General features: G+C 39.5%; 3 protein-coding genes and 1 pseudogene across 4 annotated transcripts; 2 read left to right on the top strand and 2 right to left on the bottom strand.

Annotated features, from left to right (window-relative positions):
* Positions 1 to 36,876: 36,876 nt before the first annotated feature.
* LOC103237815 (aldo-keto reductase family 1 member C4-like) lies at positions 36,877 to 62,188 on the bottom strand. The gene is given in 11 exon segments (XM_073018692.1): positions 36,877 to 36,919; positions 38,714 to 38,796; positions 42,346 to 42,511; positions 42,777 to 42,885; position 47,982; positions 49,088 to 49,210; positions 49,638 to 49,711; positions 50,706 to 50,769; positions 50,771 to 50,827; positions 59,566 to 59,734; positions 62,106 to 62,188. Coding segments are annotated over 11 exon segments (972 nt in total).
* Positions 62,189 to 65,191: 3,003 nt separating this feature from the next.
* AKR1C8 (aldo-keto reductase family 1 member C8) lies at positions 65,192 to 98,125 on the bottom strand. 2 transcript variants are annotated; one of them, XM_073018691.1, is made up of 9 exons: positions 97,802 to 98,125; positions 82,455 to 82,622; positions 81,464 to 81,580; positions 80,386 to 80,463; positions 79,488 to 79,610; positions 78,207 to 78,316; positions 77,233 to 77,398; positions 75,258 to 75,340; positions 65,192 to 66,448 (listed from the first exon to the last, which is right to left on the bottom strand). In XM_073018691.1, exons 1-9 carry the CDS (start codon positions 97,889 to 97,891, stop codon positions 66,334 to 66,336), a joined length of 1,050 nt encoding a protein of 349 aa, XP_072874792.1. In that variant the 5' UTR covers positions 97,892 to 98,125; the 3' UTR covers positions 65,192 to 66,333. The 2 variants fall into 2 exon arrangements, with proteins under 2 accessions (XP_072874792.1, XP_008000328.3); XM_008002137.3 differs by lacking the exon at positions 65,192 to 66,448 and adding an exon at positions 73,506 to 73,755.
* Positions 98,126 to 115,705: 17,580 nt separating this feature from the next.
* AKR1C4 (aldo-keto reductase family 1 member C4) lies at positions 115,706 to 142,257 on the top strand. The gene is made up of 9 exons (XM_073018693.1): positions 115,706 to 115,789; positions 118,902 to 119,069; positions 127,179 to 127,295; positions 128,591 to 128,668; positions 129,094 to 129,216; positions 135,470 to 135,579; positions 135,841 to 136,006; positions 139,475 to 139,557; positions 141,471 to 142,257. Exons 1-9 carry the CDS (start codon positions 115,706 to 115,708, stop codon positions 141,511 to 141,513), a joined length of 972 nt encoding a protein of 323 aa, XP_072874794.1. The 3' UTR covers positions 141,514 to 142,257.
* On the top strand, positions 129,679 to 131,416 carry LOC140712441 (ADP-ribosylation factor-like protein 4A; annotated as a pseudogene).
* Positions 142,258 to 144,179: the final 1,922 nt, after the last annotated feature.

The following is a 144,179-nucleotide window of genomic DNA, read 5'->3' as shown; positions in this document are numbered from 1 at the left end:
CCTAAATTGGATGCCGCCCATCCTTAGCACCCTCTTCTGTAGGAAAGTGCCAGGAAATTGTCTTGGCAATAGGCATTCTCTAGAGGCAATGGGGGAATGAAGTACAGAGATGAGGGTTTGCAAAGTAGCCAAAAGTTTAAAATTCCAGGGGCTGAAAAGTAAGCTTTCACACATCCACATATTTATAACTTAAGCACATTTCTGTATGTATATTTCAAAATATTCACTGGAAAAAAACCCCCAAAATATAAAGCAGACATGGAAACAAATGTAGGATGCTTCACAGTCAGCAAGACAACTGTCCTAGATCCTTCAAAAAGGTCAATGATATGAAACATACACACCCAAAAAGGAGGAATTGTTCTAGATTTAAAAGGACCAAAGAGACACAACCAATTCTTGAACCTTGGTTGAATTCTGAGTTGATTCTTCTTTAAAAGCTGAAAGGACATTTTGGGGACAACTGGGGAAATCTGAACATGGGTTGTTTATTAGACAATATTAGGCAATTGTTTTCAAAAGTGTGATAATAGTATTGTGCTTATGTAGGACAGTGTCCTTATCCATAGGAGATGCAGGCTTAGGAAAATCACGATGTCTGCACTTATTTTTATTGTTTCAATAAAAACAAGGAAAAGTATTAAATGTGATAATAGGCTAACAAGTATTCATTAGTCTACTCTTTCAACTTTTCTATAAATCTGAATTTTTTAAAATTTAAGTTCTAGGATACATGTGCACAATGTGCAGGTTTGTTACATATGTATACATGTGCCCTGCTGGTGTGCTGCACCCAATAACTCGTCATTTACATTAGCTATATCTCTTAATGCTATCCCTCCCCCATCCCCCCCACCCCACGACAGGCCCCAGTGTGTGATGTTCCCAACCCAGTGTCCAAGTGTTCTCATTGTTCAATTCCCACCTATGAGTGAGAACATGTGGAGTTTGGTTTTTCTGTCCTTGTGACAGTTTGCTCAGAATGATGGTTTCCAGCTTCATCCATGTCCCTACAAAGCACATGAACTCATCCTTTTTTATGGCTGCGTAGTATTCCATGGTGTATATGTGCCACATTTTCTTAATCCAATCTATCATTGCTGGACATTTGGGTTGATTCCAAGTCTTTGCTATTGTGAATGGTGCCACAATAAACATACGTGTGCATGTGTCTTTATAGCAGCATGATTTATAATGCTTTGGGTATATACCCAATAATGGGATGGCTGGGTCAAATGGTATTTCTAGTTCTAGATCCTTGAGGAATTACCACACTGTCTTCCACAATGATTGAACTAGTTTACAGTCCCACCAACAGTGTAAAAGTGTTCCTATTTATCCACATCCTCTCCAGCACCTGTTTCCTGACTTAATGATTGCCATTCTAACTGGTGTGAGAGATGGTTTCTCATTGTGGTTTTGATTTGCATTTGTCTGACCAGTGATAATGAGCACTTTTTCATGTGTCTGTTGGCTGCATAAATGTCTTCTTTTGAGGAAGTGTCTGTTCATATCCTTCATCCACTTTTTGATGGGGTTGATTTTTTTCTTGTAAATTTAAGTCGTTTGTAGATTCTGGATATTAGCCCTTTGTCAGATGGGTAGATTATAAAATTTTTCTCCCATTCTGTAGGTTACCTGTTCACTCTGATGGTAGTTTCTTTGACTGTGCAGAAGCTCTTTAGTTTAATTAGATCCTGTTTGTCAATTTTGGCTTTTGTTGCCATTGCTTTTGGTGTGTTAGTCATGAACTCCTTGCCCATGCCTATGTCCTGAATGGTATTGCTTAGGTTTTCTTCTAGGGTTTTTGTGGTTTTAGGTCTACCATTTAAGTCTTTAATCCATCTTGAATTTTTGTATAATGTGTAAGGAAGGGATCCAGTTTTGGCTATCTACATATGGCCAGCCAGTTTTCCCAGCACCATTCATTAAATAGGGAATCCTCTCCCTGTTTCTTATTTTTGTCAGGTTTGTCAAAGATCGTATGATTGTAGATGGGTGGTATTTGAGGGCTCTGTTGTGCTCTATTGGTCTATATCTATTTTTGTACCAGTACCATGCTGTTTTGTTTACTGTAGTCTTGTAGTATAGTTTGAAGTCAGGTAGTGTGGTGCCTCTAGGTTTGTTCTTTTTGCTTAGGATTGTCTTGGCTATGTGGACTCTTTTGGTTCCAAATGAACTTAAAAGTATTTTTTTCCAAATGGACTTTAAAGTATTTTTTTCCAATTCTGTGAAGAAAGTCATTGGTAGCTTGATGGGGATGGCATTGAATCTATAAATTACCTTGGGCAATATGGCCATTTTCACAATAATTATTCCTATCCATGAGCATGGAATGTTCTTCCATTTGTCTGTGTCCTCTTTTCATTGAGCAGTGGTTTGTGGTTCTCCTTGAAGAGGTCATTCACATCCCTTGTAAGATGGATTCCTGGGTATCTTATTGTCTTTGAAGCAGTTGTGAATAGGAGTTCATGATTTGGCTCTGTCTGTTATTGGTGTATAAGAATGCTTGTGATTTTTGCACATTGATTTTTGTATCCTGAGACTTTGCTGAAGTTGCTTATCAGCTTAAGGAGATTTGGGGCTGAGATGATGGGGTTTTCTAAATATACAATCATGTCATCTGCAAACAGGGAAAATTTGACTTCCTCTTCTCATAACTGAATACCCTTTATTTTTTATTTTTTTTATTTTTTAAATTTATTTATTATTATTAAACTTCAAGTTGTAGGGTACATGTGCACAACGTGCAGGTTTGCTACATATGTATACTTGTGCCATGTTGTGTGCTGCACCCATCAACTCGTCATTTACATCAGGTATAACTCCCAATGCAATCCCTCCCCCCTCCCCCCTCCCCCCTCCCCATGATAGGCCCCGGTGTGTGATGTTCCCCTTCCCGAGTCCAAGTGATCTCATTGTTCAGTTCCCGCCTATGAGTGAGAACATGCGGTGTTTGGTTTTCTGTTCTTGTGATAGTTTGCTGAGAATGATGGTTTCCAGCTGCATCCATGTCCCTACAAAAGACACAAACTCATCCTTTTTTATGGCTGCATAGTATTCCATGGTGTATATGTGCCACATTTTCTTAATCCAATCTGTCACTGATGGACATTTGGGTTGATTCCAAGTCTTTGCTATTGTGAATAGTGCTGCAATAAACATACGTGTGCATGTGTCTTTATAGCAGCATAATTTATAATCCTTTGGGTATATACCTAGTAATGGGATGGCTGGGTCATATGGTACATCTAGTTCTAGATCCTTGAGGAATCGCCATACTGTTTTCCATAATGGTTGAACTAGTTTACAATCCCACCAACAGTGTAAAAGTGTTCCTATTTCTCCACATCCTCTCCAGCACCTGTTGTTTCCTGACTTTTTAATGATCGCCATTCTAACTGGTGTGAGATGGTATCTCATTGTGGTTTTGATTTGCATTTCTCTGATGGCCAGTGATGATGAGCATTTTTTCATGTGTCTGTTGGCTGTATGAATGTCTTCTTTTGAGAAATGTCTGTTCATATCCTTTGCCCACTTTTGGATGGGGTTGTTTGTTTTTTTCTTGTAAATTTGTTTGAGTTCTTTGTAGGTTCTGGATATTAGCCCTTTGTCAGATGAGTAGATTGCAAAAATTTTCTCCCATTCTGTAGGTTGCCTGTTCACTCTGATGGTAGTTTCTTTTGCTGTGCAGAAGCTCTTTAGTTTAATGAGGTCCCATTTGTCAATTTTGGCTTTTGCTGTCGTTGCTTTTGGTGTTTTAGACATGAAGTCTTTGCCCATGCCTATGTCCTGAATGGTACTACCTAGGTTTTCCTCTAGGATTTTTATGGTATTAGGTCTAACATTTAAGTCTCTAATCCATCCTGAATTAATTTTCGTATAAGGAGTAAGGAAAGGATCCAGTTTCAGCTTTCTACTTATGGCTAGCCAATTTTCCCAGCACCATTTATTAAATAGGGAATCCTTTCCCCATTTCTTGTTTCTCTCAGGTTTGTCAAAGATCAGATGGCTGTAGATGTGTGGTATTATTTCTGAGGACTCTGTTCTGTTCCATTGGTCTATATCTCTGTTTTGGTACCAGTACCATGCTGTTTTGGTTACTGTAGCCTTGTAGTATAGTTTGAAGTCAGGTAGCGTGATGCCTCCAGCTTTGTTCTTTTGACTTAGGATTGTCTTGGAGATGCGGGCTCTTTTTTGGTTCCATATGAACTTTAAAGCAGTTTTTTCTAATTCTGTGAAGAAGCTCATTGGTAGCTTGATGGGGATGGCATTGAATCTATAAATTACCTTGGGCAGTATGGCCATTTTCACGATATTGATTCTTCCTATCCATGAGCATGGTATGTTCTTCCATTTGTTTGTGTCCTCTTTGATTTCACTGAGCAGTGGTTTGTAGTTCTCCTTGAAGAGGTCCTTTACATGCCTTGTAAGTTGGATTCCTAGGTATTTTATTCTCTTTGAAGCAATTGTGAATGGAAGTTCATTCCTGATTTGGCTCTCTGTTTGACTGTCACTGGTGTATAAGAATGCTTGTGATTTTTGCACATTAATTTTGTATCCTGAGACTTTGCTGAAGTTGCTTATCAGCTTAAGGAGATTTTGGGCTGAGACAATGGGGTTTTCTAAATATACAATCATGTCGTCTGCAAACAGGGACAATTTGACTTCTTCTTTTCCTAACTGAATCCCCTTGATTTCTTTCTCTTGCCTGATTGCCCTAACCAGAACTTCCAACACTATGTTGAATAGGAGTGGTGAGAGAGGGCATCCCTGTCTTGTGCCAGTTTTCAAAGGGAATTTTTCCAGTTTTTGCCCATTCAGTATGATATTGGCTGTGGGTTTGTCATAAATAGCTCTTATTATTTTGAGGTACGTTCCATCAATACCGAATTTATTGAGCGTTTTTAGCATGAAGGGCTGTTGAATTTTGTCAAAAGCCTTTTCTGCATCTATTGAGATAATGATGTGGTTCTTGTCTGTGGTTCTGTTTATATGCTGGATTATGTTTATTGATTTGCGAATGTTGAACCAGCCTTGCATCCCAGGGATGAAGCCCACTTGATCATGGTGGATAAGTTTTTGATGTGCTGCTGAATCCGGTTTGCCAGTATTTTATTGAGGATTTTTGCATCGATGTTCATCAGGGATATTGGTCTAAAATTCTCTTTTTTTGTTGTGTCTCTGCCAGGCTTTGGTATCAGGATGATGTTGGCCTCATAAAATGAGTTAGGGAGGATTCCCTCTTTTTCTATTGATTGGAATAGTTTCAGAAGGAATGGTACCAGCTCCTCCTTGTACCTCTGGTAGAATTCAGCTGTGAATCCATCTGGTCCTGGACTTTTTTTGGTTGGTAGGCTATTAATTATTGCCTCAATTTCAGAGCCTACTATTGGTCTATTCAGGGATTCAACTTCTTCCTGGTTTAGTCTTGGAAGAGTGTAAGTGTCCAGGAAATTATCCATTTCTTCTAGATTTTCCAGTTTATTTGCGTAGAGGTGTTTATAGTATTCTCTGATGGTAGTTTGTATTTCTGTGGGGTCGGTGGTGATATCCCCTTTATCATTTTTAATTGCGTCGATTTGATTCTTCTCTCTTTTCTTCTTTATTAGTCTTGCTAGTGGTCTGTCAATTTTGTTGATCTTTTCAAAAAACCAACTCCTGGATTCATTGATTTTTTGGAGGGTTTTTTGTGTCTCTATCTCCTTCAGTTCTGCTCTGATCTTAGTTATTTCTTGCCTTCTGCTAGCTTTCGAATGTGTTTGCTCTTGCTTCTCTAGTTCTTTTAATTGCGATGTTAGAGTGTCAATTTTAGATCTTTCCTGCTTTCTCTTGTGGGCATTTAGTGCTATAAATTTCCCTCTACACACTGCTTTAAATGTGTCCCAGAGATTCTGGTATGTTGTATCTTTGTTCTCATTGGTTTCAAAGAACATCTTTATTTCTGCCTTCATTTCGTTATGTACCCAGTAGTCGTTCAGGAGCAGGTTGTTCAGTTTCCATGTAGTTGAGCGGTTTTGATTGAGTTTCTTAGTACTGAGTTCTAATTTGATTGAACTGTGGTCTGAGAGACAGTTTGTTATAATTTCTGTTCTTGTACATTTGCTGAGGAGTGCTTTACTTCCAATTACGTGGTCAATTTTGGAGTAAGTACGATGTGGTGCTGAGAAGAATGTATATTCTGTTGATTTGGGGTGGAGAGTTCTATAGATGTCTATTAGGTCTGCTTGCTGCAGCAATGAGTTCAATTCCTGGATATCCTTGTTAACTTTCTGTCTCGTTGATCTGTCTAATGTTGACAGTGGAGTGTTGAAGTCTCCCATTATTATTGTATGGGAGTCTGTCTCTTTGTAAGTCTCTAAGGACTTGCTTTATGAATCTGGGTGCTCCTGTATTGGGTGCATATATATTTAGGATAGTTAGCTCTTCCTGTTGAATTGATCCCTTTACCATTATGTAATGGCCTTCTTTGTCTCTTTTGATCTTTGATGGTTTAAAGTCTGTTTTATCAGAGACTAGTATTGCAACCCCCGCTTTTTTTTGTTCTCCATTTGCTTGGTAAATCTTCCTCCATCCCTTTATTTTGAGCCTATGTATGTCTCTGCGTGTGAGATGGGTCTCCTGAATACAGCAGACTGATGGGTCTTGACTCTTTATCCAGTTTGCCAGTCTGTGTCTTTTAATTGGAGCATTTAGTCCATTTACATTTAAGGTTAAGATTGTTATGTGTGAACTTGATCCTGCCATTATGATATTAACTGGTTATTTTGCTCGTTAGTTGATGCAGTTTCTTCCTAGCCTTGATGGTCTTTACATTTTGGCATGTTTTTGCAATGGCTGGTACCGGTTGTTCCTTTCCATGTTTAGTGCTTCCTTCAGGGTCTCTTGTAAGGCAGGCCTAGTGTTGACAAAATCTCTAAGCATTTGCTTATCTGTAAAGGATTTTATTTCTCCTTCACTTATGAAACTTAGTTTGGCTGGATATAAAATTCTGGGTTGAAAATTCTTTTCTTTAAGAATGTTGAATATTGGCCCCCACTCTCTTCTGGCTTGAAGAGTTTCTGCCGAGAGATCTGCTGTTAGTCTGATGGGCTTCCCTTTGTGGGTAACCCGACCTTTCTCTCTGGCTGCCCTTAAGATTTTTTCCTTCATTTCAACTTTGGTGAATCTGGCAATTATGTGTCTTGGAGTTGCTCTTCTCGAGGAGTATCTTTGTGGCGTTCTCTGTATTTCCTGGATTTGAATGTTGGCCTGCCCTACTAGGTTGGGGAAGTTCTCCTGGATGATATCCTGAAGAGTGTTTTCCAACTTGGTTCCATTTTCCCCCTCACTTTCAGGTACCCCAATCAGACGTAGATTTGGTCTTTTTACATAATCCCATACTTCTTGCAGGCTTTGTTCATTTCTTTTTCTTCTTTTTTCTTTTGGTTTCTCTTCTCGCTTCATTTCATTCATTTGATCCTCAATCGCTGACATTCTTTGTTCCAGTTGATCGAGTCGGTTACTGAAGCTTGTGCATTTGTCACGTATTTCTCGTGCCATGGTTTTCGTCTCTTTCATTTCGTTTGTGAGCTTCTCTGCATTAATTACTCTAGCCATCAATTCTTCCACTTTTTTTTCAAGATTTTTAGTTTCTTTGCGCTGGGTACGTAATTCCTCCTTTAGCTCTGAGAAATTTGATGGACTGAAGCCTTCTTCTCTCATCTCGTCGAAGTCATTCTCCGTCCAGCTTTGATCCATTGCTGGCGATGAGCTGCGCTCCTTTGCCGGGGGAGATGCGCTCTTATTTTTTGAATTTCCAGCTTTTCTGCCCTGCTTTTTCCCCATCTTTGTGGTTTTATCTGCCTCTGGTCTTTGATGATGGTGATGTACTGATGGGGTTTTGGTGTAGGTGTCCTTCCTGTTTGATAGCTTTCCTTCTAACAGTCAGGATCCTCAGCTGTAGGTTGTAGCTGTAGGAGATTGCTTGAGGTCCACTCCAGACCCTGTTTGCCTGGGTATCAGCAGCAGAGGCTGCAGAAGATAGTATATTTCTGAACAGCGAGTGTACCTGTCTGATTCTTGCTTTGGAAGCTTCCTCTCAGGGGTGTACTCCACCCTGTGAGGTGTGGGGTGTCAGACTGCCCCTAGTGGGGGATGTCTCCCAGTTAGGCTACTCAGGGGTCAGGGACCCACTTGAGCAGGGAGTCTGTCCCTTCTCAGATCTCAACCTCCGTGTTGGGAGATCCACTGCTCTCTTCAAAGCTGTCAGACAGAGTCGTTTGCGTCTCCAGAGCTGCTGCGTTTGTTATTGTTTACTGTGCCCTGTCCCCAGAGGTGGAGTCTACAGAGACAGGCAGGTTTCCTTGAGCTGCTGTGAGCTCCACCCAGTTCCAGCTTCCCAGCAGCTTTGTTTACCTACTTAAGCCTCAGCAATGGCGGGTGCCCCTCCCCCAGCCTCACTGCTGCCTTGCCGGTAGATCACAGACTGCTGTGCTAGCAATGAGGGAGGCTCCGTGGGTGTGGGACCCTCCCGGCCAGGTGTGGGATATGATCTCCTGGTGTGCCGGTTTGCTTAAAGCGCAGTATTGGGGTGGGAGTTACCCAATTTTCCAGGTGTTGTGTGTCTCAGTTCCCCTGGCTAGGAAAAGGGATTCCCTTCCCCCTTGCGCTTTCCAGGTGAGGCGATGCCTCGCCCTGCTTCAGCTCTCGGTGGTCGGGCTGCAGCAGCTGACCAGCACCGATCGTCTGGCACTCCCCAGTGAGATGAACCCAGTACCTCAGTTGAAAATGCAGAAATCACCGGTCTTCTGTGTCGCTTGCGCTGGGAGTTGGAGACTGGAGCTGTTCCTATTCGGCCATCTTGCTCCGCCCCCCCTGAATACCCTTTATTTCTTTCTCCTGCCTGATTGCCATGGCCAGACCCCCAACACTATGTTGAATAGGAGTGGTGAGAGAAGGCATCCCTGTCTTGTGCCAGTTTTCAAAGGGAATGCTTCCAGTTTTTGCCCATTCAGTGTGATATTGGCTGTGGGTTTGTTATAAATAGCTCTTATTTTCAGATACGTCCCATCAATACCTAGAGAGTTTTTAGCATGAAGGGCTGTTGAATTTTGTCAAAGGCCTTTTCTGCATCTATTGAGATAATCATGTGGTTTTTGTCTTTGGTTCTGTTTATATGATGGATTATGTTTATTGATTTACATAAGTTGAACCAGCGTTGCATCCCAGGGATGAATCCCACTTTATCATGGTGGATAAACTTTGATGTGCTGCTGGATTCGGTTTGCCAGTATTTTATTGAGGATTTTTGCATCAGTGTTCATTAGGGATATTAATCTAAAATTCCCCTTTTTTGTTGTGTCTCTGCCAGGCTTTGGTATCAGGATGATGCTGGCCTCATAAAATGAGTTAGGGAGGATTCCCTCTATTTCTATTGATTGGAATAATTTCAGAAGGAATGGTACCAGTTCCTCTTTGTACCTCTGGTAGAATTTGGCTGTGAATCTGTCTGGTCCTGGACTTTTTTTGATTGGTAGGCTATTAATTATTGCCTCACTTTCAGAGCCTGTTGTTGGTATATTCACGGATTCAACTTCTTCCTGGTTTAGTCTTGGGAGGGTGTATGTGTCCAGGAATTTATCCATTTCTTCCAGATTTTCTAGTTTATTTGTGTAGAGGTATTTATAGTATTCTCTGATGGTAGTTTGTATTTCTGTGAAATCAGTGGTGATATCCCCTTTATCATTTTTTATTGTGTTTATTTGATTCTTTTTATTAGTCTTGCTAGTGGTCTATCAATTTTGTTGATCTTTTCAAAAAGCCAGCTCCTGGATTCATTGATTTTTTTTTTTTTTCTTTTTTAAGGGTTTTTTGTGTCTCTATCTCCTTCACTTCTGCTCTGGTTTTAGTTATTTCTTGCCTTCTGCTAGCTTTTGAAAGTGTTTGCTCTTGCTTCTCTAGTTCTTTTAATTGTGATGTTAGGGTGTCAATTTTAGATATTTCCTGCTTTCTCTTGTGGGCATTTAGTGCTATAAATTTCCCTCTACACACTGCTTTAAATGTGTCCCTGGTATGTTGTCTTCATTCTCATTGGTTTCAAAGAACATCTTTATTTCTGCCTTCATTTCCTTATGTACCCAGTAGTCATTCAGTAGCAGGTTGTTCAGTTTCCTTGTAGTTGAGTGGTTTTGATTGAGTTTCTTAATCCTGAATTCTAGTTTGATTGCACTGTGGTCTTGAGAGACAGTTTGTTATAATTTCTGTTCTTTTTACATTTGCTGAGGAGTGCTTTACTTTCAACTATGTGGTCAATTTTGGAATAAGTGTGATGTGCTGAGAAGAATGTATATTCTGTTGATTTGGGGTGGCGAGTTCTGTAGATGTCTATTTAGGTCCACTTTGTGCAGAGCTGAGTTCAATTCCTGGATATCCTTGTTAACTTTCTGTCTCATTGATCTGTCTAATGTTGACAGTGGGGTGTTAAAGTCTCCCATTATTATTGGGTGGGAGTCTGTCTCTCTGTAGGTCTCTAAGGACTTGCTTTATGAATCTGGGTGCTCCTGTATTGGGTGCATATATATTTAGGATAGTTAGCTCTTCTTGTTGAATTGATCCCTTTACCATTATGTAATGGCCTTATTTGTCTCTTTTGATCTTTGTTGGTTTAAAGTCTGTTTTATCAGACTAGGATTGTAACCCCTGCTTTTTGTTTTCCATTTGCTTGGTAGATCTTCCTCCATCCCTTTATTTTGAGCCTATGTGTGTCTCTGCATGTGAGATGTGTCTCTTGACTACAGCACACTGATGGGTCTTGACTCTTCTTATCCAGTTTGCCAGTCTGTGTCTTTTAATTGGAGCATTTAGCCCATTTACGTTTAAGGTTAATATTGGTATGTGTGAATTTGATCCTGTCATTATGATGTTAGCTGGTTATTTTGCTCATTAGTTGATGTAGTTTCTTCCTAGCATCAACTGTCTTTACAATTTGGCACGTTTTTGCAGTGGCTGGTACTGGTTGTTCCTTTCCATGTTTAGTGCTTCCTTCAGGAGACCTTGTAAGGCGGCAGGCTTGGTGGTGACAAAATCTCTAAGCACTTGCTTATATGTAAAGGATTTTATTTCTCCTTCACTTTTGATGCTTAGTTTGGATGGATATGAAATTCTGGGTTAAATTCTTTAAGAATGTTGAATATTGGCCTTCACTGTCTTCTGGCTTGTAGAGTTTCTGCAGAGACACACTGTTAGTCTGATGGGCTTCCCTTTGTGGGTAACCAAACCTTTCTCTCTGGCTGCCCTTAATATTTTTTTTCCTTCATTTCAACTTTGGTGTATCTACAATTACGTGTCTTGGAGTTGCTCTTCTCAAGGAATATCTTTGTGGCGTTCTCTGTATTTTCTGAATTTGAATGTTGGCCTGCCTTGCTAGGTTGGGGAAGTTCTCCTGGATAATATCCTACAGAGTGTTTCCCAACTTGTTTCCATTCTCCCCGTCACTTTCAGATATACCAATCAGATGTAGATTTGGTCTTTTCACCTAGTCCCATATTTCTTGGAGGCTTTGTTCACTTCTTTTTACTTTTTTTTCTCTAAACTTCTCTTTTTGCTTCATTTCATTTATTTGATCTTCAATTACTGATACCCTTTCTTCCACTTGATCGAATCAGCCTATTGAAGCTTGTGCATGCCTCAAACCCTGTTTGAGCTTCCCAGCTGCTTTGTTTACCTACTCAAGCCTCAGCAATGGTGGACACGCCTTCCCCAGCCTTGCTGCCACCTTGCAGTTCAATCGCAGACTGCTGTGGTAGCAGGGAGTGAAGCTCTGTGGGCATGGGACTCTCCAAGTCAGGCGTGGGATGTAGTCTTCTGGTGTGCTGTTTGCTAAGACCATTGGAAAAGCACAGTATTAGGGTGGGAGTGTCCCGATTTTCCAGGTACCATCTGTCACAGCTTCCCTTGGCTAGGTAAGGGAATTCCCCAACCACTAACTCTTTCTGGGTGAGGAGATGCCCAGCCCTGCTTCAGCTCATACTCCATGGGCTGTACACACTGTCCAACAAGCGCCTAGTGAGATGAACCCGGTACTTCAGTTGGAAATGCAGAAATCACCCATCTTCTGCATCGCACATGCTGGGAGCTGTAGACTGCAGCTGTTCCTATTAGACCATCTTGGAACCAGACCGCTATTGGCAATGTTAACATGGCATGAGAATAAAATGCCAAACACCTTGCTGTGGTTTGATTGTACCCCCCAAAGTCCATGTGTTGAAAGTATAATCTCCAATGCAACAGTGTAAAGAGATGTGCCCTCTAAGAGGTCACTAGATTATAAGGTCCCTGTTCTTATCACTGACATTGTGAAAATGGGTCCATCATCATGAGGGCGTTTATTGTAAAAGTCATTTCAGCCCTCTTGTTCACTTATCCTCTTACCCCTGCTTCCCACCCCCTGCCTTCTGCCATGGGATGACACAGCACAAATGTCCTCACCAGGTGTGGGCCCCATGTACCTGGACTTGCAAGCCTCCAAGACTGAGCTAAATAACCTATTTTCTTTGAGTCACTCGGCCTCAGGTAATTCTGTAACAGAAAACAGACTAAGACACCCATACAATCCTTCCTGAATAAGTGAAAGTCCATTGTCAAGCAACAAAGACAAATGCTGCTGGATTCGCTAGGGAAACCCACCTCATCCCTCCTTTACCACTTCGCACAAGTGGGGAGCCAAAAAGATCACCTTTCAGGGTTCTCAAAATGCCCCCGAAAAGTCTGGGTAATACCACGCCTTCTGACTGGGAATCTAGTTCATTAATGCTGCTACGACAAAATACTGTAGACTGGGTGTCTTAAACAAAACATACCTCACAGATCTGGAGGATAAAGTCCAAGATCAAGGTGCTGGCAGATTCAGGGTCTGGCAGGGGCCTGCATCCTGTGTCATAGACAGCTGTCCTCTGTCTTCATGTGGTGAAACAAGCATGAGATCTCTCTGGAGTCCATTTTATCAGAAGCACTAGTATAGTCTGGACGTTTGTCCCTTCCAAATCCCATGTTAAGGTATGACCTGCATTGTTGGAGGTGGAGTCTAATGGGAGGTTTGGGGTCATGAATACATGAATGCCCTCTCTGGGGAGGGGTCAGGTCTTATTATCTATTACTTCCCAAGAGAGCTGGTTGTTAAACAGAACCTGGCCCCTCCCCTCCCGCCTGCTTCCCTCTCACCAGGTGATCTCTGCACACACCAGCTCCCCTTCACCTTCTTCCATGCTTCAAAGCAGCCTGAGGCCCTCACCAGAAGCCCAAACCTGAAACTTCCAGCCAGCAGAACTGTGAGCTGAATACACTTTTCTCTAGAAATTATGCAGCTACAAGTTCTCTTTTATTGCAATAATAAATGGACTAAGAGGGACTCTAATCCCATTCATGAGGGTTCACTCTCACGACCTAATCACATCCACAGGACCCACCACCAAATAGCATTACCTTGGAGGTTAAGGCTTCATATATGGCTTTGATGGACATGGAAAGATTCCATCCATTGCATGGGGCAAAGGGAGGCCATAGCAGCGGGGTCATTCTCATAATAGTCAGTGTTCTGGGACTGCTCACTGCCCCTCACTCCCAGGCCTGCCCCACCCCAGTCAAGGCCTTCATGCTGCTCTGAGCCACCTCTCCCAGGTCCTGCATCCCAAGCAAAGGTGCTGGCTCAAATAAGGTCTCCTGAGGCTCATTCCCTGCCCCTGTAACAAGATGGCCATGTCCTTGTCAAGTTCTTCTCTAGGAAAATGTGAGAGTCACATAGAGACTTGTACCTACCTGTGTAGAGGTTGTCCAGAGCCTCCTGTCACCCCCTCTCTCTCATCATTGGTTTTTGGCTTCAGTCTCCCCTTCTTGGTGATGTCTTTGTCCCTGTGTCCCTCTAATCAAAGTAGCTCCCCAGTCCCCACTGTGTCTCTCCATCTCGCTCCTCTGTTTTAGTTTCTTCAGAACAACTGTGACCAGAGCAATTGCCTGAATTATTCACTCATTTTGTGGTGTGTTTTCATATTTATTGACCAGCTTCTCCAACACTAATCACCACACCTAGAAAAGCTCCCTAGTACATGGTCAGTGCTCAATAAATATTTGTGGAGTGAATGAAATTGAGCTCTAAGCATGGCCACAGTCGGGTTTTTAAGTTATTTTGTGCTGTTATTTACTGTGATTTCCAAACTGTTTCTAAATCCTTATTAAAGGTTGCATCCAATACTATTTTTTTGCAGTGGGAAACTGAGAGGCCCATGTTGCACTCGAACAGAGCAGCAAAGCATTCATCATCCCTCCCCTCGGGGCTGGGACTAACAGCAGGGCCTTCCTCAGCAGAGTACAGCTGTGTCCAGCTGAGTGACAAACGCTCTAGTCACAGAACACAGCAGCACAGCAGGCCGGCATGGTGGCCACAGGGAGAGTTCACGCTTGGCCGCTTGTGGACAGGTGCAGGGTGGCAGCCCTGAGGAGGTTCAGAGGTGACCAGGGACATCTGGAGGGAACAGCATCAGTCATGAACCAGGATATAAATATCCATGCTGCTTATTTAAACAGGATGTGTCCTCAGATGGTGGGAATACCTCGAAGCCAGTAGGGAACAATGAAGCAACCCAGAGGCTTTTAAACACAGGAAGCCGCTACCCTCCTAGGCTGGAGAAGCAGAGGCAGTGCTGCGGGCAGAGCCCGGGCATCCTGGAGGAAGCAGCAACTATGGAGGGCCTGAGAGAGGCAGCCAGGACAACTTGGGGGATGGAGGCTGCTGTGTCCCCCAGAGAAGGGAAGAAAGGCATGTGGACTCCAGCTCCCTTTCTGCTCTTGCAGTACCTCAAAGTGGCCAAGCCCAGCTGGAAGGCAGCAGGTAGAGAAGGCAGTACCCAGGGCTGAAGAGGGCTGCCCTCCTGGGCTCTACAGCAGAGCAGGAGAGGGAGGAGGGAGGGGCACTGAGCACACAGGAGTTTCAGTCAGGCTGATCCTGGCCCCCGTCCTCGGTGGGGTATGAATGAAATCCACCGCCTTCTGTAGTTCAGGCTGATGGGGCAGGAGCGCTGGGTTATGTAATTGTCATGGTGTTCACTGAGGCAGATAACTAGAACACACGAAAAACAGTATTTGTTCCTGGGAAAATTCTTAAATCTCATTAAGGCTTAAGCATTCATAAGATTGAAGCCACCTTTGCCAGAGGTTAGGATTAATAGATGGGGCTAATACCCTACCTGAAATTCAGTTCCAGAAATATTACTGAGTATCCGTTATGTGGAAATCAGTGTTCCTAGTGTTAGAAATGCAAAATGTTTTGTTCTTTCGTGCCGCAAGGAAAAATCAGTATTCAGTCCAAAAGTTCTCTCAGCAGGGCAATTTTTACTTTCTGAAGAAAGGGTACCCCTTGCGGATAGAACAATGGTGAGGGCACACATAGAATAAAGAGACATCAGAATATTTATTCCTTATGCATGAGGTCACTATTGCTGTGTCCTTTCTCTACTGGCTGGAGCCAGACCTCACAATCTGAATTAAAAGCTGATTGGCTAATTTCAAACTTTTAAAAATAGATAGAAAAGTAATAATATTCCCAAACAAGGAAGGGGCATAGGCTGTGAGCTTGGACATGCCTGTGAGCATGTCCAACACACACATCTTGGTTAAGGTACAAGGACATAGGATGTGTTACATGCCTGTGAGCGTGTCTAACAGCTGTAGAGCATAGGGCTTAAAGTTATTAGCATAAAGCAAGGAGGCTTGAAGGAAGTTAGCCTTTAAAAGAAACTATCATGTCTGACATTCGTGATTCATTTCACAAGGAAAACATTGAAGAGGAAACTTTACTTTTTACACTATTTTTTTAAGTCAGGCATGTAAGAATAAGTAAGAGTTCCACATTGACTTTGTGAGGCTGTATCTTCACATGTTTCCTGGGCTGGGAATAAAGAGCAGTTTTTCAAACTAGGACATGGGAGTGATGCAGTTAGGGCAATTGCATCATGACGAAAGAATACCCGAGACTTGGGTAATTGATAAAAGGGGTTCAATTGGCCCATGGTCTGCAGGCTGGACATGAAGCATGGTGCTGGCATCTGCTTCAGGGAAGGGCCACAGGGAGCTTACAGTGATAGCGGAAGGTAAGGAGGGAGCCCGTGTCTCACACCACAAGAGTGGGAGCAAGACAGAGTGAGGGGGCATGTGCCACACTTGACATAGCCAGATTGCCCATGAACTCACAGCAAGAACTAATCACAAGGGGATGGTGCTAAGCCATTAATGAGGGATCCCATCCATGATCCAATCACCTTCCACCAGGCCCTGCCTTCAGCACTGGGGATTACATTTCTGCCTGGGATTTGGAATGCACAAATATCGAAATTATATCAGTAATTATTGCTGAATTTTGAAGCCCTTGGTCCCAGGGTAAACACCTTCCCAAACTGGCCTAGAAGACAAAGGGAGAATTTCCTGTCTGTTTGGGGCATGGATTACACCAGGGAAAAACATCAGGTGTTTGAGTGCCAACGGCTCTGCCATTTGTAGGTTGTAACATGTGATGAGAAGAGTGCAACAGATTGAATATCCAGCTTTGCTAAGGTTGCAGAGTTTGGCCTGAGCTAGGAGTGTGCATTCTTCACCAAGGTCTTCCTCAGAATCCATGCCATGGGACCTGTGCTTGCTGAAGGTGGGATAAGCCACAGCTGAAGACACTCCAACTTCAGAGAACACAGCTGCCCTTTAATACTGAAAAGCTCACTGCCGTCAGCACCCCAAGTTTTCTCCTAGCCTTGGGTGTTCTAAGTGTGAACTGTAGGAAAAGGAGACACCCAGCATCCAAGAGAGCAGTTGGGAGTAATTGGGACCCACTCAAGACATGAGCAGATCCTTCTCTCAGTCCCAGGGCACCCCCACCCCCCTACCCCTGAGACCGAATGGAATCTGCCATGCAGCTCCTCATCCCTAAAATTATCTGCATTCCTGGTTTTCATGCCACAGGAAGTTAGACAAATGCTGAGGCTATTGGAACAGTAACAACAAGAATACTTACTGCTGTTTGCCAGCACCTTTACTGAAGTAATTTACATATCATGAAACTCACCAAGTTTTAACATAAAGTTTAATGAGTTTTAGCAAATGTCTGCAGTTCTGCAATCATCCCTATGTTAAGGCTCAGAAAATCATACAAAGTGGAAGATGATACCCCAAGGTAGGGTGCTTTGACAGGCTGAACTCAGACAGCACCCTCAGGGTCTCCCCTACCATACCCCTCTACTCCTCCCACCTCTCCTTCCTTTGTCTCCCAAGAAGGTGCAGGATTAGGCTCTTTTCTGAAGTTTCCTATCTACCTAGAAACTAGACTCAAAGAGGAACACAATTGCTTTCAATCTCTCCCCTGAAATTTCATTAACAAAGGAGATTAGAACTTATGTAACAGAGGAAGAGACTGAAACTTAAACACCAACATCTACAGCCTAAACCAACTTAGTCCCAAATTGTTATTTGTTCTGTACTCCCAACATCCAAAGTAAATAGACTACAGGATGATCTTTGCCTCCCAGGTCCATTCATCCCTCTTGAAAACCATTGACTCCCATACCGCCTATTTCCCCAGCTTCCTTTCTCCTGTGAAGTGAGGTGTATAAGCACCTGGACCTCACCTGGGTTATTGGGTCATGATTCTTCTGCAATTCTTCCATGATATACACATAAAAATAAATTTACATCCCTTTTCTCTCCTCATAATATGTTTTTTTGTTGTTGTTGTTCATTTTTAGTGAAACTTCAAAGGATAAAGAGGTAAGGCTTCCCTTTTTGGCCCTATAACCACAATCTCGTTTTGAAACACTTTCATCACCCGAAAAAAATTCTCCGCCCATCTGCAGGCAATCCCTGCTCCCAACACCAGCTCTAAGTAACCTCTAACCTACTTTCTGTCTATAAAGCTTCACCTCTTCCAGAAATCTTATAAAAATCCAGTCAAACAATTTTTTAAATATTTGACTTTCACTTGATAAAATATTTGTGGTTAAGTTTTGTTCCTGCCTGTACCAATAGTTTGCTCCTTCTTATTGAGAAGTATTTATTCCATTGTATGGATGTACCACATTCTGTTTATCCACCAGTGAATGGAATTTAGATTGTTTCTAGTTTTTGGCTATTATGAGTAGTAATGGTACAATGAACACTTGTGTAGGAGTCTCTGTGAACCTACGCTTTTCTTCTGGGTGGTTGTCTAGGAATGGAACTTCTGGAACCTAGGATAAATATATGTTTAACTTGTTAAACTGCCTCACTGTTTTTCAATGTGGCTGCACCATCTTACATTTTTCATTAGCCATGTTTGATGACTCTCCTGCCCAGAGAGAGCCACCTCATCCTGTTTTTCCACCTTTGTTTGCTTTGTTTTGCTGACTGTGCCCACCGGAGTTTCTAGGTCATGAGCCTCCTCAGTTCCCAGTCCAGGATACATAGGAGGCAAAAAGATCCAGAGGACTCACTGCCTAGTCATCTCCTGAGTCCTGGGGTCTAGGTCCCTAGACAACTTACTTTCTTTTCTCAACATTTCAGACTTTTACTGTCTTCAGATGTAATGTGTAGAGGGGGAGCACATTTAAGTGTGACACTACATTTCTGGAACCAGAAGCAGGTGTCATGGTTAAGAGCATGGGCAAATCTAAGTCACACTGCTAAGTCTCATCTCCTGGCTCTGGATTACTTCTCCCAGGTTCTGGGAGAAGTCCAGCAGAGGCACTGGCTCCAAATGGGGTCTCCTGAGACTCACTCCCCGTCCCCCTGCAACAATATGACCATGTCCTTGCTAAGTTCTCCTTTAGGAAAGTACTTGAGTCACACCAAGGATTGTACCTGTCTGAGCAGAGGTTCCCTAGAGCACCATGTCACCCCCTCTATCATTTGGTTCTTAGCTTCAGTCTCATCTCAGTGAGGTCTTCATCCCTGTGTCACTCTATTCAACGTAGCTTCCCAGTCCCCATTATGTCTCCTTGTCAACCCTTTGTTTCAGTTTAAGAATTGTCACTATTAGTAATTTTTTGAGTTATTCACTTATTTCATAGTGTGTTCTCATAATTAGTTTCTGATTCTTTCAACTCTAACTACCACACCGAGAAAAGCTCCCTAGTAATAAACACATCTTTGTTAATCAAAAGAGGAACAATTACAACCAACACATTTTTGCCAGTGAGAAATACGTTTGTTCCTGTAACATAAAAATCCACGCTTCAGGATTCTGTGAACTCGTGGAAAGCATTTTCTGTATCAAGCTGGTTGTGGAAGCATTTTTCCTGCAAAAAGTTGTGAAGATGCTTCAAAAAGTGCTAGTTGGTTGGCGAGAAGTCGGGTGAATATGGCAAATGAGTCAAAACTTTGTAGCACAATTCCTTCCAGTTTTGAAGCGCTGGTTGTGCGATGTGCGATTGGGCGTTGTGGAGAAAAAATGGGCCATTTCTGTTGACCAATGCCTGCTATAGGCGTTGCAGTTTTCAGCGCATCTCATAGATCTGCTGAGCATACTTCTCAGATGTGACGGTTTTGCTGGGATTCAGAAAGCTGTAGTGGATCAGACCAGCAGCAGACTACCAAACAGTGACCACGACCTTTTTGGGTGCAAATTTGGCTTTGGGAAGTGCTTTGGAGCTTCTCGGTCCAACCATTGAGCTGGTCCTCATCAGTTGTCTTATAAAACTCACTTTTTGTTGCATATCACAATCAAATCATGAAATGGTTCATTGTTGTTGCATAGGATAAGAGAAAACGAAACTTCAAAATCATGGTTCTTCTGATTTTTTGCTCAGCTCATGAGGTACCACTTATTTCACCTTTCCAATTTGCTTCAAATGCTAAATGTCTGTAGAATGGTCGATGTTGAGTTCTTTGGCAACTTCTTGTAAGAGGATCAGCTTTGATTGCTCTCAATTAGTAAGTGTCAACTTCTGATGGCTGGCCACTACATCTCCAAGACTCTCGTCTTTGCAAAACTTCTTGAACTGTATATTCAAGAAGAACTGTATATTCTTGAACTATATATTCACTGTATATTAGTTAGCAGTTCCTGGGTTAAACGAGTTTTTGATGTTGTGTGTTTCTGCTGCTTTACAAACCATTTTATACTTGAATAAGAAAATCGCTTGAATTTGCTTTTTGTCTAATGTAATTTCTAGTCTAAAACATAAAATAAACAGCAAGTAGTAAGTCACTAGCAAAATACATAAAGTGAGAAATGCCCATTAAAATGATACATAATATAATCATGTTTATTTAAGAATGTATTCTTGTACCACACACAACATTCCAACAATGCAAAAACCACATTTTAAAAAATTTAAGTCCTGGGATATGTGTGCAGAACATGCAGGTTTGTTACATAGGTATACAAGTGCCATGGTGGTTTGCTGCACCCATCAATCCATCTACATTATGTATTTCTGCTAATGCTATCTACCTTCCCCAGACCCCACCCTACAACAGGTGCTGGTGTGTGATGTTCTCCACCCTGTGTCCATGTGTTCTCATTGTTCAATTCCCACCTATGAGTGAGAACATGTGGTGGTTGGTTTTTCTGTCCTTGCAATGTTTTGCTCAGAATGATGGTTTCCAGCTTCAATCCATGTCCCTGCAAAGGATGTGAACTCATCCTTTTTATGGCTGTATAGTATTCCATGATGCATATGTGCCACATTTTCTTTATCCAGTCTGTCACTGATGGACATTTGGGTTGGTTCCAAGTCTTTGCTATTGTGAATAGTGCCACAGTAAACATACGTGTGCATGTGTCTTAGAATGATTAATAATCCTTCGGGTATATACTTGGTAATGGGATTGCTGAGTCAAATGGTATTTCTGGTTCTAGGTCCTTGATGAATTTTCACACTGTCTTCCACAATGGTTGAACAAATTTACACTCCCACTAACAGTGTAAAAGCATTTCTATTTCTCCACATCCTCTCCATCTGTTGTTTCCTGACTTTAATGATTGCCATTCTAACTGGCGTGAGATGGTATCTCATTGTGGTTTTGATTTGCATATCTCTAATGAGTATTGTTGAGCTTTTTTTCATGTTTGACTGCGTAAATGTAGTCTTTTGAGAAATGTGTGTTCATATCCTTTGCCTACTTTTTGACGACTGTTTTTTTTTCTTGTAAATTTAAGTTCCTTGTAGATTCTGGGTATTAGCCCTTTGTCAGATGGATAGATTGCAAAAATTTCTCCCATCTGTAGTTCGCTTGTTCACTCTGATAGTTTCTCTGGCTGTACAGAAGCTCTTTAGTTTAATCGGATCTTATTCATCAATTTTGGCTTTTGTTGCCATTGCTTTTGGTGTTTTAGTCATAAAGTGTCTATGCCTCTCCTGAATGGTATTTCGTAGGTTTTCTTCTAGAGTTTTTATGATTTTAGGTTTATGTTTAAGTCTTTAATCCATCTTGAGTTAATTTTTGTATAAGGTATAAGGAAGGGGTCCAGTTTGTTTTCTGCATATAGCCAGTTTTCCCAACACCATTTATGAAATAGGGATTCCTTTCCCCACTTGTTTTTGTCAGGTTTGTCAAAGATCAGATGGTTGTAGATGTGTGGTGTTATTTCTCAGGCTTCTGTTCTGTTCCTTTGGTCTATATATGTACCATGCTGTTTTAGTTACTGTAGCCTTGTATAGTTTGAAGTCAGGTAATGTGATGCCTCCAGCTTTGTTCTTTTTGCTTAGGATTGTCTTGGCTATACAGGCTCTTTTTTGGTTCCATATGAAATTTAAAGTAGTTTTTCTAATTCTGTGAAGAAAGTCAATGGTAGCTTGATGGGGATAGCACTGAATCTATAAATTACTTTGGGCAATGTGGACATTTTCATGATACTGATTCTTCCTATCCATGAGCATGGAATGTTTTTCCATTTGTGTCCTCTCATTTCCTTGAGCAGTGGTTTGTAGTTCTCCTTGAAGAGGTCTCTCACATCCCTTTTAAATGTATTCCTATGTATTTTATTCTTGTATCAATTATGAATGGGAGTTCACTCATGATTTGGCTCTGCCTATTATTGGTGTATAAGAATGCTTGTGATTTCTGCACATTGATTTTGTATCCTGAGACTTTGCTGAAGTTGCTTATCAGCTTAAGGAGATTTTGGGCTGAGACAATGGGCTTTTCTTAAATATAAAATCATGTCAGCAGCAAACAGATAATTTGACTTCCCCTCTTCCTATTTGAATATCCTTTACTGCTTTCTCTTGCCTGATTGCCCTGGCCAGAACTTCCAATACTATGTTGAACAGGAGTGGTGAGAGAAGGGATCCTTGTCTTGTGCCAGTTTTCAAAAGGAATGCTTCCAGCTTTTGCCCATTCAGTGTGATATTGGCTGTGGGTTTGTCATAAATAGCTCTTATTATTTTGAGATGTTCCATCAATACCTAGTTTAGTGAGAGTTTTTAGCATGAAGCACTCTTGAATTTTATTGAAGGCCTTTTCTGCATCTATTTGAGATGAAAATGTGGTTTTTGTCATTGGTTGTTTATTTGATGGATTACGTTTATTGATTTGCATATGTTAAACCAGTCTTGTATTTCAGGGATGAAGCCAACTTGATTGTGGTAGATAAGTTTTTTGATGTGTTGCTGAATTTGGTTTGCCAGTGTTTTATTGAGGATTTTTGCATCGATGTTCATCAGGGATATTGGCCTGAATTTTTTGTCATGTCTCTGCCAGGTTTTGGTATCAGCATGATGCTGGCCTCCTAAAATGAATTAGGGAGGAGGAGTCCCTCTTTCTCTACTGTTTGGAATAGTTTCAGAAGGAATGGTGCCAGTTCCTCTTTGTTCTTCTGGTAGAACTTGGCTGTGAATCTGTCTTGTCCTGGTCTTTTTTTGGTTGGTAGGCTATTACTGCCTCAATTTCAGAACTTCTTACTGGTCTATTCAGGGGTTCAACTTCTTTCTTGTTTGGTCTTGGGAGGGTGTATATGTCCAGAAATGTATCCATTTCTTCTAGATTTTCTAGTTTGCATAGAGGTGTTTATAGTATTCTCAGATGGTAGTTTGTATTTCTGTGGGATCAGTGGTGATATCCCCTTTATCATTTTTTATTGTATCTATTTGATTCTTCTTTCTTTATTGGTTTGGCTAGTTGTCTATTTGTTGATCTTTTCAAAAAACCAGCTCCTGGATTCATTTTTTAGTTTTCTGCGTGTTTTTTTTTTTTTTTTTTTTTGTGGGTGGGGGGTAGTTTTCTTGTCTCTGTCTCTGTCAGTTCTGCTCTAATCTTATTTCTTGTCTTCTGCTAGCTTTTAAATTTGTTTTGCTCTTCTCTAGTTCTTTGAATTGTGATGATAGGGTGTCAAGTTTAGATCTTTCCTGCTTTCTTCTGTGGTCATTTAGTGCTATAAATCTGCCTCTGAAGATTGCTTTTAGCTGTGTCCCAGAGATTCTGGTACATTGTGTCTTCATTCTCATAGGTTTCAAAAAACTTAATTTATTTTAGCCTTAATTTCGTTATTTACCCAGTAGTCACTCAGGAACAGGTTGTTTAGCTTCCATGTAGTTGTGCAGTTTTGAGGGAGTTTCTTAGTCCTGAGTTATAATTTGATTGCACTGTGGTCTGAGAGACTGTCATGATTTCCATTCTTTTGTATTTACTGAGGAGTCTTTTATTTCCAATTATGTGGTCAATTTTAGAATAAATATGATGTGGTGCTGAGAAGAATGTATATTCTGTTGATTTGGGGTAGAGAGTTTGGTAGACGTCTATTAGGTCTGCTTGGTCCAGAACTGAGTTCAAGTCCTGAATATCCTTGTTAATTTTCTGTCTCGTTGATCTGTCTAATATTGACAGTGGGGTGTTAAAATCTCCCACTATTATTGTGTGTGAGTCTAAGTCTCTTTGATGGTCTCTAAGAGCTTGTTTTATGGATCTGGGTGCTCCTGTATTGGGTGCCTATATATTTAGGATAGTTAGTTCTTGTTGCATCGATCCCTGTAACACCTATGTAGTGCCCTTGTCTTTTTTGATTTTTATTGGTTTAAAGTTTTTTATTAGAGGCTATGTTTGCAACCCCTGCTTCTTTATTTCTTTCCATTTGCTTGGTAACTATTCTTCCATCTCTTTATTTTGAGCCTATGTGTGTCTTTGCACTTGAGATGGGTCTTCTGAATACAGCACACTGATAGGTCTTGACTCTTTATCCAATTTGCCACTCTGTGTCTTTCAATTGGGGCATTTAGCCTGTTTACATTTAAGGTTAATATTATTATGTGTGAATTTGATCCTGTCATTATGATGTTAGCTGGTGATTTTGCCCATTAGTTGATGCAGTTTCTTCATAGTATTGGTGGTCTTTACAATCTGGTATGTTTCTGCAGTGACTGGTGTACTGGTTTTTCCTTTCCATATTTAGTGCTTCCTTCAGGAGCTCTTGTAAGGCAGGCCTGGCAGTGATAAAATCTCTCAGCATTTGCTTCTCTGTAAACAATTTTATTTCTTCTTCACGTATGAAGCTTAGTTTGACTGGATATGAAATTCTGGGTTGAAAATTCTTTGCTTTAAGAATGTTGAATATTGGTCCCCACTCTCTTCTGGCTTGTAGGGTTTCTGCAGAGAGATCCACTGCTAGTTTGATGAGCTTCCCTTTGTGGGTAACCTTGCCTTTCTCTATGACTGCCCTTAACATTTTTTCTTTAGTTTCAACCTGGATGAATCTGATGATTATGTCTCGGGGTTGTTCTTCTCAAGGAGTATCTTTGTGGTGTTCTCTGTATTTCCTGAATTTGAATGTTGGCCTGTCTTGCAAGGCTGGAGACTTTCTCCTGGATAATATCCTGAAGAATGTTTTCTAACTTGTTTCCATTCTGCCAGTCACTTTCAGGCATACCAATCAAACCTAGGTTTGGTCTTTCACATGATCCCATATTTCTTGGAGGCTTTGTTTGTTCCTTTTCATTTTTATCTCTAATCTTGTCTTCACACTTTATTTCATTAAGTTGATCTTCAATCTCTGATATCCTTTCCTCTGCTTGATCAATTCAGCTATTGATACTTGTATATGCTTCATGAAGTTCTCATGCTGTTTTTCAGCTCCATGAGGTCATTTATGTTCTTCTCTAAACTGTTCTAGTTAGCAATTCCTCTAACCTTTTTTCAAGATTCTTAGCTTCCTTGTGTTGGGTTAGAACATGCTCCTTTAGCTTGGAGTTTTCTATTACCCACCTTCTGACGCCTACTTCTGTTAATTCATCCAACTCATTCTCCATCCAGTTTTGTTCACTTGCTGGCATGGAGTTGTGTTCCTTTGGAGGAGACGAGGCATTCTGGTTTATGAAATTTTCAGTCTTTTTGCTCTGTTGTTTTGTTTCTCATCTTTGTGGATTTATCTCTCTTTGGTCTTTGATGCTGGTGACTTTTGGATGGGGTTTTTGTGTGGGCGTCCTTTTTGTTGATGTTGATGCTATTCCTTTCTGTTTGTTAGAAGGAAAACTAACAGTCAGAATGCTCTGTTGCAGGTCTGCTGGAGGGTCTACTCCTGACCCTGTTTGCTGGGTTTCACCAGCAGAGGCTGCAGAACAGCTAAGATTGCTGCCTGTTCCTTCCTCTGGAAGCTTCGTCCCAGAGGTGCACCCACCAGATGCCAGCCAGAGCTCTTCCTGTATGAGGTGTCTGTTGGCTTCTGCTGGGAGGTGTCTCCCAGTCAGGAGGCACCAGGAGTCAGGGACCCACTCGAGGAGGCAGTCTGACCCTTAGAGCTCAAGCACTGTGCTGGGAGATCTGCTCTCTTCAGAGCTGGCAGGCAGGAACTTTCAAGTCTGCTGAAACTGTGCTCACAACTGCCCCTTTCCCCAGGTCCTCTGTCCCCAGGGAGAGGAGAGTTTTATCTATGAGCCCCTGACTGGGGCTGCTGCCTTTCAGAGATGCCCTACTCAGAGAGGAGCAATCTTAGAGAGGCAGTCTGGCTATAGTGGCTTTGCTGAGCTGTGGTGAGCTCTGTCCAGTTCAACCTTCCCAGTGGCTTTGTTTACACTGTGAGGGGTTAACTGCCTACTCAAGCCTCAGTAATGGTGGATGCCCCTCCTTCCACCAGAACTTCCCAGGTCGACTTCAGACTGCTGTGCTGGCAGTGAGAATTTCAAGCCAGTGGATCTTGGCTTGCTGGGCTCTTGGCAGGGGGTGGGATCTACTGAGCTAGACCACTTGGCTCCCTAGCTTCAGCCCCCTTTCCAGAGGAGTGAACCGGTTCAGTCTCGCTGGTGTTGTAGGCACCACTGAGGTATGAAAAAAATTGCAGCTAGTTTGATGTCTGCCCAATTGGCTGCCCAGGGTTGTGCTTGAAACCCAGGGCCCTAGTGTGGTAGGCACCCAAGAGAATCTCCTGGTCTATGGGTTGCAAAGACCATGGGAAAAGTGTAGTATCTGGGCCAGAATGTACCATTCTTCACAGTACGTACAATCCCTCCTGGCTTCCCTTGGCTAGGGGAGGGAGTTCCTGGATCCTTTGCACTTCCTGGGTGAGGTGACATCCCACCCTGCTTTGGCTTGCTCTCTGTGGGCTGCACCCACTGTCTAACCAGTCTGGATGAGATAAACCTCCTGCCTCAGTTGGGAATGCAGAAATCACCTGCCTTGTGAGTTGATCTCACTGGGAACTCCAGACTGGAGCTGTTACTATTTGGCCATTTTGCCAGCCACCCTGGAAAAAACAAAAACAAAAAACCTGCTTTTTTATGGCCGCTGAAAATGAATTCCTCCTTTTTCTCAAAGAGGAAAGTAGTTCTATTGCCTGCAACTCTCACTTGAAGACCACACAGCTCCAGCAAGGCCGCCTGCCTTCTCTTAATTCCCCACTCGAATGGGATGACACACACTAACCCCAACCATCTGTTGAAACACGTCCTCAAGCACTCAGTGCAGTGGTGTCAAGACAGGCTGCCCAATTCAATTGCTCACCCACAATTACTTTTGCACTCACCTAATGCATAGTCAGTGCTCAGTAAATATTTGTGAAGTGAGTGAAACTGAGCTCTGAGCATGGCCGCATTGGGTAGTTTTAAGTTCTTTTTCTGGTTTGTTCTTACTTTGTGATTCTCCAAACTATCTTTAAATTCTTATTAAAAGCTACATCTGAAACTCGACTCCACTGTGGGAAATTGAAACTCCAATAACACACTTGGAACAGAACAACGAATACTTAGAAGCGGTAGTTTTACCACCATCACAAATCGATGTCCCCACCTATAGCCATATTCCCAAGTAAATGTAGGCCTGGGATATTAAACCTCCATTAGGAAAGTGGTGCAATGATTCAGATACTGGTGTTTGCAAAGTGTTTTACATATGGAATTGTTAGATAAACCTGTCTTCTAAAGACAATTCTAACACCTTGCATCTATTATATGTACTAATAAATACCATTTTCTTACGGGGTCTCGTAGTTGACTTAAGTTACTTTTTCCTGCCCTCTGTATGTTGCTTTGTGGAAATGCTCCTTTTCACTGAGAAAGGCAGTAGTTACCTGACCTTAAAGTTCAGCAATACTGGATTGCAGTTTTGACCCAGGGTAGACAACCCGTTTCTTATACCTTTGGACACATGATGGTCCAAAGGCAGATAAAAGCATAACAGTGTCTGTCAATGTTCTTTTCAGTCCCTCTACTCAGTGGATATCAGAAGGTCTAGAGAACTCTCGTGTATTAATGGCCTTGAGTCTTGAACTGTCCCATGGTCATATTTTCCACCAATGTAAATGCTGGGACAAAAATAAAGCAAGCTATAAAATGCAGAGATACAAGAAAAAAGGACGTTTTTGAAGACAACTTGGAATTAAGTCTAATGTCTTGGCCTTCCCATGTATGTAATCCAATAAACTATTTTATGTAATTCTGTCAAATTCGGCTTAATCAGAAATAGGACTTTCAAATATTTTCCTCATTCTGTGGGTTGCCTTCTGATTCTCCTTATAGTTTCTTTTGATGCAAAAATGTTTCATTTTTTATGAAGTCCTATTTATCTATTTTTTTCTCCTTTCGTGGTGCTTCTTGTGTCACTTGTGTTTGATTTTCAGCAATTTTAGCCCTGTGGCTACAGGACATAAGATTCTCCTTCCCGACACACCCATGCATTGTTTGATCCTGGAATTTCACCCATGAGCTCATCCTTTTCTTTCCTTAACACTGTCTGGCAACATTAAGTGTCACCAACCAACTAATTATATTGTTTAGTTTTCCACTAATGTTCAAAAGTATCATATGCAGAGTCACCAATTTCCTCGCTACCTGTGGGTCATTGAGTAGAGTGTGATTGCAGATATGTCTTATGCATCTCTCTAAATAATTGCCATGGACTATCATTGTTCTCTGTATTACTGAAAATAGTCCTCAATGTTTTCAAGTCTAATCTTAGGGAGACAATCTAGAAACCCCACAACCAAGCAACCAGCTCAGAAAACTTAGATTCCTGTTCCTCTGGATCTACTCCTGTTACTAAAATCTATTAGGGTTCTGAAAAACAGAATCAATTTGTATGTGTGTGTGTATGTGTGTGTATGTATGTATGTGTATGTGAGGGGATTTATCAGGAGCATTAGCTCATGTAATTATAGAGGCTGAGAAGTACCACCATATGCCATTTTACAAGCTGGAGAACCAGGGAGCCAGTACCATGGCTCAGTCCATACATGAAGCCCTGAGAGCCAATATTTTATCTCTCAGCCTGAAGCCCGGAGAGCCACTGGTGAATGTCCTAGAGTTCAAAGACCACTGAAATTGGGGCTCTGATGTCAAAGGGGAGAAAAGAAAGTGGTGTCCCAGCTCCATAAAAGAGAAAGAGACCAAATTCACCTTTCCTCTGCTTTCTTCTATCTGGGCCCTCAGCCAGTAGGATTGTGCCTGCCCATAGTGGTGGCACTTCCTTAATCACTGATTCAAATCCTAGTATCTGCCAGGATTATCCTCAGATACACCACAAAATGCTTTACCAGCAGTCGAGGTACTACTTAATGTAATCCAGTTGACACCTAAAATGAACCATTACAGATGTTATATTTTTCATGATTTGACCCATTTATCAAGAAAGGATTACCTCATTTTATTCTTCACTTTATTGTACTTTGCAGATACTATATTTTTTTTACAAATTCAAGGTTGGTGACATACCTTTTGAGCAAGTTCACGGGTGCATTTTTCCAGCAGCACACACTCACTTCATGTCCTTGGGTCAAATCTTGGTAATTCTTACAATATTTCTTACTTTATTATTTTACCTGTTTTACTAATCTGTTGTCAGTGATCTTTGATGTTATTATAATTGTTTTTGGGAGCCATGAACTGTAACCAGATAACATGGCGAACATTCAATAAGTATTTTCTGAATGTTCCACTGACTGTTTTCCAGTCTCTTTCTCCTCAGCACCAGCCCTCTCCTGTTCCCTGAGAAAACAATGTTGAAATTAGGCCAATTAGTAATCCTACAACAGCCTCTAGGTGTTCAAGTGAAAGGAAGAATTGCACATCTCTAACTTGAAAACAAAAGCTAGAAATGATTAAGCTTACTGAGGAAGGCATGTTGAAAGCTGAGATAGTGTAACAGGCCGAGCTTCCAGACTTTTTTTTTTTTTTTTTTTTTTCTTGAGATAGTCTCGCTCTGTCGCCCAGGCTAGAGTGCAGTGGCGTGATCTCAGCTCACTGCAACCTCTGCCTCCTGGGTTTGAGCAATTCTGCCTCAGCCCCCTGAGTAGCTGGGATTACAGGCATGTACCATCATAGCCAGCTAATTTTTGTCTTTTTAGTAGAGACAGGGTTTCACCATGTTGGTCAGGCTGGTCTCGAACTCCTAACCTTGTGATCTGCCCACCTCGGCCTCCCAAAGTGCTGGGATTACAGGTGTGAGCCACCACACCCGGCCTGTTGCACTGATTTTTAGCCACATCGTGAATGCAAAGGAAACGTTCTTGAAAATTCAAATACTACCTCAGTAAACACACAAATGATTAGAAAGCAACAAAACAGCCTTATTGTTGATATGGAGAAAGTTTTGATGGTGTGGGTCAACCAGCCACAACCTTCTCTTCCACCACAAGCCTAATCCAGAGCATAGCCTAACACTCTACTAGTCTGTGAAGGTTGATAGAGATGAGGAAGCTGCAGAGGAAAACATGGAATCTAGCAGAGATTGGTTTATGAGGTTGAAGGAAAGTAGCTATCTCTATAACAAATGCCAGGTGAAGCAGCAAGTTGTCCAGACTTACCAAGATCATGTAGCTACACTATAGTGATTCCTACAAAGAATGTAGACAAAGTAAATTGAAAACCTGGGAGGGATGTATTCTAAATGCCATTAGAAACATCTACGATTCATGGGATGAGGGCCAAATATTAACGTTATTGGGAGTTTTGGAAGAAATTGATTTCAAACCTTCTGGATGACTAAGGGATTCGAGACTTCAGTGGAGAGAGTAAATGCAGATGTGGTGGAAATAGCAAGAGAACTAGAATTAAACTTGGAGCTTGAATGTTATGGAATTGTTGCAATCTCCTGATAAATTATAACAAATGAAGAGTAGCTTTTTATGGATGAGCAGAGAAAAGGGGTCTGGTGAAATGGATTCTACTCCTGATGAAGATGCTATTGAGCATTGTTGAAATGACAAAGCATTTAGAATATTATATACACATATTTAATTAAAGCAGTGACAGGATTACAGAATTGACTGAGTTTGCAATAAGTTCTGCTAGGGGTAATGTGCTATCAAACAGCATAATGTGACAAATATTTCAGGAAAGGAAGCGTCAATTAGTGCAGCAGACTTCATTTTTTGCCTTTAGAAAAAGACATTGTCACAGCAACTCCAACCTTATAACTACCCTAATCAGTCAGCCGTCAACATCAAGGAAAGGCTTTCTCCCAGCAAAGAGATTTTCCTTTGCTGATGGCTCTTTTGATAATAAAGTATTTTAAAATTAAGGTATATACATTTTCTTTAGACAGAATGCTATTGTAGACCTAATATGGGTACTAGGAATTCAAACAATTTTTGTCACTCATCGGGTTATTTGCTTAATTGGGTTAGTCTGGAACCGAAGCTCTGCAATATCTAGGGTATGCCGATATTTAATGTCTTATCTTTTGTCAGAGTTTTTGACTTAATTTTATTTTGTCTAATCCTAGTATAAATATCACAGCTCTTTTGGTTACAATTTCCATGGACTATCTACTTTTAAACTACTTGTCCTAAAATTTTGAGTTTCTTCTAGAGAGTATATAGTTTGATCCTATGTTTTAAAAATCTATTCTGCCAATTGATTTGCTTTTGGAATAGAAATTTAATCCATTTAAGCCCATGCCCCTCACAGACCCACGCATCCCTCCGACCACCTCCCCCCTCAGATCAATGCCTGCCTCCTCTGCTCTCCCCCATCAGACCCAAGCCCCCTCAGTGGCCCTCCCTGCTCAGTCCCATGGACCTCTCAGCCCCGCCTCCCCACACCTCAGCCCCGTGTCCCCACTCAGCCCCAGGGCCCTTACTTGGACCTGCCTCAGCCCCACCTCCCCACTCAGCCCCACCTCCCCACTCAGCCCCACCTTCCTCACCTGGACCTGCCTCAGCCCCACCTCCCCACTCAGTCCCGCCTCAGCCCCGCCTCCCCACTCAGTCCCGCCTCAGCCCCGCCTCAGCCCTGCCTCCCCACTCAGCCCCGCCTCAGCCCCACCTCCCCTCCTCAGCAGCACCTCAGCCCCACCTCCCCGCCTGAGCCCTGCCTCCCCGCCTCAGCCCCGCCTCAGCCCCGCCTCAGCCCCACCTCCCCTCCTCAGCAGCACCTCAGCCCCACCTCCCCGCCTCAGCCCTGCCTCCCCGCCTCAGCCCCGCCTCAGCCCCGCCTCAGCCCCACCTCCCCACTCAGCCCCACCTCTCCACTCAGCTCCACCTCCCCACTCAGCCCCACCTCCCTCACCACGACTCGCCTCAGCCACACCTCCCCACTCAGCCCTGCCTCAGCCATGCCCCTCCACTCAGCCCCGCCTCTGCCATGCCTCCCCACTCAGCTGCGCCTCCGCACCGCCTCTGCCCTGCCTCAGCCCTGCCTCCCCACTCAGCCCCGCCTCCCCACTCAGCCCCGCCTCCCCACTCAGCCCCACCTCCCTCACCTGGACTTGCCTCAGCCCCACCTCCCCAGTCAGCCCTGCCTCAGCCCCGCCTCCCCACTCAGCCCCACCTCCCCACTCAGCCCCACGTCCCCACTCAGCCCCACCTCAGCCCCAATTCTCCACTCAGCCCCACCTCAGCCCCACCTCAGCCCCACCTCCTCACTCAGCCCCACCTCCTCACTCAGCCCCACCTCCTCACTCAGCCCCACATCCCCACTCAGCCCCACCTCTCCACTCAGCCCCCTCCCCCTGACTCAACTCAGCCCCAGGGCCCTCACCTGGACCCGCCTCAGCCCCACCTCCCCACTCAGCCCCACCTCCCCACTCAGCCCCACCTCCCCACTCAGCCCCGCCTCAGCCCCGCCTCCCCACTCAGCCGCACCTCCCCACTCAGCCCCGCCTCAGCCCCGCCTCAGCCCCGCCTCCCCACTCAGCCCCGCCTCAGCCCCACCTCAGCCCTGCCTCCCCACTCAGCCCCACCTCAGCCACGCCTCCCCACTCAGCCCCGCCTCGGCCCCGCCTCCCCACTCAGCCCCGCCTCGGCCCCGCCTCCTCACTCAGCCCCACCTCCCCACTCAGCCCCACGGCCCTCACCTGGACCCACCTCAGCCCCACCTCCCCACTCAGCCCCACCTCCCCACTCAGCCCTGCCTCAGCCATGCCTCCCTACTCAGCCCCGCCTCCCCACTCAGCCCCACAGCCCTCACCTGGACCTGCCTCACCCCACCACCCCACTCAGCCCCACCTCCCCACTCAGCCCCACCTCCCCACTCAGCCCCATGGCCCTCACCTGGACTGCCTCAGCCCCACCTCAGCCCCACCTCCCCACTCAGCCCTACCTCCCCACTCAGCCCCGCCTCCCCACTCAGCCCCGCCTCCCCACTCAGCCCCGCCTCCCTACTCATCCCTACCTCCCCACTCAGCCCCGCCTCCCTACTCAGGCCCGCCTCCCCACTCAGCCCCGCCTCCCCACTCAGCCCTGCCTCAGCCCCACTTCTCCACTCAGCCCTGCCTCAGCCCCACCTCCCCACTCAGACCCACCTCCCTACTCAGCACACATAACAATATTTTGGTCAATGACAGACCACATATACAACAGCAGTTTCATAACTTAATAGTTTATTTTATTGTAGCATTTCCATGTTAAAATGTATTTGGATATGTAAATACTATCCATTGTGCTATACTTGCCCATGGTATTCAGTGCAGGACCATGCTGTACAGGTCTGTAGCCTGGGACCCATATTTTTATTTTACAAATTTCTTTTTTGAGTCATAGTCTTGCTCTGTTGCCCAGGCTGGAGTGCAGTGGTGTCATCTTGGCTCACTGCAACCTCCCTGGTCCAAGCAATGCTCCTGCCTCGGCCTCTCAACTAGCTGGGATTATAGGCATGCATCACCATGCCTGGCTAATTCTTGTATTTTTAGTAGAGACAGGGTTTCACCATGTTGGCCAGGCTGATCTCAAACTCCTGACCTCAAGTGACCTGCCTGCCTCGGCCTCCCAAAGTGCTGGGATTACAGGCGTGAACCACAGTGTCTGGCCCCATGTTCTATATCATAGCTTTAATGTATAGTAAGCTATGCCATCCAGGTTCATGTAATTATACTCCCTCATGTTTGTACAAAGAAAGATGTAATTGCCTAATAAAGCCTCTTTCAGAAGAGGATCCAGGTCTGATGTGATGCATGATTGAATTAGTGACAGGAAAATGTGACTTTTGCCATTTTCAGTTTTTCCTTTCTGTGGCTTTGTCTTTCATATCCAGTTACTATTTTTTTTGGTGTGTTTGTATGATTTTTATAAGTGACATTGGGATTCCCATATCATTTCCTCTTAAGGGTATTCTATAGTTATTTGTGGTTGCTGTGAGGATGACATACAACTTTATAAAGTTATAACAATTTACTTTGAATCAATACTAACCTGCCAATATTTCATAAAAAACTTTCCTTTTCCACAGGGTTTCTCTTTACCTCACCTTACTTTTGTCAGTAAAATTATACACTATGTACATATTGTTATTTGCATACATTTATATTTTAAATCTGGAGATAATTGGAGTACAAATGTGAATTTCAAAAATACATGTTTTTCATATTTTGTCCTATATATAGAGTCTAGCAGTCTTTATACCTCTTCATGGGTTTAAGTTACTGTCTACTTTTATTTAAACCTGAAGTACTGACTTTAGCATTTTTTTCTTTCTTTTTCTCTGAGACGGAGTCTCACTGTGTTGCCCAGGCTGGAGTGCAATGGTGCAATCTTGGCTCACTACTACCTCTGCCTCCCGGGTTCAAGCGATTCTCTTCCCTCGGCCTCCTGAATAGCTGAGATTACAGGTGCATGCCAGAACACCTGGCTAATTTTACATTTTTAGTGGAGATGAGATTTCACCATGTTGGCTAATAGTGGTTTTAAACTCCTGACCTCAAGTGATCTGCCCACCATGCCCTCCCAAATTGCTGGGATTATGGGCATGAACCACTGCTCCCAGCCTCACTTTAGCATTTCTTATAGAAAAAAAATAGTGAAATGAGGAATTGGAGGTTATAGAATTTTGTTACATCCCATGTGTTACCAATTTAAGCTTTAAAACATTCTAAGTAACTTTTATTTTTTTAAATTATTTGAGACGAGTCTCGCTCTGTCACCCAGGCTGGAGTGCAGTGGCATGGTCTCAGCTCACTATAAGCTCCGCCTCCTGGGGTCACGCCATTCTCCTGCCTCAGCCTCCTGAGTAGCTGGGACTATAGGTGCCCGCAGCCGCACCCGGCTAATTTTTTGTATTTTTAGTAGAGATGGGGTTTCACCGTGTTAGCCAGGATGGTCTCGATCTCCTGACCTCGTGATCCACCCACCTCAGCCTCCCAAAGTGCTGGGATTACATGTGTGAGCCACAGCGTGTGGCCTTTTTTTAAATAAAGTTTTTGTGAAAATGAAGGATAAACAAGTGGAGTAAGCCTGTAGCAGATTTACTATTTATAAATGGCAGTTCTAATTGTTACTTCACATCCAGGGAAAAAAATGTCATGCATGCTAAGAAAATCTGAAATTCTTTGGTATTACATACTTGACTAATGAGCTTAATTTTTGATTATGTCAATCAATTTACAAGATGTGAAATAATCATTACTTAGTCTAGGAACATTGAGGTGGAACAGGAAGGCAGCAATTGAAATGAGCTTTGAGGCATGCTAAGTGTGAATGTCCATTAGGCAGTAAGGTAGAGATGCAGTCAATATGATGATTCATTCTGGAGTTTTGGAGAAAAAGCTGAGCTGTAGATACTGATTTACGGTTTCTTGGCCTAGAGGTTGTATTTAAAGCCATGAGAATATTTGATATCAAGGAAATGAGTGAGGACAGAAAACAGTCCAGAGATCATGGCCTCTTCCAATTTTAAGAAATAAATTATTTTAGGAAATATTGTAAACTATGAACTTGGCAGGATATTTCTCAGCTGAAATACGTGGCTTAAGGAAACCCCTCTAATGGGGTTAAGTCAGTGGAGGGTAAACGCAATGGAAAATGTGCACAGGTCATAAACATCTGTCAGTCTCCAAGTGCTTTGGCCAGTAGCCCATGACATTGTCCCAACTTTTCAAAAAGTTGTCTGGAATGAAATGTTATGTTCTTGACTAACTGATTAAATTTGTACCCCTACAAAGTATAGGAACAATTAGGTGTCTTTGTAAGAATTATTCCTGAAAGTTACCAAAGTTTGAAAGCATCATGCTATTTTACATACACTGTTTTCAAAAGATTTTTGAAATTTTGGATAATTAGATGTTTTTGTAATTTTGAAATTAATTTGACAATAACATGTAATGGCTTTTGGATATTTTATATTAGTGTGCCTTTTTAAATGTACGAAATATTTCAAAAGACTGAGTAAAACAAATTAATAGTATATTTTTAGGTCCTAATATTTGCTCTATATGGAGCTGATATTCAGGAGAATGTGAGCAGTCAATGGTGTCTTTGGTGTCCTGCTCCACCACAGCCCAGCAAGGCCACTGCTGATACTGGGCACACAGGAGGTCAAGGCCTGGCTCTCAGCCTTGAAATAATGTGGGAAGTTTCCTTTTATGCACAAGAGGTAATTGACAAAAGAGCATGTGTTTGTATTTCCCAAGCAGAATCGTGCTCAACCCTCTTCTTCTAACCTCTCCCATATCTGACTTCTCATTATTTATCCTGGATGGGTGCCCTCCCACCTCCCTAACCATTACCCCACAGGGATGCTGCATCCCTAGGTTGCTGGAGCTCCAATTTGTGATGCTGGAGGGAGGCCATAGATTGTTGGTCATCCTGTCAATATGGCTTGTGTTCAGGTTGTATGCTGTGTATTTTCTTCTTTCTGAAAGAGCTAAAGACAGACTAACTGATAAATACTGGTCACTTGCTCCTCCTCTAGAGGCTGCAAACCCCACCCACTCTCACCTCAAAAATGTCTATAAAATATCCACTCTGCCCCAAACTTATAGGCAAATCAATTTTTGGCCCTAATGAAGTAGAAGGAAAAGAAATACACGAGTATGTAGAAAGGAGTAGGAAAAGAACCTTTAAGGAAAACATTCAATTACTTCAAGATAAAATTTATTTTCTTTGCTCTCTGGACTATGGATGTATCTAGCTAACTGAAGTTGCCAAGCAGGAGGGATTTAACCAGAGGCCGTGTGTCCACCAGCATAGAGACATCCTCTGCACCACCATCCACACGCAGGGCTTCTGCTAGACATCGTGCAACACCGTCTATGCTAAAATTCATCTGAAAATGGATAATCAGGGTGGTCCACAAGACTGAAAAGAGAAATGACAGTACATAATATGGACGAAATGACTCTATTAAAAAGCTGGTAGCAAAGTGATTTCTAGGACGTTACCATTAGTGTGAATGTTAAGTTTATTTTCAATTTGTAGAATCTGTCTTTCATGAACATGACTTTATAATGTGTTTTTTTCCCCCAAAATAAGAGCATTTTCAACTTATATTCCCTTGCCTGGAATTTATCACACAAACTACACAGGGTCAGTTGTTCAAACACAGTCTTTCATATCTGTCAACAGAGCAAAGAGATATTCTGACCTTTTCTATTTCAAATTCTCAATGAAAGCAGCAACTCATCCTGCATTGTTTTCAATAGAAATAAGCCAGCTACATGTTCATCACTAAGTTTTGAGGGTTAAATGTTCTTGGTAGCAATCACACATCCTTTAAAGTATTCATTACTGACTAGCTGCTTACCATATGGAAAATATTTTCTTTGATTCAGACATGTAAACTGTCCTATGTAATATGGGGTTCCATATCCAAAACTCTACAATATGCTAAGGGCAATCTTCAGGTGGAAATAACACAAAATAGAATAAATAAATGATTAATATTGAATAATTGGTGAGAATTACTGATGTTTGCCACTCTGTAAACAATGGTATTTAAAAACGTTTGAGTTCTTACGACGTGCTGCTGTGTTTATCCTTTTTAATACATTATCTCATGTCTATTACCTGTTAACATCTCCACTGCAAGCAGTGACATAGCTTGTTTTTCCCTCATCACATGAGTGCCTGTCTGTGAATCCTAGAACCTTGGAGCATATAGAAAGAGTAAGATCTTTTGTCAGCTATATATCATCCCTAAAGATGCAATCTTGCTCTGTTGCCCAGGCTGGAGAGCAGTGGCACAGTTTTGGCTCACTGCAACCTCTGCCTCCCAGGTTCAAGGGATTCTCCTGCCTCAGGCTCCTGAGTAGCTGGATTTACAGGTGTATGCCACCACGTATGGCTAATTTTTGTATTTTTCGTAGAGACAGGGTTTCTCCATTTTGGCCAGGCTGGTCTGAAACTTCTGACCTCAAGTGATCCACCTGCCTTTGCCTCCCAGAGTGTTGGGATTACAGGCATGAGCCACTGAGCCTGGCTCTTCCCTTGACTTTTAATCTCTCTTCTCTAAAACTTCTTTATAGTCTGCATTTAGATTTCCATATTGCAAAAAAAAATCAGAGCCAAGAGTTCTAATGCCCACTAAGGGCAAACTTTCTGAAGGCAAAATGCAGTGCTTGGGTCATGACCAAATGTCTAAAGAGAAGGAGGAAAGAAATTTGAAATGGGTAAAGAAACTGATCTAGTGAGCAATTCCACATGGAAGAGATGAATTTCTGGCATGGACACCAATGTTATTGGAAATGTTTATCTGATAAGGAACTGAGAGGATTTGGAAGAAAAAGCTATAAATACAGATTTGGAAAAACATGTAATCAAGCCATGTGGGCAATATCCAATTTGTCCACTAGGCCATAGCAGAAATGCCAGGCCAACATGAAAGGTGCCAATTCAGCAATAATATTGGCTGCTCTGGAAATTTTCAGAGAGTCAGAGCCAGAGGCACAGGTTGACCCATGCTGACCCTGGGCCCGCTCACCCTGTCAGAGAACAGAACTCTGGAGTGAATCCAGAAGGAGAGTTCCAGAGTTCCCGTCTCACCTCTGACTCACATTGGCCTCTGTCTCCCTGATATTGAGGTCACTTTTAGCACCCATCTGACATTCCTCCTCTAAAAATATACTTGGCAACCCATTTTCCAAAGTTACTTACATATCCATGACAACATATCGAAAATTTCTATTTAGGCCATCTAGAACTTTCATATCCTCCGAAGTCAACTGGAATTCAAAAACCTACCAAAGAAGTAGAAAATTTTTGTTGTTAGATTGCATAATTGTCAACTTGGAATAGCCAAGTATATCAGAGCAGGGTGTAGAGGCAATATGTAAAATATTTGTTAAGTTTCCAAAAGTTATGAAAGATCATCTCTAAACTCTCAAGTGATTAAAGAATATCAGGCAAAATATAAATCCATTCCTAGATATTATATATTGAAACTGCACAAAACTGCAGACAAAGAAGATCTCAACAGAAACTGGAGATGGAATGAAGTTGACCTGGTGTGCTCATGATTGGCTCATGTACTTAGAAGATTTAGAAGAATCTAGAGGAAAAATTTTGAAACTTATAATTTAGACAGTTTGGTGGTGATACAATTTGGATATTTGTCTCCTCCTAATCTCATGTTAAAAACGTGATTCAGCAATGATGGAAGTGGGTCCTGGTGGGAGGTGTTTGTGCCATGGGGGCATTCTTCATGAATGGCTGGGTGCCCTCCCCATGGTAATGAGTGTTCACTGCATTAGGTCACATGAAATCTGGTTTAAAAAGGCGCCTGACATTTTCTTTTTTTCCTCTTCATCTCTTGCTATTTGATATGCTTCCTCCTCTGTCACCTTCTACCATGAGTAAATGCTTCCTGAGGCCTCACCAAAACCAAAACGGTGCCATGATTTTTGTACACTCTGCGAAATGGTAAGCCAAATAAACCACCTTCCGGCATATTTTGTCTGGCCTCAGGTATTTCTTTATAGCAGTGCACAATGGACTAATATGGAAAATTGTTACTAGGAGTGGGACATTGCTAAAAATGTCTGAAAATGTGGTAGTGGCTTTAGAACTGGGTAACTAGCACAGTTTGGAAGCGCTGAGAGGGTTCAGAAGAAAATGGGAAGATAAGGGATAGTTTGGAACTTGCTAGGCATTAGTTAAATGATTCTGACCAAAATGCTGATAAAAATATGGGCAATGAAGTCTAGGCTAGTGAGGTCTAAGACCAAAATCAGAAACTTATTAAAAACTGGAACAAAGATCACCCTTGTTATACCTTAGGAAAGAACTTGGCTGCATTGTGTCCATTCCAGGACTTTGTGGAAGTCTGAACTTAGTGATGATTTAAGGGTATCTGGTGGAAGAAATTTCTAAGCAGGAAGACATTCAACAGATAGTGTGACTGCTTCTAACAGCCTATGATCAGGTATGGGAGCAAAGGAATGACCTAATGTAGGAATTTAAAGCTTCCTGAAGCCTCTCCAGAATGAGATGCTGGTGCTATGCTTTTTGTACAGCCTGTAAATTGTGAGCCAAATATAGCTCTTTTCTGTATAAATTGCCCAGCATCAAGTATTTTTTTTATAGCAGCATAAAACGGACTAATACAGATGGATATTGTTGGATTTCTATATTTGTCCCCATGACAAAAACACCTCCCACCAGAGCCCACTTCCATCATTGGGGATAACATTTTTTTTTTTTTTAAGTTCTAGGGTACATGTGCACAACGTGCAGTTTTGTTACATATGTATACATGTGCCATGTTGGTGTGCTGTACCCATTAACTCGTCATTCACATTAGGTATATCTCCTAATGCTATCCCTCCCGCTTCCCCCCTCCCCACAATAGGCCCCAGTGTGTGATGTTCCTCTTCCTGTGTCCAAGTGATCTCATTGTTCAATTCACACCTACGAGTGAGAACATGCGGTGTTTGCTGAGAATGATGGTTTCCATCTGCATTCATGTCCCTACAAAAGACATGAACTAACCTTTTTTATGCATTTTAAAATGAGATTAGAAGGAGACAAATATCCAAACTGTATCATCATCAAACTATCTAAATCACAAGTTTCAAAACTGTTCTCTAGATTCTTAACCTTATAAGTACATGAACCAGTCATGTACACACAAGGTTAACTTTATTTCATCTCTAGTATCTGTTGAGACCCTCTTTGTCTGTAGAGTTGTACAGTTTCACATCAGATATAGAAATACTGAAATCCAAATATATTCATCTGATTTCCATCTTCAATGAACAGGTATAATGTGAAAATTGTTTTCAACACGATTTAAGACAGTAATTGTCCAAATCCTAATAACATCATGCTCAAAGAAAACTAGTTGAAGAGGAGCTCAGTATTCAAATTGGAAAGAATTTAAATATCAAAAGATGTCACTAATTGCTAGCATAATACTAAATTACTAAATTTTATTGGAATACTCTAATATGGAGAATAAGAGGAAAAGAGAATAAAAGTCATCAATTTAACAATTGATGAATCTAGGTAAGAAGCATTCATTGTATTCTTAGAATATTTACATAGATGAGAAAATTCTCAAGTTATCCAAAGACTATTAAAATTATAAGTTTTCTATGAATAAATCTAGGAAAACATACACAAATGCCTTAATGCTATGTAACATAATTTAGACAGTACAGGAAAGTTAACTCTGAAAGAAGGGAAATGTCAGAAGTACTTATGGACACTTTATGACAGGATGAAAAATCAAGATAGGTGAGCAAATATGGACTTTTCAGTAATTCTTAGTGGGACATTTTACTATCAAGTGAAAATTAAATGTACATTTGCACCCTGATTTCACATATTAAAAATCAAATTATCCCAATTTATAAAAGTACATTAATACTTTTATAAGATATTAATAGAATATAGTATATTACTTTGTATTACTATATAATATTTTACTACATAATATAGTAACGTATTGTCATGGTTCCAATATAGGAAAAGTCACAATATTAGCAACTACAAGACAATATCATAAAGAATTTGACTACATTAAGAGTAGAAACTTTTGTTAAAACCACCATAAAGAGAATCAAAACACGGGTACATTTTGGGAGAGGCTATTTCAACAATACATCTGAAGCTCTAAAGAATATCCAGAATACAAATTCTGGATTAATTCTGCAGAGCTGCCTTATTGCCCTGCACACACGTGACACAGCCCAGCCGGGAACAGAAGGACTAGACTGAGTTCACGTGGAGCTTAGGCTAAATTACAAACCATGAAATTGTCAGTTAAATAAATGGTTTTCTATTAAACCTCTATGTTTGAGGTTTTCTTTTTTATAATTTTGCTTAGTATTATGTTTTTCTACACATAGAAAAACACATGCAACCTAATAAAAATACCCAAATACTTCAAGAGGCACTCAAAAAATAATTCTAAGAGAATAAATACATGAAATTTATACAGAATAAACAAGGACATGAAGAAAAAATCTGCAATGATTTGAAGACTAGAGAACACCTAACCCAACTCATTTCAGAAAATCAAGAAAAGGTGATGTCCCTAGCAGAGGGATACAGAGTAAGTTGCCAACTTTATGCCAAAATTTCTGGTTTTGGTCCCATCCTGATTCTCTCCACCCATGCTGCCCCTCCTAGAGTAGAATAGAAAACCCTTATGATGCACACAAAGCATTTGTGCATAGGAAATGCCCAGGAGATGGACTTAGTCCAAGGGTGTCCTGAGAAGCTTACAAGAAGCACACATGTGAAGGCCACCATGCAGGAGCCCTGATGCCCACTCAACTCCTCACCTGGACATTTTCTCTAATCCGCTGCTCATTGTAGCTCTTGGCCAGGACCACAACCCCACGCTGCAGCTGGTAGCGGAGGGCAAATAGGGCTGGGGATCGTTTGTGTTTCTTTGCTAAGGCGCAAAGAACTGGGTCCTCCAAAAGAACTGGGGAGTTCTGGTCCACCCTGGAAGGAAAGCCAGAAATGCTGAAGTCTTGAGGCTGGATTCAGTTTGGTAGGAGGCTCCCTAAACAGACTAAGGTGTTCATTCTGCACCAGAGCCTCTCAAGTGAGGCCCCTGAACAATAGTATCACCTGAGATCTCATCAGAAATGCAAATTCTCCCCGTGCACTGATTCACTGAGAGTGAACTCCAGGAGACTGAGTAGGCTATAATTAAACTTTTTCATCAAAACGGCATTTTAGGTAAACTTCCTGTTGCTTTTATTACCATAGTTTATGTCGTTGGGATCCCAGAGCACTATGGGCAACCAGGACAATGTCTTTTGACTTGCAGAAATCCAGCAGTTTGCTCTGGTTGAGGTAAGGATGACATTCCACTTGCAGATGAGCAAGATGGAAAAGCATCAGATAATCCAAAACATATGTTAATATAAAGATTAAAATAAGCTGAATAAAGTATAACATTAAATTTAAACTGAGACTATTATTGTCAAATAATGATCTTTTTAATAAAAATACGTTTTATATTGCTGTCCTAAAAGTATACACAAAAATGTTATTTCTGAGCATAAGCAACTCTATGAACCAGAGTCAGTTTCTAACAACCTTTGACCACTAGAATTGCACATGGCCAATTCCAGACTTGGGATAGGTTAAGATTCTGAACTTTGAACATCAAATTATGCCAGAATGTAAGAATTTCTTTAAAGACTTATGAGGTCAGGTTTAAAAGAAAAAAGTAGTTTGATAGGAATCTCAGTAATATTTGTGTAGATTTGAGCATCAAAAACCAATAATGAATAAAAATCACAAATTATAGGAAAACAATCCATGTCTTCATAGTGTTGAGTGGTTAAAAGTGATCAAAAGTATTTGCCTTCACCAATGGTGATTGATATGTTTTGGCTCTGTCCCCACCCAAATCTCATTTTGTAGCTCTCATAATTCCCACATGTTGTGCACGGGGCCCGGGGGTGACAATTGAATCATGGGAGTGGGTATTTCCTGTATTATTCTCATGATAGTGAATAAGTCTCTCAAGATTTGATGATTTTAAAAATGGGTTTCCCTGCACAAGCTGTCTCTTTGCCTGCTACCATGCATGTAAGATATGACTTGTTCCTCTTTGCCTTCTGCCATGGTTGTGAGGCGTCCCCAGCCATGTGAAGTTGTAAGTCCATTAAACCCCCCTTTTCTCCCCACTCTTGAGTATGTCTTTATCAGCAGCATGAAAACGGACCAATATGGTAGCTTCGTACCAGTAGAGTGGGGCGTTGCTGAAAGATACCTGAAAATGTGGAAATGACTTTGGAACTGGGTAACATGCAGAGGTTGTAACAATTTGGAGTGCTCAGGAGAACAGAAAAATGTAAGAATATTTGGAACTTTCTAGAGACTTGTTGAATATCTTTGACAAAAATGCTGCTAGTAATATGAACAATAAGGTCCGGGCTGAGGTGGTCTCAGATGGAGATGAGGAACTTGTTGGGAACTGGAGCAAAGGTGATTCTTGTTATGTTGTAGCAGAGAGTGGTGGCATTTTGTTCCTGCCCTAGAGACTTGTGGAACTTTATTTGAGAGAGATGATTTAGGGTATCTGGTCAAAGAAATTTCTAAGCAAAGCATTCAAGAAATGACTTGGGTGGTGTTAAAAGCATCATTTTAAAAGGGAAACAACATAAAAGTTCAGAAAATTTGCAGTCTGGTGATGTAGTAAAAATTAAAAACCCATTTTCTGAGAAGAAATTCAAGCCAGCTGCAGAAATTTGCATAAGTAACAAGAAGCCATATGTTAATCACCAAGACAATGGGGAAAATGTCTCCAAGGCATGTCAGACACCTTTGTGGCAGCCCTTCTCATCGCAGGCCCAGAGGTGGAGGCCTAGGAGGAAAAAATGGTTTCATGGGCTGGGCCCAGGGTCTCCATTCTGTGTGCAGTCTAGGGACTTGGTGCCCTGCATCCCAATCACTCCTGCTGTGACTAAAAGGGGCCAAAGTACAGCTCAGGTTGTGGCTGCACAGGGTGCAAGTCCTAAGCCTTTGGCAGCTTCTATGTGGTATTGAGCCTACGGTGCACAGTAGTTAAGAATTGAGGCAAGGGGCCAGGCGTGGTGGTATGTGCCTGTAATCCCAGCGCTCTGGGAGGCTGAGGCAGGTAGATCACAAGGTCAGGAATTTGAGACCAGCCTGACCAAGGTGGTGAAACCCCATCTCTACTAAAGATGCAAAAATTTGCCTGGTGTGGTGGTATGTGCCTGTAATCCCAGCTACTCAGGAGGCTGAGGCAGAAGAATCACTTGAACCTGGGAGGTGGTGGTTGCAGTGAGCTGAGATTGTGCCACTGCACTCCAGCCTGGGCATGGGCGACAGCAGCACTCTGTCTCAAAAAAAAAAAAAAAAAAAATTGAGGTTTGGGAACCTCCACCTAGATTTCAGATTTCAGAGGACGTATAGAAACGCCTGGATGTCCAGGCAGAAGTTTACCACTAGGCCCGTGCTGTCATGGTGAACCTGTGCTAGGGCAGTGCTCTGGGGTCAGAGCCCCCACACAGAGTCCCTGCTGGGGCACCACCTGATGGAGCTGTGAGAAAAGGGCCACCATCCTCCAGACCCTAGAATGGTAGATCCACTGACAGCTTGCACTGTGCACCTGGAAAAGCTGCAGACACTCAATGCCAGCCCATGAAAGCAGCCAGAAGGGAGGCTGTACCCCGCAAAGCCGCAGGAGTGGAGCTGCCCAAGAACATAGGAACCACCTCTTACATCAGCATGGATGTAAATGGAGTTCCATTGACTCCTGGGATGTGAAACATGGAGTCAAAGGAGATCATTTTGAAGCTTTAAAATTTGACTGCCCTGCTGGATTTCAGACTTGCATGGATCCTGTAGCTCTTTTATTTTGGCCAATTTCTCCCACATGGAACAGCTGTATTTACCCAATGCCTGTACCCCCATTGTATCTTGGAAGTAATTAACTTGCTTTTGAGTTTATAGGCTCATAGGTGGAAGGGACTTGCCTTGTCTCAGGTAAGACTTTGGAAAACTATTGGGAATGCATGATTGGTTTTGAATTGTGAGGACATGAGATTTGGGAGGGGCTAGGGGTGGCATGATACGGTTTGGCTATGTGTCCCCACCCAAATCTCATCTTGTAGCTCCCATAATTCCCATGTGTTGTGGGAGAGACCTGGTGGGAGATAATTAAATCATGGGGGCAGGTCTTTCCCGTGATGTTCTTGAGATAGTGAATAAGTCTCATGAGATCTGATGGTTTTATGAGGAGATTTCCTGCACAAGTTCTTTCTTTGCCTGCCGCCATCTGTGTAAGATGTAACTTGCTCCTTGCCTTCTGCCATGATTGTGAGACCTCCCCAGCCATATGGAACTTTAAGTCCATTAAACCTCTTTTTCTTCCCAGTCTTGGATATATCTTTATCAGTAGCATGAAAATGGACTAATACAGTGATCATGACAGTATTTTTTTTCCAGGACATGAATAATTAAAGGGAAAGAGTTAAGCTTTTTAGCATATCCAAGAGGAGTAATTGTTTCTTTTCTTAGTGAAAAAAATTTTTTCATAATAAAATGTAAAATGAGAATAGTAAACTTGTAGTTAAAATTGAAAGTAATTACTTTAAAGCCCCCAGGAAAGAATACAATAAGAATGCAATACAAAAATTTAAAACATCATTAATTATACTCAATCATTATGTGAAAATTTACTGTGGAATGTAACTTCCCCTTTTGATTATTTTCACCCAGCAGATTACTAGTAATTGCAAAGGGGAGAACACATGTCTCTGGAAATTAGATCTGGTTACCACTTATTTAACCAAGTGATCAAAATTAGCATCACTAATTGTGGGACAATCTGTCATTTCATGCTGCCTACTGTGGTATAATTTCAGGGATATAGCAAGGTAGAGGCAGTTTGTCACCAAAAATGTTTAACTTCTATGACATAAAGCATCCAAGTATAACTGCGAATCTACAGAAACTTACCTTTCAAAAACTTGGAACAAATTAACTGATCAAAGTACAACAAAGTCACAACTGGATTTTTTTTTGTTTTGTTTTCATGATAAATCTTTTATATTTACTCTTTAACATTTCTCATTATTTTATAATTCTGTAGAGGTCATACACATCTTTTATTTGGTATAATTTCAGGTACTTAATCTTATTATATGGTATCTTTAAATTTTTTCATCTTCTATTTATGGTTAAAATAGAGGCATAGGAGACATTTCAACAAAACAATGGGAAATCTGAATACTGACTGGATAATCAATGATATGAGGGCATTATTGTTATTTCCTTACATATAATAATTGCACTGTTACTGGGAGAATATCTTCATTCCTATGCCATGCTTTGAAAGGTCTGTAGAGGTGAATTGTGATCATTACAATATATTTTGAAGAGATTCAACAAATACTACATGTATTGATGCAGATCTACTCATATTATATACCTATATATTTGCCAGGTTGGCAAAGTGTCAACAATTTTGGATATAGATGGTTACATTTAGCTGTCCTTTATTATCCCTTCAAATTTCTCTAAAATTTGAAAATGTCATAATAAAAAAATTGAGTAAAACTAATATTAAAACCACATTAATTCCTTAATTGGAAATCAAGATTTTGTATTATATTACCAAATACATAAATTTTAAATACTATATGTTTCAGCTATAGACCTGTACTCATTGACTCTAAGTAGTAAAAGAGTAAGTTAGAGAACAGAACTATATGCAGAATAGATGCTTCTCAACAGTTGATTTGATGACAGAAAGCAAAGAGGTGCATCAAAATAAGATGTGGGCAGTCACAAGGTCGGCTCAATGTTCTGCTAAATTTTCCTCAGTGTTGATTTCATCCACCACAACTAGTGATCTCCATAAACAGTTAACTCTCTTTTTTTCACTCTTTAAAGTTTTATTTCACCAACTTTGCGTCAAATTTCTGCAATTGTGTTCTGGTTAATTTAGTATACTTGCTTGACTTCCCAAAATGATAGTACTGAAATATTTGTGGGCTAGGGAGAAGAGACCACTTGAAGCATCACTGCATTTACTCATCTTCCACAAAGCCACGGAGTTGGGCATCTGATTGTTCAATGAAACGAAGCTTTGATAGCACACAGGAGGGGCATACAGGAAAACCAGGCTGTAGACAGTCTTGTATTTGTTAAAATCAGACCAGAGAAAATCTATTCCACATATATAGAAAAGGCATCATATTCATCTTTTTATATTACTGCAATATTTTTCTTTTCATTATCACATCATGGAGTTTCTCAAATCCTTTATTTCATGTCCTATGATTGCACAGGTAGGCTGCAAATGCCAAGGAGTTGATGAGCTCAGTTCAACCATTGCTAATAATTTCTCAATTTCTGAGAGAGACAAGTTCTTCAAGTCTAGTTTCTTAGCACCCGTAAGTACAGGGACATCTTTATTTTCTTATACCCTATTTTATAAAGTTCAGTTTTGACTTCTTCCATTCTTTCAACATCAACAGAGTCCACAGCAAACACAATGCCATCTGTGCATCTTGCATATGGTTTCTACAGTGTTCCTCATTTCTCTTGACCACCTACATCTCAGGAGTGAAAAGTGACTGTTTTAGAATTTTCCAAGGTTACCTTAATTTTTCAGTGTTAAATCCTTTGTTGGGTATGGTATTTACAAATTTATTGAATGCAGCCTGTATAAAACAGTTCTTCCAGTACAGTCCAAACACGAAATAACAATGTGGAAGGACTGAAATGATGGCAGGATGGTAGTTTAGTCAGTTAGTCCATTCCCCTATTTCCAGCTGCAAATAAGTGTTCCCAAATGAAATGCTTTCTTTTTTGTGCTTTAGAACTTTTCTTCCTAGGTGGTCCAGCTATAAGACTTCCGTTTTGGGTCTGGGTCTAAATGAGGCAACATTAGCAGGCTTTTCTACACGAGGCAAGTGTGGGGGTAGCACGCCACATCCTTTCAGCTTCTCTCTCAAGCAGCTCTCATAAACAGGTAACTTCCTCTCCCTAACCTGGATGACTTTCACTGTTTCCAGTTAGTTCTTAGTACCTGCTCAAGAACTATGGAAACAGAGATGCCAATAAAAAGCATTCAGAAATCTAAACCTTATTTAACCCCGTAGTACCTATCTTCTCTTATTCTCACTCTCTCCTGATTTATTGTTCATCCCATGTTTTTATGGCCTAATTATACACATTATCCTCCAAATCATCTTTACCAATCCACTCTCTGGTGGTCTTTTCAAACCTTAGAGATAAGTCCACCTTCTCCCTGAGTTCTGATTATCCATTTCAGTCCTCATTGATGAAATTTACCTCCTCTAAAAATAGTATACAGAATTCAGCATGAAGGTCTCTGTACCTTTTTCACTAAGACTTCTCCAAGGAGAGGTACAATTAAGGGTCTTCCATGTTCTTCTAGACAGAGGCTTTGCTTTCTAGAATCTTCTATTTCACAAATGTAAGTGGAACAAAACAAATGGAAGCCAGGCAGTAGGACAGGAAGATGGGTATTGAGAAGAGAAAGGAGAGGCGGCTGAGGGCCCTCACCTGGTTGCAGACGGGCTTGTACTTGAGTCCTGGCTTGTTGAGGATCATCTCCAGCTGCCTGCAGTTGAAGTTTGACACCCCGATGGACTTGGCTAATCCTGCATCCTTACACTTCTCCATGGCCTGGGAAGGGGTTGTGAGGAATTATTTGTGCAGTTGGCTGCAGATTATGGTACAGGCAAGACAGAACTATTAAAGCAACAACTGTTAAGATATGACAATGAAAATAGCAGTGATTCTCAAGAGAATGACAACAGATAACAGAAAAGGATAGTGACAGCAAGAATTTGGGTATCCTCTTTAGGAAGCTGGAGAGAAAAATGCACATGGAGGGGGAGGAATACCTGTCTTCCTTGTCTCCAATTTTTCTCCTTCATTTCTCACTATTCTATTTCAGTCGTGTGTTCTTCCCTACCACTCAGCAAAACTTCCTTTGTCAAGCTCCTTAATTTGTAGTTCCAGTGGTGCATATTCCATTGGTTGCACATGAAAGCTGGGAAACAGGTTTACCTCATCTTCCTTTTCTGTACTCTGTCCTCCTAGCACTTACCTCCCATACGGCACAGAGATCCACTGTGTCGAATATTACTTTTCCATTTTCATCTTTTGGTAGTAGCGTCTCACCTGGCTGAAGTAGAAGCAGTCATTTTAGCCACTCTTTGTCTCAAAAAGTCCTTGATATCCAGCAATAAGGGGTTGTATTCTTGATCCAGGTGATACAATAAGAGTTCCTTATCCCCCTGAAGATTTGATAGTACATGAGCAGGATCATAAACCAAACATGGTCAAATGGAAGTTCTTTCAGTATGTATTTGAAAGTTGTAAGACCCATGGAGGCTCTCTTATGTTAATCACCATGAGCCTTGAGCTGCCTCAAAGCTATCATTGCCAACAATGAAAAAGGCTGGGACAAAAATCCAGAAAACCTCTTGGAGTTCATAGATAATTATGGACAAAAGGTCACATTTTTAGAGTCTAGGTCAAATCTTTATTCATGGCAGTGACTACCCATTTGCATCATGCAATAAACTCTTTTTTAAATAAACTAGCCTGAGTTTTTCCCTATAAATTTAAGTTATGCACAACCGAAATTCATGACTAAGCAAAGCTACAAACTCCATTGTGAAACAAGCTTTAGTGAAAAAGGCAAGGATTCTCAGTTCCCATTATGGTTTGCTTTTTAAGGCTCACCCAGAGTGAGTTCTGCCAAATCTATTTCAGCTTAAAATGGGGAGAGATAATGGAAACTCACTGTGTACCATATTGCAGCAGTTTTTTTGGGTACTACAGCTGCGTGAATCTCTATATCTGTGAACATCCTAAGAGATGGACTCAGGAACCCCAATTAAGACAGAGACTTGAAGGTGGCTATTGTTATTTTCTCGAGTTTTTGAGGCAGAGGCTTTGAGGTTGATGTACTGTCTTCTGTTGTCATCATACATTAGAGAAGGAAGGTTTCACTATTTATTCAATAAAACAGGGGTTAGGCATTATACTTAGACTCTTCTTCCATGTAACAATACCTACATCCTCCTAAGAAGAAGCTTAATTCTACCATCAGTGTAAAGGATTGTCATGCTGGCAACCGAAGAGAAAGAAATTTGATCTCAAAAACTGCCACCCTTGAGAGCCATTGGGAAATGAATAAGATAAAGGTCAACATAGTCCAGTGGCCTTTTTTTTCAGTGAGCTTTCCAAGGCTGGTTGTACCAACTCTGGTTGATGGAAAGTGCACCAAAGCTGCAGAGTAAAAGTAAAGAATTGTGTTGAATAAAAACATGACCCAGTTTTATTAGTTTGCCCCACCTAATATTTAGACATTTTTTCCACTGGTTCAAAACTGATGACGGCTAGCAAAAAAAATTCACATTCTTGTTGTATTTTCTTTTGATATGATCTATCCATGTAAATTCCACTATCTATTGCAAATATAGTTAGTACAATTGCTAAACAATGGAATTAAAATTTTCAGTAGGTAAAAATTGATATCAATATAATTATGCTCATTATCTGAATGTTTGATAGAATTTATAAAACACTTCAATTGTCTAATTTTCTCATCCATTGAACCCAATGGACAATAATAGTTTTTCCTGTTGCTTAGAAACTAAAGAAAATAATGTTCTTAACATGATGACATTTGTGGAACTCCATTCAAGATACTTTAGTTATATGTTAGTAATACCTATAGGGCTCCCTTATTTTGTACTCTCCCCACTCACACACACTCTGAAGAAAGGGACAATTGAGATTCAGAATAATAAGATATTAATGAAAGTCATCCAGGACCTAAGAAAAACTATAATATGATTATAGTTCTCTATGATTTTATAGCCTGATCTGAGATTTTTTTTTCCCCAAGATTGTGGATCAGAGGCAGTGTTAGCATGTCCCTTCCACTTGGAAGAACAGAATAGTGTGTAGATAATTCACACTGTGAACTATTTTCCAAGAAGCAATGCAGAAACTTAATAGAAAAACAAAGAATTCACAGACCCTTTGAAAGAAGTGGCAGGCTGCAGCATACACTGTAAGACAGATGAAAAACTGTAAGTGCCCAGAGTGTGAGAAGGGGAGAAGCTGCCTCCAGAATACCCTTTCCTACCAGGGAATCTGAAAATGTAGGCCATGGAGGCCTAACTGATTTAGGGAGAGGTGAGAAAGTAGAAGCAGCAGTGGGAAAATGCCACAAGGGCATTCCCAATCTCCAGCATGGACAGAAGGAGGCCATTTCTTATTTCATCTCACAGGGGACCCTCAGTGAAGTCAGCCAACTAGTTCAGGCAGGGGTTGCAGATTGAAAGAAGCTCCCAACTGAATTTCATATTATTGTTTTGAGTGGGGATGAACTCCTTTGGTTAGAACTCGGGGGGCAAGCAAGAAGTGTGCTGCAGACACAAATGCAGAAGTCTTGTGCCCGGCCTTGCAGTTGGATGAGGAGGGGCATAGCTCGAAAGCCACAGTTGCTATCTCTACAGGAAAACTTTTGTCCCAGGGCAGTTCTGAGTTCTGAGCACAGGCTACTTAGAACTTAGTCCAGTGCTCCTAGCACCTGCACTCAGCAGCCTGGGCAACAAAGCACTGTGGAACTGAGATCTGCCTTGCCAGTTGTGTGGGATCTCAGTGAGGCTTCCTGCCACCTGCTACTCCCCACTCCCTGTGTGAACGCTTCTGCGCAACAACAAAGGCAGTTATACTCCCCTCTGCAATGTGACCCTATTGGCCTGAGAACCATCTCCTTGCCCTCAGAGCAGCTACAGCTAGCACCACTCCAGGAGAGTCAGAATGCAGACCTGCCTAACCCTGACCCAACCTGGTTGTGCCCCTACACCCACGCTGGTAGCTTAACACAAAGGACGTAAACTTTTGGGAACTCTATGACCCTGCCCATCACCTGAGAAACGAGAATACCTCCCTAGGGAAACATAAGGCAAGCTCAAATCTCACAGCTTGTGCTCTTGTGCAAGAGCTGGAGGCCAACGCAGTTCATTACAGCATCCCTAGGTAGAATAACATTGCACCCAGGAAGAAGAAAACTTGTTTGTAATCTCAGCTGACCCCATTGCCTGCATTTATCTGACTAACCAGAAGTCCTGAGTCTGTCCCTGAGACAAGTTCACTACTATTATAACCAGCATTTGAGAAAGCCAACACAAAATGGCTATCTGCAACCAAGGAATCTCACAGAGTCTACGTCACTTCCCTGACGCCATCATGAGAACTGGTGCTGGTACCCACTGCTGGGAGACATGAAGACAGGTCACATCACAGGATCCCTTTCCAATATTCCCCAGCACTAGCCCAGAGAGGGGCAACCCCACTGGGTCGTTAGACCCAGAAGAGCAATAGCAATCTATCACTGTAGTCTGGCTCTCAGGATCTTCTACTCGTAATGTAATGGAAAGAGCATCACTCAGGACAAAAAGATCCAGATAGCAGGACTTGAGTTCCAGATCTTTACACTGGCAGCAAGTTTATTTCAGCAGAGACACAATCTCAATGCTAGATTCAGTAGGGAAATCTAAACCTCCACCACCAACAGTCAAGTGGCCTTGGTGCTCATGAAGGGTCTTGGAGAAGGGGTCTTCTTTCCCCCCTTTTCCATCAATGCAGACATAACTAGGGCTTCTCCTAAAGAAGCTCTGCATGGGTACACCCATATACAGCTTTCCTGGAACACTTCAGAATGACTGCGTCCCCACGGGAAGGGCACTCCCCACGTTCAGGCTTGCATGAGAGGCAGTCACAATTTCTCCCTACTTGGAACATCAACATTTCTACAGATGAAAAGAGGTACCTGTCTGATCTCAAGATTCAGAACACTGGGACAAGAGTGAGACTGGGAAGTGCATAGCTTTCCTGTCAACCTGGCACGGGAGCTGAGGTAGCTTCCATCCTTAGCATTGATAAAAGAGGTGAATCCAATTGAAAACTCTCCCAACCACATTGGGTACTTCATTTATCCACCTGCTTTAGTTACAAATGGTTCCTACCCAGAGATACCGCCTCTACTGGCCTGTGGTGGTATCCCTGGGTAGGGGATACTCAATAAATAAACTCGATAAATAAAATAGTGGGAAAAAATTGAATAAATATTAAAGTACATATAACAGCAGTATAAGATAAGCTTCAAGAGACTGCTGCCATTCCAATCCCATAGGAGACAGTGAACTTGCCCACACACTGAGTATATAGCTACTACAACCAACATCTGAGGAAGCCATTATACAAAGACTGTCTATAACCAAGGAACTCATGTAAGTCTTCACACCTAATAGCACTAAGAACCCAATTAGGCTATTATAAACTATAAATATTAAAGTCAGATCCTTAAAAGGGAAAAAAGAAATTAAAAACAGCGAAATCAAAAATGAATTCAAGAATAATTAGAAGAAATAATCTAGGAAAATGAGAGGACATCAGAAAAGTAATTATGGTAATACGACAAAACAAGATTTTGTCAATCCCAAACCCTGGGGTCACCCAAGTCACCCCAAAACTCCCCAGCAATAAATCCAAACTAAGATAAAATATTTGAAATACCAGATAATGAATTCAGAAGGTTCATTATTAAGCTACTCAAGGAGATATCACAGAAAGGTGAAAAACAATCTAAAAAATTTTTAAAAATTCAGAATATAAATAAAAAATTTTCCAGAGAGATAAATATCACAAAAACCAATCAGAACTTCTGGAAATGAAAGACACATTTAGGGAAATACAAAATGCAGTGGAAAGTTTCAACAATAGACTAGAACAAGTAAAGGAAAGAATAAAAATAAATAAATAAATAAATAAATAAATAGATAAATAAAAAAGAATTTCAGAGCTCAAAGACAAGGCTTTTGAATTAACCCAATCAGACAATGATAAAGAAGAAAGAATCAGGCTGGATGGGTGGCTCACACCTGTAATCCCAGCACTTTGGGAGGCTGAGTTGGGTGAATCACTTGAGGTCAGGAGTTCAAGATCAGCCTTGGCCAACATGGTGAAACCCAGTCTCTACTAAAAATACAAAAATTAGCCCAGCATGGTGGCGTGTGCCTACAATTCCAGCTACTCAGGACCCTGAGGCAGGAGAATTGCTTTAACCTGGGAGGCGGAGGTTGCAGCAGTGAGCCAAGATCATGCACCTGCACTCCAGCAGCCTGGGTAACAAAGCAAGACTCTTGTCAAAAAAAAAAAGAGCAAATTAAGAAATATGAGATTATGTAAAACAGCCAAACCTAAGAATAACTGGTGTTCCTGAGGGAGAAAAGAAGTCTAAAAGTTTGGAAAACTTACCTGAGAGAATAATTGAGAAAAACTTCCCTGGCCTGGCTAGAGATTTAGATATCCAAATAGAAGAAGCTCAAAGAACTCCTTTGAAATTCATTGCAAAAATATTACCACTAAGTCACATAGTCATGAGTCTATCTAAAGTCAACATGAAGGAAATAATTCTAAGAGATGTGAGAAAAAAGCATCAGGTAACAGAAAGAAAAATCTATCAAACTAACAGAACTTCTAAGCAGAAAACTTAAAAACTAGAAGGGATTGAGGTCCTATCTTTAGCCTTCTTAAACAAAATAAATGTCAGCCAGAAATTTTGTGTCCAGCAAAACTACGTTTCATGAATGAAGGAGAAATAAAGTCATTTTTAGAAAAACAAATGATGAAGGAATTTGACATTATCAAACCAGATCTACAAAGCATGCTATAAGGAGTTCTAAATCTTCAAACAAAAGATTGTTATTCACCACAATGGAACCTCCTGAAAGCATAAAACTCATGAATCCTATAAAACAATAACACAACAGCAACCAAAAGTATTTAGGTAACAACTGAAATGATGAAAAGAACAGTACCTCACATCTCAGTAATAACACTGAACATAAATGGCCTAAATGCTCCACTTAAAAGATACAGAATGGCGGAATGGATAATAAATTACAAACCAAATACCTGCTGTATTCAAGAGACTCACCTAACACAAAGATTTGGATAAACTCAAGTTAAAAAGGTGGAAAAAGAGATTCCATGCAAATGGAAACCAAAAGTATGCAGGAGTTGCTACTCTTATATCAGACAAAACAGACTTTAAAGCAACAGCAGTAAGAAAAAAAAAGACAAAGAAAATCATTATATAATGATAAAAGAACCAATCTAGCAAGAACATATTACAATCTTAAATTTATATGCACCAAACACTGGAGCTCCCAGATTTGTAAAACTATTACTAGCAGACTTTAGAAATGGATAGCAACACAATAATAGTGAGGGACTCAATACTTCATTGTGCAGCACTAGTCAGATAATTGAGGCAGAAAGTAAATAGGAAACAATGGATTTAACATACTCTAGAAAAAAGTTTACATTCTTATCAGCACATGGAACATTCTGCAAGATAGACCATATGATAGGCCACAAAACAAGTGTCAATAAACTTGAGAAAATCCAAATTATATCAAGTATCTCTTAGAACACCATGTAATAAAACTAGAAATTGACTCTGAAAGGAACACTCAAAACTATACAAATACATGGAAATTAAACAATCTGCTCTTGAATGATTTTGGGTTAACAATAAAATCAAAATGGCAATTCAGTAATTTTTTGAAATGATAATAGTGACACAAGTTATGAAAACCTCTGGAATACAGCAAAAGCAGAGCTAAGATGGAAGTTCATATCATTAAATGCCTACATCAAAAGTCTGAAAGAGCACAAATTGACTAAAGATGTACTAGAGAAACAGGAACTAACTAAACCCAAAGATATTAGAAGAAATAATATTAGAGCAGAACTAAATGAAATTGAAGCAAAACACCCCCAACAAAAGATCAATGAAAGATAAAGCTGGTTCTTTGAAAAGAGGAACAAATTTGCGGACCATTAGTGAGATTAACCAAGAAAAGAAGAGAGAAGATCCAAATAAGCTCAATTAGAAGTGAAACTGGACACATTATAAATGTATCACAGAAATCCAAAAAATCATTCAAGACAACTAAGAATACCTTTATGTGCACAAACTATGAAATCTAGAATAAATTGATAAATTCCTGGAAACATACAACCCTCTTAGATTAGATCAGGAAGAAACAGAAACCCAGAACAGACCAATAACAAGCAGCAAGAATGAATCAGTAATAAAAAATTGCCAACAAAAAAAGCCAAGGATCAGATGGATTCATAGCTGAATTCTACTTGACATTCAAAAAGAAATTGGTACAAATCCTACTGAAAATATCCAAAAAGATAAAGAGGGTACTCTGCCTAAATTATTCTATGAAGCCAGTATCACTCTAATACCAAAACCAGGAAAGGACAAAACAAAAATAGAAAACTATAGATCAATATCCCTGATGAACATAGATTTTAAAAATTCCTCAAGAAAATACTAGCTAACCAAATACATCAGAACATCAAAAAGATAATATATCATGATCAAGTGGGTCCTATCCCAAGGGTGCAGGGATAGTATAACATAGACAAGTCAATAAATATGATATATAACATAAAGAAAATTGAAAAACCACAAGGTTACCTCAATAGATGCAAAAAAAAAAAAAAAAAAAAAAAAAGCAATTGTTAAATCCGCTATCCCTTTGTGATAAAAACCTGCAACAAACTAGACATAAAAGGCACCTGCCTGATGATAACAAAAACCATATATGACAAACCCACAGCCAACATCATACTGAAGGGAGAAAAGTTTAAAACAGTCCCCCTGAGAACTGGAACAAGACAAGGATGCCCAATTTTACCACTTCTATTAATACTTAACTTAATACTGGAGGTCCTAGCCAGAGAAATCAGGAAAGAAAAAGTAATAAAGGGAATTGAAATTCGAATAGAGGAAGTTAAAGTATTGCTGTTTGCCAGTAATGTAATCATATACCTACAAACCCCTAAAAACTCATCCAAAATTCTCCTAGATTTGATAAACAAATTCAGTAAAGTCAGGTTACAAAATCAATGTACAGAAATCAGTAGCACTGCCATAAACCAACAACAACTATGCTGAGAGTTAAATTAAGAAATCAAGCCCTTTACAACAGCTGTATATAAAATAAAATCCCTAGGAATATACTTAACCAAAGAGATGAAACATCCCTACAAGAAAAACAATGAAAACACTGCTAAAAGAAATGATACATAAAACAAACAAATGGAAAAACATTGCATGCTTATGGATAGAAAGAATCAATACTCTGAAAATGGCCATATTCTAAATTCATATGGAACCACAAAAGAGCCACAATAACCAAAGCAATACTAAGCAAAAAGAAGAAATCTGGAGGCAGTACATTACCAGACTTTGAATTATACTACAAAGTTGTAGTTAGGAAAGGAGCATAGTATTAATATAAAAATAGGCATTTAGATAAATGAAACAAAATAGATAACCCAGAAATGAAGTCAAATACTGATCTTTGTTGATAAAGCAAACAAAAGCATAAATTGGGGAACAGACTATTCAATAAATGGTGCTGGCATAACTGGTAAGCCACATGTAGAAGAATGAAACTGGATACCATCTCTCCTTATACACAAATCAACTCAAGATGGATCAAAAACTTAAGTCTAAGACCTGGAACCATAAAAATTCTAGAAGACAGCATTGGAAAAACTCTTCCTTACATCGGCCTCGACAAAGAATTTATCTCTAAGACCCGCAAAAGCAAATGCACAAACAAAACTAAATAAATGGGACCTAATTAAACTAAAAATGATTCTGCACAGCAAAAGTAGTAATCACGAGAGTAAAGAGACAACCTACAGAATGAGAGAAAAAATTTTGCAAACTATGCTTCCAGCAAAGGACTATTACCCAGAATCTACAAGGAACTCAAACAAGTCAGCAAGATAAAAACAAATAATCCCATGAAAAAGTGGGCAAATGACATGAATACACATTTCTCAAAAGTAGATATACAGTCAACAAAATATGAAAAAAGGTTCAACATTACTAATATGGGAAGTGCAAATTAAAACCACAGTGAGATACCACTTTACTCCTGCAAGAATGGTTATAATTAAAAAGTCAAAAAAAAAAAAAAAAAAAAAAAAACCAAAAAAAAACCCAAAACAAAACAGTAGAAGTTGGCATGAATGCAGTGAAGAGAGAACACTTTTACACTGCTGGTGGGAATTGTAAATGAGTAAAATGTCTATGGAAAACAGTATAGAGATTCCTCAGAGAGCTCAAAAGTAGATCTACCATTTGATCCATCAATCCCACTACTGGCATCTGCCAAAAAGAAAAGAAGCTTACATGAAAAAGACACATGTAGACACGTGTATAGCAATGCAATTCACAACTGCAAAAATATAAAACCAACCTAAGTGTCCATGAATAATGAAAATGTGTTATATATACATCATAGAATGGTGTGTATGTAAAAAGGATTGAAATAATGTCTTTTGTGGCAACTTGGATGGAGCTTAAGGCCATTATTCTAAGTAATTCAGGAATGGAAACCAAACACTGTACATTCTCACTTATAAGTGGGAACTAAGCTATAAGGATGTAAAGACATACAGATGATATAATGGACTTTCGGGACTCAGTGTTGGGGGAGGTTGGGAGTAAGGTGAGAGATAAAAACCTACATATTGAGTAGTGTCCACTGATCACCTGATGGGCTCCCTTAAATCTCAGAATCATCACTATAGAATTTATTCATGTAACCAAAATCCACTTGTACCAAAAAAGCCATTGAAATTAAAAAATGAATGCATAAAAATATTTTACAGATCTGAGCTGTGGCTCAAAAAAGTAAAGTGATTTTCAAGTAACAAATTTGAACACAACAATCATAGAAAGACATGATCATTCGCCACCTTTTATTTTAGTTTTAATACCTGAATATGTGTCAATAAATTAGAACCAATAAGCACAATTCACCCACACCTACAGATCCAGTTACAGAATTGTCATCTCCACACAACCACCATAAACACATGTGCACACAAGCTCATCACAGGCACGGTACCTTTGAAGTGTAGACTATGTCTTCTCTCTTCACACTGCCATCTGCAATCTTGCTTCGGATGGCCAATCCAACATACTCCTCATTATTATATAAATGAGCAGAATCAGTATGGCAGAAACCAGCTTCTATTGCTAATTTTGTAACCTCCACAAGTCTATTCCTAGGAACCCGGAGGAGCAATGAAAAGTAGTATTTGGTGATCAATGTGCTCAAACAGGTAGTTCAGGCACAAACAATGACCTTCACAAACATCACATTATTCTTGCATCTTGGGTTAGTTCTATATATGTGGTGATAAATCCATCCCAATTTGCTTTAGTCTTTCCTGCTTAGTAATAAATGTTGGGTATCCCTGGACCTCTTCAATCCCAGGTAATTACTGGTTGATCACTAGCATGGTGTTTCCCAAGAACAACCTCAGATTCAGTCATTTGTTGGACAAATTAACAGGACTCAAATTATAGTTATAAATATAGTCTTTATTATTACTATTATTATTTGAGACAGAGTCTCACTCTGTCACCCAGGCTGGAGTACAGTGGCACAATCTCAGCCCGCTGAAAACTCTGCCCCTCCCCCACTTCATCTCAGGCTGAAACAATCCTCTCACCTCCGTCTCCCCAGATAGCTAGGACCACAGATGGGCACCATGATGCCGGTTACATTTTTGTATTTTTGGTAGGTATGGGGTTTCACTATGTTGCCCAGGCTCAATCTTCTGAACTCAAGGGATCCACCTGCCTGTGCCTCCCAAAGTGCTGGGATTACAGGCGTGAGCCACTGCAGGAAGCCTAATTATTTTTAATATAGTGAAATTAACACATGGAAGAAGGCACATGGAAGGAACTACAGAAAGAATACACTGCAAGTTCCTATGATTCCTCTCTCAGTGATGTTGTAGAAAACACACTGACTTCCTCCAGCATCACATTTTGGCAACATAGGAGAAATGTTGTCTACAGGGGATGCTATTTGTACACTCAATTCCCAAGATTTTAACTGAGTACTGATTACATTGACCCAGTCTGTACACCGCATACAAAACTCCCAGTCTTGTAAAGAAAGCAGATATGTAGAAACCCCACACATTGTACAAGCAGTTAATTATAGACAGCACCCTTATTAGTTAGGAAATGGTGAGAAATTCTGAGATACCAGCCAGGCTCCAACTTTGAAAACAGGTGCATCTACGGGTGGCAGTCTATTGTGTTGACTCCTTTCTACACAGTCATTAGCCATTTTGTGTGCGTGACAGAACTAATTATGAGGAGTAAAGACATACACTCCAAGGATGTAGATTTATACATAAGAAATTAACTGCGACCTGTAAAAGATTAGTAAAGTATGCTTTAGTCTTAAAAAATAAGGATAACTTTTTTAGGAGACATAAGTTCGGTGAAATTTAAAATGATTGACTTATCAAATTTGGATATTTGAAAGGTACATTTTTTTAAACAACAAAGCCATAAATAGAACAATTTTCTATTTTAATATTTCAGGAGTTTTTCTGTTTCCAATGATATTAAAAGGAACTAGATGCCAGGTCTCACTGCCTTCCCCTGATACCAGTCCTGATCTTCTCTTTGCTATGCAGGCACTCAAGTTTACCAAAGCTAAAGTTTTCATGTTGTGCTTTTCCTTACTTCCCCTTCATGCCAATTTTCATTACAAAGTAAACCGCTAGTGTTGATGTCTTCAAGATGTTTCTCTGTAAATTCTTACAATGTAAAGTTGAGAAAGGTGAGACAAATTTTTATGTCACTAGTCCTTATTCACACACTTAGTAGCCTTGGAATACATGTTTTCTTCCAGTATAGAGATAGTTCAGTCTAGAAAATAAAGTCTCCATTTTGCCTACTTTCATGTCAGAGGACCACCCATACCATTTTGATACAAATCTGATGCATATTAACACGGACCAAAAATTTAAAATTTCTCTTGTGAGGTTCTAGTTTTTTCTTAAAGTTATTTTTCCCTTCAGGTAATTTTCCTAGAGGTGAAAGTTGTACATGGGAAATTGTATTAAGTCCAAGACCAGTATTATTACTTTGTCATGCTCAAGGCCACACAGCAGCTCAGCAATACTCTCCCCAAGGGTTTTCATATACCCCATCTCCAGACACTGTTACCACAAAGATTTTGTTTGATCATGTCCACTTGGAAGAATAAACAATTTCTTCAATGATAAAAAGAGAGAAACCATTCCACTGCAGTCAATCTCCTACAAAAGGAAATGCCAGGCAGTGTTTTTCACTGTTGAGTTTTAAATATTCTGCAAAGCTGGGAATACCCATAAACAGAAGAAAAAAAACAGTGCACAAAATAAAAGTAAGCAGTACATGACCATATGACCAGACTTCAATGCAGAACAGATTGACTGCCTTTTCTCATTGAACTTGGAATAGCTCTGGCCTATTAAAACAGACCAAGTGAATCATGCAGAGTAACACAGGAACACAAAGCTAAAACCCAGGTCATCATCTACTTATTCCAGCTTTGCTCTTTTAAATGCTCAACACTGAAAATATGATTATGTTACCTCTGGAGGCACATAGGTGCCAAATCCTAATACAGGCATGAAATGACCATCATTTAGCTCCACACGCTGATGTTTGGGATCCATTGAATGTCACTCCTTTTGCTAAGCAGACACTGTTTCCTTCTTCAACATCCAGCATTTATATTCACAGGTTATATAAACAATGGGCAGGCAATGTGACACTGCCCACTGTCTGGGGCTACCAATGGCATGTAGGAAGAAGCAAGTGATGATATATTACACAGGCTATGAAGAAAATTGAATCCAGTCCACTTGGTTTTTATCAAAGATAATTCTTAAGTACATTTTTATATAGTCAGAATAAAATTATTTTTTGCTAAAGTAAAATTTTCTATCTGGAATCTATCTGGCAATTTATTATCTATCTATAATCTATCATCTGTCTTATCTATCTTATAAATTCCTCCAACAGATTTATAGAATGATTATCATATGTTAGACTATAAAACACTTATTTATTTATTTATTTATTTATTTATTTTTTATTATTAAACTTCAAGTTGTAGGGTACATGTGCACAACGTGCAGGTTTGCTACATATGTATACTTGTGCCATGTTGGTGTGCTGCACCCATCAACTCGTCATTTACATCAGGTATAACTCCCAATGCAATCCCTCCCCCCTCCCCCCTCCCCATGATAGGCCCCGGTGTGTGATGTTCCCCTTCCCGAGTCCAAGTGATCTCATTGTTCAGTTGCCGCCTACGAGTGAGAACATGCGGTGTTTGGTTTTCTGTTCTTGTGATAGTTTGCTAAGAATGATGGTTTCCAGCTGCATCCATGTCCCTACAAAGGACACAAACTCATCCTTTTTTATGGCTGCATAGTATTCCATGGTGTATATGTGCCACATTTTCTTCATCCAATCTGTCACTGATGGACATTTGGGTTGATTCCAAGTCTTTGCTATTGTGAATAGTGCTGCAATAAACATACGTGTGCATGTGTCCTTATAGCAGCATAATTTATAATCCTTTGGGTATATACCCAGTAATGGGATGGCTGGGTCATATGGTACATCTAGTTCTAGATCCTTGAGGAATCGCCATACTGTTTTCCATAATGGTTGAACTAGTTTACAATCCCACCAACAGTGTAAAAGTGTTCCTATTTCTCCACATCCTCTCCAGCACCTGTTGTTTCCTGACTTTTGAATGATCGCCATTCTAACTGGTGTGAGATGGTATCTCATTGTGGTTTTGATTTGCATTTCTCTGATGGCCAGTGATGATGAGCATTTTTTCATGTGTCTGTTGGCTGTATGAATGTCTTCTTTTGAGAAATGTCTGTTCATATCCTTTGCCCACTTTTGGATGGGGTTGTTTGTTTTTTTCTTGTAAATTTGTTTGAGTTCTTTGTAGGTTCTGGATATTAGCCCTTTGTCAGATGAGTAGATTGCAAAAATTTTCTCCCATTCTGTAGGTTGCCTGTTCACTCTGATGGTAGTTTCTTTTGCTGTGCAGAAGCTCTTTAGTTTGATGAGATCCCATTTGTCAATTTTGGCTTTTGCTGCTGTTGCTTTTGGTGTTTTAGACATGAAGTCTTTGCCCATGCCTATGTCCTGAATGGTACTACCTAGGTTTTCCTCTAGGATTTTTATGGTATTAGGTCTAACATTTAAGTCTCTAATCCATCTTGAATTAATTTTCGTATAAGGAGTAAGGAAAGGATCCAGTTTCAGCTTTCTACTTATGGCTAGCCAGTTTTCCCAGCACCATTTATTAAATAGGGAATCCTTTCCCCATTTCTTGTTTCTCTCAGGTTTGTCAAAGATCAGATGGCTGTAGATGTGTGGTATTATTTCTGAGGACTCTGTTCTGTTCCATTGGTCTATATCTCTGTTTTGGTACCAGTACCATGCGGTTTTGGTTACTGTAGCCTTGTAGTATAGTTTGAAGTCAGGTAGCGTGATGCCTCCAGCTTTGTTCTTTTGACTTAGGATTGTCTTGGAGATGCGGGCTCTTTTTTGGTTCCATATGAACTTTAAAGCAGTTTTTTCCAATTCTGTGAAGAAGCTCATTGGTAGCTTGATGGGGATGGCATTGAATCTATAAATTACCTTGGGCAGTATGGCCATTTTCACGATATTGATTCTTCCTATCCATGAGCATGGTATGTTCTTCCATTTGTTTGTGTCCTCTTTTATTTCACTGAGCAGTGGTTTGTAGTTCTCCTTGAAGAGGTCCTTTACATGCCTTGTAAGTTGGATTCCTAGGTATTTTATTCTCTTTGAAGCAATTGTGAATGGAAGTTCATTCCTGATTTGGCTCTCTGTTTGACTGTCACTGGTGTATAAGAATGCTTGTGATTTTTGCACATTAATTTTGTATCCTGAGACTTTGCTGAAGTTGCTGATCAGCTTAAGGAGATTTTGGGCTGAGACAATGGGGTTTTATCTCAATAGATGCAGAAAAGGCTTTTGACAAAATTCAACAGCCCTTCATGCTAAAAACGCTCAATAAATTCGGTATTGATGGAACGTACCTCAAAATAATAAGAGCTATTTATGACAAACCCACAGCCAATATCATACTGAATGGGCAAAAACTGGAAAAATTCCCTTTGAAAACTGGCACAAGACAGGGATGCCCTCTCTCACCACTCCTATTCAACATAGTGTTGGAAGTTCTGGCTAGGGCAATCAGGCAAGAGAAAGAAATCAAGGGGATTCAGTTAGGAAAAGAAGAAGTCAAATTGTCCCTGTTTGCAGACGACATGATTGTATATTTAGACTATAAAACACTTCTGGCAACAAGTCTCGTTTTTGTTCATGCCATGACGATGTTTCATCTTTATTTTATGTCATATAAATGATCAACCATTTTACATCTTTCTGCCACATGACACTATTTAAAGGAGTGACTAGTAAGCATTTTTTAACAGGTGACAATAAAAAAATTAAACATTAAAACCAAAAGAAACTTTCTCCTTTTACCTTTCCATCAGCTAATATTTTTTTTTTCTTTGCATTGTAGAAGGAATATTCATTCCTGATGAAAATGCAGTCCTGATGATGTTGTAATCCTGACAAAGGTACAAAGGAAAAAGGAAACACAGAAATTCTGACATGATGTTTATTAGAGTATTAATTATTAACAATGTTTGGTCTTTGGACATCATTTCCAATATGCAAACAGTGCCTTATAGTATTTGTATCTTTCATCCAGTTTTAGAAGCAACTATCAAAAGTAACTTCCCACAAAACTGGTAACTATTTTATATAATTTGTGATCCTGTTAAATATTATAAAACTGGAAACTAATTACAATAAATTGGTGAATAATCCTCACATGCCTTAATTTTTACTTGTGTCTCTCTTTGGAGGGCAGATTTGAACAGATTGGGCCAGGCATGTTGGCTCACACCCATGTAATCCCAGCACTTTGGGAGGCTGAGGTGGGTGGATCACTTGAGATCCAGTGTTCGAGACCAGTCTGGCAAATATGACAAAACCTCGTCTCTACCAAAAATACAAAAACTAGCCATGCAAATGTCTGTAATCCCAGCTACTCAAGAGGCTAAGTAGGCAGAGGCTACAGGGAGCCAAGGTTGTGCTACTGTACTCCAGTTTGCATGATATATGATTAACATCCCTGATGAATCCACACCAATATCTGTTGTTTTTTTTGACATTTTAAGAATAGTCATTCTGACTTGTGTAAAATGATATTTTAATGTGCTTTGTTATGTGTATCGTAAGTGTACATTAAATGTAAATGACTTAAATTTCCACATCAAAAGGAAGATTTGCAGAATGGGTTTTAAAAAATCCAATATGCAGCAATATGTTCTGAACCAGAAACTCACTTTAGATGAGGACATAAATAGTGTGAACATGAAGGACAGAAATAAGTATTTTAAGACAATAGTAACCAAAGAAAAGATGTGATAGCTATACCAGCATCAAACAAAATAAAATTTAGTCAAAAACTCTGACAAGAGATAAACAAGACATAAAACACAGGCATATTTTATAGCTATTAAAAGTCGGCTTCCAGACCACCAATATAAAGCAAACACCACTATAAAATGAATGACATAATTTTTAAAATTTCAACTGTATATAAAAATAATGTTTATTCTATATTAGATGAGCAATAGTATCTAAGGAAAAAATATACATATCTTAATTTAAATATTTTTTGTTACAAAATGCTAACAATTATCTGAACCTTCACCGCAGGATGTAATCTTTTGACTGCTAGAAATTATTCCCTCACTGGGAGTCCATTCCAAAATGGCTGAATAGGAACAGCTCCTGTCTGCAACTCCCAGCGTGATTGATGCAGAAGACAGAGGCCAGCATCATCCTGATACCAAAGCCTGGCAGAGACACAACAAAAGAAGAGAATTTTAGACCCATATCCCTGATGAACATCAGTGGTGAAAATCCTCAATAAAATACTGGCAAACCAAATCTAGCAGCACATCAAAAAACATATCCACCAAGATCAAGTTGGCTTCATCCCTGGGATGCAAGACTGGTTCAATATATGCAAATCAATAAACATAATCCATCACATAAACAGAACCAATGATGAAAACCACATGATTATCTCAATAGATGCAGAAAAGCCTTTGACAAAATTCAACACCCCTTCATGTTAAAAACTCCCAATAAACTAGGTTTTGATGGAATGTATCTCAAAATAATAACTTTTTGTGACAAACCCACAGCAAATATCATACTGAATGGGCAAAAACTGGAAACATTCCCTTTAAAAACTGGCACAATATTGGCGGAACCCACCCCCAATATTTCAATGTAGGTTCTTTCTATTTTCCATATGTGTCAGCTGGCTGAGAAATAAAGAGAGACAGTATAAAGAGAGGAATTTTACAGCTGGGCCACCGGGGTCACATCACATATAGGTAGGACTGTGACACCCACCTGAACCTCAAAACCAGCAAATTTTTATTAAGGGTTTCAAAAGGGAAGGGGGTGTAAGAACAGGGAATAGGTACAAAGATCACATGCTTCTGAGGGAACAGGACAAAGGGCAAAAGAAGAACTACTGAGAAGGGTCCAACAAAGATCACAAGGCAAAGGGCAAAAGCAGAACTACTGATTAGGGTCTATGTTCAGCGGTGCACATATTGTCTTGATAAACATCTTAAACAACAGAAAACAGGGTTTGAGAGCAGAGAACTGGTCTGACCACAAATTTACCAGGGCAGAGTTTTTCCCCACCCTAGTAAGCCTGAGGGCACTGCAGGAGACCAGGGTGTATCTCAGTCCTTATCTCAACTGCACAAGACAAACATTCCTAGAGCGGCCATTTATAGACCTCCCCCCAGGAATGCATTCCTTTCCCAGGGTATTAATATTAATATTCCTTGCTAGGAAAAGAATTTAGTGATATCTTCCCTACTTGCATGTCCGTTTGTAGGCTCTCTGCAAGAAGGAAACTATGGCTCTTTTTGCCCTACCCCACAGGCAGTCAGACCTTATGGTTGTCATCCCTTGTTCCCTAAAAATTGCTGTTATTCTGTTCATTTTCAAGGTGCACTGATTTCATATGGTTCAAACACACATGTTTTACAATCAATGTGTACAGTTAACAGAATTATCACAGTTGTCCTGAGGTGATGTATATCCTCAGCATACAAAGATAATAGGATTAAGAGATTAACACAAAGACAGGCATAAGAAATTATAAAAGTATTATTTGGGAACTGATAAATGTCCATGAAATCTTCACAATTTATGTTCCTCTGCCATGGTTCCAGCCAGTCCCTCCATTTGGTGTCCCTGACTTCCCACAAGCACAAGACAGGGGTGCTTTCTCTCATCACTCCTATTCAACATAGGAGCAAGAGAAATCAGGCAAGAGAAAGAAAGGATATTCAGTTAGGAAAAGAGGAAGTCAAATTGTCCCTGTTCGCAGATGACATGATTGTATATTTAGAAAACCCCATCATCTCAGCCCAAAATCTTCTTAAGCTGATAAGCAACTTCAGCAAAGTCTCAGGATACAAAATCAATGTGCAAAAATCACAAGCATTCCTATACACCAATAAGAGACAGAGAGTGAACTCTCATTCACAATTGCTAACTCTCATTCACAATTGCTACAAAGAGAATAAAATATCTAGGAATCCAGCTTACAAGGGATGTGAAGGACCTCTTCAAGGAGAGCTACAAACCACTGCCCAATGAAATAAAAGAGCACACAAACAAATGGAAGAACATTCCATGCTCATGGATAGGAAGAATCAATATCGTGAAAATGGCCACACTGCCCAAGGTAATTTATAGGTTCAATGACATCCCCATCAAGCTACCAATGACTTTCTTCACAGAATTGGAAAAAAACTACTTTAAAGTTCATATGGAACCAAAAAAGAACCCACATTGCCATGACAATCCTAAGCAAAAAGAACAAAGCTGGAGGCATCATGCTACCTGACTTCAAACTATACTACACACCTGCAGTAATCGAAACAGCATGGTACTGGTACCAAAACAGAGATATAGACCAATGGAACAGAACAGAGCCCTCAGAAATATCACCACACCTCTACAACCATCTGATCTTTGACAAACCTGACAAAAACAAGAAATGGGGAAAGGATACCCCATTTAATAAATGGTGCTAGGAAAACTGGCTAGCCATATGTAGAAAGATGAAACTGGATCCCTTTCTTATACCTTATACAAAAATTAATTCAAGATGGATTAAAGATTTAAATGTTAGACCTAAAACCATAAAAACCCTAGAAGAAAACCTAGGCAATACCATTCAGGACATAGGCATGGGCAAGGAATTCATGACTAAAACACTAAAAGCAATGGCAACAAAAGCCAAAATTGACAAATGGGATCTCATTAAACTAAAGAGCTTCTGCACAGCAAAGGAAACTACCATCAGAGTGAACAGGCAACCTACACAGAATGCGAGAAAATTTTTGCAATCCACCCATCTGACAAAGGGCTTATATCCAGAATCTACAAATAACTTAAACAAATTTACAAGAAAAAAATCAAATAACCCCATCAAAAAGTGGGTAAAGAACATTAACTGACACTTCTCAAAAGAAGACTTTTATGCAGCCAACACACACATGAAAAAATGCTCATCATCACTGTTCATCAGAGAAATGTGAATCAAAACCACAATGAGATACCATCTCACACCAGTTAGAATGGCAATCATTAAAAAGTCAGGAAACAAGTGCTGGAGAGGATGTGGAGAAATAGGAATGCTTTTACACTTTTGGTGGGAGTGTAAACTAGTTCAGCCACTGTGGAAAATAGTGTGGCAATTTCTCAAGGATCTACAACTAGAAATACTATTTGACCCAGCCATCCCATTACTGGGTATATACCCAAAAGATTATAAATCATGCTGCTACAAAGACACATGCACACATATGTTTATTGCGGCACTACTCACAATAGCAAAGACTTGGAACTAACCCAAATGTCCAGCAATGACAGACTGGATTAAGAAAATGTGGCACATATACCCCATTGAATACTGTGTAGCCATAAAAAAGGATGAGTTCATGTCCTTTGTAGGTACATGGATGAAGCTGGAAATCATTATTCTGAGCAAATGATTGCAAGGATGGAAAACCAAACACCACATGTTCTCACTCATAGGTAGGAATTGAACAATGAGAACACTTGGACACAGGGCAGACAACATCACACACCAGAACCTGTTGCGGGGTGGGGGATGGGGGAGGGATAGCATTAGGAGAAATATGTAATGTAAATGAGTTAATGGGTGCAGCAAACCAACATGTCATATGTATACATATGCAACAAACCTGCACATTGTGCACATGTACCCTAGAACTTAAAGTATAATTTTAAAAAAGAAATTATTCCCTCACTGTTGATTGCTGCTGACTGATCAGGGTCATGGTTGCTGAGTTCTGAAATGACTGTGGCAATTTCTTAAATAAAATACAACAATGAAATTTACCTCATTGATAGACTTCTTTCATAAAAGATTTCACTGTAGAGATATTTCTGTTTGACAGCTTACAGTGTAGAACTTCTTTGAAAGTTGAAGTCATTTCTCTGTAATCCAGCCACTACATCATCAACTATCTTTTCATAATATTTTAAATCCTTTGTCATTGGAGCATCTTCACCATCTCACAATGGTTAAGAAAAGAGTAGATTTCAACCCAAAAACAACTTTTTGTGCATTCATATGAAGGAACTCTTAATCTCTTAAAGTTTTATCATGAGATTACAGCAATTCAATCACATATTAAAGCTCTACTTCTCATTCTAGTTTTCTTGCTATTTCCATTACACCTGCAGTTACCAAAACCTTAACCCCGTTAAAATCATCCTTGAACGTTGTAATTAACTTTTTCCAAACTTCTGTTCATGTTGATATTTTGACATTTTCTTATGAATTACAAATTTTCATTATGGCATTCAGAATGCTGAATTCGTTCCAGAAGGTTCTCCATTTACTTTTCCTGGATCCATCAGAAGAATCACTATCTATCGCAGCTATAACTGATTGAAATGTATTTTATGAACAATAAGACTTGAAAGTTAAAATTACTCCTTTATCCATGTGCTGAAGAATAAATGCTGTGAAAGCAGTCATAAAAACAAATGCAATATTTTGGTACCTCTGCATTAGAACTCTTTGTTAACCAGGTACATTGTCATTGAACAGCAATATTTTGAAAGGAATCTGTTTTTGAGCAGTCGGTTTCAACTGCTGCTTTTTATTTTAAGCAGTAGACTTGAAATATTCAGTAACCACGCTATGAAGAGCTATGCTGTAATACAGTCTTTTTCTATTTATAGAGTGTGGTTTTGAAATTATAATAAAGCATTGGTTTTATCCTGAAATCAGCAGGCACAGGAGCTACTAACACAAGAGTCAGCCTGTCTTTTGAAGCCAGGCATTGACTTCCTTCTAAATATAAAAGTCCTAGATGGCACCTTTTTTGATACAACACCCTTTCACCTACATTCAAAATCAATTGTTTATTGTAGTCACTTTCATTAATGATCTTACATAAATCTGGTTGACCTGCTGCAGATTCTCCATCAGTACTTGATGCTTTATTTTGTACTTTTTTGTTATGGAAATGGCTTATTTTATTCAGCCTCATGCACCAACCTCTACTAGATTTCAACATTTTCTCTGCAGCATCCTCACCTCTATGAGCCTTCATACAATTGAAGAGAGTTAAGGTCTTCTTCTGGATTAGGCTTTGACTTAAGGGAATGTTGTGGCTGGTTCATCTTCTGTCCACATCATTAAAACTTTCTTCTTAGCAACAATAAAACTTGTTTTGCATTCTTACCATTTTGTATTCAACTGGAGTAGCATTACAGATTCCTTAAAGAACTTTTCCTTTGCATTCACAACTTGGCTAAATAATTAACAATAGACCTAGCTTTCAACCTACCTCAGCCTTCAACATGCATTCCTCAATAAGCTTAATCACGTGTAGCTTTTGTGTTTAAGTGAAAGATACGCTATTCTTTCTTTCATGTGAACATTTAGAGGCCACTGGAGGGTTACAATTTGACCTAGTTTTAACATTCTTGTGTCTTAGGGTATAGGAAGGCCTGAACAGAGGGAAAGAGATAGGGGAACCACCTGTCACTGAAGCAGTCAGAAGACACACAATTATCGCGTTCACTGTCTTATATGGGCACAGTTTAGGGTATCCCAAAACAAGTATAGCAGTAACATCAAGATTACAGATCTGGTAGACTTCTGGAGAGGACCCCAGGTTGCTTACACTCATGGCAAAAGGGGATGTGGAGTTAGCATGCACTGAGGTTAGATGGTGAGAGAGGAAAGCAATAGAAGGGGAGTAAAGTGTGAGGCTCTTTTTAACAAGCAGCCATCAAGAAAAGTAATAAAGCAAGAATTCACTTACTACTGCAGGCAGAGCACCAAGCCACTCATGATGGATCTGTCCCAATTCCTACATTGAGAACTCAGCATATGGTTTAGAGGGTCAAATATCCCAATTACAGCATTCTGACCCTGGTCAATGAACTTCACACCCTTCTTACAGGCAAAATGTAACCATTTCATCCCAATAGTCCCCAAAAAGTTTAACTTGGTCCAGCACCAACTTAAAATTCCAAAGCACAAAAGTTCGTCTCAGACTCAAGGCAAGTTCCTGCCAGTTATGAGCCTGTGAAGTCAAAAACAAGTTATTTACTTTTGAAGTAGAACATTGTTATCAATTGTGAGTAAACATTCCTTTTCCAGAAGATAAAAAAATTAACAAAAACAAAACAAAACGAAAAAAAAAATGGTGTGGGTAAGGTCAGGAGAAACAGGACCTGTGGAAGTCAGAATGCCAGCAAGGCAGACGTTAAACCTTATAGCTCCAAGATAATTTCCGGTGACTTTGTGTCCTGCATCCTGGGCACATTGGTGCAAGGGGCCAGCTCTCAAGCATTTGGGCAGCACTGTCTCCATGGTTTTGCTGGGCACAGCCTACATGACTCCTCCTACAGGTTGGAGGTTCTAATCCTGTGAAACTTTTCCAGGCAGAAGTTTCATGCTGCCAAAGGGTCTGTGATTCTGGGATCTGGAGGGCTGTGGTCCTGCTCCCACATCTCCACTAGGCAGAAATCCCATGGTGAATTCTGACCCCACATTTCTGCTTAGCATTGCCCAAGTAGAGACTCTGGGTGGGGCCTCCACTCCTGCATTAGGCTTCTGCCTGGCTCGGTGAAGCTGCCAAATCTCAACTACTCTTGTGCCACAGAGATATCTGGTTTGAAGCTCCCCTTATTTTTTTCTACTCAGAATTCCCTCCAATGACCAGGTATGAGGCCTCTGGCTTCACAAGGCTCAAGGGACTAGGTGGCTGCTATGTGGGGGACTTCTGCCTGAAGAGTGTGGGTTTGTGGGGTTGACAAGAATTCAAAATTGTTCCCAGATTGTATACAATCTGGCTGAATGAGAAACTGATCTCAGGAGGCCAGGAGAATACTCAGTAGTATAGGAGATAGAGAGGAGTTTAATTGGCTCACAGTTCTGCAGGCTGTGTAGGATGCATGGCTGGGTAAGCGTCAGGAAACTTACAGCCATGGTGGGAGGCAAGGGGAAGGAGACAGGTCTTCATGGGGCCAGAGCAGGAGGAAGAGAGTGAAGGGGAGATGCTACACATCTTTAAACAACCAGATTTCATGAGAACTCACTATCACCAGAACAGCAAGGATGAAGACTATCCCTATGATCCAATCACCTCCCACCAGATCCTTCTTCCAATACTGAAGATTACCATTGACATAATATTTGGATGGGGACACAGATCCAAACCGTATCAGACCTTTTGTTTAGAAAAATCATGAAGGAAAATGCACCAAATGATAAGTATCCTGTAACGAAAGAACTACAGATCATTTTTGTTTTATATTCTTTATTCTTCATTTTTTAAAAATTTATGGGTATTACTTTATCAGGAAAAACAAACATCTTCCTGTTAAAGTCTTCATTTCATAAAAGAAAGGAAAGGCAAGCAACCCACAATTTCAGATCCTACTTCCTACTCCTCTATCAAATACAGAAATCCTCTCTATGTCACCTAAAAGGAGGCAATTGTGGTGGTAATGTTCAATAGCTCATGGTCAATATTCTTCAGAAAATGGAAAATAAGGGTGATTAGCAGCACTGAAAGAGAAAAAATAATATTAATTTAGTAACTCTTTTTTCCACTCTGTCAAAGAGTTTTTTCTGAGGATGCACTTAGGATGGGCTAAAATTCCTGAATTTACCACTGAGTCTCTACTTGTACCTCGGCACACACAATTTAATCTATGGAGGGGATGAGATGCATCTCTAATACCCACACCTAAAAAACACAATTATGTCTTACTTTATAATTATAAAGATACTTGTTAGTTAGGAATTAAAATTACTGTTTGTTTTCCTTTTCATGTTTATTTTTCTTTTTTATAATTTGTTCTTTTTAATTGAGTGACATTAAAAAGTATCTTCTAAGCAGTTAAATGTGCCAGGAGTCATACTGACATAGGGCCACAGACAAGAGTAGGACAAGGCGTTCACAGTCTCATAAGGCAGATTACAGACTTATACTCAGCCTTCGGGTATAGAAAAGTTACTTCCTACATTTTTCTCACTAAAAATGTTTCCTCTCAGAATCTTGGTGTGGTTTTATGTAAAGGAGAGGGATTCTTCAGATCTTTTTTGGAGACTGAGTCTTTATTCTGGCAACCAAAATTGTATTTCCCGTTTCTAAACTCTCCTCTAAACTCCTCTCTGTTTAGCCTTCTCTCTCCTTAGTCCTGAAATCCTGCAGTAGTTGAGCAAATGGAACATCACGTTTATAAATAAACCAGTCAAGGGATGTTGGGTTCCCCAGAGGTGGACTTCAGGTGGACAAAGATGACACTGGAGTAAGAGTGATGCCTTGAAAATCCAGAGAAATTCCAAAGGATCTTATGTTGGTAAAGGCCATTGACACCTCACAGTCACTAGCATTTGAGGGTCTATGAATCTCATAATTCATTCACCATTCAGCATGGTGAGATTATATAACTGAGGAAATGGGAGTCGTGGTAGGTAAAGAAGGCCAAGAAAGACATAAATGTTGCAGAAATAGTTGGTATCCTGAAGAGGCAATACCACATTAAGGCTTCCCTAGGACATAGGCAACCTTTGCCTTCGGGGGCCCATCCTGCACTAATACTTAAATTATGTTTTCCATTACCATGATGCAAACACAAAGACAGAGCAGGATGAAGTAATTATTACATATGCATTATTATTGTATTCATTTTTCTTCTGATTTTAATATAAATTAAACAGAACATTATGATGGGCCCCTATAGGTTTGTAGGTACTACACACTGAGCCTTCTAGGCTTACAGGCAGTGGGCCCTGAGTGCTAGACCCAGGCACAGATAGTAAGGGCATTCAAGAATTGGATTCACAATGGTGCAGACACTGGCAGTTTCACTTACAGACACATTTCTGCTGGGTCAGAGGTTGAGTCCTGGAGGAAACCTCTGGTCTGAGGGCTACAGGGCATCTCCTATTTTATCCCATGCCTGAATTTGGGCATGTCTTCCTGATAGGGGGAAGATTTGTTCCCCCATTTCCCTGCATACTACAGAAAACAGCCTGTGAAAGAATCTACAAGCATCACTTACAATTGTAACTTATCATATCGGAGATTTCTGTTGAGGCCATCAATGGCTTTCATGTCTTCTGGAGTCAACTCAAAGTCAAAAATCTGAAAGGAAGAAAACACTCACATTAACCCCTCCCCAGGGCAGCAGCTTCTACATGGGAATACAAGGACTTTCCAGGAGGCAGAGGCAAGGACAGCATTAGGGGAAGCATTTTCATCCTCATCAGCTTCCAGATGCACTTGGCCTGAGACCTCTTCCACCTACATTCTGCCTCTTCTCCATCCCACCCCTCTCCTACTGAGCTCCACTTCTCAAAAGAAAGGTGTGCACTCGTCAATCTAAAATGTTTGTTGAGAATTGCTTGAGACAGAAATACGAAATCCTTTATTTTAAAATAGAAAAGAAAGTGTGCAAAATAACTGCCACCTGGACATGTTCACACTTGGTCAGGCTTTTGTTTCCTCAATTCCCCTGGAACTTGATCCATCCTTGGAATGAGAAAGCCTTAGAACACAGGAAACTCCCACTCAAGAATCTGTTTACCCCAGAAAAAGCATTTCTGGACAACTGTTCTACTTGCTCACCTCAGGACCCCTAAATACTGTCTATTTCTAGCTGTGTTTTATCTTCCTTATAAAAAATGCTTACTAATTGATCTTTGAGACACTTACATCTTATGTTCAAAGAGTTCTGCATTTTTAATAAATCTCTCTTACTTAAGTCAAGAGAGGTTCATTTGTGTCAACACATAGTCCCTGATGAGGAGTCCCTTAATAGTAAAACAGATATTTTTGGTAAAAAAAAAAAAAAAAAAAAAAAAAAAAAAATACTAAGTTCATTATGTGATCCAGGAGACAACTCCACAAAAGACTCAGATACCTCTCTATCTATCTATCTAACGTATTTATCTATTTCTCTCTATATATTTATCTCTTTCTCTATATATATCTGTCCATTTTCTATCTACCAACACATTTATTCACAACTCTTTTTAAAAATGTACTTCAGAAGTTATATGGTTGTCAAGAGAGCAGGTATTAACATTTTGATTTGGATCAAAAAATAAAATGGATATTTTTTCTTTACGTTGTAACAATGAGATTTAGATTTACTGATTTAATTTTTCCACAAGTTAATATATTTAATCTATAACTTATTTTGAAATAAATACATTATATATAATATGACTCAAATGTCATGTCTTATAAATATTAAACTTATAATAAAATTTGTAGCTGTCATTTTAAAATGAGAAACAGCTTACATATTTTTTCAAAATTCTTGTGGGATTCAAAACAAAATAAGTTGGAGACCTGTGATTAATATAAGGTCCAGAGCGTATGTGGAGAAGGGTTTACAAAATAACTTCACTCATCAATTTCTTAGTTTGGTTAGTCTGTAACCTTATACCTAACTTCATACCTGCTAGGGTCACTGCCAGGGGAAAGGTAATAAAAGATAATCCAGAAGGAGTCATTGTATTTAGGTTCTCACAGTCCAGACAGCACACTGAAGTATTAGCAAATGATGTAAAATTAATAAAGAAAAAACTCACTAACAGAGTCATGCCAGGGGCTTTTGTGGTGAAAACTGGGCTGGGGTGTCCCAGTAGTTTAACAGAGCAGCTAATTGTATTTGGGTTTGATTTTAAAATACAAATAGGCATTCGTAGGTAGAGAAGGTGAAGGAGAGGAATCAGGGTCCTTGAAGTTCATTACCATGTAGAATTCCTGAAAAGGATGAAAATAAGTGAATTGAAATTTGCCTAGTGTCACACAACTAGTAAGTGGCAAAGCCAGGCCTAGAGATGATAAACCTTAGGCCTCTGAGTTCAGTGCTCTCTTGTTCGACCCTTCCACACTGCCCTCCTCCCTTAGCACACGGTGGAGAGAAGCACAGGAATGAATGACACGTGTTGCATTTTCCCATGTAAGGGAGATAACCCAGACCAGTGCCCATGGCTCACTCTGGAGTGACTCTGCTCAACCAGTACCTGGAAGTTCTCTTTGATTCTCTTCTGAGAGAAGCTCTTGGCCAGGACCACAACTCCCCGCTGTAGCTGGTAGCGCAGGGCGACCTGGCCTGGGCTGCGACTGTGTTTCTTAGCAATGGATTTTAAGATTGGCTCCTCCAAGAGATGTGGGGAGTCGGGATCCACCCTGTTGGGGTAGGAACAGACACAGATGTGAAGGATGCAAAACGGAAAATCTAGAGTGTGCTGCTCCTTTTCCCCAAATTCTCCAGAGAGTTGTGAGGAGTAGGCACAATACAATTTGATTTAAAACGGTCTCATTAACTATTCATATGGATTCATTCATAAATGCAGTGAACTGGAAACAATAAAGCTGTCCATTAACAGGTGAATGGATAAACAAGTTATCCATACCCTGGAATAATATCCAGAAATAAAATGGAAAAAATTACAGATACTCACAACTACATGAATGCATCTCACAGACACAGTGAGCCAAAGAAGCCAGGTGCAAAACAGTGTGCATGATCTCTTTCATATGAAATTTTAGAGCACACAAAACTAATCTAAGGAGGAAAAAAAAATCAGAAAATAGTTTCCTAGCAGTGAGAAGTTATTGTCTCAGAAGGAACAAAAAATAACTTTTTTGGGAGATAGCAAGTTTGTATACCACATTAGGGATGTGGGTTACAGAGTAGGTCCATTTGCCAAAATAGTATATCATTACAGCCTATGCAAGATTTACCTAAAGATCACTTTAAAATTTATATTAGGAGTGGGATTGGGCGTAAGTAGTCACACAGATGACACAGGAAGGAAAGAATGTTGGTGACATTTAAGCTCAGTGGTGATACATGGGAACAAACTACACCATTGCTTTTTGTTTTTAATCTTTGAACTTTTTAATAATAAAATTTTAGAACTTAGTTTTAATAGGAGTTTTTCAGTATCAACTGAATTCCTGCCATAGATTAGCTCTTTGATATTCTTATTACCACTGTGGGTCTCTTTGGGATCCCAGGGCACTGTAGGCGACTAGAACGATGTCCCTGGACTTGCAGAACTCCAGGAGTTTGCTCTGGTTGAGGTAAGGGTGACATTCCACCTGTAATTTTTCAAGACAAAAAGGTGTCACAACATATGAGCCAAAAATCACATGCAAATTTAAAATTGGCCGGAAGGCATGTGTAATACTACATTAATAGACGTACTATACTTTTCATGTTGGCCCTTTTCCCCATGCACCTTCTGAAGTACCTTTAAATCCCATCGCTTGCCATACTGATACAGTAATTTCCTTATTCCTTTTCTATTTATGTTTGAAAATTATTAAAATACCTTGTGCCCCAATTATAGCCTCTAAAAACCATTTTTAGTGAAAGAAACCAAGATTGCTTAGAGGAAGGGCATATTCCAGTTCTGAGCGTGAAAGTTTTCCATTTGAGTCTAGAAGAGCTTGCACTCTAGAAAGGAAAGAAGAATGACAATGACGCATGCTGTCAAATGACCCAGGATCTTACTTGAAGAGGCTTCTGCTGGTCAAAATATGGAAATTTGAGCATCAAAAGACATAGTAATTATGATTAATGGAAAATGACGTATTGGCTAAAATTCATAAATTCACATGGCATTAATCAAATGAGATCAGATCTGTAGCACTAAGCTTCAATTTGCAGGAAGCACAAAAGGAACATGTCCAAGTGTGTCACGTGGATCAATGAGTAAGCCATTAGTAAGTGATGTGGAAATTTTTACAGAACAAATGACTTAATTTCTTTCGTAAAACTGAAACTTTCACTGGATTCCTGACACCACCCTCTCCTGGTTGTCTCCACCTGTCTGGCAGCTCCTGCTCAATCTCCTTGCCAGTGCCTCTCTGCCTCACCCTCTCCTGTGGATTTTCCTGCCTGTTCCTTTTCATTCACGAACTTTCCCTAGGAGAACAAATCCATGTCTGTGAGTTTAGTTACTATCCATAAAGCAATGACTCCAAACGTCTGTATCTCCACCTGGACCACTCTCTGAGCTCCAGACCAGAGCTGCCACTTCCCAACTCAGCACCTCCACATGGCTGTCTCACAGGAACTTTCACCCCCTCTGAAGAATTGTGCTCTTCCACCCCACTCAAATTGCCTTTCTCTCGTATCTTCTATTTCTGAGAGAAAAGAACTCTCATCTATACAGATGACATCAAAGCAGAAACTTGGAGACATGATTAAGCAGGAAGTGTGTGAAGAGCAGAAAGTCAGAGAAGGCCCTGTGGGCTAAGGGCTCACCTGGTTGCAGGTGGGCTTGTACTTGAGCCCTGGCTTGTTGAGGATGAGTTCCAGCAGCTTATGATTGAAATTGGACACCCCGATAGACTTGGTTAAACCTGCGTCTTTGCACTTCTCCAGGGCCTGCGGAGGAAGGATACGGGTGGTAGACCTTTAGTGTAAATTTTTCTTTTCAATTGGCATTTGACTTTGTAAATGATGGAAATCTGTTTTAACATATATAAATATTAGACTGAATTAAACAGTTTTATCACTTGAATATACAATTTGCTAATGCATTACCTTGCTATGCATATATGTTTGTCTCCTTGATTCTATTACATGCACACTCAGGACAGCAAGTAGACATGTTTGTTGTCTCCCACTTATTTCAATGGTACCTATTTGGCTTGAGACATGCAATAGTTCCTTAACAAATTATACCAGAGTCATAAGAAAGGGAGACTCTCAGGTTTTCTGTTAGTAGATGGTTTTTTGCTACATCTATTCTAGAATGTTAAAAAAAAATAAATCAATCAAATGGGTTTTTCAAGGGCAGGTTCACCGTCCTGCACTTTCCACCCTCCTGCTGAGTCAGTCTGCAGCTGTCCCTCCTCCACGATGTGTTTCTATCCAAGGATAATGCACTGACCCCTCTTATAGGGCTCACATCCTCAACCTGATCTCAAGGTCAAAGGTGCTTCTGTGTCTAATTAGAACCTTAGAAGTTACAATTAAAATGAACCGTAGAGGCCATCTCATTCCACTCTCTCACTTCACAGATGAGAACACAGAGGCACAGAGAAGTTCCACATGTGAGGTCAGACAACTGCTGGAGCAAAATCCCATCTCTTCTGACCCCTCCTCCTGTGATTTCAACCTCACCACAGTGCTGCCTGGTGTCTGCAGCAGAACATACCTCCCAAGTGTCACAAAGGTCCACAGTTTCTAAAATAATCTCCCCACTGGCATTCTTTGGCAGTAATTCTTCCCCAGCCTGGAAAATAGAGAGAACAGAAGATAAAGAAGGATGTTTTCTATGGAACTCCCCTTTCTGGTGCCTAATGAGTTTGGCCAAACAACCTTCAAGAGTTTCAGGAGGCTGTGATTATTAATCTGAGTGTGCCTATTTGTGCCTGTGTGTGCATGCATGTGTGCATGTGTGTATATATGTGTGTAAATGTGTTTGTGTGTGTGTTTGCAGGCATGTGTGGATTATGTGTACATACGTGTATGTGTGTGCAAACAAAGACATGGGTTGAAAGATAAAAATCATGAGTGACTGTAGCAAAACACCTTGCCCCAGTAACCTCCAGGCTCCATCCTCCACATGTCCCTACTCTTCACTAAGAATGCGGTCCCTACAGTTGGAATTCATTTTGTTTCCCAAGGACAAACTGGTGTGGAGGACAGAGCTTAGTATAACTATTCAGTGTGTTTAGCCCCAGTTTATGCTTACCCAACTCAGATAGTGAGGACATCAGATGTGCTCAGCCAATGTCCACTGTGATGAGAGGTTGGATCAGTGAAGCCCAAAGGAGCCCAGTTGTGCCACATGCACCATCCCAGGTATCTCTCTTTTGTTGGGCTGAGGGGTACATATGGGAGACCCTCCCATTAAAGAGGTGGGGGTTCCCATTGTATCTCTGCAGTCTGTGGTAACTCAACATTCTTGAGGATCCTAACAGCTCAGGGCCTCCATTCAGGAATACAAGCACTGAGACAGGGCAATGCCCTCAACTATCTAGGGTGGAGGAAGTGAGATCATTGAATCTGAACCCCTCTTAAGGCTGGGGGACAAGGATAGACAGAAAATCTTGATGGTAGAGCACTCAATTGTGAAAGATACTCATGAAAGATTTGGCAGTCCTATGTACCTCACTCAAATCTGCCTCTCTCAGGAGGAACCCAGGAAACCAAGCCAGAATGAGATAATTCAGGTGCTTATAACAATGATGAAATAGTCTTGGGCATAACAAGGAAAAACAAAAGCTGACCTTCATAGCAAATGGTACATGAATAATGAAGAGATCTACATAATCCAGTCCAAGTTTCTTCAGTGAACTTTCTAGGGCTGGGCGAACCAATTCTGGCTGAAGGAAAGTAGCCCAAAGCTGCAGTGACCAAAAGAAACAAAGTGGATTATAATTTCACACATTTGAGGACCAAAATTAAACTTCATGGTCAGACACTGAGATGTGAGTCTTAAAACACTGTAGTCTAAAGCTAAAAGAGTGGCACTAAATATATGTTACTCAGTATAAATCAGGTCCTTGATGGGACACTGAGATTTCCTTGAAAGACTGCAATGTAAGAAAACTGAATAAAACTAACAAGGGGCAGGAAAATCAACTTCAGTGTATCAAGGATTAGAGGAGTCATCCACCAAAATGAGTCAATAAATGGCAGGACAGAGAGAACAGAATCTCTTGTCCTGTATAATAAATTCCCAGGAAGAATTATTCTGAGAGACTCACATTCTAAAATTAAATTTGTATCGATATAAACATACACAGGGTGTATCCCTGAAGACCTCAGCTCTGTTTACATGAAAGCATGGATTTCCACCTAGGACAATTATAGAAAGTTCAGAAAACTCAATGCTGATTTTAGAAAAAGTGTTTTCTTGTCTGGATCCCTTTTCTGAATGATATCTAACTTTACTTGCTACATCCTAAGATCTCCTACTGAAGAACTGAAGGAGTGGACCCATAGTGGCTTGGTTAATCTGTACAACAGTTAAAGGAGATAAGTATTATTATTTCCATTTTATATATGAATACTGTCTGATGCTCAGAGAAAGTAAATAACTATGTTCTACCGTAACATACTTCAGAGTAAGCAAGTCATTTCTGTTTCTGTTTCTATAATATGCCTTCACAATATTAGGAGATAAACAAACAATTCAACTTAGACCATATTTGCATTTCAAAATAACATATCTCAACTGATAGTGGCCTCTGACCACTTCGCACACAGAACTTTCACCTTGGTAGTGTAGAATATATCCTCTCTCTTGACAGTACCATCAGCAATCTTCTCCCATATGGCCTGTCCAACCTCCTCCTCATTTTGGTATAAGTATGCTGAATCAATATGGTGGAAGCCTACGTCAATAGCCACTTTGGTGGCTTCAGCAGCCTGGCTTTTGGGAGTCTACAAGACAGGAGTAAGAAGAGCTGTTGATCTGCCCGAACCAGAGAACATAAATGCATTTCCCCCAATAGCATTTTCACTGGTGGTTTCTGCTGGCCTCCTCCTCCAATTTTGATGGCATGGGTTTCAATGATAGACCTGTACTCTAAGGACATTGATTAAACTCCAGTATAACTTCTATTCCCAGATGAATTAGAGAAATCAGCTTCACCCTGGAGTATGGAAAAATCATGTTTCATTCCATATCAATCAATTGTAGAAACTGAATATAACATATGTTAGACACACCTTATACTTACTGGATAAAATGGATAATTATGCCATTGACAGCAACTAGCCCTGTCTGACAGCTGTTGTAAATTCACTTCTCGTGTTATAGTTCTACCAAGATTAAGCACATTGTTCTCTCATTTTTAGAGCAATTCTTGCAAAGCAACCCCAAAGCTGCCCCTACCTCACTGTGACCAGAGTGTGACACTTTAAATTCCCTTCAGTGAACTGAGTGGAAAGCTGAATAGTGTATTGCACAATCTAGTCCCCATTATGACATCATGCCTCTGAGTTTTCCCTTCTCATTTCCTAATGTGTGGAATTGAGATAAAAAAGTTAGTCAGGGTGGGCTCTTGGTAAAACTCCTTTAAACAGAGAAATGGCCTGAAAAATCAGGCTGCAGACACAGATAAGGAAACTTACACAAATCTCTGGCCCATTCAGATAAAAGACCAAGGCCCAACATAAAAACACATTGGTCCTTTATGCCTAAGACATACTAACAACTACACTAATAAGAGAACAAGACTCAACATAAAAACGCCTTTGTCCTTTAAACCTAAGACATGCCCACAACTACACTAGTAAGACAACAAGACCCAACATAGAAATGCCTCTGTCCTTTGTATAACCAACAGGCTTCTAGAAAGTAGTCTCTTTTCCTTTTGTGGACATGTACACTATGGGCTACAGTGGGTTCCAGTGGACACTTTTCTTTTTTGGACATGCTTTTGACTGTGAGTTGAGCCTCTAAGAATCATCACTACAGTGTCTGATTGCTCCTGGGCCAAGGTTTTTGGTCAAGCTTTTACTTCCACTCTCTATTAGTCTCGGACCAAGGTCCTGGACAAAACTTTCACTTCAGTCTCTGATTGGTCCTGGGCCTAGGTCCAAGGCAAAGCTGAGTAACACTTTCTGTAAGTCCAGTCAACACATTCCTTCCCTTCCCAGTTCAAAACACCCCAGACCCAACTTCAGAGTTGACAACCCATTCAGGCCCCCTCTCTACTACAGAGAGCTTTCTTCTTTCATTTATTAAACCTTCATTCTAACCTCACCTTTTGTGTCCACAATTTTGTTGGTGGTAAGTCAAACTTTGGATGATACCTCACAAGAGACTACTACATTTTTGATACATTGATGAGACTGTAACATATTTTCGGTGCATGGGTTGGGAATGGTATTCATGGGAACAGTGAGCAGGAGCCAACTTCCAAACTCTTTACTTTCATTTCAGATTTTTTTTTTCTCTCAAGAGCAAACACTGGGCCCCTGTCAGTGAATAGGGCAGCTGCCAGTCTTACAAGACTCAGGGGACAGGCTTCCTGGAGGGGACTTTGTCAATCCCCATCATCCTCAGGTGTTGGGAATGTTGACTCTGTTCCACTCCAGTTTTCTTTCACGGAAGACCTAGCTGTTGCATGCATGCAAACTTTCAGAGGTCCTAAGACAACAAAGTTTCTGGCTGAGGCTACACCTAAATGTTACCTGAAGGCACCTGTATTAACTCCAGTTCCCAACAGCTTATCAGGGCTTTGGCACCAGTACTTATAGCCTTTCCTACTGCATTTTCTTTCTCTCTTTTCATGGCTGTCATGTCTTCTATTCCTTCTTCGTATACAATGTTAGAGCATTTTTACAAGCTGTGAATATATTCTTGTTGGGTAAACTCAGCCAGTGTTGTTGTAATCAGGAATGTAATTCAAATAGGTACTGTTTTTGTGATTCCCTAGAAACAAGGGGAATTCAACATTTCTGTCTAAATTTTCACCTACTAAGGGTCTTTTTGTCCCTACTGATAGACATTCATTACACTGTATAGGGGGTTATTTCACCATGAGTGAATACCTTCCTCCCTCTCCATTTGGGTTGTCTTTCCTCCATGTGAAAATTCACCACTGCCCAATGAATTTGAACAGTTGCTTTATGAGACTACTTTTTTTCTACTGTGAGACATACGGGAACAGCCTATTATGCCTCCGACCTCTAACTTCTGCCTGCAAAAAATTTGGAGTCAGAGTTTTTACTTAACATTTCAGACCCTACAACACCACCTAGGGGGATGGGATTTTTTTCTCCATGGGGAGCCTTGTCAGCCCCTTGCTCAAAACCTCTGGTTTCCCAATTTCTCTCTCTCCTATGTCCCTCTAACAGTGATCAAACTTCATACCCTATCTGTGAACAGAAAAACACCACTTTCAACAATCAGAAAGAAACCTCCCTTGAGAAACAAATTCTAGCCTCAGTGCTGTCCCCATTAGAGGGAGGACAGCCATTCAATCCTCAGGTTCTTTTGAGACACCTGTTCTACATCCAGTTACACTGACATTTAAACAAAAAGGAGTACTTTACGTTTAATAGTCAATCAGTTCCATTCTCTAGAAATTCAATGCTTTACCAGCACCATAGCTAGAAAAGACAGAGATGAGGTTAAAACACTCCCTTCATTAAAGGGTCTTACCCAAATCCAACTACTGTACAATGTCTCCCAGACACCTAGGGTTCCCCTAGGGAGGCTTATGGTCTAAGAAATCTAGAAAGACAGAGATCTAGTACCTCATACAGGTGAACATGACTACTCCTAACGACTAACTTGTTCAGATCTATGGGTGAAGGTCACATTTGCATCCATGGGTGACTTCTATAACAGTCACTGGGACCTGGAGGATGAGAGAAAAGAGGAAAAGGGAGACACTCTTTCTTTCTCTCAACCCTGGGTCACTCTGAAAAGAAGAAAGAGACTAAGGAACATCTTTTCTCCTCCCCTTTTCTAGATGAGTAACAAACCATCTTCAGCCTGCACTCTTCTCAAGTGCATTTTGAAGCATTGAGATTCCTTTGACTCTGAGACTGAAAAAAAGACTCAAATTCTTATACACAAGGACATGGCTTTCTTACCAACTCTAGGATGGACAGGCCTAGACTCCTGAGAAAAGTGTTAATTTTAACGCTATCCAACAACTAGATCTTTTCTGCAGACAGGAGACGAAATGGTCTGAAGTTTCCTGTGTACAAGCCTTCTTTGCCCTGAAAAACAACCCAGATCTTTGTAAGCATTATAAAATTGACCCTGCCCTCTTGTTACATCAGACAAGCCCACAGTAGACAACTCCCCAAAGTCAGAGAAAAGAACCCCCAGAAAACCCTGAAATGCAACTCCCAGGTGTCCCAGCCCTTGTCCCCACTTCACAGAGCCTCTGTAGTCACATAATCATCAATTCCTCGAGTTCTACCACCCAAACCCCCGAATCCACTACCATCCCTACAAGAAATGCCTGATAGTCATGGTACCACTACAGTTCAGATTCCTTTTTCATTACAAGACTTTAAACAAATAGAAGGAGACCTGGGCAAGTTATTTGATGACACTGACAGATATATAAAGGCTTTCCAAAATCTAACTTAAGTGTTTGATCTTACATAGAGAGATGTTGTGTTACTCTTAAACCAAACCCTAACTACTGAGAAACAGAGAGCTCTGAAAACAATAGATTCAGAGATGAAAACATATCTCCTATAACTGGCTGAAAAAGAAAACCAGTAAAAAGGGGAAAGAGAATGAAAAAGAGACAAGATCCCCATTCCCGACAAGAAGAGAGACAACGTCCCTTGAAAACCATAATTAGAGTTCTAGTGATCCCATAGAGGTGTGAAAAAGAAAGCACTCTCTGATGTACATATTAAAAGACTTACAAAAAATCAGAACCAAATCTCTTAATTACTCTAAAATGTGCATGCTGAATCTAAAAACAGATTAAAATACCTCAGCCTTTATGAGAAGGCTGAGATAGACTTTAGTGAAACCCACCTCCCTATCTCCTGATTCAATTGATGGACAATTAATCTTAAAAGACAAATTCATTACTCAGACAACCACTGACATCAAAAGGAAACTACAAAAACAAGCCATAGGCCCAAATAACACCCTAGAGAAACTCCTGAAATTAACTACTTTAGTCTTTTACAATAGGGACCAAGAGGAGGAGGGCCAGGAGAAGGAGAGGAAACATACAAAAAAAGGACAGAGACTCGAGTGACCACATTATAGGCCTATAAAATCCAAGATCCCCAGGTTACCCCTACTAACTACTACCAGTACGACAAGTCAGAACACTTTAAAAAGAACTGTCAAAGCAACAAAAAGTCATCTCAACCCTGTCCAACGTGTGGTGACCACTAGAAGGTGGACTGTCCCTGGAGACACAGGTCACTGAGTCCAGGGCCAGTCTCCCAGATGGTCCAACAAGATTGATGGGTTCCAGGACTCAATTCCCCTACTCCAATGACTCAATCTGCCATCACTATCCAGGGGGCCCCAGGTGATGCTAACAATAAAAGGGAAAAAAAAGTAGATTTCGTTCAAAACTCTGAAGCCAGTCTCTCTATTCTCCTCTCCAGTCCAGGCCTCCCCTCCTCCCATAACACAACCATTATGGGCGTCTCAGGAAAGACTTTAACCCAATATTTTTCTAAACCACTTAATTCTAATAGGGGGTGTAAGAATTAAAGAAAGAGGAAAAAAACACAAAAGAAACATGAAAAGGTGGCTTGCCAGTCTGGACAGATTTATTTTAGAGAAAACAAATCTGAGAGGTGCCTTCTGGCTGAGTTAGGTCAGAGGTTTGCTCTCTTTACAGACTAAGACTTTTTAAGGATTCACAGTGGGAGAGTTGATCAGAGGCTTGGACTGCTCTGTGTTTCTTTGTCGTGCTCATGTGGGAGGGAGAGTTGTGTGTCTGTTCCCATACATCTTTCTGCAGCTGCAGGCATATCCCTGGAGTCTGCTTTTAGCTTCCCTATCTTAGTGCACCTGAAGGGAAAGGAATTCACTTATTAAGGCCCACTGTTTTACTGGGGCCCGTTGTATGAGGGTGAAGTTTGGCAGTTACCCAAGAGACTCTCCCCACACCTCCCCCTGTGTCTGAGCTATCTTTTCTGTGTTTTACTGTCTGCTCTTTCTGGCTGCTTGTAGTAGAAGAGAAGTGATTTCCTCGAAATGCATAAGGCTAGAAAGGGAGCTGGAATTTAAAGTGGCGGTGTTTGTCCGAGATGATGGTGCTCCTGTTCAATAATTCCAGACCCTATAGTTATAAAAGGACAAAGGGTGATGTGTTGTTTCTGGCTACTTCCTGCTGGGGGGCGGAGGAGAGTTTCTTGGTGTTGGATTGACTGCAGGAGCAACACAGTCTGCAGATGTTTCTGGGTAGTTGTCTATGAAATGGCCGTGATTCTGTTGGTTAAACATTTTTGAAAAAGATTAATTAAGCTGTGTAAAAACATTAGTTCTTTTTAGCAGCATTTCTTATTAGGCCTGATGGTTGAGACAGAAGTAACATTTTTTTCTTAATGATAGTCAGAGGCACATATTTGGAAAGAGCCATGTGTTATTTTTTTGTTAGTAACTGTTATTCCTGCTATGAGGATAACTAAGTAAAATGCTACAGTAACTGAGATTGTCTATCAGACATTCCTACAGTATATAATTCTACTAAATAGCAGAGTGAGTAAAGCAGTTCTCACAAGGGTAGCATAGTAAATAATTTCCATTAAAAAGTTTTAATATTTAGCTTTAAAGGAGAGGTAGAAACAACAAAAAGTATTTGGTGAGGTAGGGTTGAGGCTGAGTAAGATGAGTACTTTTCACTTACTTACTTTTTATGATTTTCAGTTTAAGATTTCTTATTTGTTTACAGTGATATTTAGGACATTTTTTGGGCTGTCAGGGGTTGCTTCCTTAGCTTTCCAGGTTTTGACTTGAGTGTGATGTATCTAGGAGGTGATTCCTGTAACAGGCACTGTCTTCATTACCCTGGGTTCCATGGACTCACTAGACATGGGGACAAAGGATTCCGGACACCCTTAGTTATTAGTTGTTGACATCAGCAGTGATGAGATTTTCTCCTGTGATGGTCGGGGGACTTAGATGCAGCGCCTGCTGAAACATCTAGTTTTCAGTTTACGGGACTTTAAGAAAGGATAGCTTATTTTAGAAACTTGTAGCTGGAAAAAATAGAATTTAAACAGTAGAAAATAATAAAAATTGAAAAACATTACACAACACTACAATTTAACAACAGGTGTGCTATGGTTTTTGAAACATAATTTTCTCTCTTCAGTTTCCCATTTTTATTAAAAGACAAATTATGGTAGGATTGGTTTGCTTTATTATACTTGGCTTAATTATTTGCATACACTGCAGCAAGAATAATTATTTGTTACATAGGCCTTTTACATTGGCTTTTATGGAACTTTGTTCTGTAGAAAGAATGTGAGGTAAGGCTTTTTTAAACCCAACCCCATTCATGAATTTGTATCACTGAATACCTATTAGTTGGTGAATTTCTCTTCTCTTGAGGTCACAAGATAACTTAGGGCTCCCGGCCTGCTAGAAAGTGACGTTCTTTACTTACCACAGATCAGAAACCCTGTACAGGGACTCTGTAGACAAAATATGAGGCTGGTTTTCCAAGGGCTTTATTGGCTTCATAAGTTAAGTTTGATTCCTTAAAGGAAAGCACACCCTTCCAGTCAAAGCCTTGGTAAAATAACAAGTTTTCTAATTGTGTCCTGTTACAAAAGAAAACAGATTCTTATTGCACTTATACAAATAACTATATTGCCACAACTTAAGAATACTCACAGATCGTTTCCAAATTTTGGAGACAATCAGGTAGAGCGAAACAAGTTTCCTCCAAATTTTGTTTATGGGAGTAAACTAAATTGTTAAAAGTTGTTAATAGCTCAAAAGAAAAATATCTTTGACTTTGAAAAGCAAAACAAAGGATCAGCAATATTTTAAGCAAAATGTTAAAAAGATTAGCTTCTTATTAATTTAATTTATGCAGCTAATTCCTGTCCTGTTCAACATTAGTTAACATTTTAGTTCTTTAAAGTCCTGAACATTTTTCCTCTATTTTGATGTTACAATTCTCCAAAGTTATCAGAAACCTGCATTTAAGAGTACCTGTTAGAGCTTTATAGCTGATTATAAAACCACCTTTTGAAGAAGACCAAAGCAAGGCAACAATTGCTTATGGATAACAAAAAGTTTTAAGGTAGCCATAGTTGAAGACACAATTGACAAGGATATCTGTTACCTCTGTGGCACACAATAATTTTAACGTAACAATTATAATTATTACTGATAAGATATACTAAGGTACATGGGAATTATAGGCATTTCCTATAACTCTGGGACACATACAATATATTTATATAAATATAGCCCAAAGAAAGCTAAACACCATTTTATATTTGACAATGCTTTCTGCATGATTTTATACTAAATAAGCCAAACTTTACTTTTATATTAGTGTGCTATTAATTTTAAACTTAATTTTTAATAAAACCTTGTATACATATTTACCAAATTTTAATGTCTGAGCATAAGGTAAGAGTTTTATAGACTCTTTTTAACCCTTTATAATTTTTGTTAAAGAGCAGGTTAGTGCTTTAAGAAAAAACCATTGTGCTTTTATTTTAATGCTCAATTTACAGAAAAACTGGATGATGCCCCTTTAACCTTAGCCACTATGTTTACACACAGAATTTCCTTTACAATTAACCTCTCAAAACTTGCTTAAGCCTTAAAACAATTCTTCAACCTTTTAATGGAGATAAAAATCCACATTCTCATACCTCCCTAATAATCTTTTTACCAAAAGTATATTTTACTTTTCTTACACACCTTGCACATAAACTGTTTCTTCAATAGTTTTAAATACATGTTACGCTGTTAAGTTTTAGCAACCTTTACTTTTGTTGAAAACCTTCATAAGTTTGGGATTTTAATTCTGTACTAGGTGTAGAGCCTAGGACCCAGAGAGAAGTGCAGATAAGGTCTGACTTATTCCAGCATTTAACTTCATGTGTCCTAGGTTTTACTTAGCTGCAAAGCAGGCAAGTTGTACAGCTAACAGTTATAGTGGAATTTTATAAAGCATTTATGAGGCCTAATTACTTTTAAATTGTACAATGTTTCTTGCATAAAATCCCTTTTATAAAATTTTTCATGACCTTCACAGTCAATTTCTGATAGGCATTAATTTTTGACTTGTAAACATTCCTTTCTTTAAACAACCAGTTAATTTACTTTAGGACAAGAATTTGCCATATAAGATTTTTAAAATATAAATTATCTTTTTTTAAATATTAAAGATAACAGTTCTTTCCAAAAACAAACTTCCTTCATGTCTGTGGACTAGACTGCCTAGGGCCACAAGATTAAAAGTAAGGATATTTTAGCCAGGCATGGTGGCTCTCGCCTGTGATCCCAGCACTTTGGGAGGCTGAGGTGGGCAGATCACGAGGTCAGGGGATCTAGACCATCCTGGGTAACACAGTGAAACCCTATCTCTACTAAAAATACAAAAAAATTAGCCAGGCATGGTGGCAGGCGCCTGTAGTCCCAGCTACTTGGGAGGCTGAGGCAGGAGGATGTCGTGAGTGAACCCGGAAGGCAGAGCTTGCAGTGAGCCGAGATTGCGCCGCTGCACTCCAGCCTGGGTGACAGAGCAAGACTCCATCTCAAAAAACAAAACAAAACAAAACCAGTAAGGATATTTTACTAAATAGTTTAAGATGTAGCTATTTTCATTAAATTAATATTAATTTTTATTTATTAAAAAATACGCAAACAAATATTATTTTGTTTGGGCTGAGTTACAGTTTTGTAGCCTCTATGCCAAATTTTGACACCTTATAGTATTTGGCAGAGATAAGTATGAAATTGCTTGATTAATAAATGCAAACAAAAATGTATGCTAGCAACTCTTAAGACATTTCTAATTTTACTGTACCAGTAAGTTTTAAAGATCAAAGTCACATGAACTGAAAGGTTCCACAGCTTTAACTTTTTCCTGAAAAATATTTAAGTGCTTATTTTCCTTAGGACAATTAATTAGAGCTCTTTTAATAGACATTGTACACATAACACATATATATCCACATAGACAACCAGAAGAAGATCTAGTAGTTATAAAATTTACATTTGCTAATTTCCTGATTGGATAATCGGCCTCCAGATGAGGCTGTTTAAGAACAGGGCTACGAAAACAAGTTTTAGGGCCTAATAAGCAAGCATAGCTGGAAGACAAAGATTTTGAGAGATACTTATTTACCTTTAATTCCAGGGGCTCCATAAGGAAAACAGAATTTTTCCAAAGTGAGATTCGTGGTGACTTTTCTATTTTCCCAAGGAGTCCCAAGCTACCAGAAGTTATTTTAGGGTTTTTTATGCATGCACTAAAAGTGGCAAGACAGAATGGAGAAAAGTAATTCAGTTAACTGGGAAAAAAACCTTTTCCAGGAAAACAAGACTGAAGAGAAAAATACAAAAGACTTTTGAATATTCTTAACAACTTTGATCTGCAACAAGATCAGACATGGAGAAAGGAACATGAATGCGAGCAATGCCTTTAACCCCAGCCACTTTTCAGAGACAGAGAATGGCAGAGGTGGTTTTTGAATGGGTAACAGGTGGAGAATGAGGAGGAGTGGGGTTTGGGACTGAAGGCTTGGAGGCAGGAGGCACCACTGGGGAAGAGCGTTAGGACAAGCGAGAAGTGGACGCAAAGGTGTAAGAATACAGAGGGGGTTCATCCGAGAAGAAACTAGAAAACCTGAACACAACTACAAACAAATAGTGGTACAAACTTATACAGCCAAAAAAGACTTCAAGAAAAACTCCCCTAGAAAACCCAAAAGCCAGACAAACCGACAAAATGATTAAAAAAAAAAAAAAAAAAAAAATCCAGTCAGACTTTTGGCCTCTCTCCCTATAAAAACCAATGAAAAGAATAATAAGCATCACTGTTTATATTCTCTGTAAAATGTTAATTAATGAAAAATAATTTTCTTAAAGAACACTCAACTAAAGGTTGAGATCGAAACTACAGGTATATTTAAAAGGCCTTTATAGTTTTCTTAGATCTTGTTTTTCTGGAAAAGGTTTTATTCTCAGTCAACTAAATTACTTTCCTCCACTCTGTCTTACCACCCTTAATACATACATAAAAGGCCCTAAGATGACTTCTGATGACCTGGGACTCTTTTGGAAAAAAAATTAAAAACACCATATACACACACACAACAAATTCCATTTTGAGAGAAATCTCTGTTTTCCTTGTGGAACCCAAAGAATGAGAGACAGATAAATCCCTCTCAAAATCTATTTTTTCTTTCAACTATATCTATTTATTAGGCCCTAGAAACTGCATATTTTCCTAGCCCTTTTCTTAAACTCCATCCTGAGATCAATAATCCAATTAGAAGATTGACAAATGGAAAATCTTACAACTACTAGATCTTCTTCTGTCTATATAGTCATATATATGTTAGGTATGTGATGTCTATAAAAAAGAACTCTAATTAATTAATTGACCTAAAAAAAGATTTTTGAAGGAAAATTAAAAGTTATAATGCCTCTTAGTTCACATGACTTTAATCTTTACAAAATTAAAAGTCTTAAAAAGTATTGGTAAAATACAAATGTCTTCAAGATATAAATATGTGGTATACGTTATACAAGTCATATGCTAAATTTACTAAATATTTTAAGATGGCAAACTACTTCTTTGACCTTTAAAAACTGTTTGACTTTCCTACTTCACAATTAATAAGACCTGAGGACATATAGTAATAACCACACTTCTAACTATACAAGAAAAAGTCAGATTTTATGCCTAATACATCACTAAAACAACTTACCAGGTTTTACATTAAAGTTAAAAATTACTAAGAATTATGACATACAATTGAGACTATATAAATAAATAAATGTACATACAAAGTATGTAAAAACAGTAAAAAGTGTTTTCAATAAAAAATTATAAAAAGACATAAAAATATAAATTTGGCCTAGGAATACACGGCTGTCTTAAAGAAAATAAAACTGAAAGATTAAACAGGTTGTGAAAAATTATAAAAATTTTACAAAACCACTCTATGTAAACCTATTAACTAAATTCAAAAATATTACTTTTTTTCATAAATTGAACATTGAAATAAAAACACAACAAGGTTTTCTTAATAAGCTAATCTACTCTTTAATAAAATGTATAAAGAATTATTAAAGGTTTATAAAGACCTCACCTCATGGTCAAATTGGTTATGATTAAATAGAATTATCTATAAAATTTCATTAAAATTGGGATTGACGTTAATAATAAACCAATAAAAGGGTGAAATTCGACTTTCTTTTGAACAAGATTTTCATGTCATAATAAAGACTAATAAAAAGTTTTTACTTTTTAAAATTTTTGAATCATCATTTTAACAAAGCAAATGACTTATGGTAATCTGAAATTTTATTTCATAATATCAAGTGGTTTTTAAACTCTAACATATTCAACAGGCTTCCGAAAATCAAACTTGAGTTTCACGATTGTCTTCCCTGACCCCTAATGTTTAAATACTACAGAAGGCCCCTAAAACAAGTCCAAAAAATTAAACAGGATCACTTGACATATTTAAATATGTGAGATTGACAAAATGATATTTAATCTTCCTCAAGTTATATTTCAGTAAATATTAATATATGTTCCAAAATCATATAAAATGTCTAAATATATACTGTCAACCATAATTAAGGTTGTTATGTTAAACTATTGTAAACCACAGAAATAACCAAATTACTTTGTCAATCATATTCTTAACAACTACCCTGGAAATTTCGTCATTCACATGCAATTGTTATCTTGTTTTAATCCTCTTCAAAAGATGACTTATAATCAACTATAAGACTTTAACAAATACTCTCAAATACAACTTTCTAATAACAAAAAACATGTAAGACTCACAAAAAACTAGTGTTTATAAATATCAAACAGAACAAGAGTTAACCAAATAGACTAATACAAAACTGAAGTAATCCTTTTTTTTACTTAAAAAATTACTGATCATCATTTTGTTTTTTTCAGAGTCAAAAAAACTTTTGAACTAACTACAACTTTTAACAGTTGAGTAACATATACTTCTGTGAACAAAATTTAAAACATATTTATCTCTACACCTGGTTCCTCTAAAATTCAGAAACTAATTATAAATATTCTAGACTTATAACAATTTAATTCTTTATATCAGTACAATAAAAATCCATTTTCTTTTACAAGACACAATTTTTAAAAATGATTATTTTACCAAGACACTGACTGTAAGGATATATTTCCCTTTGAAGAATCAAACTTAACTTCCAAAACCAATAAAAACCTTTTAGAAAAACTGGCCTCATACCTTGTCTATGCAGTTCCCAGAGTTCCTAACCTACAGTAAATAAAGAATGTTACTTTCTAACAGGCCCAAGAACCCCATGTTCTTGAGACCTCGAAAAGAGAAGAGTTTACCCAACTCATAAATATTTGAGAGTACAAACCCATGACTAGACTCAACTTTAAACTGAGGTCTTATCTGAGGTTACTTATGGAATAGAATTCCATCAAAACCAATTTAAAAACCCTATATAAAAATAATTATTCTAAGACCAGGCATGGTGGCTTATGCCTGTAATCTTAGCACTTTGGGAGGGCGAGGTGGGTGGATTTCCTGAGCTCAGGAGTTCGAGACCAGCCTGGGAAACATGGTGAAACCCTGTCTCTACTAAAATACAAAAAATTAGTCAGGTGTGGCAGCATGTGCCTGTAGTCCCAACTACTCAGGAGGCTGAGGCAGTAGAATTGCTTGAACCCAGGAAGCGGAGGTTGTAGTGAGTCAAGATCATGCCACTACACTCCAGCCTGGGCAACAGAGCGAGACTCTGGCTCAAAAAAAAAAAAAAAAAAAAAATTATTACTACTCTTTATACAAATAATCAGACCAAATATGAAACTAAAATTTATTTTACAAGCAATTCAGTCCTATCCTATCATGATTTGTTTTTGACAAAAATAAGAACTAGAGAGAGAGAAATAGTGTGTCAAAACTTACCATACAGTTGTCATTAAATTCTAGTCTCACTAATTACTTTTAAATGTTTACCTACATTTTAGACTAACCCCACTTATTCTTATGAACCAACAATCTCTGACTACCACAAAAAATAAAAACAGAAAAAGATAAATAATATAACATTTAGAACAATATTCTAGTTCTGAACAATTATCCTACAAATCCTACCAGGTCATAAGAATATATAGAATACCCATAATCCAGCAGTTTATTTGAGAAAAGAAGACCAAAAAAATTAACCAAAACCAAGCTCCATACACCAAAATCTTAACAGACATAACTATAACCACCAATTATCAGGATATGTCAACAACCTCAGAATTTTTAAACCATCCTTATCCCCCCTTGTTTCATTTTAATACATGTACTCTAATAGCCCAAATTATTTCTTCTCACCTAAAAACTATCAAACTCTAAATGATAATACTAATAACATCACACACAAACACATCTTTCTTCCAAAGACCATTAAACCAACCCCAAGAAGAACTCTAACTACTGTTCCCCACATGACACCACCATCAGACAAAAAACAGCCAGAAAAGTCAACACTCAATCTCCCTAACGACAATTAGGGACTCCACTCCTGAGGGTAAAACTGAGAGAAAAAACTTAAACAGTGAGCATGAGTTCTTGGTAAAACTCCTTTAAACAGAGAAACAGCCAAAAAAAAAATCAGACTACACACACAGATAAGGAAACTTACACAAACCTCCAGCTTACTCACATAAAAAGAACAAGGACCAACATAAAAATGCCTTTGTCCTTTATGCCTAAGGCATACTAACAACTGCACTAATGTGAGAACAAGAACCAACAGAGAAACACATTTGTCTTTTGTATAACCAACAGACTTCTAGGAAAGTCTCTTTTCCTTTTGTGGGCTTGTACATGGTGGGCTCCGGTGGGCTCTGGTGGGCACTTTCCTTTCCTTTTGTGGACATATGGACTGTGAGATAAGCCTTTATGAATCATCACTTCAGCATCTGACTGCTCCTGGGCCAAGGCCCTGGGCCAAGCTTTCACTTCAACTCCTGATGAGTCCTGGACCAAGGTGCTGGAACTTTCACTTCAGTCTCTGACTTGTCCCAGACCAAGGTCCCAGGACAAGCTGAGTTACACTTTCTCCAAGACCAGTCGACAAATTCTTTTCTTTCCCAGTCCGTCAAAACCCTAGACCTGACCTCACAGCTAACAATCCATCCAGGCCCCCTCTCTACTCCAGAAAACTTCCTACTTTCACTTACTAAACTTTCACTCCAACCTTACCCTTTGTGTCCACAATCCTTAATTTTCTCAGTCATAAGACAAAAAACTTCAGGTAATCCCTCAAAATGAAAGACTACTATATTTTTAATACATTGATGAGACTATGACAGAATCATAGTGGCTTCTTACATGGCAAAAAGTTTGGATGATTGAAACTCTCTGGCAAATACTTCCAAGCTCCAATAACCTCACAGCAAAGCTGCCACTAAATACTCACTTTGGCTTTTGATTCTTCCTGGGCCCTTGGCCCTTCACGTTTCTAAGCAAGAGTGAAGTGGCTCTGACCAGAGCAAAAGATGAGAACAGCCTGAACTTGCATTTTAAAAATGTAACAAATTTTGATGAGTACTTACCTAGGCCAGTTGTTAAGGAATTAAATAAAGTAATGCATGTAAAACACCTAAAATACATGGAAGGCATTTGATATATTAGGTAATATTGATACTTTTAATAGAAATAAAAATAATATACCCACAAAATTATCAATCTCAGAATCCCCACAATCAATAACTTGTCATGCCACTTAATGCAAAAAAGATCTCTGTGACCTTGAGAGGAGCAAGTTAGAGACAGTTAAATGGAAGCTCAGATGAGTCCTTCCAAGCATCCACTGTCTTCCAAGTACAGGGCTGTTGCCTGATGACTGCCCTGCAAGTACAGCTAACCTAAGAAACTTCAGCCTCCTGGGGTTCACTTACATGATCAGGAGCATAAGTGCCAAATCCCAGCACTGGCATGAAGTGTCCATCATTCAGCCTCACAGAATAGCTTTGCTTCAGATCCGTCATTATCCCCAGCTAATCTGTCTTTCCACCGTTTCCTCACTGACAGCCCAGCGGGAGACAAGGCTCCTGCGTTCTCTATTTGCACCAAATACAGGATGGGTGGGGTGGAGACGACAGTTGCCAATGATTTCGAAATGAAGCTGGAATCAGTCCAGTGCCTTTTCTCTGATTCTTCTGTGTCTCTGTGGGAGTATTTTACAGAAAACTCATTCAGAAACGCTGTGAATACCAGAGGAATTTTATTTTCCCCTCCGTGCTGTTCACACATGATTCCTTAGTTGAAAAATTAACCATGCCAATTAGTCCTTGATAAGTGCACTAGACTTCCTTTACAAGGTGCAAATTATCATTAGGGTGGTCATTTCGAAGCACTAATTCTGCTACAGACCGAAGTTAACTTTCTCACTTATATTTGATTGTTAATCCCTTTAAAAACAGCTTATTAGAATTCCTTGAATAAAGCTTGATGCCTGGTACCAGCCATGCACGTAATGAAATTCCTTAAGAACACCCACCCCTACTCCCAGTGTATTTCCCTCCTGTGTCAAGCCCCGCTCCATTTTCTCTGACTTGTTTCCTTGAATATTTTGCAGAAAAAAGCTTGTCTGAGATCATGGATAAATGTCTATGCTCTTGCCTTTGTTCCAGCCATTGCCTCTTTCTAGAACAGCCTGCTCTACTCCCTCCTGGTGTCCAGCGGGTTTCTGATCTTTTACTTATCCTAAAAGCACCTCCTGCAGCCTCACATCCTTTATGACTCCTTCTTTTTGTTGTTTTTTGTTTGTTTGTTTTGAACAAAGATAGGAGATAGCAAAGCAGCCTGGTCTTAACCGAACAGCTTGGAATTCCAGGACCGAAACTGCTTTTGCAAACATAAACACACACACAACCACCATGAGAAAAATGAAAATTAAAAACGGCATCCAATTCAGAATGCCTCGAGGTTCAGCATAATGGTCTGTTGCATAATTCACTTTGGACACTTTCATCCTCTGTAGGGTGAGGGCAGCAGGTCTGGATCAAGGTTAATATCTTAAATGGTTCAAAATAACTGACTTTGGGCTGGGCGCAGTGGCTCACGCCTGTAATCCCAGCACTTTGGGAGGCTGAGGTGGGCGGATCATGAGGTCAGGAGATCGAGACCATCCTGGCTAACGCGGTGAAACTGTCTCCACTAAAAATACAAAAAATTAGCCAGGCGTGTGACAGGCACCTGTAGTCCCAGCTACTCGGGAGGCTGAGGCAGGAGAATGGCATGAACCTGGGAGGCGGAGCTTACAGTGAGCCAAGATTGTGCCACTGCACTCCAACCTGGGTGACAGAGCGAGACTCCTTCTCAAAAAATAAAATAAAATAAAATAACTGACTTTGAAATAATCAGCAGAGTCACCAGTTATTGCTAAAAACACCTCTTCATCTTTTATTTTTTCAAATTTTAAGTAATAGATTTAATTATCAGATTATGAAATATTATAAAAAGAAAAGATGACTTCTATAATCTCCCTGGGTGAGATTGACCAACCTTCTCTGCGTGCCCTTTATTCTCTTAGCTTCTATGAAGCAGGTAAAAAAAAATCACATCATTGAAATTACACTCTCCTCGAACAAGGAGCTTCTGCTACATAAGATGCCTAAGTGGTATTTTCTTTGGTGTTTTTATTATGCTGTGCTTTCTCCAACATGTATTTGTGCCTTGGAAATTTTAGAGGCAATCCTGAAACATGACAGTGTCATTTATCTTATTTTGAACCCATAGCTCTGACTGGGCAAGGTCCAAATTCTGCCTGATTCTGATTCCCTGTAGTTTATAATTATCACAACATTGTATCAGCTATAAAGCTGGTAAGTATACTATTTATATTACATTGGTAAAACTGTTGAACCCTAAAGAGATGGGTTTAAGTTCTGAGTAAAGTCACAAGAAAAGCGTGTCTTTATTACTAGTAATAGCCTGAAGCTCATCATTCACTAGATTAAAAATTTGTCTAACAAGTTTGCAATATTAACCTGTATTTTGCATTAAATGGTTTACCCAAGTAAGATACATTATTTCTCTCTCACTTCCCTAATTTAGCAGTCTAGGAAATCTGTTAGTGAAAGAGAGTAGGCCAATTTTATTCTTAGTAAATCCAAAGCAGGGCTTCATGCTCCCTGCCTCTCTTCTCATAAAACTTGCCTTAAGCATTATCCTAAAACATTTATAGATTAGATGTCATACTTTGTACCTAATACTTTTCAGAGTCCATCTTCCCTTTGTAACTAGAAAGGTATTTGTCTGTGGTTTCCTGGCACTATTTTTACTTCCTCAGATTTTCAAAAGCTACCAAGGATATGAGATGCTCTCAGGAAGCTCATGGTTTATCGGATAAGAGGTGGGCAGATGGCAAATTGTTCCTCTATGATCCCTGCCTCCTGGTATTTATGGCCCTGTGTAATGTGTGTAATACCCTCTTATCAACTGTGGCTAGCACTTGTGTCTTTATTCTAAACAATTGACTATTGTAAAGAAGAGTGATATTATTTCCATCATTAGGAAATACAAAATCATAATTTCCATTGTGCTAGGAAACTATACTGTTTTCTCAGTTTTCAAACTTTGATAAAATTGGTGGCAACATAGGAGAGGCTCACATGGAGAGGAGCTGAGTGGGGCCTCTGGTCACCAGTCAGCTTGAAACTGAGGGCTTTCATTCATACAGTCCAGAAGAAACCAAACCCTGCCAGTTCCCCACTACCCACCCCCGATCTTGGAAGCAGGTTATTCCACTCTAAGCCTTCAGGGAGATCCTGCTTTAGGCTTATGCCTTTACTGCAGCCCATTGAGGATCTGAGCAGAGGTACTAGATCAACTCTGCATGGCTGCACACAAGTCACTACAACCTTAGCAGCTTAAAACCCACACAAGGTGACAGAGTACAAATGGCAATTATAATACAGCATGGCACCCAAGGAAACAGAAGGACATGTGCCATTCTGGAAGGAGTGGAAGGAGTGCCAGAAAATATGTTGCAATGGCCTCCAAGGAACACATTCAAGAATTATATGAAAGTGTTTTTCATTCAAAAATAAATATTTAGTGAGTAGCTATAATGTGCAAGATACTGTTGTGGGCATTAAAAACAGACAAAAATCTAAGCCTGCACTGAACTCACTTTCAAGGAGACAGAAGCAGACAAAAAACTAATAATTATATAGAATGAAAACCATGTTGTACGATAGGAAGCACTGTGAAGGGGAAAAAGCAAGGAAAGGGGTAGAGTATGGAAAGAGTGCAGGAACAACTGAAATTACAAATAGCTTAAGCAGGGAATCCTCACTGAGACAGAGATATTTGAGAAAAGACCTGAAGGAGCAGAGGAAGCCAGCCTTGCTGACAGCTGAGGGGAGAAGGCTTCAGGCAGAGGGATCCTGAAGGGCATAGTCCTTGCAGAAGGGAAGGGTACGTGTGATCTGGGAACAGCAGGATTAGGAAAGAGGTCAGAAAGGAAGGAAAGGCCATGTTTAGGCAGAGCCCTGTAGGCCACTGGAAGGATTTTGCTTTCACTCTAGGACAGATAAGGGGACACTGGATGAAACTGAGCTCCTGTGTAGAGAGTAGAATGTAGGTTGGTAAGGGATAAAAGGGGAAAACTAGTTAGGAGGCTATTTAATAACCAATGTAAGAAATTGAGTAATTTGGAACAGGATGGTTGTAGAGCAGGTGATGAGGAGTGGTCAGATTCTGGGTAATTTTTAAGGTGAACATGGGAGGGCTTGTTCACAGGTTTTATATTGGTTATGAGAGAATTTTAAAAGGCAAGACTCACTCCTCAAATTTGGTTCTTTATGATGGAAAGAAAGGAATTATTGAGACTGTGAAAATTTAAGGTGGAGCTGAATTGCATGGAGATTAAATAAATTTTTTTCTGGGGCATCCTGAGCTTGAAATGTCCATTAAACCCTCAAGAGGAGGTGCTGAACAGACAATTTGTTATTCCAGTCTGAATTATTGGGAAAAGGTCTGAACTGGAGTTCAGATTACAGCCTGCTGAAGGTTCAGATGATTGTTAGTATTTTATCACAACTTTTTTTTTTTTAAATTAAGGTATGTACATTGTTTCCTTAGATACTATTGCTCACCTAATGTATTACAGAATAGTGTAAACATAATTTTATATGCAGTTGAAATAAAAAAATTTATGTAATTCAGATTTTGTTCTATTTTTTATGTTGGTGGTCTGGAACCCAATATTTAATATCTATAATGTATGCCTGTGTGCTATGTCTTGATTATCTCTTGTCAGAATTTTTGACTAAATTGTATTTTGTCTGATCCTAGTATAGCTATCACAGCTCTTTGTTGGTTACTACTTTCATACAATACCTATTTCTGTCTTTCATGTTCACATTATTTATGTCCTCACCTAAAGTGAGTTTCTAGTTCAGAACATATAGTTGGGTCCTAGATTTTTCTAAATTCATTCTGCAAATCTTCCTTTTAATGTGAAAATTTAAGCCATTTACATTTAATGTACAGGTATGAGACACACAACAACATTCTGATAAAGGATGAAACACAGAAACAATGGTGGCTTTCCCCAATTAAGTAGGTGCTATCCCTGGGATTCAAGGTTGACTCAACATACACAAATTAAAAATGTGATTCATCACATTAACATAACTAAAGACAAAAACCACATAATCATCTTCATAGATGCAGAAAAGGCTTTTGATAAAATTCAACACCACTTCATGTTAAAAACTCAATAAACCAGATATTGAAGGAACATCTCTCAATATAATAAGAACCATATATGACAAGTCCACAGTCAATATCATACTGAACGGGCGAAATATAAAAGCATGCCCTTTGAAAAGTGGCACAAGAAAAGGATGCCCTCTGTCACCATGCCTATTCAACATAGCATTGGAAATCTTGGTTGAGAAAACAGGCAAGATAAAGAAATAAAGGGCATTCAAACAAGAAGAGAGAAAGTAAAACTACCCATGTTTGCAGATGACATGATTCTGTAGCTAGAAAACCCCCTAGTCTCACTCCAAAAGCTCTTTAACAAACATATAAACAACTTCAGTGAAGTCTCAGAACACAAAATCAATGTAGAAAAATCACTAGCATTTCTGTACACCAACAACTGTCAAGCCAATAGCCAAGTCAGAAACACAATCCCATTCACTGGGACTGCCATAAAAAGAACAAAATGCCTATGAATACATCTAATCAGGAAGGGAAAGATCGCTACAATGAGAACTACAAAACATAGCTCAGAGAAATCAGAGATAAACAAATGGAAAAACATTCTATGCTCATGAATAGAAAAAATGAATGTCATTAAAATGGCCATACTTCCCAAAGCAATTAGTAGATTCAATGCTATTCCTATTAAACTACCAATGGCATTCTTCAGAGAACTAGAAAAGAACTATTTTAAAATTCATATGGTACCAAAAAAGAGCCCAAATAGCCAAGGCAATCAAAGGAAAAAGAACAAAGCAGGAGGCATCACACTTCAAACTATACTAGAGGGCTACAGTAACCAAAACAGCATGATACTGATACAAAAACAGACATATAGACCAAAAGAACAGAACAAAGAGCCCAGAGGTAAGGTCACACACCTACAACTATCGGATCTTCAATGAAGCTAAGTAAAACAAGCAATTGGAAAAAGACTTCCTATTTCACAAGTGGTGCTTTGATAACTAGCTAGACATATTCATATGATTTAAATCAGACCCCTTCCTTACACCATATTCAAAAATGAACTACAGTGGATTAAAGACTTAAATGTAAAACCCCAAATTATAAAAACCCTAGAAGACAAGGCAATACCATTCTGGACACAGGAACGAGCAAAGATTTCATTACAAACACACCAAAATCGATTTTTATAGCATATATTTTTAAAATATGTATTATAATAATTGAAAACAAAAATGAGCAGGAGTAGCCATTCTTATATAAGTTGAAAGTGACTTCCAACTGAAAACAGTAGAAAAACACAATCTATCCTAAATATGTATGCATTCAACTCTGAAGCATCCAGATTCATGAAATAAATACCACTAGACATATGAGAAAACATTTGCTGCTATACTTCCACACTGCATAGATAACACCTGACAGGTCATCAAGGCAGAAAGTCAAAAAGAAACTTCAGATATAAACTAGCCTCTAGATGAAATGGATCTAATGGGTATTTACAGTACATTATACACAACAACCAGAGTATATATTTTTCTTATCGCTACATGGAACATTCTGCAAAATCAACCATATGCCTGACCACAAAGCAAGTCTCAATAAATTCAAAAATTGATGTTATATCAAGTATCTTCTTGGTCTATAAGAGAATAAATTTAGATATCAATACCAAGAGGAATTCTCAAAATGATACAAGTACATGGAGACTAAAAACTTGTCTTCGATGACTTTTGGGTAAACATTAAACAAAGGCATAAGTCAAAATCATATTTTGAAAACAATGAAAATAGAGACACAACTTACCAAAACTTCTAACACACAGCAAAAGCAGTGCTAAGAGGTAAGTGTAGTGGCAAATGTCTACATCAAAAAGACAGAAATAGGCCAGATGTGGTGGCTCATGCCTGTAATCCCAGCACTTAGGGAGGCCAGGGTGGGTGGATCACAAGGTCAGCAGTTTGGGACCAGCCTGGCCAAGATGGTGAAACCCCATCTCCACTAAAAATACAAAAATTAGGTAGGTGTGGTGGCGGGTGCTTGCAATCCCAGCTACTCGGGAGGCTGAGGAACGAGAATCACTTGAACCCAGGATGCAGAATGTTTAGTGAGCTGAGATCGTGCCACTTCACTCTAGTCTGGGCAATAGAGCAAGAATCCATTTCAAAAAAAAAAAAGATAGAAACATCTCAAATTAACCACCTAATATCACACCTCTAAGAACTAGAAAAACAAGAACAAATCAAACCTAAAGCTAGCAGAAAAAAAATAAGAAACATTAGAGGAGAACCAAATGAGATTGAGACTAAAACAATGATGCCAGAATCAAAGAAATTAAAAACGTGTTATTTGAAAAGTTAAACAAAATTATAGACTACTAGTTATATTAACCAAGAAAGAGAGAAAATTCAAATGAGCAAAATCAGAAATGACAAAGGCAACATTGCAACTGCTAGAACAGAACACAAAAACTAACAAATATTACTATGAACATCTCCATGCACACAAAATAGAAAACCTAAAGAAAATGATTTAATTTTTGGAAATATACAAGTTTTCAAAATAGAACCAGAAATAAATAGAAATTCTAAACACACCAATAATAAGCAAGCACATTTAATCAGTAAAAGAGCAAGAACAAAGAAAATCCCAGGGCGAGATGGATTCTTAGCCAAATTTTATGAGCTGTACAAAGATCCAAAACAAACCTTCCTGAAGCTATTTCATGATATTCCTCATTATAGGAAACAAGTGTCACCTTGATACCAAAATCAAGCAACACGACTAAAAATGAAATCTAAAGGCCAATATCCCTAATGAACATGGATGCAAAAATTCTCAACAAAATACTAACAAACCGAAACCAAGAGCACATCGAAGAGATAATTTATCATGATCAAGTAGGTTTTAATGCAGGAATAAAGGGTGTTTCAACATTCATAAATTAATAAATTTGATTCACCAAATAACCAAAATTTAAAACAAAAACCATATGATCATCTCGAAAGAGACACAAAAGCATTTCATAAAATCCAACATTTCTGGGGGGGCGGAGCAAGATGGCCGAATAGGAACAGCTCCAGTCTCCAACTCCCAGCGCGAGTGACACAGAAGACCGGCGATTTCTGCATTTTCAACTGAGGTACTGGGTTCATCTCACTGGGGAGTGCCAGACGATCGGTGCTGGTCAGCTGCTGCAGCCCGACCAGCGAGAGCTGAAGCAGGGCGAGGCATTGCCTCACCTGGAAAGCGCAAGGGGGAAGGGAATCCCTTTTCCTAGCCAGGGGAACTGAGACACACAACACCTGGAAAATCGGGTAACTCCCTCCCCAATACTGCGCTTTAAGCAGACAGGCACACCAGGAGATCATATCCCACACCTGGCCGGGAGTGTCCCACACCCACGGAGCCTCCCTCATTGCTAGCACAGCAGTCTGTGATCTACCGGCAAGGCAGCAGCGAGGCTGGGGGAGGGGCGCCCGCCATTGCTGAGGCTTAAGTAGGTAAACAAAGCTGCTGGGAAGCTCGAACTGGGTGGAGCTCACAGCAGCTCAAGGAAACCTGCCTGTCTCTGTAGACTCCACCTCTGGGGACAGGGCACAGTAAATAATAACAAACGCAGCAGCTCTGCAGACGCAAACGACTCTGTCTGACAGCTTTGAAGAGAGCAGTGGATCTCCCAACATGGAGGTTGAGATCTGAGAAGGGACAGACTCCCTGCTCAAGTGGGTCCCTGACCCCTGAGTAGCCTAACTGGGAGACATCCCCCACTAGGGGCAGTCTGACACCCCACACCTCACAGGGTGGAGTACACCCCTGAGAGGAAGATTCCAAAGCAAGAATCAGACAGGTACACTCGCTGTTCAGAAATATTCTATCTTCTGCAGCCTCTGCTGCTGATACCCAGGCAAACAGGGTCTGGAGTGGACCTCAAGCAATCTCCTACAGCTACAACCTACAGCTGAGGATCCTGACTGTTAGAAGGAAAGCTATCAAACAGGAAGGACACCTACACCAAAACCCCATCAGTACATCACCATCATCAAAGACCAGAGGCAGATAAAACCACAAAGATGGGGAAAAAGCAGGGCAGAAAAGCTGGAAATTCAAAAAATAAGAGCGCATCTCCCCCGGCAAAGGAGCGCAGCTCATCGCCAGCAACGGATCAAAGCTGGACGGAGAATGACTTCGACGAGATGAGAGAAGAAGGCTTCAGTCCATCAAATTTCTCAGAGCTAAAGGAGGAATTACGTACCCAGTGCAAAGAAACTAAAAATCTTGAAAAAAAAGTGGAAGAATTGATGGCTAGAGTAATTAATGCAGAGAAGCTCACAAACGAAATGAAAGAGACGAAAACCATGGCACGAGAAATACGTGACAAATGCACAAGCTTCAGTAACCGTCTCGATCAACTGGAAGAAAGAATGTCAGCGATGGAGGATCAAATGAATGAAATGAAGCGAGAAGAGAAACCAAAAGAAAAAAGAAGAAAAAGAAATGAACAAAGCCTGCAAGAAGTATGGGATTATGTAAAAAGACCAAATCTACGTCTGATTGGGGTGCCTGAAAGTGACGGGGAAAATGGAACCAAGTTGGAAAACACTCTTCAGGATATCATCCAGGAGAACTTCCCCAACCTAGTAGGGCAGGCCAACATTCAAATCCAGGAAATACAGAGAACGCCACAAAGATACTCCTCGAGAAGAGCAACTCCAAGACACATAATTGCCAGATTCACCAAAGTTGAAATGAAGGAAAAAATCTTAAGGGCAGCCAGAGAGAAAGGTCGGGTTACCCACAAGGGGAAGCCCATCAGACTAACAGCAGATCTCTCGGCAGAAACTCTTCAAGCCAGGAGAGAGTGGGGGCCAATATTCAACATTCTTAAAGAAAAGAATTTTCAACCCAGAATTTTATATCCAGCCAAACTAAGTTTCATAAGTGAAGGAGAAATAAAATCCTTTACAGATAAGCAAATGCTTAGAGATTTTGTCACCACTAGGCCTGCCTTACAAGAGACCCTGAAGGAAGCACTAAACATGGAAAGGAACAACCGGTACCAGCCATTGCAAAAACATGCCAAAATGTAAAGACCATCAAGGCTAGGAAGAAACTGCATCAACTAACGAGCAAAATAACCAGTTAATATCATCATGGCAGGATCAAGTTCACACATAACAATCTTAACCTTAAATGTAAATGGACTAAATGCTCCAATTAAAAGACACAGACTGGCAAACTGGATAAAGAGTCAAGACCCATCAGTCTGCTGTATTCAGGAGACCCATCTCACACGCAGAGACATACATAGGCTCAAAATAAAGGGATGGAGGAAGATTTACCAAGCAAATGGAGAACACAAAAAAGCGGGGGTTGCAATACTAGTCTCTGATAAAACAGACTTTAAACCATCAAAGATCAAAAGAGACAAAGAAGGCCATTACATAATGGTAAAGGGATCAATTCAACAGGAAGAGCTAACTATCCTAAATATATATGCACCCAATACAGGAGCACCCAGATTCATAAAGCAAGTCCTTAGAGACTTACAAAGAGACTTAGACTCCCATACAATAATAATGGGAGACTTCAACACTCCACTGTCAACATTAGACAGATCAATGAGACAGAAAGTTAACAAGGATATCCAGGAATTGAACTCATCTCTGCAGCAAGCAGACCTAATAGACATCTATAGAACTCTCCACCCCAAATCAACAGAATATACATTCTTCTCAGCACCACATCGTACTTACTCCAAAATTGACCACGTAATCGGAAGTAAAGCACTCCTCAGCAAATGTACAAGAACAGAAATTATAACAAACTGTCTCTCAGACCACAGTGCAATCAAATTAGAACTCAGGACTAAGAAACTCAATCAAAACCGCTCAACTACATGGAAACTGAACAACCTGCTTCTGAATGACTACTGGGTACATAATGAAATGAAGGCAGAAATAAAGATGTTCTTTGAAACCAATGAGAACAAAGATACAACATACCAGAATCTCTGGGACACATTTAAAGCAGTGTGTAGAGGGAAATTTATAGCACTAAATGCCCACAAGAGAAAGCAGGAAAGATCTAAAATTGACACTCTAACATCGCAATTAAAAGAACTAGAGAAGCAAGAGCAAACACATTCGAAAGCTAGCAGAAGGCAAGAAATAACTAAGATCAGAGCAGAACTGAAGGAGATAGAGACACAAAAAACCCTCCAAAAAATCAATGAATCCAGGAGTTGGTTTTTTGAAAAGATCAACAAAATTGACAGACCACTAGCAAGACTAATAAAGAAGAAAAGAGAGAAGAATCAAATCGACGCAATTAAAAATGATAAAGGGGATATCACCACCGACCCCACAGAAATAGAAACTACCATCAGAGAATACTATAAACACCTCTACGCAAATAAACTGGAAAATCTAGAAGAAATGGATAATTTCCTGGACACTTACACTCTTCCAAGACTAAACCAGGAAGAAGTTGAATCCCTGAATAGACCAATAGTAGGCTCTGAAATTGAGGCAATAATTAATAGCCTACCAACCAAAAAAAGTCCAGGACCAGATGGATTCACAGCTGAATTCTACCAGAGGTACAAGGAGGAGCTGGTACCATTCCTTCTGAAACTATTCCAATCAATAGAAAAAGAGGGAATCCTCCCTAACTCATTTTATGAGGCCAACATCATCCTGATACCAAAGCCTGGCAGAGACACAACAAAAAAAGAGAATTTTAGACCAATATCCCTGATGAACATCGATGCAAAAATCCTCAATAAAATACTGGCAAACCGGATTCAGCAGCACATCAAAAAGCTTATCCACCATGATCAAGTGGGCTTCATCCCTGGGATGCAAGGCTGGTTCAACATTCGCAAATCAATAAACATAATCCAGCATATAAACAGAACCAAAGACAAGAACCACATCATTATCTCAATAGATGCAGAAAAGGCTTTTGACAAAATTCAACAGCCCTTCATGCTAAAAACGCTCAATAAATTCGGTATTGATGGAACGTACCTCAAAATCATAAGAGCTATTTATGACAAACCCACAGCCAATATCATACTGAATGGGCAAAAACTGGAAAAATTCCCTTTGAAAACTGGCACAAGACAGGGATGCCCTCTCTCACCACTCCTATTCAACATAGTGTTGGAAGTTCTGGCTAGGGCAATCAGGCAAGAGAAAGAAATCAAGGGGATTCAGTTAGGAAAAGAAGAAGTCAAATTGTCCCTGTTTGCAGACGACATGATTGTATATTTAGAAAACCCCATTGTCTCAGCCCAAAATCTCCTTAAGCTGATCAGCAACTTCAGCAAAGTCTCAGGATACAAAATTAATGTGCAAAAATCACAAGCATTCTTATACACCAGTGACAGTCAAACAGAGAGCCAAATCAGGAATGAACTTCCATTCACAATTGCTTCAAAGAGAATAAAATACCTAGGAATCCAACTTACAAGGGATGTAAAGGACCTCTTCAAGGAGAACTACAAACCACTGCTCAGTGAAATCAAAGAGGACACAAACAAATGGAAGAACATACCATGCTCATGGATAGGAAGAATCAATATCGTGAAAATGGCCATACTGCCCAAGGTAATTTATAGATTCAATGCCATCCCCATCAAGCTACCAATGAGCTTCTTCACAGAATTGGAAAAAACTGCTTTAAAGTTCATATGGAACCAAAAAAGAGCCCGCATCTCCAAGACAATCCTAAGTCAAAAGAACAAAGCTGGAGGCATCACGCTACCTGACTTCAAACTATACTACAAGGCTACAGTAACCAAAACAGCATGGTACTGGTACCAAAACAGAGATATAGACCAATGGAACAGAACAGAGTCCTCAGAAATAATACCACACATCTACAGCCATCTGATCTTTGACAAACCTGAGAGAAACAAGAAATGGGGAAAGGATTCCCTATTTAATAAATGGTGCTGGGAAAACTGGCTAGCCATAAGTAGAAAGCTGAAACTGGATCCTTTCCTTACTCCTTATACGAAAATTAATTCAAGATGGATTAGAGACTTAAATGTTAGACCTAATACCATAAAAATCCTAGAGGAAAACCTAGGTAGTACCATTCAGGACATAGGCATGGGCAAAGACTTCATGTCTAAAACACCAAAAGCAACGGCAGCAAAAGCCAAAATTGACAAATGGGATCTCATCAAACTAAAGAGCTTCTGCACAGCAAAAGAAACTACCATCAGAGTGAACAGGCAACCTACAGAATGGGAGAAAATTTTTGCAATCTACTCATCTGACAAAGGGCTAATATCCAGAACCTACAAAGAACTCAAACAAATTTACAAGAAAAAAACAAACAACCCCATCCAAAAGTGGGCAAAGGATATGAACAGGCATTTCTCAAAAGAAGACATTCATACAGCCAACAGACACATGAAAAAATGCTCATCATCACTGGCCATCAGAGAAATGCAAATCAAAACCACAATGAGATACCATCTCACATCAGTTACAATGGCGATCATTAAAAAGTCAGGAAACAACAGGTGCTGGAGAGGATGTGGAGAAATAGGAACACTTTTACACTGTTGGTGGGAGTGTAAACTAGTTCAACCATTATGGAAAACAGTATGGCGATTCCTCAAGGATCTAGAACTAGATGTACCATATGACCCAGCCATCCCATTACTGGGTATATACCCAAAGGATTATAAATTATGCTGCTATAAGGACACATGCACACGTATGTTTATTGCAGCACTATTCACAATAGCAAAGACTTGGAATCAACCCAAATGTCCATCAGTGACAGATTGGATTAAGAAAATGTGGCACATATACACCATGGAATACTATGCAGCCATAAAAAAGGATGAGTTTGTGTCCTTTGTAGGGACATGGATGCAGCTGGAAACCATCATTCTTAGCAAACTATCACAAGAACAGAAAACCAAACACCGCATGTTCTCACTCGTAGGTGGGAACTGAACAATGAGATCACTTGGACTCGGGAAGGGGAACACCACACACCGGGGCCTATCATGGGGAGGGGGGAGGGGGGAGGGATTGCATTGGGAGTTATACCTGATGTAAATGACGAGTTGATGGGTGCAGCACACCAACATGGCACAAGTATACATATGTAGCAAACCTGCACGTTGTGCACATGTACCCTACAACTTGAAGTTTAATAATAATAAATAAATTTAAAAAAAAAAATCCAACATTTCTTTCTCATAAAACGCTTAACACACTATGTATTGAAGACATATCTCAAAATAATAAGAGTCATACATAACAAACCCACAGCCAACATCTTCCTAATGGGAAGGGAATGGGAAAATGTTGAAAGCATTCCCCCTGTGAACTGGCAAAAGACAAGAATGTCCACTGTCACCACTCTTATTTAACATAGAACTGGAAGTCCTCACCAGAAAACCCAGGCAATGAAAAAAAACAAAAGCCATCCAAGTTGGAAAAGAGAAATTCAAATGATCAATTTTTTCTGATGACATGATTTTATACCTATCAAACTATAATGACTCCTTCAAAGGACTGCTAGACTTGATTGGAAAAAAAAAAAAAACTTCAATAAAATTTGAAGATACAAAATCAATGTAGAAAAATCAGTAGCATTTCTATACACCAATAATGTTGAAGCTAAAACCCAATTAATAACTCAGTCCCATTTGTAATAGACAAAAACAAAATAAAATATCTAGATATAAGTAAAATTAAGCAGGTGAAAGATCTCTACAAGTAGAAATACAAAATACTGATGAAAATAATCATGGATGAAACAAATAAAAAGATTACCATGCTCACGGATTGGGAGAATCAATATCATGAAAATGATCATACTGCCCAAAGCAAACTACTGATTCAATGCAATTCCTAACAAACTACCAACATCATCCTTCAAATTACAAAAAAAAAAAAAATCTAAATTTCATAAAAAGGCAATCCTAAGCAAAAGAACAAAGTCACAGGTATCACTTTACCTGACTTCAAATTATAGTAACAGGCTATAGTAACTAAAACAACATGGTACTTGTACAACAGTAGACACGTGGATAAAATAGAATAGAGAACCTAGAAATAAAGCTACAAACATACAACAAACTGAACTTTGACAAAGTTAAACAAACAATGAGAAAAGGACACTGTAATCATTAAATGGTATTGAGAAAATTGGCTAGCCAAAGCAGAATAATGAAACTAAACCCCTATCTCTTACCATTGGCAATGTTAAATTAACATGGATTAACGACCTACAAGGAAGATCTGAAACTACGAATGTGCTAGAGGAAAACCTCGGGAAAACTCTTCTGGACATTGAGCTAGGTCAAGATATAATGATGAAGATGCCAAAAAGGAAATGCAACAAAGACAGGTAAATGGGAATTAAACTAAAAAACTTATGGGCAGCAAGAGAAATAATCAACAGAAAATCCACAGAATGGGAAAAATATTTTCAAATTCAGGCTCCAACAAAGGACTTTTATTTAGATTCTATAAGGAACTCAATCCAACAAGTAAACAAACAATCCTGTTAAAAACTAGGCAAAAGACATGAACAGACATTCATCAAATGAAGACACACAAGCAGCTCACAAATATACAGGAAACTGTTCTTAATACTCATCTGAAAAATGCAAATTAAAAGCACATTGAGATATCATCTTGCACCAGTCAGAATGACTATTATTAAAATGTCAAAACACAACAAATATCAGTATGGATGTGGAAAGAAGGCAAAATGTGCATATACATACTAAGATGCATATATATATATATACTAAATATATATACATATACTAAGCATATATGCTTATGGAATACTAAGCATCCACTAAAAAGAGTGAAATTATATCCTTTTCAGCAACATAGATGAAACTAGAGGATATTATTCTAAGTTAACTAACTTAGAAACGCAACAAAATCCACATATCCTCATTTATAAGGGGAAGCTAAGCAATGGGTACACACAGACATAAACATGGAAACAGACATCAAGTACTTCAAAAGGGAGAAAGGAGGAGACAGGGGCAAAGGTTATAACACTTCCTATTGGGTACAATGTTCACTATTTGAGTGATGTGTACACTAGAGGCCCAAAGCTCACCAGTAGGTAACGTGTCTATATAACAAACCTACACATGTACCTATTTAATCTAAAATGATTTAAGATTTTAATAAATAAAAATCAGAAAGTCTTTCTTTACTAATTTCAATGCCGGTAATTCTTCACAGTTTCTGTCAGCTTATTTTCTTCCTCATAATGAATGCTGTTTTCCTGTTTCTTTGTAGCTTTGTTATTGTTTTTATTGCACATTTGAAAAACAGCCACATTTCACAATCTATATTATTTCTATGTCATGACAATAATCAGCTAATATGCTTGGCATATTCTTAGTCTCGGCGTCAGCTCTACATGAAAACTTAAGGTCTTCTCAGTTCTTTTCTGAATATGCATCTGCCTAGACTCTGTGTGCCCTATTTGATTTCTCCAAATGCCCAATGGCTTTTGAATACCTTATCATGTCAAAAATTCACAGCTCAGCTTCTCCTCAGTGCCATAGATGGCCTATTGTGTGTCTCTTCCCCCTAATCTCTTGCCAGTGGCATCCGTGCATCTATTGTCACCCTGCATCTCTACTGAGCCACTCTATAAATAAGTGAGTTTATTTTAGTTCATTTCAGATTTTTTTTTGATAATTCCATGGGAGATTTGAGAGCTTTCTAATCCACCATCCTGCTGATGACACTCTGTTTGAAAATTTTAAATGGCTCTATTATATTCCATTGCTTCAATGTGTAGTAATTTACCTATTATTTTCTTTTATTGTTACTTTTAGGAAGAAGTGAATAGAAGCAAAGAGGGTGTTGCAAATCAAAAGCACATAGAGATATCATCTTATATCAGTCAGAATGGCTATTCTTAAAATTCTTGGCTCACTGCAACTTCTTCCTCCTGAGTTTAAGCAATTCTCTCGCCTCAGTCTCTGAGTAACTGGGATTACAGGTATCTACCACCACGCCTGACTAATTTTTGTATTTTTCATGGAGACAAGATTTCACCATGTTGGCCTTGGCTGGTCTCGACCTCCTGACCTCAAGTAATCCTACCGTCTTGGCCTCCCAAAGTGCTGGGATTACAGACATGAGCCACTGCCCCCAGCCTAATCATCATTTTCTAATCTGCACTCCAATGGGAAAAACAAGTAAAATTATGCCATCTGAGGATTATTCACCAATTTAATTACTTTTTTCTTTATAATATTTAATAAGATCACAAATTATATAAAATAGTTATCAGTTTTTTGGGAAGTTACTTTTGCTGGTTTCTTATAAAACTGGATGGAAAATACAAACACTATTTAAGCACTCTTTGCATATTGCAAATTATGTCCAAAGTCCAAACACTGTTAATGATTAATACTCCAATAAATATTGTGTCAGAATTTTTCTTTTCCCTTTGAACCTTTGTAGGATTGCCAGATCATGAGCACCGCACCTCCATCAGGGATGAAAATTCCTACTACAATTAAAAGAAAGAAGAAACAAAATTAATTTGCTGATGAAAAATGTAAAAAGAGAAATTTTCTTTGGTTTTGTTTCTTTATTGAGGGTCATCATTTTAAAAAAATGCTCACTAGTCATTCTTTTGAATATTGTCTGTGTGAAAGATGTAAGATGGTTGATTATTTCAAATGACAGAAGATAAAGATGAGATATCATCATGGCATTAACAAAAACGAGATTTGTAGCTGGAGTTCTTTTATAGTCTAACATGATCACCAATCATTCTATAAATCTGTTGGATGAGTTTATTATATATAGATAGATGGATTCTGAATAGAAAATTTCACTTTAGAAAAAATATTTTATTTTCACTATATAATAATGTACTTGAGAATTCTCTTTGATAAGAAACAAGTGAACCGGATTCAATTTTCTTCATGTCTTGTGTAATACACTGTCACTTGCTTGCTCCTACATTTCATTGATTAGCCCCAGGGAGCAGCGCAGCATTGCCTGCCCATTGTTTATATAACCCCTGGATATAAATACCAGATGTTGACAAAGGAAACAGGATCTGCTTGGTGAAAGAAGTGGCATGCAATGGATCCCAAATATCAGCGTGTGGCGCTAAATGATGGTCACTTCATGCCCGTATTGGGATTTGGCTCCTATGCACCTCCAGAGGTAATAATCACATTTTCAGCGTTGAGCATTTAAAAGAGCAAAGCTAGAATAAGTGGACGATGACCTGGGTTGTTCAGCTTTGTGTTTCCGTTACTCTGCGTGACTCATCTGGTCTGTCTTACTAGGCTAGAGCTATTCTACGTTCAAAGAGAAAAGGTAGTCAATGTTTGGTTTGCACTGAGGTCTATCATACAGTAATTTACTGCTTATTTTGTACACTGTTTTTATCTGCTGTTTCTGTGTATTGCCCAGCTTGGCAGAATATATAAAACTCAACGGTGAAGAACACTGCCTGATAGTTCCCTTTGTAGGAGATGACTGCAGTGAGAATGGTTTCTCTATTTATTTCTGTGGTTGCAGAAATCTTTTATTCTTCCACTAGGCATGATCAAAAGAAACCTTTGTGGCAACAGCACCTGAAGATGGGGTGTATGAAAACCGCTGGGATAGTATTGCTGAGCTGCCGCGTGGCCTTGAGCATGGCACAGTAATACTGGTCCTGGACTTAATACCCTGTACAACTCTCAACTCTAGGAAAATTACCTGACAGGAAAAATAACTTTAAGAAATTTGTATCACAATGATAGGGGTGGTCCTCCGACACAGAAGTGGGCAAAATGGAGACTTTTTTTTCTAGACTGAGCTATTTCTACATTGGAAGAAAACTTGTATTCCAAGACTACTAAGTGTGTTGATAAGGACTAGTCACATAAAATTTGTGTCTAAATTTGATCAACTATATGTTGTAAGAATTTACAGAGAAACACCCTGAAGACCATCAACAGGAGTGGTTCACTTTGTAATGCAAATTGGCATGAAGGGGAAGTAAGGAAAAACACAACACAGAAGCTTTAGCCTTCATAAACCTTGAGTGCTTGCACAGCAAAGAGAAGATCAGGGCTGGTATAGGGGAAGGCAGTGAGACCTGGCATCTAGTTCCTTTTAATTTCACTAGGAAAAGAAAGCTTCCAAAATACTTACATTAAAATAGAAAATTGTTTCATTTATGGTTTTGTCATTTAAAAAATATACCTTTAAAATCTTTATCCAAATTTGGTAGATAAGTCAATAATTTTAAATTTCACTGAAATTATATCATTCCTAAAACAGTTGATCTTATTTGTTAGGGATAAAGAGTACTTTACTAATCTCTCACAGGTTGCAGTTAATTTCTTAGGTATAAATCTACATACTTAGAGTATATGACTTTACTCCTAGTATTTGGTTCTGTCATGCACACAGAATGGCTAATGGCTGTGTAGAAAGGAGTTAGCACAATAGACTGCCACCCATAGATGCACCTGTTTTCAAAGTTGGAGCCTGGCTGGTATCTGAGAAGTTGAATTTCTCATCCTTTCTTAACTGATAAGGGTGCTGTCTATAATTAACTGGTTGTATAAAGTGTAGGGTTTCTGTATACCTGCTTTCTTTACAAGACTGGAAGTTTGGTGGGTGCTATACAGACTGGGTCAATGTAACCAGCACCCAGTTAAAATCTTGGGAATTGAGTCTCCAAATAGCATCCCTTGTAGTCAACATTGCTGGAGGAAGTCAGTGTGTTTCCTGCAACATCACTGAGAGACTAATCATAGGAACTTACACTGTATTCTTACCATAATTTCTTCTGTGTGCCTTTTTCCATGTGTTAATTTCACTATATTAAAAAATAATTAGAAGTGGGTATGCAGTGACTCATGCCTCTAATCCCAGCACTTTGGTAGGCCAAGCCAGGTGGATTCCTTGAGCTCGGGAGTTTGAGCCTGGGTAACATAGTGAAATCCCCTCTCTACCAAAAATACAAAAACTTAACCGGGAATCATGGTGCCTGTCTGGTCCTAGCTATCTGGGAGGCTGAGGTGGGAGGATCACTTGAGCCCAAGGTGAAGAAGGTGGGGGTGGGGGCAGATTTTGTAGTGAGCCAAGATTGTGCCACTTTATACCAGCCTGGGTGACAGAGTGAGACTCTGTCTCAAATAATAACTATAAGTTGAGTCTTGTTAATTTTTCCAACAAATGACTAAATCTGAAGTTTTTGTTGGGAAACTTCATGCTAGTGATTAACCAGTAATTGCCTGGGACTGAAGAGGTTCAGGGATACCCAATCTTTATTACTAACTAGGAAAGACTAAAGCAAATTGGGATAGGTTTATCACTCCACGTGTAGAACTAACCCAAGACACGAAGATAATGTGATTTTTGTGAAGGTCATTGCTGGTGCCTGAACTACTGATACGGAAGTGCTGGGAAGGGAAGAGCATGGTCTCTTTAAATTACACAGAAGTGGGGAAGGGAAGTGCTGGGTGGAGGAGGATGTGGTCCCTGGCTAGGGCTCCACCTCCAGGGACCTAGGTGAGGACAGGCATTTTTGTTTTCCTGCCCAAATGTTGCATTTCCCAAGACCACCCTGGCCTGCCATGCCCCCATCCTGTGCCTATAAAAACCCCAAATCTTAGAAAGGCAGAGACAGAACCGGATGGACTTTGAGAGGAGCACATCGGCAGAGGAACACACACAGGCAGCTGGACATCTAGAGAAACGCACCAAAAGGCACCAGCACGCCAGCGGGCCACCTACTGGCAGAAGCAGAATGACGCTGAATTTGACTGGGGCAGTCAAAAGACAATCCAGGCTGCTGATAGGGGAAAACGTTCCTACTCCATCCCCTTCTGACTTACCCCCAAGCTACCTCCACTCTCCACTCAATAAAATCCTGCACTCATTCTCCAAGCCCAGGTGTGATCCGATCCTTCCGGTGCACCAAAGCAAGAATCCAGGATACAGAAAGCCCTCTGTCCTTGCAACAAGGTAGAGGGTCTAATTGAGCTGGTTAACACAAGCCTGTAGATGGCAAAACTAAAAGAACAAAACTGAAAGAGCACCCTGTAACACACGCCCACTGGGGCTTCAGAAGTTGTAAACATCCACACCTAGACACTGCTGCGGGCTCGGAGCCCCACACCCTGCCCCCATCTGTATGCTCCCCTAGAGGTCTGAGCAGCGGAACACTGACCACACCCCCATCGCACACCCTGTGAGGACAAGGGAACTTTTCCTGTTTCGCTACCTCTCAAGCACATTAATCACCAAATACTACTTTCCGTTGCTCCTTCAGGTTCCGAGGAACAGAGTTGTGGAGGTCACCAAATTAGCAATAGAAGCTGGCTTCCGCCATATTGATTCTGCTTATTTATACAACAATGAGGAACAAGTTGGACTGGCCATCCGAAGCAAGATTGCAGACGGCAGTGTGAAGAGAGAAGACATATTCTGCACTTCAAAGGTACTGTGCCTGTGATGAGCTTGTGTGCACATGTATTTAATGTGATCATGTGGAGATGACAATTCTGTAACTGGTTCAGTAGTTGTGGGTGAATTGTGCTTATTAGTTCCAACTTATTCATACATATTCATGTATTAAAACTGAAATAAAAGGCAGAGCATGATGATGCCTTTCTCATCATTATTGTGTTCAAATTTATTACTTGAAAGTTACTTTAGTGTTGAGCCTCAGCTCAGTGTAATTTTTTTATGAATTCATATTTTAATTTCAATGGGTTTGGGGATACAAGTGGATTTTGGTTACATGAATCAATTCTATAGTAGTGATTCTGAGATTTAAGTGAAGCTGTCAGGAGATCACTGGACATTGTACTCAATATGTAGGCTTTTATCCCTCACCTTACTCCCAACCTAACCCACACTGAGTCTTGAAAGTTCATTATATAATCTGTATGTCTATACATCCTCATAGCTTAGTTCCCACTTAAAAGTGAGAATGCACAGTGTTTGGTTTCCATTCCTGAATTACCTTACTTAGAATAATGGTCTCAAGCTCCATCCAAGTTCCTGCAAAATATATTATTTCATTCCTTTTTATATACACACTATTCCATGATGTGTATATATATATACCACATTTTCATTATTCATACATTGGTTGATGGGCACCTGGATTGGTTTCATATTTCTGCAATTGTGAATTGTACTGCTATAAACGTGTGGGTATGTGTCTTTTTCATATAATGACTTTTCTTTTTGTTAGATACCAGTATTGGGACTGCTGAATCAAATGGTAGATCTACTTTAAGTTCTTTAAGGAATCTCCAATACTGTTTTCTGTGATGATTATAGTCATTTACATTCCTACCAGCAGTGTAAAAGTGTTCTCTTTTTACTATATGCATGCCAACTTCTGTTTTTTCAACTTTTTAATTATAACCATTCTTGCAGAAGGCGATGTGATATTGTGATTTTAATTTGTACTTCCCTGATTATTAGTAATGTTGAGCATTTTTTCATATGTTCATTGGCTGTTTGTATACTTCTTTTGAGAAATGTCGATTCATGTTATTTGCCCACTTTTCAACAGGGTTGTTTTTATCTTGGTGACTTAAGTTCCTTGTAGATTCTGGATAATAGTCCTTTGCTGGATACATAGTTTGCAAAAATTTTCTCCCATTCTGTAGGTTGTCTGTTTACTCACATAATTATTTCTTTTGCTGTGCAGAATCTTTTCAGTTTAATTAGTTCTCATTTATTTTTGCTTTTTGTACATTTGCATTTTGGAGTCTTAGAGATAAATTCTTTGCTGATGCCAACGTACAGGCCAATGTAAAGAAGAGTTTTTCCAAAGTTATCTTCTAGAATTTTTATGGTTTCAGGTCTTAGACTTAAGTCTTTGATCTGTCTTGAGTTGGTTTTTGCATATGGTGAGAGATGGCTTCCAGTTTTATTCTTCTACATGTGTCTTGACAGTTGTCCCAGCACCATTTATTGAATAGGGTTATTTTCCTTAATTTATGTTGTCTGCTTTGTTGAACAAAGATTAGTATTTGGCCTAACTTCTGGGTTCTCTGTTTCATTGATCTAAGTTCCTATTTTTTATACCAGTACCATGCTGTTTGTGTAACTATAGCCATGTAGTATAATTTGAAGTCTGGTAATATAATGCCTCCAGATTTCTTCTTTTTGCTTAGTATTGCCTTGGCTATTGAGGCCCTTTTGTGGTTTCATGTGAATTTAGAATATGGTCATTTTCATACTATTGATTCTATCCATAAGCACGGGATGTGTTTCCATTTGTTTATGTATCATTTCTTTTAGCAGTGTTTTGTATTTTTTTGTAGAGATCTTTCAACTCTTTGGTTAAGCATATTCCTAGGGATTTTATTTGCAGCTGCTGTAAATGGAATTCTTAATTTGACTCTCAGCATGGTTGTTGTTGAATAGCAGTGCTACTAATTTCTGTAAACTGATTTTGTAACCTGAGACTTTATTGAATTTGTCAGATAGAGGAGCTTTATTGGATGAGGCTTTGGGGTTTTGTAGGTATATGATCATATTATTGGCAAACAGCAATACTTTGGCTTACTCTTTTCCAATTTGGATGCCCTTTATTTTTTCACCTTGCCTGATTACTCTGGCTAGGACTTCCAGTACTACGTTTAACAGAAGTGGTAAAAATTGGGTATCCTTATCTTGTTCCAGTTCTCAGGGGAATGCTTTCAATTTTTCTCCATTCAGTATGATGTTGGCTATGGATTTGTTATACATGCTTTTTATGCCTAGTTTGTTGAGGGTTTTTAATCATAAATGGATTCTGGATTTTACTGGTTTTTCTTGCATCTATTGAGATGATCATATGGTTTTGGTTTTTAATTCTCTTTGTGTGATATATTTGTTGGCTTGTGTATATTATAGCATCCCTGCACCCATGGGATGAAGCCCGTTGATCATGATATATTTTTGATGTGCTGATGGATTTGGTTAGCTAGTATTTTCTTGAGGATTTTCGCATCTGTGTTCATCAGGGAGATTGATCTACAGTTTTCTTTTTCTGCTTTTTGTTTTTGTTTGTTATGTCCTTTCCTGGTATTGGTATTAGGGTGATGCTGGCTTCATATAATAATTTAGGCAGGATTCCCTCTTTCTCTATATTTTTGAATAGTTTCAGTAGGATTGGCACCAATTCTTCTTTGAATGTCTGGCAGAATTCAACTGTGAGTCCACCTGAACCTGGACTTTTTGGTGGCAATTTTCTTTGTTGTTGTTGATTCAATCTTGCTGCTTGTTATTGGTCTTTTCTGGGTTTCTATTTCTCCCTGATTTAATCTAGGAGGGTTGTATGTTTCCAGGTATTTATCCATTTACTCTAGATTTTCTAGTCTGTGCACATAAAGGTATCCTTAGTTGTCTCAAATGATTGTATTTCTGTGGTATCATTTGTAATGTGTCCAGTTTCATTTCTAATTGAGCGCTTATTTCGATTTCTCTTCCTTTCTTGGTTAATCTCACTAATGGTCTCAATTTTGTTCATCTTTTCAAAGAACCAGCTTTTAGCTTCATTGATCTTTTGTAATTTTTTAATTTCAATTCATGTAGTCCTGCTTTGATCTTTGTCATTTCTATTCTTCTGCTAGCCTGGGGTTTAGTTTCTTCCTGTTTCTCTAGTTCATAGAGGTGTGACATTAGATTGTGAATTTGTGCTGTTTCAGATTTCTTGATGTAGGCATTTAATGTTATGAACTTTCCTCTTAGCACTGCTTTTGCTGTATCCCAGAGGTTTTGATAACTGTGTCAATAGTATCATTTATTTCAAAAAATTACTTGTCATTTTGATTTTTTTAACCCAAAAACATTCAAGAACAGATTAATTTCCATGTATTTTTGTAGTTTTGAGGGTTCCTTTCAGAGTTGATTTCTAGTTTTATTCCACTTAGTTCTGAGAAGATACTTGATATAATTTGGATTGTCTTAAATTTATTGAGACTTGTTTTGTGGCCTATCATATGGTTTATCTTGGAGAATTTTCTATGTGCTGATGAGAAGAATGTATATTCTACAACTGGTGGGTAGAATGTTCTGTAAACATGTTAAGTCCATTTTTTAAGAGTACAATTAAATCCATTGTTTGATTTTCTGTTTCAATTATTTGACTAGTGCTGTACAGTAGAGTATTGGGTCCCCCACTATTATTGTGCTGCTATCTTATTTATTAGGTCTGGTAGTAATCGTTTTATAAATCTGGGAGCGGGAGGCTGAGGCAGGAGAATTGCGCGAACCCGGGAGGCGGAGCTTGCAGTGAGCAGAGAGTGGGCCACTGCACTCCAGCCTGGGCGACAGAGCGAGACTCCGTCTCAAAAAAAAATAAAATAAAATAAATAAATAAATCTGGGAGCTCCAGTGTTAGGTGCATATAAATTCAAGATTATAATATCTTCCTGTTGGATTGATTCCTTTGTCATTATATAATGACCTTGTCTTTTTTTTTTTTTTTTTCCTACTATTTTTGCCTTAAACGCTATTTTGTCTGATGTAAGAATAGCAACTCATGCTCACTTTTGGTTTCCATTTTTGCATGGAATCTTTTTTTTTCACCCTTTTATCTTGAATTCATACAAATCCTGATGTGTTAGGTGAGTCTCTTGAAGACAGAAGGTATTTGGTTTGTGGTTTATTATCTATTCTGCCATTTTGTATCTGCTAAGTGGAGCACTTAGGTCACTTACGTTCAATGTTAATATTGAGATAGGAGGCACTATTCTATTTATCATTTTAGTTATTATATACTTTGGTTTTTTGTGTTATTGTTTAATAGGCTTTGTAAGTTTTGTGCTTTCAGGAAGTTCTACTGTGGTGCATAATGAGCTGTGTTTCCAGATTTGTAACTCCTTATAGAATTTCTTGTAGTGCTGGTTTGATAGTGGCAAATTCCTTATGCATTTGTCTGAAAATGACTATTTCTCCTTCATTTACGAGATGTAGTTTTGCTAGATACAAAATTCCTAGCTGACAATTATTTTGTTTAAGTGGGTTAAAGATAGGACCTCAATCCCTTCTAGCTTGTAAGGTTTCTGCTGAGAAGCCTCCTGTTAAGTCTGATAGATTTTTCTTTATAAGTTACTTGATGCTTTTGTCTCACGGCTTTTAGAATTATTTCCTTCATGTTGACTTTAGATAGCTTCATGACCTTGCACCTTGGTGGTGATATTTTTGCAATGAATTTCCAAGGATTTCTTTGGATCTCTAGCCAGGCCAGGAAAGTTTTCCTTAATTATTCCAAATAACTCAATCAAATTTACAAGAAAAAAACAAACAACCCCATCAAAAAGTGGGCAAAGGATATGAACAGACACTTCTCAAAAGACATTCATACAGCCAACAGACACATGAAAAAATGCTCATCATCACTCGCCATCAGAGAAATGCAAATCAGAACCAAAATGAGATACCATCTCACACCAATTAGAATGGCAATCATTAAAAAATCAGGAAACAACAGGTGCTGGAGAGGATGTGGAGAAATAGGAACACTTTTACACTGTTGGTGGGACTGTAAACTAGTTCAACCATTGTGGAAAACAGTGGCGATTCCTCCAGGATCTAGAACTAGAAATACCATTTGACCCAGCCATCCCATTACTGGGGATATACCCAAAGGATTATAAATCATGCTGCTATAAAGACACATGCACACGTATGTTTATCGCGGCACTATTCACAATAGCAAAGACTTGGAATTAACCCAACTGTCCATCAGTGACAGACTGGATTAAGAAAATGTGGCATATATACACCATGGAATACTATGCAGCCATAAAAAAGGATGAGTTCGTGTCCTTTAGTAGGGATATGGATGCAGCTGGAAACTATCATTCTCAGCAAACTATTGCAAGAACAGAAAACCAAACACCGCATGTTCTCACTCATAGGTGGGAATTGAACAGCTCACCTGCCAGGCTGACAGGAAAGCTATCCACCTCCCAGCCTCTTTTGTCCCAGTGTTCTGGATATTGAGATCAGAGAGGCACCACTTTTCGTCTGTAGGAACGCAAATGTTCCAAGTAGGGAGAAATCATGACTGCCGCTCATGGAAGCCTGCACCTGGGAAGTGCTCCTCCTGTGGGGATGCAGGCATGCTGAAATGTTACAGGAAGGCTGGCTATAGGTATACCAATGCTGAGCTCCTCTGAGAGAAGCCCTAGCTTTGTCTGCAGTGATGCACAAGAGGGGAAAGACCACCCCTTCTCTAAGACCTTTCATGAGCACCAAGGCTGCTTGACTGTTGTGAGTAGAGGTTTAGACTTCCCCTACTGAACCCAGCACTGCAATTGTGTGTCTGCTGAAACTTTCCACCTATGGAAAGATGTGAGACTCAAGGCCTGCTCTCTGGATTATTTTGTCCCATGGAATGTTCCCTTGATGTGATGCTATCCCCTTACCATGAGATTAGGAATTCCTGAGAGCCAGACTACAGTGATTGTTATTGCTCTTCTGGGTCTAGCCACCCAGCAGTGAGGTTGCCTCACTCTGGACTAGTGCTGGGGAATATCTGCAAGGGATTCGGTGATGTGGCCTGTCTTCAAGTCTCCCAGCAGTGGGTACCAGCTCCAGCTGTCATGGGGAAGGCAGGGAAGTGACATAGACTCTGAGATGTCTTGATTATAGATAGCTCTGATGTGCTGGTTTTCTCAAATGTTGGTTATAATAGTAGCAAACTTGTCCCATGGCCACACTCAGGACTTCTGTCTGGCCAGGTAGTTGCAGGCAATGGTGGTAGCTGAGATCATGCACAAGTTTTCTCCTAGCTGGGTGCAGTGTTAGTTTACCTAGATATTCTGTGATGAACTGTGTTGGTTGGCCTCCAACCAAGAGATGGCACTTGCAAAAGAGCACCAGCTGTGGTGGTAGCAGTGAGATTTGAACTTCCCTTATGTTGCCCTGGGGAGGTATTCTGGTTTCTCAGGTGACGGGCAGGGCCATACATTTTCTAAAAATTTATTGTGTGTTACGCTACCAGGATGGGTGGAGGGTCACAACCAAGTTTGGTCCGGGTTAGGCAAGTATGCACTCTGACTTTCTGGAGACTAGCTACAGCTGCTGTGAGCATCAGGGGATGGTGCTCAGACTACTGGGGTCATGTTCCAAAGGGGAGCATAACTGCCTTTGCTGCACAAAAGTGTTCACACATGGAGTGGGGAGTAGCTAGTGGCGGTAAGCCTCACCAAGATCTCATGCAGTTAGAAGCAGATCCCAGTTCCACAGTGCTCTAAGAGCACTGAACTACGTTCCAAGCAGCCTGTGCTCAGAACTCAGACTTGCCATGGGCCATAAGCTTTTCCTGTGGAGATAGCAACTTTGGCTTTCGAGCTATGTCCTGGCCATCCACCTGCAAGGCCAGGTGTCAGGCTTCTGCATTTGTCTGCAGCACACCTCCTGCTTTCCTCCAGAGTTCTGGCCAAAGGAGCTCCTCCCTACTCGAGATAATATTAATATCATGAAATTCAGCTGGGAGCCTCTTTCGATCTGTGGCATGTGCCTGAACTCCCCAAGTTCAGATTGGCTGACTTCCCTGATGTCCCCTGTGAGATAAAATAAGAAATGGCTTCCTTCGGTCCATGCTGCAGATTGGTAATACCCTTGTGGCACTGCTGCTTCTACTTTATTTCTCACCTCTCCCTAAATCAGCTCTGAGCCTGGGTAGGGTTAAGGCCTTACACCCATGGCCTGAATTTTCAGAGTCCCTGGTGGGGAAGGGTATTCCGGAGGCAGTTTCTCCCCTTCTCACACTCTGGGCACTTAGTTTTTCATCTGTCTCACAGTGTAGGCTGCAGCCTGCCACTTCTTTCAAAGGGTCTGTGGATTCTTTCAGTTTTCCTATTCAGTTAGTGCATTGCTTCCTGGAAAAAAGTTTGCATTGTGAATCTCTACACGCTATTCTGTCTTTCCAAGTGGGAGAGTCATGCTAACACTGCCTCCGATCCACAATCTTGGGAACAAAAAACTCAAATCAGGATGGTTTAACCTAGACTAGAGATTCATAGAGACCTATAATCATATTTTAGTTTTTCTTATGTCTGGGATGACTTTCTTCAGTATTTATTATTCTGAATCTCAATTGTCCTTTTCATTGAAGAGTGTGGGAGGCAGGGAGATGCAACATAAGAGAGCCCTATGAGTGTGAAACAACAGATAATAAAAGTATCTTGAATGATGCTCAAGACTTGTCAGCATGTAACAACTTTTTGCTCTTCAGTTTCTAAACAGGAATACTTATTCTTACCCATCGGGTTCAATGGATGAGAAAATTAGACTATTCAAATGCTTTATAATTTCTCTCAAACACAGTTCAGATAATCAGAATTATTACTTGATACCAATTTTTACCTATTGAAAATTTTAATTCCATTGTTCAGTAGTTGTACTAACTATATATGCAATATAGAACAGCCTTCATATGGGTAGGTCATATCAAAATAAACAAAGGGAATATTTTTTGCCAGGGGTCATCAGTTTGGAACAGTGAAAAATGTCTAAATATTAGGTGAAGCAAACTAATAAAATTGGCTCATGTTTTTATTCAACATCAATCCTTTATTTTACCACGCAGCTTTGGTGCACTTTCTTTCGACCACAGTTGGTCCAACCAGCCTTGGAAAGCTCACTGAAAAAACTTCAACTGGACTATGTGGACCTCTATCTTATTCATTTCCCAATGGCTCTCAAGGTAAGGAATCTTGAGATCAAACTTCTTTCTCTTCTGTTGTCAGCATGACCATCCTTTATGATGATGGTTGAATTAAGCTTCTAAGGAGGATGTAGGCATTATTACATGGGAGAAGAGTCCCAAATATAATGTCTAACCTGCTTTATTGAATAAATAGTGAAACCTTCCTTATCTAATATATGATGACAACAGAAGACAGTACATCAACCTCAAAAGCCTCTGCTTCAAAAACTCAAGAAAATAATGATAGCCACCTTTAAGACCCTGTCTTAATTGGGGTTCCTGAGTCCATCTCTTAGGATATTCACAGATGCAGAGATTCATGCAGCTGTGGTGCCAAAAAAAAAAAAAAATCACTGCACATGTGGTACAGTGAGTTTCCATTATCTCTCCCCATTTTAAGCTGAAGTAGATTTGGTGGAACTCACTCTGGGTGAGTCTTAAAAAGGAAACCATAATGGGACCTGAGAATCCTTGCCTTTTTCACTAAAGCTAGTTTCACAATGGAGTTTGTAGCTTTGCTTAGTCATGAATTTCGGTTGTGCATAACTTTTAAATTTATAGGGAAAAACTCAGGCTAGTTTATTTAAAAAAGAGTTTATTGCATGATGCAAATGGGTAGTCACTGCCATGAATAAAGATTTGACCTAGACTCTAAAAATGTGACCTTTTGTCCATAATTATCTATGAACTCCAAGAGGTTTTCTGGATTTTTGTCCCAGCCTTTTTCATTGTTGGCAATGATAGCTTTGAGGCAGCTCAAGGCTCATGGTGATTAACATAAGAGAGCCTACATGGGTCTTACAACTTTCAAATACATATTGAAAAGAACTTCCATTTGACCATGTTTGGTTTATAATCCTGCTCCTGTACTATCAAATCTTCAGGGGGATAAGGAACTCTTATTGTATCACCTGGATCAAGAATACAATCCCTTATTGCTGGATATCAAGGACTTTTTGAGTCAAAGAGTGGCATTTCCCCAGAGAAAATTATAGGAGCAGATAAAAGTAACAAAAGTCAACTGTGAAACCCCATTAAAACCTGTAAAATGTTTATATATATAAAAATATATAAATATATATCTTATATATATAATATATATATAATGGAAGTAGATTAAAGGAAACTTGTCTCCTAAAGACATGCCTTATAACTCCGTACGTGAGACACTTTGCCCACACCACTTTCTAGAACATTGCAGCACCTGGTGGATTATCCTAAAATGTACATGGGAACAAGCCTATGGGTGGAGAAATTAAATTGTGACATTAAAATAACTGCTTCTACTTCAGCCAGATGAGACGCCACTACCAAAAGATGAAAATGGAAAAGTAATGTTCGACACAGTGGATCTCTGTGCCATATGGGAGGTAAGTGCTAGGAGGACAGAGTACAGAAAAGGAAGGTAAACCTGTTTCCCAGCTTTCATGTGCAACCAATGGAATATGCACCACTGGAACTAGAAATTAAGGAGCTTGACAAAGGAAGTTTTGCTGAATGGTAGGGAAGAACACACGACTGAAATAGAATAGTGGGAAATGAAGGAGATAAATTGGGGACAAGGAAGACAGGTATTCCTCCCCCTCCATGTGCATTTTTCTCTCCAGCTTCCTAAAGAGGATACCCAAATTCTTCTTGCTGTCACTATCCTTTTTTGTTATCTGTTGTCATTCTCTTGAGAATCACTGCTATTTTCATTGTCATATCTTAACAGTTGTTGCTTTAACAGTTCTGTCTTGCATTTATCATAATCTGCAGCCAACTGCACAAATAATTCCTCACAACCCCTTCCCAGGCCATGGAGAAGTGTAAGGATGCAGGATTAGCCAAGTCCATCGGGGTGTCAAACTTCAACCGCAGGCAGCTGGAGATGATCCTCAACAAGCCAGGACTCAAGTACAAGCCCGTCTGCAACCAGGTGAGGGCCCTCAGCCTCCTCTCCTTTCTCTTCTCAATACCCATCTTCCTGTCCTACTGCCTGGCTTCCATTTGTTTTGTTCCACTTACATTTGTGAAATAGAAGATTCTAGAAAGCAAAGCCTCTGTCTAGAAGAACATGGAAGACCCTTAATTGTACCTCTCCTTGGAGAAGTCTTAGTGAAAAAGGTACAGAGACCTTCATGCTGAATTCTGTATACTATTTTTAGAGGAGGTAAATTTCATCAATGAGGACTGAAATGGATAATCAGAACTCAGGGAGAAGGTGGACTTATCTCTAAGGTTTGAAAAGACCACCAGAGAGTGGATTGGTAAAGATGATTTGGAGGATAATGTGTATAATTAGAAAGGCCATAAAAACATGGGATGAGCAATAAATCAGGAGAGAGTGAGAATAAGAGAAGATAGGTACTACGGGGTTAAATAAGGTTTAGATTTCTGAATGCTTTTTATTGGCATCTCTGTTTCCATAGTTCTTGAGCAGGTACTAAGAACTAACTGGAAACAGTGAAAGTCATCCAGGTTAGGGAGAGGAAGTTACCTGTTTATGAGAGCTGCTTGAGAGAGAAGCTGAAAGGACGTGGCGTGCTACCCCCACCCTTGCCTCGTGTAGAAAAGCCTGCTAATGTTGCCTCATTTAGACCCAGACCCAAAACGGAAGTCTTATAGCTGGACTACCTAGGAAGAAAAGTTCTAAAGCACAAAAAAGAAAGCATTTCATTTGGGAACACTTATTTGCAGCTGGAAATAGGGGAATGGACTAACTGACTAAACTACCATCCTGTCCATCCTGCCCTTCGTTTCAGTCCTTCCACATTGTTATTTCGTGTTTGGACTGTGCTGGAAGAACTGTTTTATACAGGCTGCTATTCAATAAATTTGTAAATACCATACCCACCAAAGGATTTAACACTGAAAAGTTAAGGTAACCTTGGAAAATTCTAAAACAGTCACTTTTCACTCCTGAGATGTAGGTGGTCAGGAGAAATGAGGAACACTGTAGAAGCCATATGCAAGATGTACAGATGGCATTGTGTTTGCTATGGACTCTGTTGATGTTGAAAGAATGGAAGAAGTCAAAAGTGAACTTTATAAAATAGGGTATAAGAAAACACCTGTACTTACAGGTGCTAAGAAACTAGACTTGAAGAACTTGTCTCTTTCAGAAATTGAGAAATTGTTAACAATGGTTGAACTGAGCTCATCAACTCCTTGGCATTTGCAGCCTACCTGTGCAATCATAGGACATGAAATAAAGGATTTGAGAAACTCCATGATGTGATAATGAAAAGAAAAATATTGCAGTAATATAAAAAGATGAATATGATGCTTTCTCTATATATGTGGAATAGATTTTCTCTGGTCTGATTTTGACAAATGTAAGACTGTCCACAGCCTGGTTTTCCTGTATGCCCCTCCTGCGTGCTATCAAAGCTTCGTTTCATTGAACAATCAGATGCCCAACTCTGTGGCTGTGTGGAAGATGAGTAAATGCAGTGATGCTTCAAGTGGTCTCTTCTCCCTAGCCCACAAATATTTCAGTACTATCATTTTGGGAAGTCAAGCAAGTATACTTAATTAACCAGAACGTAATTGCGGAAATTTGACGCAAAGTTGGTGAAATAAAACTTTAAAGAGTGAAAAAAAGAGAGTTAACTATTTATGGAGATCACTAGTTGTGGTGGATGAAATCAACACTGAGGAATATTTAGCAGAATATTGAGCCGATCTTGTGACTGCCCACATCTTATTTTGATGCACCTCTTTGCTTTCTGTCATCCAATCAACTGTTGAGAAGCATCTATTCTGCATATGGTTCTGTTCTCTAACTTACTCTTTTACTACTTAGAGTCAATGAGTACAGATCTACAGCTGAAACATATAGTATTTAAAATTTATGTATTTGGTAATATAATACAAAATCTTGATTTCCAATTAAAAAGTTAAGGAATTAATATGGTTTTAATATTAGTTTTACTCAATTTTTTTATTATGACATTTTCAAATTTTAGAGAAATTTGAAGGGATAATACAGGACAGCTACATGTTACCATCTATATCCAAAATTGTTGACACTTTGCCAACTGGCAAATATATAGGTATATATGAGTAGATCTGCATCAATACATGTAGTATTTGTTGAATCTCTTCAAAATATATTGTAATGATCGCATTTCACCTCTACAGACCTTTCAAAGCATGGCATAGGAATGAAGATATTCTCCCAGTAACAGTGCAATTATTATATATAAGGAAACAACAATAATGCCCTCATATCATTGATTATCCAGTCAGTATTCAGATTTCCCATTGTTTTGTTGAAATGTCTCATACCTCTATTTTAACCATAAATAGAAGATGAAAAAATTTAAAGATACCATAAGATTAAGTACCTGAAATTATACCAAATAAAAGATGTGTATGACCTCTACAGAATGATAAAATAATGAGAAATGTTAAAGAGTAAATATAAAAGATTTATCATGAAAACAAAAAAAAATCCAGTTGTGACTTTCAGTTTGTTGTACTTTGATCAGTTAACTTGTTCCAAGTTTTTGAAAGGTAAGTTTCTGTAGATTCGCAGTTATGCTTGGATGCTTTATATCATAGAAGTTAAAGATTTTTGGTGAGAAACTGCCTCTACCTTGCTGTATCCCTGAAATTATACCACAGTAGGCAGCATGAAATGACAGATTGTCCCACAATTAGTGATGCTAATTTTGATCACTTGGTTAAACAAGTGGTAACCAGATCTAATTTCCAGAGACACGTGTTCTCCCCTTTGCAATTACTTGTAATCTGCTGGGTGAAAATAATCAAAAGGGAAAGTGATATTCCACAGCAAATTTTCACATAATGATTGAGTATACATCAATGATGTTTTAAATTTTTGTATTGCATTCTTATTGTATTTGGTCTTTCCTGGGGGCTTTAAAGTAGTTACTTTCAATTTTAACGACAAGTTTACTATTCTCACTTTACATTTTATTACGAAAAAATTTTTTTCACTAAGTCAAGAAAAGAAACAATTACTCTTCTTGGATATACTAAAAAGCTTAACTCTTTCCCTTTAATTATTCATGTCCTGGAAAAAAATTACTGTAATGATCACTGTATTAGTCCGTTTTCATGCTACTGATAAAGATATATCCAAGACTGGGAAGAAAAAGAGGTTTAATGGACTTAAAGTTCCATATGGCTGGGGAAGTCTCGCAATCATGGCAGAAGGCAAGGAGGAACAAGTCACATCTTACACAGATGGCAGCAGGCAAAGAACTTGTGCAGGAAATCTCCTCCTTATAAAACCATCAGATCTCATGAGACTTATTCACTATCTCAAGAACATCACGGGAAAGACCTGCCCCCATGATTTAATTATCTCCCACCAGGTCTCTCCCACAACACATGGGAATTATGGGAGCTACAAGATGAGATTTGGGTGGGGACACATAGCCAAACCGTATCATGCCACCCCAGCCCCTCCCAAATCTCATGTCCTCACAATTCAAAACCAATCATGCATTCCCAATAGTTTTCCAAAGTCTTAACTCATTTCAGCATTAGATCAAAAGTCCACAGTCCAAAGTCTCATCTGAGACAAGGCAAGTCCCTTCCACCTATGAGCCTGTAAACTCAAAAGCAAGTTAGTTACTTCCAAGATACAATGGGGGTACAGGCATTGGGTAAATACAGCTGTTCCATGTGGGAGAAATTGGCCAAAATAAAAGAGCTACAGGATCCATGCTAGTCTGAAATCCAGCAGGGCAGTCAAATTTTAAAGCTTCAAAATGATCTCCTTTCACTCCATGTTTCACATCCAGGAGTCAATGGAACTCCATTTACATCCATGCTGATGTAAGAGGTGGTTCCTATGTTCTTGGGCAGTTCCACTCCTGTGGCTTTGCAGGGTACAGGCTCCCTTCTGGCTGCTTTCATGGGCTGGCATTGAGTGTCTGCAGCTTTTCCAGGTGCACAGTGCAAGCTATTAGTGGATCTATCATTCTAGGGTCTGGAGGATGGTGGCCCTTTTCTCACAGCTTCATCAGGTGGTGCCCCAGCAGGGACTCTGTGTGGGGGCTCTGACCCCAGAGCACTGCCCTAGCACAGGTTCACCATGAGAGCATGGGCCTAGTGGTAAACTTCTGCCTGGACATCCAGGTGTTTCTATACGTCCTCTGAAATCTGAAATCTAGGTGGAGGTTCCCAAACCTCAATTTTTTTTTTTTGAGACAGAGTGCTGCTGTCACCCAGGCCTAGGCTGGAGTGCAGTGGCACGATCTCAGCTCACTGCAACCTCCACCTCCCAGGTTCAAGTGATTCTTCTGCCTCAGCCTCCTGAGTAGCTGGGATTACAGGCACATACCACCACGCCTGGCTAATTTTTGCATCTTTAGTAGAGATGGGGTTTCACCATCTTGGTCAGGCTGGTCTCAAACTCCTGACCTTGTGATCTGCCTGCCTCAGCCTCCCAGAGTGCTGGGATTAAAGGCATGAGCCACCATGCCTGGCCCCTTGCCTCAATTCTTAACTACTGTGCACCCGTAGGCTCAATACCACATAGAAGCTGCCAGAGGCTTAGGACTTGCACCCTGTGTAGCCACAGCCTGAGCTGTACTTTGGCTCCTTTTAGTCACAGCAGGAGTGATTGGGATGCAGGGCACCAAGTCCCTAGACTGCACACAGAATGGAGACCCTGGGCCCAGCCCATGAAACCATTTTTTCCTCCTAGGCCTCCACCTCTGGGCCTGCGATGAGAAGGGCTGCCACAAAAGTGTCTGGCATGCCTTGGAGACATTTTCCCCATTGTCTTGGTGATTAACATTTGGCTCCTTGTTACTTATGCAAATTTCTGCAGCTGGCTTGAATTTCTTCTCAGAAAATGGGTTTTTAATTTTTACTACATCACCAGACTGCAAATTTTCTGAAATTTTATGTTGTTTCCCTTTTAAAACGGGATGCTTTTAACAGCACCCAAGTCATTTCTTGAATGCTTTGCTTAGAAATTTCTTTGACCAGATACCCTAAATCATCTCTCTCAAATCCAAAGTTCCACAAGTCTCTAGGGCAGGGACAAAATGCCACCACTCTCTGCTACAACATAACAAGAGTCACCTTTGCTCCAGTTCCCAACCAGTTCCTCATCTTCATCTGAGACCACCTCAGCCTGGACCTTATTGTTCATATTACTATCAGCATTTTTGTCAAAGATACTCAGCAAGTCTCTAGAAAGTTCCAAATCTTCTTACACTTTTCTGTCTTCTCCTGAGCACTCCAAACTGTTACAACCTCTGCATGTTACCCAGTTCCAAAGTCACTTCCACATTTTCAGGTATCTTTCAGCAATGCCCCACACTACTGGTACGAAGTTACCATATTGGTCCGTTTTCATGCTGCTGATAAAGACATACTCAAGAGTGGGGAGAAAAGAGGGGTTTAATGGACTTACAGCTTCACATGGCTGGGGACACCTCACAACCATGGCAGAAGGCAAAGAGGAACAAGTCATATCTTACATGGAGGGCAGCAGGCAAAAAGACAGCTTGTGCAGGGAAACCCATTTTTAAAATCATCAGATCTTATTCCCTATCATGAGAACAACACAGGAAAGACCCACTCCCATGATTCAGTTATCACCCCGGGCCCCTTCCACAACATGTGGGAATTATGAGAACTACAAAATGAGATTTGGGTGGGGACACAGAGCCAAAACATATCAATCACCATTGGTGAAGGCAAATACTTTTGATCACTCTTTTAACCACTCAACACTATAAAGGCATGGATTGTTTTCTTATAATCTGTCATTTTTATTCATTATTGGTTTTTGATGCTCAAATCTACACAAATATTACTGAGATTCCTATAAAATTACTTTTTTCTTTTAAACCTGACCTCGTAAGTCTTTAAAGAAATTCTTACATTCTGGCACAATTTGATGTTCAAAGTTCAGAATCTTAACCTATCCCAAGTCTGGAACTGGCCATGTGCAATTCTAGTGGTCAAAGGTTGTTAGAAACTGACTCTGGTTCATAGAGTTGCTTATGCTTAGAAATAACATTTCTATGTATACTTTTAGGACAGCAATATAAAATGTATTTTTATTAAAAAGATCATTACTTGACAGTAATAGTCTCAGTTCAAATTTAATGTTATACTTTATTCAGTTTATTTTAATCTTTATATTAACATATGTTTTGAATTATCTGATGCTTTTCTATCTTGCTCATCTGCAGGTGGAATGTCATCCTTACCTCAACCAGAGAAAACTGCTGGATTTCTGCAAGTCCAAAGACATTGTCCTGGTTGCCCATAGTGCTCTGGGAACCCAACGACATAAACTATGGTAAAAAAAAAAAAAAAAAAAAAAGCAACAGGAAGTTTACCTAAAATGCCATTTTGATGAAAAAGTTTAATTATAGCCTACTCAGTCTTCTGGAGTTCACTCTCAGTGAATCAGTGCACGGGGAGAATTTGCATTTCTGATGAGATCCCAGGTGATGCTAGAGAGGCTCTGGTGCAGAACGAACACCTTAGTCTGTTTAGGGAGCCTCCTACCAAACTGAATCCAGCCTCAAGACTTCAGCATTTCTGGCTTTCCTTCCAGGGTGGACCAGAACTCCCCAGTTCTTTTGGAGGACCCAGTTCTTTGCGCCTTAGCAAAGAAACACAAACGATCCCCAGCCCTGATTGCCCTGCGCTACCAGCTGCAGCGTGGGGTTGTGGTTCTGGCCAAGAGCTACAATGAGCAGCGGATCAGAGAAAATGTCCAGGTGAGGAGTTGAGTGGGCGTCAGAGCTCCTGCATTGTGTCCTTCACATGTGTGCTTCTTGTAAACTTCTCAGGACACCCTTGGACTAAGTCCCTCTCCTGGGCATTTCCTATGCACAAATGCTTTGTGTGCATCATAAGGGTTTTCTATTCTACTCTAGGAGGGGCAGCATGGGTGGAGAGAATCAGGATGGGACCATAACCAGAAATTTTGGCATAAAGTTGGCAACTTACTCTGTATCCCTCTGCTAGGGACATCACCTTTTCTTGATTTTCTGAAATGAGTTGGGTTAGGTGTTCTCTAGTCTTCAAATCATTGCAGATTTTTTCTTCATGTCCTTGTTTATTCCATATGAATTTCATGTATTTATTCTCTTAGAATTATTTTTTGAGTGCCTGTTGAAGTCTTTGGGTATTTTTATTAGGTTGCATGTCTTTTCTATGTGTAGAAAAACATAATACTAAGTAAAATTATAAAAAAGAAAATCTCTCAAACATAGAGGTTTAATAGCAAACCATTTATTTAACTGATAATTTCATAGTTTGTAATTTAGCCTAAGCTCCAGAATTTATATTCTGGATATTCTTTAGAGCTTCAGATGTATTGTTGAAATAGCCTCTCCCAAAATGTACCCATGTTTTGATTCTCTTTATGGTGGTTTTAGCAAAAGTTTCTACTCTTAACGTAGTCAAATTCTTTATGATATTGTCTTATAGTTGCTAATATCATGATTTTTCCTATATTGGAACCATGACAATATGTTAGTATATTATGTAGTAAAATATTATATAGTAACACAAAGTAATATACTATATTCTATTAATATCTTATAAAAGTATTAATGTACTTTTATAAATTGGGATAATTTTTTAATATGTGAAATAAGGGTGAAAATGTACATATAATTTTCACTTAATACTAAAATGTCCCACTAAGAATTATTGAAAAGTCCATATTTGCTCACCTATCTTGATTTTTCATCCTGTCATAAAGTGTCCATAAGTACTTCTGATCTTTCCTGTACTGTCTAAATTATGTTACATAGCATTCTTAAGGCATTTGTGTATGTTTTCCTAGATTTATTCATAGAAAACTTATAATTTTAATAGTCTTTGGATAACTTGAGAATTTTCTAATCTATGCAAATATTCTAAGAATACAATGAATGCTTCTTACCTAGATTCATCAATTGTTAAGTTGATGACTTTTATTCTCTTTTCCTCTTATTCTCTGTTAGAGTATTCCAATAAAATTTAGTAATTTAGTATTATGCTAGCAATTAGTGACATCTTTTGATATTCAAATTCTTTCCAATTTGAATACTGAGATCCTCTTCAAGCAACCACTTGTTTTCTTTGAGCATGATGTTATTAGGATTTGGACAATTACTGTCTTGAATCTTGTTGAAAACAATTTTCACATTATACCTGTTCATTGAAGATGGAAATCAGATGAATATATTTGGATTTCAGTATTTCTATATCTGATGTGAAACTGTACAACTCTACAAAGATGATCTCAACAAATACTAGAGATGAAATTAAGTTAACCTTGTGTGTACATGACTGGTTCATGTACTTATAAGATTAAGAATCTAGAGAACAATTTTGAAACTTGTGATTTAGATAGTTTGATGATGATACAGTTTGGATATTTGTCTCTTTCTAATCTCATTTTAAAATGCAAAAAAGTTAGTTCATGTCTTTTGTAGGGACATGAATGCAGCTGGAAACCATCATTCTCAGCAAACTATCACAAGAACAGAAAACCAAACACCGCATGTTCTCACTCATAGGTGTGAATTGTACAATGAGATCATTTGGACACAGAAAGGGGAACATCACACACTGGGGCCTATTGTGGGCAGGGGGAAGAGGGAGAGATAGCATTAGGACATATACCTAATGTGAATGACGAGTTAATGGGTACAGCACACCAACAAGGCATATGTATACATATGTAACAAAACTGCACGTTGTGCACATGTACCCTAGAACTTAAAAAAAAAAATGTTATCCCCAGTGATGGAAGTGGAGTCTGGTGGGAGGTGTTTTTGTCATGGGGACAAATATAGAAATATAGAAATCCAACAATATCCATCTGTATTAGTCCGTTTTGTGCTGCTATAAAAAAAAATACTTGATGCTGGGCAATTTATACAGAAAAGAGCTATATTTGGCTCACAATTTACAGGCTGTACAAAAAGCATAGCACCAGCATCTCATTCTGGAGAGGCTTCAGGAAGCTTTAAATTCCTACATTAGGTCATTCCTTTGCTCCCATACCTGATCATAGGCTGTTAGAAGCAGTCACACTATCTGTTGAATGTCTTCCTGCTTAGAAATTTCTTCCACCAGATACCCTTAAATCATCACTAAGTTCAGACTTCCACAAAGTCCTGGAATGGACACAATGCAGCCAAGTTCTTTCCTAAGGTATAACAAGGGTGATCTTTGTTCCAGTTTTTAATAAGTTTCTGATTTTGGTCTTAGACCTCACTAGCCTAGACTTCATTGCCCATATTTTTATCAGCATTTTGGTCAGAATCATTTAACCAATGCCTAACAAGTTCCAAACTATCCCTTATCTTCCCATTTTCTTCTGAACCCTCCCGACACTTCCAAACTGTGCTAGTTACCCAGTTCTAAAGCCACTACCACATTTTCAGACATTTTTAGCAATGTCCCACTCCTGGTAACAATTTTCCATGTTAGTCCATTGTGCACTGCTATGAAGAAATACCTGAGGCCAGACAAAATATGCCGGAAAGTGGTTTATTTGGCTTACCATTTCGCAGAGTGTACAAAAATCATGGCACCATTTTGGTTTTGGTGAGGCCTCAGGAAGCATTTACTCATGGTAGAAGGTGACAGAGGAGGAAGCATATCAAATAGCAAGAGATGAAGAGGAAAAAAAGAAAATGTCAGGCGCCTTTTTAAACCAGATTTCATGTGACCTAATGCAGTGAACACTCATTACCATGGGGAGGGCACCCAGCCATTCATGAAGGATGCCCCCATGGCACAAACACCTCCCACCAGGACCCACTTCCATCATTGCTGAATCACGTTTTTAACATGAGATTAGGAGGAGACAAATATCCAAATTGTATCACCACCAAACTGTCTAAATTATAAGTTTCAAAATTTTTCCTCTAGATTCTTCTAAATCTTCTAAGTACATGAGCCAATCATGAGCACACCAGGTCAACTTCATTCCATCTCCAGTTTCTGTTGAGATCTTCTTTGTCTGCAGTTTTGTGCAGTTTCAATATATAATATCTAGGAATGGATTTATATTTTACCTGATATTCTTTAATCACTTGAGAGTTTAGAGATGATCTTTCATAACTTTTGGAAACTTATCAGATATTTTACATATTGCCTCTACACCCTGCTCTGATATGCTTGGCTATTCCAAGTTGACAATTATGCAATCTAACAACAAAAATTTTCTACTTCTTTGGTAGGTTTTTGAATTCCAGTTGACTTCGGAGGATATGAAAGTTATAGATGACCTAAACAGAAATTTTCGATATGTTGTCATGGATTTGTAAGTAACTTTGGAAAATGGGTTGCCAAATTTATTTTTAAAGGAGGAATGTCAGATGGGTGTTAAAAGTGACCTCAATACCAGGGAGACAGAGGCCAATGTGAGTCAGAGGTGAGACAGGAACTCTGGAACTCTCCTTCTGGATTCACTCCAGAGCTCTGTTCTCTGACAGGGTGAGCGGGCCCAGGGTCAGCATGGGTCAACCTGTGCCTCTGCTCTCTTGACTCCCTGAAAATTTCCAGAGCAGCCAATATTATTGCTGAATCGGCACCTTTCATGTTGGCCTGGCATTTCTGCTATGGCCTAGTGGACAAATTGCATATTGCCCACATGGCTTGATTACATGTTTTTCCAAATCTGTACTTATAGCTTTTTCTTCCAAATGTGCTCAGTTCCTTATCAGATAAACATTTCCAATAACATTGGTGTCCATGCCAGAAATTCATCTCTTCTGTGTGGAATTGCTCACTAGATCATGTCAATTCAGTATCTTTACCCATTTCAAATTTCTTTCTTCCTTCTCTTTAGACATTTGCTCATGACCCAAACACTGCATTTTGCCTCCAGAAAGTTTGCCCTTAGTGGGCGTTAGAACTCTTGGCTTTGATTTTTTTTTTGCAATATGGAAATCTAAATGCAGACTATAAAGAAGTTTTAGAGAAGAGAGATTAAAAGTCAAGGGAAGAGCCAGGCTCAGTGGCTCATGCCTGTAATCCCAACACTCTGGGAGGCAAAGGCAGGTGGATCACTTGAGGTCAGAAGTTTCAGACCAGCCTGGCCAAAATGGAGAAACCCTGTCTCTACGAAAAATACAAAAATTAGCCATACGTGGTGGCATACACCTGTAAATCCAGCTACTCAGGAGGCTGAGGCAGGAGAATCCCTTGAACCTGGGAGGCAGAGGTTGCAGTGAGCCGAAATTGTGCCACTGAACTCCAGCTTGGGCAACAGAGCAAGATTCCATCATTAAAAAAAAAAAAAAATCAAGGGAAGAGTTGGAAAGTCCCATCTTTGGGGATGATATATAGCTGACAAAAGATCTTACTCTTTCTATATGCTCCAAGGTTCTAGGATTCACAGACAGGCACTCACATGATGAGGGAAAAACAAGTTATGTCACTGCTTGCAGTGGAGATGTTAACAGGTAATAGACATGAGATAATGTATTAAAAAGGATAAACACAGCAGCACGTCATAAGAACTCAAACGTTTTTAAATATCATTGTTTACATTTTTATTAGGTTAGAGGAAAATAGTAAAATAGGAAATCATGAAGAGTGGCAAACATCAGTAATTCTCACCAATTATTCAATATTAATCATTTATTCATTCTATTTTGTGTTATTTCCACCTGAAGATTGCCCTTAGCATATTGTAGAGTTTTGGATATGGAACCCCATATTACATAGGACAGTTTACATGTCTGAATCAAAGAAAATATTTTCCATATGGTAAGCAGCTAGTCAGTAATGAATACTTTAAAGGATGTGTGATTGCTACCAAGAATATTTAACCCTCAAAACTTAGTGATGAACATGTAGCTGGCTTATTTCTATTCAAAACAATGCAGGATGAGTTGCTGCTTTCATTGAGAATTTGAAATAGAAAAGGTCAGAATATCTCTTTGCTCTGTTGACAGAGCAAAGACATATGGAAGACTATGTTTGAACAACTGACCCTGTGTAGTTTGTGTGATAAATTCCAGGCAAGGGAATATAAGTTGAAAATGCTCTTATTTTGGGGGAAACCCCCCCCCACACACATTATAAAGTCATGTTCATGAAAGACAGATTCTACAAATTGAAAATAAACTTAACATTCACACTAATAGCAGCGTCCTAGAAATCACTTTGCTACCAGCTTTTTAATAGAGTCATTTCATCCATATTATGTACTATCATTTCTCTTTTCAGTCTTGTGGACCACCCTGATTATCCATTTTCAGATGAATATTAGCATAGAGGGTATTGCACGACATCTAGCAGAAGGCCCTGCATGTGGACGGTGGTGCAGAGGATGTCTCTATGCTGGTGGACACACGGCCTCTGGTTAAATCCCTCCTGCTTGGCAACTTCAGTTAGCTAGATACATCCATAGTCCAGAGAGCAAAGAAAATAAATTTTATCTTGAAGTAACTGAATGTTTTCCTTAAAGGTTCTTTTCCTACTCCTTTCTACACACTTGTGTGTTTCTTTTCCTTCTACTTCATTAGGGCCAAAAATTGATTTGCCTATAAGTTTGGGGCAGAGTGGATATATATTTTATAGACATTTTTGAGGTGAGAGTGGGTGGGGTTTGCAGCCTCTAGAGGAGGAGCAAGTGACCAGTATTTATCAGTTAGTCTGTCTTTAGCTCTTTCAGAAAGAAGAAAACACACAGCATACAACCTGAACATGAGCCATATTGACAGGATGACCAACAATCTATGGCCTCCCTCCAGCATCACAAATTGGAGCTCCAGCAACCTAGGGATGCAGCATCCCTGTGGGGTAATGGTTAGGGAGGTGGGAGGGCACCCATCCAGGATAAATAATGAGAAGTCAGATATGGGAGAGGTTAGAAGAAGAGAGTTGAGCAGATTCTGCTTGGGAAATACAAACACATGCTCTTTTGTCAATTACGTCTTGTGCATAAAAGGAAACTTCCCACATTGTTTCAAGGCTGAGAGCCAGGCCTTGACCTCCTGTGTGCCCAGGATCAGCAGTGGCCTTGCTGGGCTGTGGTGGAGCAGGACACCAAAGACACCATTGACTGCTCACATTCTCCTGAATATCAGCTCCATATAGAGCAAATATTAGGATCTAAAAATATACTATTAATTTGTTCTACTCAGTCTTTTGAAATATTCCATACATTTAAAAAGGCACACTAATATAAAATATCCAAAAGCCATTACATGTTATTGTCAAATTAATTTCAAAATTGCAAATACATCTAATTATCCAAAATTTCAAAAATCTTTTGAAAACAGTGTATGTAAAATAGCATGATGCTTTCAAACTTTGATAACTTTCAGGAATAATTCTTACAAAGACACCTAATTGTTCCTATACTTTGTAGGGGTACAAATTTAATCAGTTAGTCAAGAACATAACATTTCATTCCAGACAACTTTTTGAAAAGTTGGGACAATGTCATGGGCTACTGGCCAAAGCACTTTGAGACTGACAGATGTTTATGACCTGTGCACATTTCCCAATGCGTTTACCCTCCACTGACTTAACCCCATTAGAGGGGTTTCCTTAAGCCATGTATTTCAGCTGAGAAATATCCCGCCAAGTTTTGTAGTTTACAATATTTCCTAAAATGATTTATTTCTTAAAATTGGAAGAGGCCATAAACTTTGGAAGACCCTTGGGTAATCTCTGGACTGTTTTCTGTCTTCACTCATTTCCTTGATATCAAATATTCTCATGGCTTTAAATACAACCTCTAGGCCAAGAAACCGTAAATCAGTATCTGTAGCTCAGCTTTTTCTCCAAAACTCCAGAATGAATTATCATATTGACTGCATCTCTACCTTAGTGCCTAATGGACAGTCACACTTAGCATGCCTCAAAGCTCATTTGAATTGCTGCTTTCCTGTTCCACCTCAATGTTCCTAGACTAATGATTATTTCACATCTTGTAAAGTTGATTGACATAATCAAAAATTAAGCTCATTAGTCAAGTATGTAATGCCAAAGAATTTCAGATTTTCTTAGCATGCGTGACATTTTTTTCCCCAAGATGTGAAGTAATAATTAGAACAGTCATTTATAAATAGTAAATCTGCTACAGGCTTACTCCACTTGTTTATCCTTCATTTTCACAAAAACTTTATTTAAAAAAGAAAGGCCACGCACTGTGGCTCACACATGTAATCCCAGCACTTTGGGAGGGCGAGGTGGGTGGATCACGAGGTCAGGAGATCGAGACCATCCTGGCTAACACGGTGAAACCCCATCTCTACTAAAAATACAAAAAATTAGCCGAGTGCGGCTGCGGGCACCTATAGTCCCAGCTACTCAGGAGGCTGAGGCAGGAGAATGGCGTGACCCCAGGAAGCGGAGTTTATAGTGAGCTGAGACCGTGCCACTGCACTCCAGCCTGGGCGACAGAGCGAGACTCCATCTCAAAATAAATAAATAAATAAATTTAAAAAAAAAAATAAATAAAAGTTACTTAGAATGTTTTAAAGCTTAAATTGGTAACACATGGGATGTAACAAAATTCTATAACCTCCAATTCCTCATTTCACTATTTTTTTCCTATAAGAAATACTAAAGTGAGGCTGGGAGCAGTGGTTCACACCCATAATCCCAGCAATTTGGGAGGGCATGGTGGGCAGATCACTTGAGGTCAGGAGTTTAAAACCACTATTAGCCAACATGGTGAAATCTCATCTCCACTAAAAATGTAAAATTAGCCAGGTGTTCTGGCATGCACCTGTAATCTCAGCTATTCAGGAGGCTGAGGGAAGAGAATCGCTTGAACCCGGGAGGCGGAGGTTGTAGTGAGCCAAGATTGCACCATTGCACTCCAGCCTGGGCAACACAGTGAGACTCCGTCTCAGAGGAAAAGAAAGAAAAGAATGCTAAAGTCAGTACTTCAGGTTTAAATAAAAGTAGACAGTAACTTAA

The sequence above is a fragment of the Chlorocebus sabaeus genome, chromosome 9 (genome assembly GCF_047675955.1).
Source record: "Chlorocebus sabaeus isolate Y175 chromosome 9, mChlSab1.0.hap1, whole genome shotgun sequence".
Taxonomy (NCBI): domain Eukaryota; kingdom Metazoa; phylum Chordata; class Mammalia; order Primates; family Cercopithecidae; genus Chlorocebus; species Chlorocebus sabaeus.
Note: the sequence above shows the minus strand (reverse complement) of the source record. Positions and strands in the feature narration are given on the sequence as shown.

Bases quoted from the DNA above. Each gene is read 5' to 3' on its own strand.
- AKR1C8 (XM_073018691.1), bottom strand. From the start codon at position 97,891: ATGACGGATCTGAAGCAAAGCTATTCTGTGAGGCTGAATGATGGACAC. The intron at 77,399-78,206 runs GTAATAAGAATA...CTACCCCAACAG, and splicing joins TCCCAAAGAGACCCACAGTG to GGTGGATCCCGACTCCCCAC. The intron at 75,341-77,232 runs GTACTGGTTGAG...TCTTCCTTTCAG, and splicing joins GAATCAAAGAGAACTTCCAG to ATTTTTGACTTTGAGTTGAC.
- AKR1C4 (XM_073018693.1), top strand. From the start codon at position 115,706: ATGGATCCCAAATATCAGCGTGTGGCGCTAAATGATGGTCACTTCATG. The intron at 119,070-127,178 runs GTACTGTGCCTG...TTTACCACGCAG, and splicing joins ACATATTCTGCACTTCAAAG to CTTTGGTGCACTTTCTTTCG. The intron at 129,217-135,469 runs GTGAGGGCCCTC...GCTCATCTGCAG, and splicing joins ACAAGCCCGTCTGCAACCAG to GTGGAATGTCATCCTTACCT.